This window comes from Pseudopodoces humilis, chromosome 7 (assembly GCF_049639895.1).
Source record: "Pseudopodoces humilis isolate 2021_Gansu_Grassland_sample_001 chromosome 7, ASM4963989v1, whole genome shotgun sequence".
Lineage (NCBI taxonomy): Eukaryota > Metazoa > Chordata > Aves > Passeriformes > Paridae > Pseudopodoces > Pseudopodoces humilis.
Genome location: NC_142206.1, coordinates 416,648 through 530,973, shown reverse-complemented (window position 1 = coordinate 530,973; position 114,326 = coordinate 416,648). Strand labels below are relative to the sequence as shown.

The following is a 114,326-nucleotide window of genomic DNA, read 5'->3' as shown; positions in this document are numbered from 1 at the left end:
AAGCTCTCTGTAGCTCAGTACCCTGGGGATGCCCTGGTTTCTCACCAAAGCTCTCTGTAGCTCAGTGTCCTGGGGATGCCCTGGTTTCTCACCAAAGCTCTCTGTAGCTCAGTGTCCTGGGGATGCCCTGGTTTCTCACCAAAGCTCTCTGTAGCTCAGTACCCTGGGGATGCCCTGGTTTCTCACCAAAGCTCTCTGTAGCTCAGTATCCCCGGGATGCTTTCCTGAGGTGCTTTCTCCCACCTCTCCTTGGCTCCTCGGCTCCAGCTCTCACCCCGGTGGCCAGCCGTGGTATTTCGGTAATTATGAAACTGTTCATTAACTCCGACACGCTTTGCTGGTTCTTTTCTCTTGAGCAGGAAAAATCATGTTTCTGAGGTAAGAAATACCTACCTTCCCTCTTTCTTCAGAGCCAAAGTTCTTTCAACTGCTCCAGTGTGGGACAAGGTGACCTTGACTTCTTCTGAAAAAGAACCTTTTCAGAGCCTGACATTATGCTCATATTTACTGGGAGTGGACAGAGAGGTGGCTCTGCAATGTCACCACCAGTTTAGCTGCTGACCCAGGCCAAGCACACGTGACCCTCACCCTATAGCTGCAAGAAGTTTTGATTTAAAATTTCATTTTAAAATAGATTTGGACAACTGCCTAAGCCTGTGCTGCATTCTGTAACAGAGAGGAAAGAGGCAGAGAAGAGGGAAAGAGAGAAAGAGGGAAAGAGGGAAAGAGGGAAAGAGGGAAAGAGGGAAAGAGGGAAAGAGGGAGGAAATTGGATTAAAAGAAAACTCCCCAAGTAAACATAGGTGAAATAATTAGAGAGAGACCTTGGAAAACTCCATCTGCTTTAAAGTTCTTGGGAAATAAGGATTTGGAAATACGAACAAGTCAGCCAAAGTATAATTCAACAGTTCAACAGTGTACCTTTCATTCAACAAAAAGTCATTATACAGCTGCATTTTTTAGATTAGATGGAGCAAAATAAGTTGTGTGCAGAACAAAAAGCAACATTGGGCACCAGTGTTACTTTCCAAGGCCTCTGTTTCTCTTGTGTTCTCTAAAGTCCTTCAGCCTGTTCTGTGCAGGGTGACTTGTCCAGTTTCTCCTTTGTGCTGTCCCCACGGGGTGAGTTTGGATGTGGGTGCAAAGAGCAGACCTGCTGAGTCCAGCTTGGCCCCATCCCCTCCACAGGAAATTCTGTGCTTCTCTCCTGGGAGATCACAGAGGCAAACCTGATCAGGGCAGGATAAATCCAGATACACAGCAATCTGCTCTTGATAGAAATATTTCCTGTCAGAACAATGACACCCCTCGCCAAGGAGCAATATATCAGCTGGCCTTTGGCTAAGGAATGCTTAAGCAGCAAGAATGTGTCAATTATTCCAGAAATGGTTCCAAAAGAAGCACAAACAGCACGGGAGAAGAGGCCTCTACTGAGGTAGTGACAAGTCACATTAAACTTCGTGCCTGACTTGCCCTGAAAGATCCTCACTGCCCCAGAGGGAACTCTGTCCCCTGAGCTGCAGGGATGCAGCCTGAGCACATTTCTGCACCCAGGACAAGTTCACAGGACTAATCAACACCCACTGAGCCTCATCCCACTGCCCTGGACTTCTTTATTCACTTCCTCACCAGCCCAATGAAGCTGTGTGTGAATTGTTTCCTATGTGTGTGTGAAATAGCAAATAACAGGAATGGAGCTGAGCCTTCTGCCAGTTCAGTGCAGGCTGAGCATACCCCTGACAGCAGAGCTTAGTGAAAATCAGAAGGAAAATAGGACTCAAAGGAAGATACAAAAAAATTGAATACCTCAGGAACTTTATCCTATTTTAATTTGAGTTCCTATCTAACACTGGTTGTTAGTTTTTAAATACATACTTTCTGTATATAACATCATAGTAACCCTTTTAGAAGTATTTTAGCCTTAATTAAAAAGGCTGAAATATTAAAGAAACTTCTGAATACCAAAGAAAATGGCACCAAGAGCTAGCTTGCCTCAGAATAAAAACCTCCTGCTGCTGCAGGTTATTTGTAGCTTGAACATATCTAGTTTCTACTTCCAAATTTAGGGTGTTTCTTCTGCTTGATTTCAGAGCTGACAGACACCTTTCCTTTACTATCATTTTAGCAGGTATTTAACACTGCATTTCTCTCTCAGTTTTTGGTTTTTTGTTTTTAATCAGAATGTCCAATGTTCTTAGGACAATTTAATCATAAATTCAATCAGCTCAGGTGTGTTCATGAGCCACACAAATCCACATCCCATGTGCACTGTCCAGCTCTATCACCCATCCAGCTTTGGCAGCTGGTTCTGTTTATATTCCATCCATTATTTATCTCCCTTTTGCAAACTATCTTGAATTTGCTCTGATATTGCCTCTGGCAGTCTTAAATTAACTATTCTGATGTTCCTGATCCATACCTTTCCCCAGTTTAAATACCTGGTATATCTTCTGGTTTTGGTCCATTTTATCCTACAATTTGGTAAAAAATACTGCTTGGTCAAAAATTTCCTTAATCTTCCCAGATATAGCCCTGAATTACTGGACTACAATCAAAGCTGAAAATATGCTTTTGTGTATAAAATGAATTACAAGAGGGACATATGTCATCAAACAATGCAAAGAATCAATAATAAAGCTACTTGAAACTGAAAAAATGAAAATAAAAGAAAGAAATTAATTAAATGAATTCAATTTCTGCTCTCACTGTGTTGACTGCAGTAAAACCTTCCAGCAGCAGTGTCTGAGCAGGAAGTCTGGCAGGGCTCACAGTAATCCAGCCCCAAGTAAATAAAGGTGTGGGCGAGTTTCAAAACATCTCGGGTGGTGCCAGGGTCAAAGCCTGCACCTCTCCTACCAGTGGTGAGAAGAACATGTTCAAATGCTGGAAATTCTGCCCTTCAGTGGGAAGGTTAAAAAACAGCACAACAGCCTGAGTCCAAAAGGGCACAGTAGCTGAAAAGTAATTCCATATAAAGGAAAACAGTAAAATCAGTCCGTTCAGTAAGGGGTTATATTTAGAAGGCCTCAGTGCCAGATGGTTTTCTGGCAATGAATTGTTGCCAACCCTGTTCCTCCTAAAGATAAATAATATCAAAGAGGCAGCTTTTGGTCACTAGGAACCAGCACAAGGGCGGTCAAGGCTTTGCAGAAGCAGGCACTGAAAGGCTGCACTTTATCATCCACGGGAGCAGGGATCAAAACCTGACATGATGGATTTCTGAGTTACATCTGTCAGAAGAAATAGTCTCATTCACAGAATTGACACTCCTGGCTCTCAGGCAGTAAATCCACATTTACTCTGGCCTTAAGCCAGCTCACCCTTGAACAAAAACAAGTATGACTCTAATAATCAGGGCAAAATCAGCACACAGGATATGACAAATAACATCTGCCTTTGAAAAGTCACAGCAGAGAATTCAGAGAATTTAAATCTTCCAGTGAATATTCTGAAGCCTGTCCTGAGTTAAGTTCTGTTCTTGTCCCATTGATAGATTTCATTTGTTTATCCAGATTGAGTGGATGAGGAGCCACTGGTTATCCACATGGGAGAAGATTCTTCACCTGGTTAAGGCTCACTCTTGTTCCAAGCTGTGCTGGAGCGATGTGCCAGGCTGGGCACACACACTGAGCAGCCCCAGCTCAGGAGAACACTGCCTGTGGAGCCAGCAGAGCCAGCTGTGCACAGAGCCATGTCCACATGAGCAGAGCCAGCTCAGAACACTGCCTGTGGAGCCAGCAGAGCCAGCTGTGCACAGAGCCATGTCCACATGAGCAGAGCCAGCTCAGAACACTGCCTGTGGAGCCAGCAGAGCCAGCTGTGCACAGAGCCATGTCCACATGAGCAGAGCCGTGTCCACATGAGCAGAACCATGTCCACATGGGCAGAGCCATGTCCACATGAGCAGCCCCAGCTCAGGAGAACACTGTGCAGCAAGCAGAGCCAGCTGTGCACAGAGCCATGTCCACATGAGCAGAGCCGTGTCCACATGAGCAGAGCCATGTCCACATGAGCAGAGCCATGTCCACATGGGCAGAACCATGTCCACATGAGCAGAGCCATGTCCACATGAGCAGAGCCATGTCCACATGGGCAGAACCATGTCCACATGAGCAGAGCCGTGTCCACATGAGCAGAGCCATGTCCACATGAGCAGAGCCATGTCCACATGAGCAGCCCCAGCTCAGGAGAACACTGTGCAGCAAGCAGAGCCAGCTGTGCTGGCACACACCACAGCACAGAGCCACGGCTCTGCACAGCAACTCAGCTCTGTCAGCTGCACAGCTAAATTTAAACCCAGCAGCATCAGGTTGCAGATATGCACCAAAAACACCTACATGGCAGTATTTATTTGGTCTTTTGGATCTGCAGATACATTTGAAAGGAAGAAAAATGCTCAAGGACAGCAGATGCACTGAGTTTCAATCCCAGTTCCTGTCTGGGTAATCTTGGCTTCTCCTCTCATGTTCAGCAGGATGTAAAAGCATTTAGAAATGTTTCTTCTCTGTGACAAAGACTTTACTCATGTGACTACCAGGTTAAGAGGTAAAGAGTAATGATTGTAAAGTGCTTTGAAATCCAAGATGAAAGATAGAGGTGTTGTGCAAGAATGATTATTGCACAGTGGTTCATCTCATTTGTCCCTGATGGTGTAACATAACGAGGAAGGAGAAATTCTTAAACTACACACCGAGGCCTGGAAAGGGAACTTGGATCCTGCTTGCCACAAAGTTCTCATGCCCATATGCTGCACAGCTACAGCACAGCCCTGACCACAAAAGAGAAGTGATAGAAGGGGTTTTTTTCCCTTAGTGTTCTTAGTAGAACTAAAATGTGTTTGTGATGGGTGTGAAAGTGCTTGGACACACATGCACTCCTTACAACACATGATCTCAGGGCTGTCATCGTATCAGGCACAACAACATCATTTCTGTAGCTCTGAAGGGGCAGAAAGGCAGGGAAAGGATGCAGGGAGGCACAGAAAGGATGCAGGGGCACAGAAAGGATGCAGGGAGGCACAGAAAGGATGCAGGGAGGCACAGAAAGGATGCAGGGAGGCAGAGGAAGGATGCAGGGAGGCACAAGAAGGATGAAGGGAGGCAGAGGAAGGATGCAGGGAGGCACAGAAAGGATGCAGGGGCACAGAAAGGATGCAGGGAGGCACAGAAAGGATGCAGGGAGGCAGAGGAAGGATGCAGGGAGGCACAGAAAGGATGCAGGGAGGCAGAGGAAGGATGCAGGGAGGCACAGAAAGGATGCAGGGGCACAGAAAGGATGCAGGGAGGCAGAGGAAGGATGCAGGGAGGCACAGAAAGGATGCAGGGAGGCACAGAAAGGATGCAGGGAGGCAGAGGAAGGATGCAGGGAGGCACAGAAAGGATGCAGGGAGGCACAGAAAGGATGCAGGGGCACAGAAAGGATGCAGGGGCACAGAAAGGATGCAGGGAGGCAGAGGAAGGATGCAGGTGGCTGGAGCTGCTGCTCTCCTGCTCCTGCAGCAGGTGCCCCACTCGTGGCAGCCAGGCCCTGGCAGAGCCCTGGTGCTTCTCCAGGACACAGCCTCACGCTGCACAGGTAAATGCAGAGGAAATATCTGCACTGCCAGGTGTCTGGATGGTGCCAGCATGAGCAGAGGGAAGGCTCCTGGAGCCTCTGGAAGCCTCAGAGCAGGCAGGCTGCCTGTGCAACGTGCCCTGCCTGTGGCAGAGCCTGGCCTGGGCTCCAGGCAAACCTTCAGGCAGTATCTTAATCCCCTTAGCATGGCTCTGATACACTGATCAGCAGCATCTAGGGCAGGCCTCTGAAGTAGCTGGGTCAGGCTCTAATACTCCTTTAGATCATAATCCCACAAAGATTTAACATTTGCAAATAACTTTATCATGTGAGTGGCTAAATGGGATGTTGGAGGAGCTGGGTCAGAACTGGGACATTCAACAGATTCCAGCTCTGGTTACATCTGTCAAGGACACAGGGAAATGTCAGGGGGCTGCTGAGAGACCTCTCTTAGGAATATTCAGCATTTCAGGGCTTAGATATCAGCTTAGATTCACCCACAACCATTCACTATCAGCATCAAACGATTTTAATCAGCATGCAAAGCTGAGTAAACCTGCAAAAGATAGGGACTGGATTATAGCAGTCTTTCCCCTAACACAAATATTCTGCACTCTGCCCTGACCCAGTGCCTATTTTAGTGTTTTACCACTTTTGGTTTGAAGCTTCCCTTTTTTTAACCTTCATCCTCCAAACTGGACACCTCAGCATGCAAATGCTGTGACCCTTTCACCTGTGCCAACCACCAGGATACCACCAGGACAGCAAAGAGAGAAGCTGCTGTTGAATGTAAAAGCTGAGCAATGAGTGTTTGCAGCTCTCAGCTGAGCTGGGCCACCCCGCCCTTGGCACCTAAAAAATCCTGCCTGTGGATTTGGCCTCCTGCCTTCTGTGTTTTAATTTGATTCTGCCTCTCTGCCACTGGCAGATTAATTTAAGGGAAAACAGTTGCATTTCTTGAACAAGTTTTGTGTGGTTATGCAGGAGGTGGGGCAAAGTGAGCAGAAAAAGGTGTCCAAAGAAAATGTATTCTAAAGAATTGGGCAGATTTTAGATGTGTCAGGTGAGAAGTATTTATTATTTTTTTTGTCACTGCTAGGTTTGCTATTGGCTAATTGAAAAAGTTATCTAATTTTCCATGAGTATTTCTGCCTGGGGATCTGCTACAGCCCTGCTGTGTTCAGGCTGGTGCTGTCATTAGAAAGCCTCTGCCCTGTTGCTCACACATCTTCTCTCACAGGGAGAATAAACATTCACAGGAAAATTAAAAGTGTCCTGGCAATAGAAGAAGAAGAAAACAACTGCTTGGACCTGGAATCTGCTTTATTCAATTTATGCAGGAAGGATGAATGCCAATTATTACAAATATTTTTTTTTTTACTTTTTCACTGTAATAAAAATGAGACCAGGAAAAAAACCCAACAGCAATTAATGCTGGTTTTGTAAATCAGTGTGCAATTAAGATTCAGATACTAGAGGAAGAAAAACTGGGCAAGACCAGAGTATGAATAGTAAATTCATTAATTCCTGGCTGAAAACTGTGTGTAATTGCTCAAATACTGAGGAGTGTAAAGGAGCAAGCTTCAGCATGCAGTTAGCAATTTAACTTTGCTCAGTCTGTCCTTTATTTATAAAATCAATCCATCCACTTTCCAAAGCACATCCTTGTCCTGGTGGGGGTTTCTTTAGAGGCCATCCCTTCCTCTTGTCCCTCTTAGCTCATTTCCAAGCCTTGAGTAATGAGCCACCTCCTTTTTTCCAGGCTGCAGAGACTCAGGGCTGGGAAAAGTGAGCTGATGCTGTTTTACAGCAGCGTGTCCCTGCTCCCCCAGCACATCCACAGCTAAATGTGTCATCTGTGCTTGCTTCTCATTTCAGTCCTGATAAACAAATAGCCATTCCCCCTCTATCTATTTTTAAATAAAATTAAAGACATAAATAAAATTAAAGAAATAAACAGATAAATAAATAAACCCCATATACAATAACAAATATATAATAACAAATGCATAATAAACAAAAGGATGTTTGGTGCAAAATTCAAGGTTTTGAGCAAGTCTTCACATGAAAGTAGTTCATTAAAAGCTTTGATCCTAAGGTCTTGGAGGGCTGCACAAGTCAGAAATACAGGAGCAAAAATGCCATAATTTAATAAAAGAACTGACCTAGCTAAATTATCAATATCCCATATGTACCCAATTCCTTACAGACTCAAGGTCTGCAGTAATACTTCCCCAGCATGTCAAAAAAGCTTCTAAAATTTAGTTTAGACAAATGAAAAACCAAGGCACTAATTGAAGTATCTTTCTATGCTTTCTGTCTGAAGAGAAAAAGATGTTACCATTATTTACCAGACAGAATTCTGTGATCATTAAGCTAGAACTTGAGTGCATAGTTATTTGTTTAAAATAAAGGTGATGGGGTATAAAAATAGTTTGCTGTTTTCAAGCCACACAAGAGCTTGGAAAAAAAATAAAAAACTTCATCCAAGCAAAACCTTGAATGTTGAGGGATTTTTTTTTTTTTTTTTTACAATTATATATCTAATAAAAATTTTATTTTCAAAAAGCTGTATAAACCCTATTTTTCCCAGTCATTCTTTAAAATACAGTGCTCATTGTAGGTGTTTCCCAGTAACTGCAGGCCACACTCATTAAGTAGCTCTGATATTCCTGGTTTGGAAAAACTCATAAGCAGGAGATCATCTGACCAGCCCATAAATACATTTAATTTTTATGGTAATTGGCTAAATTATTAGTCACATTTCTAGATATGTTGAAAGGTACCACGTGCCTGAGACAGCACAGTCAGTATGACTAAATAGTCATTAAATTCCTGATGCAAAATATTTCAGTAATCTTGTTGCTTGCCTGCTAACAAACAACAAACAACTGTGCATGAAATATCATTGATCCCAAGTATTTTATACTCATGGCCCGAGTCTGAAGCTTTCTCACAATAAATATGCCTGTAATTTGCTTTTCACATAAAACTGAGCAGGTTATTCAGTGCTTTTCAGCACTTAATAGCTAAGGGATTTTCATATCTATTTTGGGGTAAAAAAATCTAGAAGCTGGAGCTCAACAAAAACTCCAGCTGTGCTCCAGCCCCATCCTCACAGCTTCAGCACAGCTGGATTTCACAGCAGCCACTGGGGCAGGGTGCAGCCCCTGGGTGTCAACACTTGCAGATTGTTTGGGCCTGATTCTTTGAGGAGGATTTAATTTTCTTAATGAGCCTGAGTAAAATCATTACCTTCCAGAGTGGCACAGGGAATACTTTGGGAGATTTTCTGAGCCATGCTTCAGCACAGCACAACAACACAAAGTCACACCTGTGGGACACGGGGACAAGCTGTTCTCCCAAGATCTCTGCTGCACGGGGTGTTTCTAAAATACTCAGCAAGCCAATCACACTGCTGGATTTTACCAGAAATTATACACACTTTTTTTCTTTACAATACAATTTATAATCCTCTCCATGTCATGATTTTACCATGAACACCCACACTGAAGTGCCTTCATCGCTGGGATCAGGCCAGGAGTTACTTTGGGAAGTGAAAAAGTGGGAATCCCTTTGGAGCAGGTTCTTCACAGAGTTGCCAGCATGTTTCCTTGCCCCATGTCAGTGGGCAAAGGTGTGGAATGAAAATGTGGAAATGTGAAATGATGGTCAGAGTGTCTGCAGGAGCTGCACCAGCCCTGCACATCTGGGCTCCAGGTGAAGGCAGTGTGGCTGTGTGTGTGTGTCTGTGTGTCAGTGTGTCTGTGTGTGTGTGTGTGTGTGAGTGTGTGTGTGTCTGTGTGTGTGTGTGTGTGTGTGTGTGTGTGTGTGTCTGTGTGTGTGTGTGTGTGTGTGTGTGTGTGTGTCTGTGTCTGTGTCTGTGTGTGTGTGTGTGTGTGTGTCTGTGTGTGTGTCTGTGTGTGTGTCTGTGTGTGTGTCTGTGTGTGTGTCTGTGTGTGTGTCTGTGTGTGTGTGTGTGTGTGTGTGTGTGTCTGTGTGTGTGTCTGTGTGTCTGTGTGTGTCTGTGTGTGTGTGTCTGTGTGTGTGTGTGTGAGTGTGAGTGTGTGTGTGTGTGTGTGTCTGTGTGTGTGTGTGTGTGTGTGTGTGTGTGTGTGTGTCTGTGTGTGTGTGTGTGTGTGTGTGTGTGTGTGTGTGTGTGTGTGTGTGTGTGTGTGTGTGTGTGTGTGTGTGTGTGTGTGTGTGTGTGTGTGTGTGTGTGTGTGTGTGTGTGTGTGAGTGTGTGTGTGTCTGTGTGTGTGTGTGTGTGAGTGTCTGTGTGTGTGTGAGTGTGTGTGTGTCTGTGTGTGTGTGAGTGTGTGTGTGTGTGTGTCTGTGTGTGTGTGTGTGTGTGTGTGTGTGTGAGTGTCTGTGTGTCTGTGTGTGTGTGTGTCTGTGTGTGTGTGTGTGTGTGTGTGTGTCTGTGTGTGTGTGTGTGTGTGTGTGGGTGTGTCTGTGTGTCTGTGTGTGTCTGTGTGTGTGTGTGTGTGTGTGTGTCTGTGTGTGTGTGTGTGTCTGTGTGTGTGTGTGTGTGTCAGTGTGTCAGTGTGTCTGTGTCAGTGTGTCTGTGTGTGTGTGTCTGTGTCTGTGTGTGTGTCAGTGTGTCAGTGTGTCTGTGTGTGTGTGTCTGTGTCTGTGTGTGTGTCAGTGTGTCAGTGTGTCTGTGTCTGTGTCAGTGTGTCTGTGTGTGTGTCAGTGTGTCTGTGTGTGTGTGTGTCTGTGAGTGTGTGTGTGTCTGTGTGTGTGTGTGTGTGTGTCAGTGTGTCAGTGTGTCTGTGTCAGTGTGTGTGTGTGTGTGTGCTCTGGGCTCCAGGTGAAGGCAGCATAGCTGACCTGTGTCTCTCCACGTCACTCTCATCCCTTTGTGGCTGTCCCCTGGCTGGTCACACTGTCTCTCTGCAGCCCATAAATCCATAAATCCAGGAGTGCCTGCCTGGCCTCAGCACGGTGTGACTGTTCAGGCTCTCAGCTCGGTGTGACTGTTCAGGCTCTCAGCACGGTGTGGCTGTTCAGGCTCAGCACGGTGTGACTGTTCAGGCTCTCAGCACGGTGTGGCTGTTCAGGCTCTCAGCACGGTGTGACTGTTCAGGCTCAGCACGGTGTGACTGTTCAGGCTCAGCACGGTGTGACTGTTCAGGCTCTCAGCAAGGTGTGACTGTTCAGGCTCAGCACGGTGTGACTGTTCAGGCTCTCAGCACGGTGTGACTGTTCAGGCTCAGCACGGTGTGACTGTTCAGGCTCAGCACGGTGTGACTGTTCAGGCTCTCAGCATGGTGTGACTGTTCAGGCTCAGCATGGTGTGACTGTTCAGGCTCAGCACGGTGTGACTGTTCAGGCTCTCAGCACGGTGTGACTGTTCAGGCTCTCAGCACGGTGTGGCTGTTCAGGCTCTCAGCTCGGTGTGGCTGTTCAGGCTCAGCTCGGTGTGACTGTTCAGGCTCTCAGCACGGTGTGACTGTTCAGGCTCTCAGCACGGTGTGACTGTTCAGGCTCTCAGCTCGGTGTGGCTGTTCAGGCTCTCAGCTCGGTGTGACTGTTCAGGCTCTCAGCTCGGTGTGGCTGTTCAGGCTCAGCACGGTGTGACTGTTCAGGCTCTCAGCACGGTGTGACTGTTCAGGCTCAGCACGGTGTGACTGTTCAGGCTCAGCACGGTGTGGCTGTTCAGGCTCTCAGCTCGGTGTGACTGTTCAGGCTCAGCACGGTGTGGCTGTTCAGGCTCAGCACAGTGTGACTGTTCAGGCTCTCAGCACGGTGTGGCTGTTCAGGCTCAGCACGGTGTGACTGTTCAGGCTCTCAGCACGGTGTGACTGTTCAGGCTCTCAGCTCGGTGTGGCTGTTCAGGCTCTCAGCACGGTGTGGCTGTTCAGGCTCAGCACAGTGTGACTGTTCAGGCTCAGCACGGTGTGACTGTTCAGGCTCAGCACGGTGTGACTGTTCAGGCTCAGCACAGTGTGACTGTTCAGGCTCTCAGCACGGTGTGACTGTTCAGGCTCTCAGCACGGTGTGACTGTTCAGGCTCTCAGCTCGGTGTGGCTGTTCAGGCTCAGCTCGGTGTGACTGTTCAGGCTCTCAGCACGGTGTGACTGTTCAGGCTCAGCTCGGTGTGGCTGTTCAGGCTCTCAGCACGGTGTGACTGTTCAGGCTCTCAGCACGGTGTGACTGTTCAGGCTCTCAGCACGGTGTGGCTGTTCAGGCTCTCAGCACGGTGTGACTGTTCAGGCTCTCAGCACGGTGTGACTGTTCAGGCTCTCAGCACGGTGTGACTGTTCAGGCTCTCAGCACGGTGTGACTGTTCAGGCTCTCAGCACGGTGTGACTGTTCAGGCTCTCAGCACGGTGTGACTGTTCAGGCTCTCAGCACGGTGTGGCTGTTCAGGCTCTCAGCACGGTGTGACTGTTCAGGCTCAGCTCGGTGTGACTGTTCAGGCTCAGCTCGGTGTGGCTGTTCAGGCTCTCAGCAGCAGCCCCAGGGAACAGCACACCCTGCAGAATGGGACAAAGCTCTCCCTGAAACCCCCCTGAGCTGGAGCAGCTGGGAGATGTGGCCCTGCTGGGGTTATTTCTCCTTGTCCTGTGCCTGGCAGCAGAGAGCAGAGCCTTTCCAGCAGGGCAGGGAGCCCCAGCAAAGGCAGCTCTTGAGGCTAGAGCTCCTTTCCCTGCTCCAGCCCTTACATCAAACATGAAAAGGAATGAACACAAAGGGTGCTGCAGCCAGCGCTGAGTTCCATTTTCTGTTCTCACCAGCACTTGTCAGAGGTCACTGTTTGGCCAGTGAAGCACAACACGGCGTTCCCTCGCCACTTCCCCCTTGCCCCCCTTTTTAAATTTGAAAACAGGTATCTTCTTCCAAGCTGAACACTTTTAACCCCTGGACTGGAGAGGAAAGGAAGGTCACAGGCTGGCTCAGCAGCAGGCTGCTCAGACATCAGGGCACCGAGGGTGGAAATGCCAGGTACAGAGACACCCAGGGAAACAGGTGGATGTGTTCTTAAGGGTTCCTGTGATTTATGAAGTAATAAACACAAAATGCCAGGCCAAAATGTCCTGGGCCTGATCTTGCCCTGCTTACGCTGGTGTACACGTATTTTACATCTACAGCCCGTGCATGGAGTGAGCTTCCAAATAAATCAGGGCAGGAGGGCTCATCTCCCTTGGTGTGAGGCATAAACACACCACACCACACACCACAGCTGACTTCCAGAAGTGACCTGCTGAGCTCACTGCGAGGGAGAGGGACAGTGGCTGAGAAGAGTCTAAGCCTTTATCCAAACAATTTGTGTTCCAGGCATTCAAAATACAGAGAAAAATGAAGTCCATTGCAGTTACTATTTGGCACCACCAGCTGGATGCTCTAAGGAACTAAAATTGGGATTTTTTTTTTTTTTTTACTGCTTTAAACTGGAAAGACCAGCAGCGTGGTTTCCTGTGGTCTATAGTTCTGTGCTTTATTTTGCCTTGTAATGTATAAATACCTGGTGCCTTCTGCACGAGACGGGGAGGAAAACTGTTGATTTCCAACATATCAGCTGACAGGATGTTTTACAAAGGCCAGATTTGTGCTGTGTTACTGTTACAAGTGCTTGGCCTATTTCATTTCTTGGGTGTGACACACAGGTCAGGAGAGCAGAGCAGGAGCAAAGCTCAGGCTGAGCTGTTCTCTCTGTATGGGACAGCAGAGGTGTGTGAGCAGGGCACAGCAGGCTCCAGCAGGGTTCTGTGCCCTTCTCCCCCTGCCAGGGCTCTGAGTGCCAGCACAGGAGACAGGAGTGAGTGTGCCTGTTCAGAACAGCTGTGCTGCTGGAGACAGCAGTGAGTGTGCCTGTTCAGAGCAGCTGTGCTGCTGGAGACAGCAGTGAGTGTGCCTGTTCAGAGCAGCTGTAATGCTGGAGACAGCAGTGAGTGTGCCTGTTCAGAACAGCTGTGCTGCTGCAGACAGCAGTGAGTGTGCCTGTTCAGAGCAGCTGTGCTGCTGGAGACAGCAGTGAGTGTGCCTGTTCAGAACAGCTGTGCTGCTGGAGACAGGAGTGACTCTGCCTGTTCAGAACAGCTGTAATGCTGGAGACAGCAGTGAGTGTGCCTGTTCAGAACAGCTGTGCTGCTGGAGACAGCAGTGAGTGTGCCTGTTCAGAACAGCTGTGATGCTGGAGACAGGAGTGAGTGTGCCTGTTCAGAACAGCTGTGATGCTGGAGACAGCAGTGAGTGTGCCTGTTCAGAGCAGCTGTAATGCTGGAGACAGCAGTGAGTGTGCCTGTTCAGAACAGCTGTGCTGCTGCAGACAGCAGTGAGTGTGCCTGTTCAGAACAGCTGTGCTGCTGGAGACAGCAGTGAGTGTGCCTGTTCAGAACAGCTGTGCTGCTGGAGACAGGAGTGACTCTGCCTGTTCAGAACAGCTGTAATGCTGGAGACAGCAGTGAGTGTGCCTGTTCAGAACAGCTGTGCTGCTGGAGACAGGAGTGACTCTGCCTGTTCAGAACAGCTGTGATGCTGGAGACAGCAGTGAGTGTGCCTGTTCAGAGCAGCTGTAATGCTGGAGACAGCAGTGAGTGTGCCTGTTCAGAACAGCTGTAATGCTGGAGACAGCAGTGAGTGTGCCTGTTCAGAACAGCTGTGATGCTGGAGACAGGAGTGAGTGTGCCTGTTCAGAACAGCTGTGCTGCTGGAGACAGGAGTGACTCTGCCTGTTCAGAACAGCTGTGATGCTGGAGACAGGAGTGAGTGTGCCTGTTCAGAACAGCTGTGCTGCTGGAGACAGGAGTGACTCTGCCTGTTCAGAACAGCTGTGATGCTGGAGACAGGAGTGAGTGTGCCTGTTCAGAGCAGCTGTGCTGCTGGAGACAGCAGTGAGTGTGCCTGTTCAGAACAGCTGTGCTGCTGGAGACAGCAGTGAGTGTGCCTGTTCAGAGCAGCTGTAATGCTGGAGACAGCAGTGAGTGTGCCTGTTCAGAGCAGCTGTAATGCTGGAGACAGGAGTGAGTGTGCCTGTTCAGAGCAGCTGTAATGCTGGAGACAGGAGTGAGTGTGCCTGTTCAGAGCAGCTGTAATGCTGGAGACAGCAGTGAGTGTGCCTGTTCAGAGCAGCTGTGCTGCTGGAGACAGAGCACATCTCTGCTGCTGGGGCTGCAGGCAGAGCTCCTGCACACAAATGCCTGCTTTCCCCGGAGCTGGCTCCTCCTCTCTGCTCGGAAGGTGAAGTGTTCGTGCTGCAGCAGGGCAGGAGAGGGGTGAGCAGCTGCAGGAGGAGCTGGAGGCCTCCATCCCTCTGCCAGCGGATTTTGGGGCAGAGCTGAGGCTTTCAGGATGAGCTGAGCCGCTGTGCAGTGCCCACAGCACAGGTGGCACAGTGCCAGGGGATGGAGAAGGGTTCCAGAGGCTGAGTCAGTCATCAGGAGCAATGATTACCTTGGGGGTTCTGTGCTTTTGCCATTCAGAGCGTGTAGAGTGACAGGATTAGTGCAGTGCCAGCCAGCCTGGCCCTGGCCCTTCCCTTCGGAGCAGGCACCGCGGAGGAGACAGAGCCAGCCAGCAGAGGAGGAGCTGAAAATGCACAAGAGGTGCTCACAACACCTTCTGCCTTCCTGCAAACACTGCTGGAGCTGTAAACAAATCAACTCTACAGTTTGGCACCAGATTCCAGTCCTTATTCCCAGGACTGGAACAGCAGGAATGCTGCAGCTGAAGATGAGTGTGCAGAGCTGGAGAAACACACACTGTGCCCTGAAGGCACAGTCCGTGAGGGGATCACGGACAGTGATCCCCTGCTTTCCCAGCTTCAAACCTGCAGCTTCAAACAACACCCTGGGGGCTGGAGACAGCTTTGAGAGAGCTTTTGCTGGAAAGGGACAAGCCAGCTGAGTAAGAAAGCAACGTGCATTCCTAAATGTGTGTGTAGGGGAAGGATCTTACCTGTTCTTAGGGATGTACATGTGTATAAAAGCAGGTGTGTTCTGTGTGTTGATAATAGGATAAGCATTAAAAGATGTGACAAGAGAGATAAGGACTTTTTACAGTGGCAGCCACCTGAGGTGCTGCATGGTTCATCCCAGAAAAGCTTCTCAGTTTCTGCCTGGAGTGTGCTGCTGGGCTCATGGCAGAAATCCCTAGCCTGGATGGGGTGATGGAGGACCTGGAGCATTGCTGACAAATATCAGCAATAGGCATCTGGTTAGTCAGATGCCATTATGTTATTCAACCATCCCTAAATAACTATTACACCACTGCAGCCACAAATCCTTTCTGAGAAACACAAGTAAGAAAGCATTAATCGGGTGACCATTGCATGAGGACTGTGTTTTCTTTGGACTGAATGTACTGCAGGTTCTGCTCTGCTCTATTCCTTCCTGAAATATTCCTCACTAAGCCCCAACTCAATGTCAAAACCCCTACTAGTTTTAGTAGGTCTAGGGAAAAGCTTTTTTTTTTCCCCCATCAGCTAAGAACAACTCCCTCAAAAAACAGGGGAGAGAATAGATAACAGGATATTATAGCCATGTTTCACATTAGGATCATACTGTATTTTCACCTTTTCACATTAATTTGTCCTGAAGACAGTAACAAGTACAAACATAGCAGCTCTCAACCCCTAACCTCCTCTCTAACCCGAACCCAGACTCCTTCTCCTGACATGAAATCTATTCTGAGAAAAGCACTAATGGCCGGAATGGGGAAGGTGTGTCAATGAAAACTCTTCACTCGTGCCTGGCCCTGGGACCCCACTAGATGGGGACATTTCCATGGCACAGCTCCTGTGTGCCAGCCCTGCTCCAGCACCGGCTCACTCACCTTTCTGAGCCCCCTCTCTCGGCAGGACCAGCCTTGCTTTGGTCAGGACCAGCCTTGCTTTGGTCAGGACCAGCCTTGCTTTGGTATAAATACCAATCCAGGGCACTTTGGGGCTGGCTCTCTTTCTTTAAAGAGCAGTCAATTCAAATAAGTTTTTTTTCCATGAGACCAGAGGGGCTTTTGCCTGTGCACACACACACACACAGGCTCACACGTGTGGATGGATTCAAGAGCCTAAATGGAGTGAAGATCCCACTGCTCCTTAGCTGGAGTAAGTGCTACACCCTTTGTAAGCTGGGCAGCTCAGACATGCCAGACTTTGGGCACAGACTGGTTTTTCAAAGGCCTTCTGGTCTTCGTTAAAACAAGATGATGCATCTCAGGTATTCATTTCAGGGGTATTAGCAGAATACTTCTAAAAGGTTTGCTTGAAAATCAGGAGCTTTCATTTCTTTGTGTGTGTAAAAGCCTTTTCTGCAGCCCAGTATTTTCCAGTCTGTAGGAATCTGGTGTCTGTGCAATGGGAGCAAGGCCCACGTGGCATAGTCACTTATTCTGATAAGGAGAAACTACAGCAATGTTGAATTTTATGAGGTCCCTTTTTCTTTACAGGTGCTAGCATCAGAACATGGAAATATGCCTTATTTTCACCCTATGCTGCACAGGTCTGGGGCTCTGCTGGAGCTGCTGCTCCCTCTCTGTTTGCAAGATGCACAGAAACATTTTGGCTGGCAAAGCCTCTGAAATCATCCACCCCTTAACCCAGCACTGGCAAATCCCACTAAAACATGTCCCTGAGTGCCACATCTGCACATCCCCTGAACCCCCAGGGATTTCTGTCTGCTTTTACCAGTGTTTCATCTCTCTGTGTGCCCCTGATGTGTCATACCCCAAATCACTGGAGAATGAACTGCTTGGTGTTTCTTGCAATCACAATTAAAATGGTTTTTCTTTCCGTGAGCCTCAGGGGAGCCAGGTCCTGCCTGAGCTCCACAGGTCCTGCATCAACTTCACACCCTCCACTGCACAAAACAGATCCCAGAGACCTAGGAAGGCATCACAAATACCACTGAGCTGAATCACTGCAGAAATGTTATCTTTGTTAACTGTTTCTGCCCTAAATGTCATCTTTGCTAACTCTTTATTATTCCCTCATGCCTACAAACCTGCTGAGAGCACAGGACACCTCACTATCAACAGGGACACACTGCTCTTTTTTTTGGTCTCTCCTCTCTTCCATCGTGCTGATAGCTGTGGATTTTTGCCAGCTGCAAGGAGTTCTTGGCTGGCATTTGAGAAATAGCTCAGCTGGTGACTGGGGAAAGTATGTAGGGATGATCCATTGGAACAAATTAACTCCTTGGTCTCTGCTGTATTTCTGTGATTAACTAGATTTTCTTTCAGTATCAGAGTCTCTGAAACACTTTCTTTTGTCCCCCTCTTAATTTGCTTATTCAGAAGCATTTCAAATGGCAAATTGGAGGCTTCAGTTTAGAGTTTCTATGAAGCCCCAAGCTCCAGCCCCATCCCTTTGCTTGTGCACAGCACAGGGGAGCTGCCAAGGTACCTGCAGCCTGCAGCTTTTCTGAAAGGAGCCTTTGGTCAGTAATCACTGCAAGTTCACTTCTGACACTGAACTTTCACACCTTCCAGCATCAGGGATATAACCCAGTGGAGCTGCCAGAAATCATTGTCCAAGACAAGCCAAATAAAATGTTTATTATAAAGCAAGGTGCTCTCTGTAACATCATGTTTTCAGAGAAGTGTTTGCCCGGTCTCTTTTTGTTTTAACCCTTTTCCTTCCATGACTGACTCTGTGCATGCAGCAAATACATACAAGTCCACACACTTGTGTGAATTCTGCTGGAAAGAAACATGTGTACCTTAAAAACCCCCAGGAAAACCTGTCCTTTGAATAGCATATTATTACTTTGCCAATAAAACCTTGAGGTAGATGGCTTATTAAACTATCTTTTGGCCCAAATTGACAATATTTCCTTCTGGGAAATGAGCCACAAGTGTGCCTGTCCCCTGATGTTTCTGTGCCACACACACATCCCAGAAGGATGAAGGGTACAGCAGGGTCAGGACTCTGCTCTTTAGGGCTTGGCAGGTCAGTGGTGGTGAAGGTGTCTGCCTGGAGGCTTGGGAGCACTCAGCCACAGCTATCTGCAGCCCTGTGAAGTGGAGAAGATGAAATATTGAATGCTTTATTCCAGCTCAGTGACTTGTGCTGCCCACAGGGCTGCCTGCCTGGGGCTGTGTCAGCCGAGGACAAAAGTGAGGCTCCACTCGCAAATCACGAGCTTTGAAATATGGAGGGGTGGAAAAACCAAAGATTCCTTGCATGCCCAGAGTACTTTTTGTTCTGATAAGGAGAAAATAGAGACTTCTGGCTGCAGCATTTGCTTTATTACTCATTTATTTCTGCAGCTAGATGTGTTTTCACGGCACAGATACAACAGAATTGTCAGGTGACATAGCCCAGCCTAAAGACTACCAAAACCCAAATGAAGAAGAAACCCAAAAGAAAACCAAAACCCAAAAGAAGTCCCACTGTCACTGTCCCACTCTCAGTGTCCCACTGTCACTGTCCCACTGTCACTGTCCCACTCTCAGTGTCCCACTGTCACTGTCCCACTCTCAGTGTCACACTGTCACTGTCCCACTGTCACTGTCCCACTGTCACTGTCCCACTCTCAGTGTCCCACTGTCACTGTCCCACTGTCACTGTCTCACTGTCACTGTCCCACTGTCACTGTCCCACTGTCACTGTCCCACTCTCAGTGTCTCACTGTCACTGTCCCACTGTCACTGTCCCACTGTCACTGTCTCACTGTCACTGTCCCACTCTCAGTGTCTCACTGTCACTGTCCCACTGTCACTGTCCCACTGTCACTGTCCCACTCTCAGTGTCCCACTCTCAGTGTCCCACTGTCACTGTCCCACTGTCACTGTCCCACTGTCACTGTCCCACTGTCACTGTCCCACTCTCAGTGTCCCACTCTCAGTGTCACACTGTCACTGTCCCACTGTCAGTGTCTCACTGTCACTGTCCCACTCTCAGTGTCCCACTGTCACTGTCCCACGCTGCAGCTGTGACCTGAGAACACCCACTGCAGGGAGCACAGAACCTTGTGGGGAATGCAAAGGTTTCACACGAGTGTGTGAATCTCCTCCATCAGCACATGAAGGCAATACACTCCACGAGGGACAGGGTGCCACCCGGAACCTGCTGAGGCTCAGAAGCCCACAAAAACACTCCAAGGTGCTGAAATAAAAAGTATTTTAAAAGGCCCTTGGAACACTAACACACCTCCAAAGGCCAGGGAAGTCACAGCACTCAAAAATGGAAAGGCTTCATAGGTGGAAAGAACGTGCTTGGTGTCCAGAAAACGACTCAGTCTGCCTGGGCAAGCCCTCAGTGCCACCAGTCCTTCCTTGCAGTGTCCCTGAGTGTCCCTGCAGTGTCACAGCCCTGATCTCACCCCCAAAGGTGCTGGGGCTGATTTTGCTGCAGCCTGACAGCCGTGTTGGGTCACTGGTTAATTTGAAGTGTGACTGAACCAGTCACCGATTGCCTGGCTGTGCATCACATTCCCATTTTCCCCAGATTCTCTCTCTTTTGAAGAAAATGCTGGTTTCTTTTACCCCTGTATTCATTTTGGGCAGATCCGGGGTGTTTCTTCCTCTCTTGAATAAGCCCATAATAAAGTGGCTGTTTTCTTCTTCTTCTGAGACATTCTTGATGAATTTTCCTCTCTGATTAATTGCCTTCTCCCCACAACTTTTACTTTTCCTCCCAGTTATTCCCTCCAGCTAATGAGCATTCTGCTTTTCAGCAGGCACTGTGATTCTGTTGCTTTGTTCCAAGGCACATCACATCCTTTTCCTCCTGACAGCCGGTTTCTAGGGGCATGCCTGGATCTCCAGTTCCAGCTGTCCTTCCATTTCCAGTGTGTGCACAACCTGAGCCCAGCTCCTGGAGGCTGCAGCTCTGCCTGGGGCTGGATGCTCCTCCAGGGCACCTGGAGCTGCTCAGCTGTTGCTGAGCATCCTCACGTTCCCGTAACGTTTGGGGCTGATCTGTGCCCGTGCTGTGCCCTGTGACACCTCTGTTCCCAGGGCTGCTCCATCTGCTGCTGCCCAGCCTCTCCTGCCACTGCCTGCACTTTCTGCTCATCATTTTTAGCAGCATTTTCAGTGGATGACAACCTCTGTGCTCCAGCAGCTTTGGCCACATTGTTTTCATGGGATCACTGGTTTATTTTCACAGCTCTCCCTTCCCTCGTGCCTCTCCTCTGGCACGTTTTATCCAGCACATTTGATCTCTCCTCTGTGCTGACGCTGGTGCTGCCTGGGTTTTGTTTTCCATGGGGTTGGCAGCCCCTGTTCCTTCACTGTGACCACAAAAATTCACTCCACAGGAGCGCTTTGGCCCACTTGTATCCGAGCATTTCAAATTAACTTCTTCTAATTCTCATTAGAAATAATAATATTTAAGCATATTTTTCATACATTTAAAATATTTAAATTTTATTCATTCATTCATTTATTAATTTATTTGTTTACTTGTTTATTTACTTATTTACTTATTTACATATTTATTTATTTATTCTTTATTATCTATTTATTTATTTATTTATTTATTTATTCTTTATTATCTATTTATTTATTTATTTAAATTATGTTTAAATAATATTTAAACATAATTTTCATAGTTTGGTCCTCGCTTCTGCCCCAGATCCTTTCTGATTCTTTACCACAGGACCCAGGCCTCCATCAAAAGTGGAATCCTCCCTTGTACTGAACTGCACAGAAGTATTTGATTTTTTAAAAATTCAGGATGCTTATGAAAACCTTTCCCTGTAGATGACTCAGTCTAAATTCTGTTATTTTAGTAGAGTTATGGGTTTTTTATGTAAACAATAAAAATTTCTTGTCAAAAACTATAAAGGATACCACAGTTCATCACTTTAATTTTTTTAAAAAAACCTGAATTTAAAAGAAAATTGCTTAGAAATGCTTTTTGTGCATAATAAACTTGTGTTAAAGGAGAATAACAGTTCCAATAGGTTGCAGATAATGTGAACTTACAGAGGGATGTGCTTCAGGGGGTTATTTTTGCAGATGATATTTCATATGGATTATGAACTTTGCCCTCCATATTTCAATAGGAATTTATGTGAACATCTTGCCAAGAAAATACTGGGAAAAAAAAGAGCTGGGAAAAGGCAGCCAAATACACAGCAAAGTGCTGAAGTACAAAACAAAAGTACTAATAAAAGGAAAAAAAAGATAATTGTATAATGATTCACAAACTCAAGCAAGTCGAGATGGAGGGGGCACCTAAATTTCCTTAATGAAATGAATTTCTCTGTTCTGAACCACTCAGTGGCTTCTTCTCGTGTACTTGGACAAGTCCAAGTGCTTTGTGAAGTTCAGCATCAGTGGCAGGGACCTTGTGCTGGCTCCTGCAGCTCAGAGGATGCAGCAGGGAACACTGACTGGTCAAAGGGATTAGAGCATCTTGCATTTATGGATTTTAAAAGTCAGATCTTTCCAAATGAGGGATTTGTGTGTTTTTGTAGGCTCAGGGAAGCAGCCAGCTGTGAAAGGTTAACCTTTGCTGTGGGATTTCTGTTCTCTTTCGTGTGAGACACAAACTTATTCACCATAACAACCACTGAAAACTGTGTGGCATGAAACAGTAAAAATGGAAAAAGGCAGCAATGCCCATCCTTGAAGGAATATTAATTCAAAGCAGCTTCAATTCCATAATGGAAAGATGTACAAAATCCCATCATTCAGAATGGCAATTTTGAACTGGAAGTGTTGGAGCTGTTCCTCTAATGTGGGTATAAATACTGGCAAATCTGCTAAAATCTGTGCAAATAATGCCTGATTTTGGCTTGGATTCACTTCTGACTTCTGTGACATTACCAGTGTGATGTTAGATACACACAGGTGAAATATGTTCAAAATATTTAGAATTGCATGTGGGAAATCAGAGTATATAAATGAATTACTTCTTTACCAGGTTTTATCACTTTGTTTGCATTTTTTTTTATTGTGAAATTATAATGATATTAAACTAAGTTTTAACTATGTTACGAACCAAAAAATTTGAATAAAAACACAATGTATTAATCAGTAATATCTATGTTTTTGGTGTTAATGAATTGCAACTTAGGTTTTTGATGATTTAATATATAATTTTGTATTCCTCCCAACTTCATAAATGTTTATGATATTGCTAAACATCAGGAGGTGCAGCTTCTGTAGCTCACTCCCAGTTTCCTTAACCACAAAGACCCAGAAGCAGGAAATACCAGCACAGCCCTCAGGAGGGTGTTTGTAGCTGTGGATGCCAGCTGACCCTCTCCATCCTCTCCAGGGAAAACGTGCACACTTGTGTAGAAAGAATTGGCATTTCCATCCATCAGAGCAGGCTGTACTTCCTGGGAAGCTGGGAGAAAGATGGCACGCAGGAGTTTTAAAGTGTAAACTGATGGCAGAGGATCATTGCAAAGGGAAAAGATCTTTGAGGACACTTAGAGACCTTAAGAAGTGTCAGCCTGCCAGACCCACCACTAAATCCCATCCCTGTGCCGCTTCCACGCATCTGAACGCACCTGGACAGCAGATTTGAGAAGCAAAAGGGTTCCCACCCATTGCCATGGACTTGGGCATTACAAGTAAAAACAAATAAATACTTTCCTGCACCTCTCAGAGCCTTTTTTTGCCACACAACATTATTTCTGGGAGCTGACACAGTGCAAGGAACACTAAGGAAAAGCACTTTGGTGGGCATTAGTTAGGTCTGCACCACTTAAAACCTGGAGTGCCTTCAAAAGAAGATACAGTCCACAAAGCAATAAAAATGTTCATATTTCAGATGTACAGCTGCTACCTGAATAATGAGCCCTCAAAATGAGTGATATTTGTGTAATTCTGTTTTTGCTGAGTGAAGTACAGCTGCCACACCAGGGCTGTGTTTGAGGAAGCTGCCAGACACACTGTGTTTAACAACTCCTGACATACAACAATCTCACTGCTGGAATATTGTACAATAATCCAGTCACTTAAAGTCCTTGTCCCAACATTTCCAAGTTTCCATGCTGCAAACCCTCGTGTGAGCAGAAAAACATTCTTACAACAATCTTGCTATTCTTTTTTCCTGAACTTGATCAACTGATGGATTGTCCACAGTGCAATTGTTGGAGAGGGACAAGAACTGTTAATTAAATTGGTAAATGGACATGCAGCAAAGCAGATGTTTGAAACACAGAAAGCATAATATAATATAATAGAATAGAATAGAATAGAATAGAATAGAATAGAATATATGTAATATATGTAATATAATATAATATAATGTAATGTAATGTAATGTAATATAATGTAATATAATATAATATAATATAACATAACATAACAACATAGCATAACATAACATAATATAATATAACATAACATAATATAATATAATATAATATAATATAATATAATATAATATAATATAATATAACATAACATAATATAATATAACATAATATAATATAATATAATATAATATAATATAATATAATATAATATAATATAATATAATATAATATAATATAATATAATATAATTAATATAATTAATATAATATAATATACCGTGTCTAAATGAATGAACAATGTGTGGGAAAATGTAAATGTGAGATGCACACTCCCCACCCTGCTGCTCTCCTTTGTCTCCAGGCTCACCCAAGCAGGAGGTGGTTTCCATTCTCCAGGGTCACTGATTCAGATGATGCCTTTGACAAGAGCGTGTTCCCCGTGCCAGGGGCTTGGCTTTGCCTCAAATCCACCTCAAGGGGCTTGTACTGACACTGATCTAATCTTACAAATTCCTTGTATGTGATAGCCCTGAAATGTGCTTTTTCTAACTATATGTGTACATGTTCTAAGATTATTCTGCCTCATTATGTTCTCTCTAAATTAATGAATTAAGGCCTAAGAATAAGTGATATCTCAGCAGAAAGATCACATGGGTTTTGGTGTGATGTTTGTTTTTTGTGCTATGAATGAGATGCTTTTTAACTGTGGTACTTTCCTCAGAAAAAGTTCAGCTCTCTGGGCTGCACTTTACCTATGAAAATTTGTTAGAATTCCCTGACATCCTTTACCTAACATCGTTTTGGACAAGACTTTGCTCCAGTCCAATGTAAGAACTGACTAATCAGTGTTTGCTTTTATACAGAAGCAGTATTTTCAATGGACAGGACTTTTTTCCCCCACTGTGAAGAAACAGTAGAGAGACCCTGATTACAAGGGTTCCTTTATATTAAATGCAGATGAGTTTGTTGATTTTTGCTTTCTGGTGTGGGTTTTTTGTTTTGTTTAGTTTGGTTTTTTTACTGGAGGGGTTGTCTCTGTTGCTTTAATCATGCAAGATAAAAACAGTTAAACAAATGACCAGAAGAGGTGATCAATGCTAGAAACTCCTTCTGATCCTCATTTATTCTGTTTAGAGTGCAAGCCCCTCTGGAATTGATGGGAATTTGGTTTGAGGCCCAAATTCACAAAGATATTATGGAGTATCTAGCTTCTAGTCCGTTTCCTGGAGTCTGGCAGCCTTTGGGAATTTGGGCCTCCAGCATTTCTTTTAAAGTCTTCTTTGAACCTGCAGTGAAATTCTTGGGGTACAGCACAAGGAGGAAAAACCATGTGGAAACTGGGGAAGACACACACAGATAACAAAATGATGATGTTGCTCGAATATTTTTTAGAGAAATTCGAAGGGAATCATCGGTCAGTGGGGTGCTGGCCAGGCAGCTGCAGGTCGGGTCCCCCTCTGAGCCCAGAGCATCTTTTGAGAGCCTTCTCTGGCAAGCAAAGCACACGATGGAGGTTCCACACAGCTCCCACCGCCCTCTTCCATCCAACCTGTCCGGAACACCGAGAGAACGAAGGGCTCGGCTCTGAACGGGAAACTCGCACTGCTCCTTTCTCTCAGCATCTCCCCCTGTCGCTCAGAATCTCCTCCTGTTCTCTCAGCATCTCCTCCTGTTCTCTCAGCATCTCCCCTCATCTCTCAGCATCTCCCCTCATCTCTCAACATCTCCCCCTTCTCTTTCTCTCAGCATCTCCCCTGTCTCTCAGCATCTTCCCCTGTCTCTCAGCATCTCTCTGGTCTCTCAGCATCTCCCCCTTCTCTCAGCATCTCTCCGGTCTCTCAGCATCTCTCTGGTCTCTCAGCATCTCCCCCTTCTCTCAGCATCTCTCTGGTCTCTCAGCATCTCTCTGGTCTCTCAGCATCTCCCCCTTCTCTCAGCATCTCCCCGGTCTCTCAGCATCTCCCCGGTCTCTCAGCATCTCTCCGGTCTCTCAGCATCTCCCCGGTCTCTCAGCATCTCCTCCTTCTCTCAGCATCTCTCTGGTCTCTCAGCATCTCTCCGGTCTCTCAGCATCTCCTCCCCGCTCTCGGGGCGGGGGCTCCGGCGGGGCTGCGGCTCCTCCCGCTCCGCTCCGCCCCGACCGCCGGCGCTGAGCGTGGGGCCGGCAGCGGGGCCAGCGGGGCCAGAGGAGCCAGAGGAGCCGGGAGGAGCCGGGAGGAGCCGGGAGGAGAGGAGGAAAGGCCAGAGGAGCGGCAGCAGGCCCGGCAGGAGCAGAGGAAAGCCCGGCAGGAGCAGAGGAAAGCCCGGCAGGAGCAGAGGAAAGCCCGGCAGGAGCAGAGGAAAGCCCGGCAGGAGCAGCAGCAGGGCCAGAGGAGCAGCAGAAGGGCCAGAGGAGCAGAAGAAGGGCCAGAGGAGCAGCAGAAGGGCCAGAGGAGCAGAGGAAGGGCCAGAGGAGCAGCAGAAGGGCCAGAGGAGCAGAAGAAGGGCCAGAGGAGCAGCAGCAGCCCCTGCAGGAGCAGCAGCAGGCCCAGAGGGATGCATTTCCCGGCGGTACAGGCAGCCCTGCTGCTGCTCCCTGCCTCGCTGCTGGCCGCGCCGGGAGCGCCGGCCCCGGGCGCAGGGAGAGCCGCCAGCCTCGGGGAGATGCTGCGGGAGGTGGAGGCGCTGATGGAGGACACCCAGCACAAGCTCCGCAATGCCGTGCAGGAGGTGAGGGGTGAGGGGCTCTCTCCCCAGGGTCTCCCCGCTCGTTCCCCGAGCAGCGGCCCGAGCGCTCCGGGACAGACGGACAGGGATCGGGGCTGTCCCCAGCCGGGGCTCAGGGCTCCCAGTGCCCCCGAAACCCCCCGAAAAGCGGCTTGCTCGTGATGGAATTGCGTGTGCTGATCTCAAATTGCTGGCCCGGAATCGCACGGGACCCGTTTCACAGCCGGGAACTGAGACCGAACCCAAAGCCATGGTCTCGTATGGCTGTCAAAACACCCTGTCCCTGCACTCCCCTTCTTGTGTGCTTTTTATTCCCGTTTCTGGTGAGAATCTTCCTTTCAACTTCTCTTTTCCTCTCGTTCAAAAATCCTTAGTCTACAAAACCCTTTAACTGGCAGCCTGCTGCAGAAACAGACCTTGGTGTGCTATAATGAGATAATTTCTGAACTTTTGCTGTCATCCGGAACCTACCTCTGTTATCCTCTTCATTTGGACTGCAGACACATTGGAATAAACCATTCCTCACAATGCTGCTTAGGGATGGAATCACAATTCCTGCCTGTTTTACTCTACAGTCAGTGCTGGACTGAGGAAAGCTCTGTGTGCAGCACAAGGCGTGAATTGTTTGAGCAGTCTTAGGAGATAAATGGTTTGTGCTTAGAAAGGTTTGCAGCTGCTGCTTAAAACAAACAGACACGCCAAAAGGAGAGGTTTTGCCTAGGGAAAACTCCTGTTGTTCATCCTGGTTGAGCTGGCAGCCTCCCAGCTCTGCCCCAAATAAAGGACACGGTTTGTTCCTGTGTGTTTCCAGGATTCACGCCCTTCCTCACCCCACAGGGACAGCAGAGGATGAAATTCTGGATATGTGCACCCCCCTCATCTATAGGGCTGCCCCTGTTGGCTTCAGGGGATTTTGTTTCTCTCCCTTGCCGGGATATTCTCCCTCCTGTGTCAGAATGGAAGGTCTGCCTGAGGCTGTCAGTGGTTTTCTGTGAGGAACAGAGCGCTGGGCTCTCCTCTGACACTGATACCAAAGCTGCCAGTCCTGCACCCTTCCTTCCCTGCCAGGGACTGACTTTGGCTTCAGCAGCTCAAGGGTTGAGCTCAGCCCTGTTTGTGTGGCCCATTAAAAGCTGCTCTGGGCAGGGTTTGGCACTTGGGGGCTGCACAAGAAGCGTGGCTTGGTCTCTTTTGTGATATTTCTGCTAATTTTCAGTTGTTTGGTTGTTTTTTTATCTTAATTTGGCAGATGGAAGCTGAGGAGGAAGGGGCAAAAAAGCTGTCAGAAGTCAGATTTGAAGATTTACCTCCCAATTACCATAACGAGTCCAGCACAGAAACCAGAGTGGGCAACAGAACTGTTCAGACTCATCAGGAAATTGATAAGGTATGAGAAAACTTGTACATGGTGAGCTCTCCATCCTCACACACCTTGTCTTCAAAGAAACAACCCAGTTTTACATGTTTATTCACAAGGTAATTTGGAGTGTAAATTTTCCTGGTGATAGTTACTCTGGGGTTTGATTGTATCTTCTGAGCTTGACTAGTGTCAAGGAGAGCCGTCATGAAAGGTTAGAGTGAAATAACAATTCATTTTGGAAAAAGGGGAAAATGGGACTGAGCTGCAGCAGTTACATGGGAATGAAAACCCAACCTTCTCCTGCTCAGCTGGCTCCTTTGCAGTGCCATTTTAAACAGACAAGGAGGCAGCTCTGTCATCCACTTTCCCCCTCAGATTAGGGTTAATAAGGGTGGCAGCAAAATGGGAGAAAAGAGGGGGTGGGAGTGGGTTAATTATTGCAGGATTTGGGACTGAGAGTAACAAAGGACTAATAAAAACTGAAGTTTGATGTTTTGTTCTTTCCCTGTATCAGGTCACAGATAACAAAACTGGATCAACAGTTTTTTCTGAGACAGTTATTACATCCATAAGAGATGGAGAAAACAAAAGGAACCATGTAAGTAAGCACATTTATTTCCTTTGGAAGACCAAACAAATACTTTGGGTTCCCTGTTCAGAAAAATGTGTCAGAGTTCACCAATAAAATTTTGGAATGTTCTGAAACACACACAACCATTGGGGTAAGCAAATGTTTGTGTTTTTAAATTAGTTTAACTTAGGAACACTGTGACTTGGAAACAGAGTTAATGCACATGTTTGAATATTCAATTTGTCTGTCAAATGTAAATGTTAAATAGCAAAGATAGTTACACAGCCCTTCCCAGGGACTGTGGGTAAATCCTTACTATAACACTGAGCTTGTCTTCCATTAGAAAAAAACACTTTATGGATTTTAACAGTTGAAATAACCCCAAATCATTTATTTATGAGGAATCTTTGGAACAACATCTGGCTCTATTTGCTTTCCAGCCTAACTCAGTGATGGACAGCTGGCCATGAAATGTCACTTTGAGGAGAAGGGAGAGAGATGGGACAATGAATCCCCCTCCCCTCAAAATATGGTTGTTTAAGGACTCCCAAAGGAGTTTAAAAGCTCAAGAATGTTCTTTACCCGAGTCTTGCAAGCACAGGAACATTTGCTAAACGTCAGTAGTCACATGAGAAATTCAGCACTACTTTAAAAAATTGGCTTTTCATTGGTTGTAGTCTTACCAAAATGGTTCTTTTTTGTGCTCTTGCTAAGACTGGGCTGGCCAGGTTTCCTCTGATAGCTGGCTTCATCTGACTAATAGTTTGTGGTTTGATTTACTTCAACACACCCTGGCTTTCTTCAGAGAAACTTACCTCCAGTTCTTTCACTGAAGCAGCTCTGTAGCTATTTTATAAATATAACTATGGAAATTATTTTATAAATATAATGATGGAAAAATGATGTCAGTAGTTCCCATTTATAGAGGGCACAGAACCTGAAATTAGTGCCTCTTTTCTAAAGCTTTCCCTCTCACAGCTCATGTTTCTATACTGCTATTTCAATTTGAAAATGGCAAGTAGCAAAATACAGCACACACAAGCAACTTTACTTCTTTTTTTCCTACTATTTGGCAAAGCTTGTAGCTTAAGTGAACACCCGAGGTATAAAAATAAATTGTAACTATTCTAAACTACAGCTGATCCTATAGAAAGTGTTGACATCCCCCACAGTGCTTTTTGATAATGAGATTATGTGTAATGAAGACAATCCAAATGGGGTTTTTCCCAGGCAAAGGTGATCATCATCTTCAAATGCAGCACAAAACTTTTTAACCTTCTCAGCACTGCAGCACAGCACTGGTGGCGTTTCATAACGTGTTTGGCTTGCCTGTGGTGTCATTCTTCACACCCACTCCTCAATTAACAATTAACAATTAACAATTAACAATTAACAGCACTGAGGTGCCTGACAGGAGTCAGGCTGAAAATGCTTGCAAACTTCCAGTGTCAAGGGGAATATAACATATTCCAGTAATAGAAATAATACAGCTTTTGCTGTTACAAGGGCAAAGAGATGTCGTGGGAGCGATGCAATTAAGAACTGGGGGATTTGGGTTGCAGTGAGGAGAAAAAAGCAGTGCTGGGGGGAGATGTGTGAAGCAGGAGAAAAGTTTTGGCCAAATTCAAAGGCATTGTTGCTTAGATCTCTAAATTTAAGGCAAAAGTATTGGGAAATGAGTTGCAGGAAACTTTGCACTGGGCCTTTAGGTGTTTTTTCTGCAGACAGATTTTCGTACCTGAGGTTCTGTGTGACGTTGTGACGTGTCCTGGTCACTCTCTGGGCTTTGCAGACCAACAGGAGGTGGAAGAGTGATTCCATTGCCTTCACTGGCTCACTTTATAGGCTTTATTCACTTTACCTTATGAAACTTATGTGTTCCCACAGCTCCTGCTCTTTAGGTACAAAATTTGGGTGGTAAAAAGAAGAATTTTCCAAGCACCTTCACAAACCCCTTCCTGTGAAATATAAACTCAGTGTAATTTATTTCTGATAACTGGGACCCTGCACCTCCTGACTCTACATTTCTTTTCTGTGCTGACTTGTAAGCCTCTGAAATCCCTGGAAGTTTTTCATGTGACATTTTTGGCTTTGAGAGATGACACAAGAGCCTCACAAGGAGGCAAAGGAGTGTCTGCACTGCAATACCTGCAGTAATGGCAATAATCCACTTATTGGCTGGAATGAGAATTCCAGGGCTGGGGAAGCAGCTTTGTGGAAAAGAAATGCAGGTGGTGCCTGCATTTTTTAATTGAAACCCCAGTGCCTGTCCCCCTGCAGCAGATACCCATACACACACAAGCAGTGCATTGAAATAAAGGTGTGGAAGCAGGTGCATGTACCTGGAGTGCAGGTGTTACAGAAACACCAGGGGAGGTCCTGCACACACAGACTTTTCCTGGCAGACTGTTTCTCCCTGGCAGTGCAGCAGGGCTGGGCTGCTCCCCATGCCTGTGTGTGCTGCTGGCAGCTGGGCTCCTGGCCACTCCAGCAATGCAGCTCCATGCCCTGCATGGCTGGGAGGCTCCTGTGCATCCCCAGGCTCCCATTCCCTTTCTCAGGTGTCTCTGGGGGCTGGCAGCCACCCCTGCAGGCATCACTCTCCCTTCCAGTCAGCCATGCATTGGAATTGTACTGAAGGTGCAGGGTGGGGTGGGAGTTCTGGCTCTGTTTACTCCTTTCTCTGTCTGGAAATGACTCAGAGCCTGCTGCTGAATTTGGATCACATGAGGAATCCCTCAAACCTCATCCTTGGAAAGCCCAGGGGGAGAAGCAGTATCTCAGGGCATGTGGAGAGTTGGACATCAGTTTGCCATCGTGCTGTCAGGCAAAGCTTTAGAGGATTTCCTGGGTCTAAGATATCTCACAGCTGTCAGCAAGGGAAGGGTTTGGTCCCCTGGTGGTGTTTGCCTTGGACTCCATCCCTGGTGGAATCTGCAGTACATTCATGTTCTGACATCCCTTCTGGAAGGACACAGGGTGGGCTGCACACCCTTTTCCATTTCTTCCTCGTTTGTGTTCGTTTAGGAAATGGGATGAATATTCATGAATAGTCATCCTCTCGTGCTGTTGATATCCTCTAGGCACATGATTTCAGATGGAAAATTAAATTAAAGGAAAAATGAAATGAAAGAGGCTCTTTTTTAATCCAAACAAATGCCCCAAAGAGGAGGTCTTGACAAAGCTACAAAAAGTCAACACCTGTGACCCAGATGCCTGCTCCATCCTTAGGCAGACATGGAGCTCATGTTCCCAAAATCCTCAAGGGCTGGAGATGATTTATCCCACTGCTGTTGCTGTAATTCAAACCCCTTCTTCTTCCATCTACAGCTCATGAAAAATAAACTATTCCATTTCTTCTATGGGAAAAGCAATCTTATACTGCCAACTCTGCCGTGGGCAAAATCCACTGAATGTGGGTCCTTACCAGGGCACTTCTGTTCCAGTGTTGTCATCTTTGGCTTAAACAGAGTTAAGCTGAAACCCTAGACTACCAAATGAAGTGTGTATAATGATACAGGAACAAAGCCCATTTCCAGAGCAGGGTAATTACCTGTCAGATATGTCATTTATTTAATTAGAACAGTTCATCTCATGTGCCCACTTTGATATCACTGATATAACTGATTGAGATGAGTGCTTGGCACTGTGTTTCCTACACAGGAGAGTTTTAGAGGCTGTAGTCCTGCCAGGATCAGGTTATAATTACTGAGTGAAAAAGAAGAGTGAGGGAAGAAAATGAAGGGGCTGCTTCTGCAGAGTGACCTGCTGTTAAATTATTGCAAGGCATACAGAGAGATTTTGACCAAGAGTGAGCAGAGCATGATCTGAGAGAGCTCCTAGGCACCATTTTTCTCATTATCCTGAGGCATTTGCCAGGAATTTCTTTGGTTTTGTTTCTTTGGGTTTTTTTGGGTGTAGTTCCTTCTTTCATTGGAGTCAGCTCCTTGAAGCTGTGGGTGATATTTTATTTATTCCCTCTTTTGACATGGAGACCAACTGCATGGGGTCTGAGAGGACCTGATCAGTGACAAGATGTGATCAGTGACAGGATGTGATCAGTGACAGGATCTGATCAATGACAGGATCTGATCAGTGACAGGATGTGATCAGTGACAGGATCTGATCAATGACAGGATCTGATCAGTGACAAGATGTGATCAGTGACAGGATGTGATCAATGACAGGATGTGATCAATGACAGGATCTGATCAATGACAGGATCTGATCAGTGACAGGATGTGATCAATGACAGGATCTGATCAGTGACAGGATGTGATCAATGACAGGATCTGATCAATGACAGGATCTGATCAGTGACAGGATCTGATCAATGACAGGATCTGATCAGTGACAGGATCTGATCAATGACAGGATGTGATCAGTGACAGGATCTGATCAATGACAGGATGTGATCAGTGACAGGATCTGATCAATGACAGGATGTGATCAGTGACAGGATGTGATCAGTGACAGGATCTGATCAATGACAGGATCTGATCAGTGACAGGATCTGATCAATGACAGGATGTGATCAGTGACAGGATCTGATCAATGACAGGATGTGATCAGTGACAGGATGTGATCAATGACAGGATCTGATCAATGACAGGATCTGATCAATGACAGGATGTGATCAATGACAGGATCTGATCAGTGACAGGATCTGATCAGTGACAGGATGTGATCAGTGACAGGACCTGATCAATGACAGGATCTGATCAATGACAGGATCTGATCAATGACAGGATCTGATCAATGACAGGATCTGATCAGTGACAGGATCTGATCAATGACAGGATCTGATCAATGACAGGATGTGATCAGTGACAGGATCTGATCAATGACAGGATCTGATCAATGACAGGATCTGATCAATGACAGGATGTGATCAGTGACAGGATGTGATCAGTGACAGGATGTGATCAATGACAGGATCTGATCAATGACAGGATGTGATCAGTGACAGGATCTGATCAATGACAGGATCTGATCAATGACAGGATCTCTGTTTGTGAGCTGGGAATAAGCAGCTGGTGTGGAAGGGGCTGCAGCTCTTTCCCTGCTGGTGAGAGTCTCTGGGGTCACAGCCTGTCCCAGTAATTCCCTTTTGGGCAGCACATTTAGGCCAACGTGCTGTGCTGCTTTGGCACCTAAGGCCAGGCTCAGGTGGCTCCAGGCCACCTCCAGCTGTGCCCCATGGACATGTTCTGCCTCCATTTAGATTGTGTCACAGGGAGAACCAGAAATGAAGTGTTCCCAAATGAAATGCTTCTGGGAAGTGGGGGAAAAGGAATTGGAGGAGATTGGCTCCGTGGAGAAGCTCAAGACAAAGCCAAGGGATTTGTGTTTTGTTGTTTATTAGTTTTGAGCAGTCCTGTTCCTGCTGAGCAGCCACCCAAAGAGCTGGCTCTCCCCCAGCCCTGGGATGTGACCCCAGCACAGCCTGCAGCTCATGGCTGCTCTTTTTCAGACGTCTGTTTTTAACAGAAGTTCCTCATTTTACGAATGCTGTGTGCCTGGCAGGGCAGCAGTGAGAGGTTTGTGCTGCTGGAAAGTATTACAGAGGTTTTGAGGTATTTCAGGGCAAATTAATTCATATCTCCTTAAAGACAAATGCATTATGTGCCCTGTCTAGACAACAGAGAGATTAGGAACTGGAATGCTACTGCATTTCAAATTGAGGTAGTAGTTTCCATGGAGCAATATTCCATTCTGTGTAATTCTGCCCTTTTTTTAAATACATGTAGGATATAAAACAGCTTTTATGCTTCTTTTTTTTCCTTACTACTCAGCAGTTTTTGCCATCTGCTGCAGCAATGGAGAGCAGTCCTGCATGAAACAGCTTGCAGAACTGAGCCCAAGCCTGGGAGGGTTTGTGAGGGTTTGTGAATCCTTCCTCCTGGGAGGGTTTGTGAGGGTTTGTGAATCCTTCCTCCTGGGAGGGTTTGTGAGGGTTTGTGAATCCTTCCTCCTGGAAGGGTTTGTGAGGGTTTGTGAATCCTTCCTCCTGGGAGAGTTTGTGAGGGTTTGTGAATCCTTCCTCCTGGAAGGGTTTGTGAGGGTTTGTGAATCCTTCCTCCTGGGAGAGTTTGTGAGGGTTTGTGAATCCTTCCTCCTGGGAGGGTTTGCTGTGGGAGATGTCGGTCCCAGGCTGAGCTGGGATGGAGCTGATGCTGTCTCAGGGGGCTGAGCTGCTGGGGAAGGATCTGCAGCTCCACAGAGCTGAACTCTGGGTTTCACCTCAGCTACAGGTCCCTTGGGAAGAGTGACCTGCTTGGTGTGAGGAGGTTTCAGTGAACACAAAAAGGGGCTTTTGCTCAGAGCAGCTGTTGGAGCTCAGCTGTCCCCAAACACAGAGAGAGGAGCTCCTGTGCATTCCCAGGCTTTCCACTGAACTCCTTTTCTAATTGTCACACCAATTGCTCCAGTGGCACTGCCTCCTGTGCTGTTTGTGCTGGCAGAGCTTCCCCACCCCTCCCAAATCACTGCTTTTGCCTCTCCGTGGCTCGGGAGCCTGGAGTGCACCGAGGGTTAGGAATGAACACCTTGGAGGGGCTGTTCTGGCTCTTCAGCCGTGCAGAAAACAATCCTGCCTCTCCCCTCAGCCCCCTCAGAAGGCACAAAGCTCACCTGGATCACAGCAAGCCACAGCAAACAGGACACAGGGATTACACAAGGGGGGAAAGGGCTGCTCCTGCTCCAGGCTCACTGCTCCCTGCCAGAGAAGCACAGGAACGTCTGCAAGGTGATGGCAGCGCCTTCCTCTGCTTTCTTGGGGTCTAAACTGAAGAGTAAAGACCCCAGGAGAGAAAGTCTCGCCCAAGACAGTCCCTGACAAATATTGGCTGAAGATGTGAGTGGTGAAGAGAGAGTCTTGTTTGAAGTCCCCTTTGAAGAACTTTCTGACAATGTGGAGCCAGGGTGAGTGTGAGTGGGGGACAGGGAATGGATAAATCAAATGCCAGTTGTGAATTTAAAATCAGTGAGTCCATTCTGAAGGTCAGACATCATCAGAATAATTTTTAGTCTGCAGTTCAGGCTTTAATTAAGGATTAAGGGGAAAAAGTTAAAAGCAGAATGAGTGTTATTTCAGCACCTACTGTACCACCAGCAAAGCAGTAAATGTACTGCCACAGTGAGGTACCAAGGACAAGAAACCTCAGGTTTCTTTCAGCAGCAGTTGTTTCAGCAGACCTGGGAACCCTTTCCACGATTTTCATTTCTTGTTGCTTTTTTGTTTTCCCTGCTGGTTTTGGAACAGATCCTAATGCCCAAATATCTTCCAGGTGCTGCAGGATATTCACTGCAGAGCACAGTATTATCCTGAGAGCCCTCAGGATGCTGGGTGTGTCCTTCCATGGCATTTGCACCCTGGCCACTGATGGTCCCAGTACAGCCAGTCCCAGTGGTCCCAGAACCAGCAGTGTTCTCTCTTTGGTGCCCTTTAGCCCTGCCTAACACCATATTCCTTTGCATTTCATTTTATCCAGATTGGCTCCTTGCCCAGCAACTCTTCTGTCTAAAGGGAGCTGAATTAGAAAGGTCTGTTGCCTGATTCAATAAGGAAAAATAAATACTAATAATATCTATATGGTTCCCCTCTGCAGGTGGGCACTGGTGAGCTCTGCATTTACTGGGGGTGTCTGGGTGAGGCAGAGCAGGAGTGGGGCACAGATTCACAGAGCACATGTGAGAGGAAGCCTTTGCCAGGAAAGAAAACCACAAAGGGATTTTTTTTTCCCTGTCTGGAAACTCTCATAAAACTGAATGTCTGAACTGGTGGGACATAGTTCAGTAAGAGGAAAAAGTTTTTTGGCGCAGGACTCGTTAATTAATTGAGGAGAAAGCAGCAGCTTTGGTGTTAGATGGTTTTAGAGCTAGAGGGAGAGTTATTCCATGAGCTTAAAGCAGTTTGTGGCAAGACTTCTCCTTTGTGGAGAAGATCAGCTGGAAAAGCTGACAGCAGTGAGCCCTGGCTGTGTGCCTGAGAGGGGATGGAGAGGAGGGGATGGAGAGGAGGGGATGGAGAGGAGGGGATGGAGAGGAGGGGATGGAGAGGAGAGGATGGAGAGGAGGGGATGGAGAGGAGAGGATGGAGAGGAGGGGATGGAGAGGAGGGGATGGAGAGGAGAGGATGGAGAGGAGGGGATGGAGAGGAGAGGATGGAGAGGAGGGGATGGAGAGGAGGGGATGGAGAGGAGGGGATGGAGAGGAGAGGATGGAGAGGAGGGGATGGAGAGGAGGGGATGGAGAGGAGAGGATGGAGAGGAGGGGATGGAGAGGAGGGGAGCAGCAGGCTCTGCTCTGGCCATGGTTTGTGCAGGGGATTCAGAAAAGCAGCTGACATAGCTACCAGCAGAAAGCTGCCTAGAGGAGCTGGAACAGCTGCTGAAGAGAAGTGGCTGGCTGCTCACTTGGAGCCACAAACCCTCCAACATGCTGCAGAACATTTGGATATTTGGATTCTGACCCACCTGATCATGGAGCAACAGAAAAGCAGAAAAAAAAACAACCAAAAAAACCCCAAAACCCCCCACACAATACTGGGATAGTGAAGTTGAAAACCATTGTGGTAATTTATAGCAGCCTAGAACTGGTGATGCTAATTCCTTGAAAGGGCTAAAATGACTTCTGAACTGTGAACACGTAGCCAGGGTGTGCAGCTGTGGGGGGAGAAGAGTCAGAACCCAGAGCGGGTTCAGCTCCTGCTCTGGGCAATCAAAGGGCTGGGAAACCTCAGATCTGCTCAGGACAGGTCACATTTAAGGGCTGATCACCCCAAACCTCAGAGCTGCTCAGGACAGGTCACATTTAAGGGCTGATCACCCCAAACCTCAGAGCTGCTCAGGACAGGTCACATTTAAGGGCTGATCACCCCAAACCTCAGAGCTGCTCAGGACAGGTCACATTTAAGGGCTGATCACCCCAAACCTCAGAGCTGCCCAGCACAGGTCACATTTAAGGGCTGATCACCCCAAACCTCAGAGCTGCCCAGCACAGGTCACTTTTTAGGGCTGATCACCCCAAACCTCAGAGCTGCTCAGGACAGGTCACTGGGAAGGGCTGATCACCCCAAACCTCAGAGCTGCTCAGGACAGGTCACTGGGAAGGGCTGATCACCCCAAACCCCAGAGCTGCCCAGCACAGGTCACTTTGTAGGGCTGATCTCTGCAGAGCCCCATCGGGCAGGAACCCCCAGGGTGAGTCTGGGCAGAGCTGGAGGACACCAGAAGCTCGGTGGGGACCTCCAGTGGAGGAAGCTCTGCTCCAGCAGCTGGGACTGGTGTCTGGCTATTGCCTTTACATTGCTTGGCACCTAACGAGGAAGGAAGAAATCACCCACAGAAAGAATTTTTCTGGAAAAAAAATACTAAACTACTTTTTTTTTTTTTATGCTTAAAAAAACCCAATAATTGACTAGTTCTGAAAATTAACAAGCTATTAAACTATGTAAAAACTGGGTCTGCTTCTGTGAAATCTACATTTTAAAAACAGGCAAATCCAAGAAATAATATATATAGTATATACACACATATATAATATATATATTATAAAAGATATACATTTCATTATATAAAATTTTATAAATATAATAGATAACAATATATTATTATATAATATATACTAATATACAATTCTATTACATAATATATAATATATAATATATAATATATAATATGTAATATGTAATATGTAATATGTAATATATATATAATATAGATATGTATAATATATAATATATATACAGGTGTGACCCAGGTGTGCTCAGGTGTGCCCAGGTGTATCCCAGATGTACTCAGATGTGCTCAGGTGTGTCCCAGATGTGCACACGTGTGACTCAGGTGTGTCCCAGCTGTGCCCAGCTGTGCTCAGGTGTGTCCCAGCTGTGCCCAGGTGTGTCCCAGCTGTGCTCAGGTGTGTCCCAGCTGTGCCCAGCTGTGCTCAGGTGTGTCCCAGCTGTGCCCAGCTGTGCCCAGGTGTGTCCCAGCTGTGCTCAGGTGTGTCCCAGGTGTGTCCCAGCTGTGCCCAGCTGTGCCCAGGTGTGTCCCAGCTGTGCCCAGCTGTGCCCAGCTGTGCCCAGCCGTGTCCCAGCTGTGCCCAGCTGTGCCCAGCTGTGCCCAGGTGTGTCCCAGATGTGCCCAGCTGTGCCCAGGTGTGTCCCAGCTGTGCCCAGCTGTGCTCAGGTGTGTCCCAGCTGTGCCCAGCTGTGCCCAGGTGTGTCCCAGCTGTGCTCAGGTGTGTCCCAGCTGTGCCCAGCTGTGCCCAGGTGTGTCCCAGCTATGCTCAGGTGTGTCCCAGCTGTGCCCAGGTGTGTCCCAGCTGTGCCCAGCTGTGCCCAGGTGTGTCCCAGCTGTACCCAGCTGTGCCCAGCTGTGCCCAGCTGTGCCCAGCTGTGCTCAGGTGTGTCCCTGCCTGTGCCAGAGGTTTGGGAAGGGCCGGGGGGGGATCAGCGCTCTGCTGCAGACCCGTGCAGCCCCTGGAGCTGGCTGTGTTGGTTCCCAAGTAAGAAATGGGAGCAGTGAAGAGCCCCTGGGGTTCCGAGGGGCGGCAGGAGTTTGGCCAAGCTCGCTCTGCTCCTTTCCCCAGGAGTGCATCATTGACGAGGACTGCGAGCCAGGGAAGTTCTGCCTCTTCTCCCCCTCGGAGTACCGATGTCAGCTCTGCAAGCCCCAGCACACGGTGAGTCCTGAGCGAGGGGGGATTCCAGGGGGTCTTCACAAGCTCTGCAAGGTACTGCTGCTAATGGCAACAAGACAAAATTGACAGAAAAGAAGCTGCAAAGCTTTCTGCACCAGGGTAAAAATACTTTCTTCTTAGTGTGGGGTAATTAAAACCCGGGACTGGGGTGGCCTGACACCCACCCCCCTCCCCACCTTTCCCTGCAGCTCCCAGCAGAACACCTGTAGGAGCAGGAAAGTGAAAACTGGGTCCCAACTGCTCTTGTGTGGAGTCAATTCCCCGAGCTAGAACCTGCCCAGTTACACAGCATTTCCCCCTGAATTAGCAGCTCTCAGCAGTGCCAGTGTAGTCCTGCCCCTCTCCCCGTGTTAAACACTGCCTGTGGGATGGGCTGGGAAAGAAATCCAGATTTTGTGTGGCTGCCCAGACAGGGAAAAGCTGCTGAGAGGCTGCTCTGCTACATTGTTAATTAAAAAACTGAAAAAATAACCGAAAAAAGGGAACCAAGTGACACACGTGGCTTTTGTTGGGTTGATTTCTGAGGCGTGTGTAGTTGGAACACCGGGACAATTGTTGTACAAAGCGACCTTTAGCATTTCTGATTTGCAAAGAGATTTGTTTTTCAGAGAGATTTTTTCAAAGGTTCTTGGTTACCAATGGGGTCTGGTTCTAATTACAACTAAAAAATGGATTTTAGTCAGACTTTATTTTTTTTTGCTTTGCTCTTTGAAAACAATTCTCCTGAACAAATTGTAAATTCCTGCCTGCATTTGTCAATGGAAAAGATCAGCAATGTCCTCCGTTGATGACGTTTCACTTATTAATTTCTATTTCCCTTGATTGCAGAAGAGAGGGCCCCAGGGAGAGCCTGGAGCAGCATTTCAGTGCTGAGGGGGCTACAGGAGAGCTGGAGAGGGACATTCTGCAAGCATGGAGTGACAGGATAAGGGGAATGGCTTAAATGGGGGGAGAGTAGGGTTAGAGGGGATATTGGGCAGGAATTGCTCCCTGGGAGGGTGGGGAGAGGCCAGGCTGGAATTCCCAGTGAAGCTGCAGCAGGGCTGGATGGAGCAGTGCCCAGGACAGGGCTGGTTTGAGGGGTACACAGGGCAGGGATAGATGGGCTCTGCTGCTCTGTCCCCGTGCCCGTAGCTCCGGGTGTGCTCAGCCCAGGGAACGGGCAGTTGTGCCGGATCTCTGCTCCGGGGTCATTTCTGTCCCTGGGGCTGTGGGAGCCGCACGGAGCCCTCCGGAGCCCCTTTCTGAGCAGGTTTTTCCCGCAGCGCTGCTCTCGGGACGCCGAGTGCTGCGGGGAGCAGCTGTGCCAGTGGGGCCGCTGCAGCAGCACCGCGAGCAGGGGAGAGAACGGCACCATCTGCGAGAGGCAGCAGGACTGCAGCCCCGGCACCTGCTGTGCCTTCCACACAGGTACGGGCCCCCATCACAGGTACGGGCTCCCATCACAGGTACGGGCTCACACACAGGTACGGGCTCACACAGGTACGGGCTCCCATCACAGGTACGGGCTCACACACAGGTACGGGCTCACATCACAGGTACGGGCTCACACACAGGTACGGGCTCACACAGGTACGGGCTCACACACAGGTACGGGCTCACACAGGTACGGGCTCCCATCACAGGTACGGGCTCACACACAGGTACGGGCTCACACACAGGTATGGGCTCACACACAGGTACGGGCTCCCATCACAGGTACGGGCTCACACACAGGTACGGGCTCACACACAGGTACGGGCTCACACACAGGTATGGGCTCACACACAGGTACGGGCTCACACACACGTACGGGCTCACACACAGGTACGGGCTCACACACAGGTACGGGCTCACACACAGGTACGGGCTCACACACACGTACGGGCTCACACACAGGTACGGGCTCACACAGGTACGGGCTCCCATCACAGGTACGGGCTCACATCACAGGTACGGGCTCACACAGGTACGGGCTCCCATCACAGGTACGGGCTCACACACAGGTACGGGCTCACACACAGGTACGGGCTCACACACAGGTACGAGCTCACACACAGGTACGGGCTCACACAGGTACGGGCTCCCATCACAGGTACGGGCTCACACACAGGTACGGGCTCACACACAGGTACGGGCTCACACACAGGTACGGGCTCACACACAGGTACGGGCTCACACACAGGTACGGGCTCACACACAGGTACGGGCTCACATCACAGGTACGGGCTCACATCACAGGTACGGGCTCACATCACAGGTACGGGCTCACATCACAGGTACGGGCTCACACACAGGTACGGGCTCACACACAGGTACGGGCTCACACACAGGTACGGGCTCACATCACAGGTACGGGCTCACACACAGGTATGGGCTCACATCACAGGTACGGGCTCACACACAGGTACGGGCTCACACACAGGTACGGGCTCACACACAGGTACGGGCTCACATCACAGGTACGGGCTCACACACAGGTACGGGCTCACACACAGGTATGGGCTCACACACAGGTACGGGCTCACACACAGGTACGGGCTCACACACAGGTACGGGCTCACATCACAGGTACGGGCTCCCATCACAGGTACGGGCTCACATCACAGGTACGGGCTCACACACAGGTACGGGCTCCCCCCGGCCGGGAGCGGCTCCGAGCCCTTTCTCGGGATCAGCGGGGTTTGGGATCCCCGAGGGGTGGGTGGTGCTGCTCTCCTGTCTCGGCAGCAGAGTCCGAGTCGGCTGCTCTGGCTCATTAAGGATGAACTTCCAGTGTCTCACTCCCACCCAGTGCAGAAAGCAGGGCTGTGGCTCCCTGCCATGTGAGGGATGGAGAGAGAGAGACGGAGCCTGTGTTCGTGTGCCCGCACACAGAATTAACCCTGGGCTCACCCCAGTTCAGCAGGAGCTCAGGACTCCTCCCAAAACGCCTTTTCCTGCAGAGCTGCTGTTCCCCGTGTGCACGCCCCTGCCTGAGGAGGGGGAGCCCTGCCACGACCCTTCAGACCGACTCCTGAACCTCATCAGCTGGGAGCTGGAGCCCGACGGGGTCCGGGAGCGCTGTCCGTGCGCAGGGGGCCTGAGCTGCCAGCCCCGGAGGTGAGCACTGAGCTGGAACTGAGCTGGGACTGAGCTGGTACCAACCTGGTACCGAGCTGCCAGCCCTGGAGGTGAGCACTGAGCTGGTACCGAGCTGGTACCGAGCTGGTACCGAGCTGCCAGCCCTGGAGGTGAGCACTGAGCTGGTACCGAGCTGGTACCGAGCTGCCAGCCCTGGAGGTGAGCACTGAGCTGGTACCGAGCTGGTACCGAGCTGCCAGCCCCGGAGGTGAGCACTGAGCTGGAACTGAGCTGGTACCGACCTGGTACCAACCTGGTACCGAGCTGCCAGCCCCAGAGGTGAGCACTGAGCTGGAACTGAGCTGGGGCTGAGCTGGTACCGACCTGGTACCGACCTGGTACCGAGCTGCCAGCCCTGGAGGTGAGCACTGAGCTGGAACTGAGCTGGGACTGAGCTGGTACCGACCTGGTACCGACCTGGTACCGAGCTGCCAGCCCCGGAGGTGAGCACTGAACTGGTACTGAGCTGGTACAGAGCTGGGACTAAGCTGGTACTGAGCTGGTACTGAGCTGGTACAGAGCTGGTACAGAGCTGGTACTGAGCTGGTACAGAGCTGGTACTGAGCTGGTACAGAGCTGGTACTGAGCTGGTACAGAGCTGGGACTAAGCTGGTACTGAGCTGGTACAGAGCTGGTACCGAGCTGGCACAGAGCTGGCACAGAGCTGGTACAGAGCTGGTACTGAGCTGGTACAGAGCTGGTACTGAGCTGGTACTGAGCTGGCACAGAGCTGGTACAGAGCTGGTACCGAGTTCTTTGCATCATCAGCAGTTCCACTGGCAGAAAGTGAGATCATTTCAGTTTTGCTAAAAGCACTTTTAGAAAACCCACGTTTTCTATGAAATAAATCCTCCAAGTTTGCTCTACACTACCAGCACCTCGTTAACTTCCAACAAGGTGTCATAGCTGGGATGGAGATGCAGATTAGTATTTCTCTCTTCTGTGTCCAACTCTTTCTACATTGTGTCATGCTTGAAAAGGATCTGGGTAACATTTTGCTTCATAAACGTCACCTAAGGAAGCAAGCAGAGCTGGTCCCATCCTTTCAACACCACCTTTTTTGTTAATGCACCATTAACCTCAGGGAAGGTCTGTCAGCAAATGTCAGATCGAGTAAGAACATTTCAGATGAGGATACAGGAACACAGAAATTCATTAGGGTGTGAAAATAGCTGAACTGCCCAGAATTTTCTCTCTGAACTTGAAGATTCAAGTAGCATTTTTTTGTTATCTGTTCATTTGAGGGCCACTGCTCTCTCGTTTGCCAGGATCAGAGTTTTTGTGCTGTTAGGATCTGTGTATGTGGAAAGCACATTTATAACTCTCCAGCTGCCAGGCCTGTAGGAACCAGGTGCTTGTGAAGCCAGCTAGGGAGGAAGCATTGTGCATTTGACATGTTTTCACGTGGGGAGGGAATGGGGAATTTCAGAGTGGCAGCAGGACACAAAAGCCTGCCCTGGATGACCAATGTGCCTTTTCCCACCAGCCACAGCACTGCCTCTGTGTGTCAGCCGCCCGCCAACGGAACCCAGCACGCTGAGAGAGAAGATCCCTCGCTCATGGAGGAGATGCCCTTTCTCAGCTTGATGCCCCAAGATCTCCTCTCTGATTACGAGGAGAGCAGTGTCATTCAGGAAGTGCGTAGAGAATTAGAAAGCCTGGAGGACCAAGCAGGTTTGAAGCCTGAGCTTGACTCAGCTCAGGAGCTGGTTTTGGGAGATGAAATCTAAAGCCCAAGCACCAGTCTAGTTAGTTGTTTCTAGATTTTTTTCTGTTTAGTGTCTTGCTTGTTTGAACCCTGATCACACAATGCTGGATAGAAGTGCAATAAACAAGGTCTGCAAGGAGCATCCTTCTCTCTGTGCACCAAAGCTGCGTGTCCCAGCTGCTGTGGAGTCCATGCAGTGCCTGGACCAAAGCTCCTGCCACAGGGGAACCCCACGAGTGCCCTGCTGGATTTGTACTTTCCCCCTGTATGTCGGAAATAAACTTCTCAGTACTTGTACTCATTAAAAAATGCACACAGGCATAAATCATTTTCAATTACCAGAAACTGCAGAAGTGACCTTTGAGTACGGATGTTCAGAGTTGCTTTATTTCTCTAGAGTAAGAACCATCCACTCTGACACTGCTGCAGTCATAAGTTTTAAGGAATTTTTAAAGGAATTTTAATTTTTTTCTTTAGAATTGGTTTGTGCTTTTAATACACTTCATGTTACAAGATGGGATTATTTTTACCACCTTGAAAGGTCATCAATGTAAAAAATCAATAGCAAGCTAAGAGCAAAGTCTGACCCCCCAACCTCCCCAGTTTGCTAGCACGACTCCTCCACTGTCAGGTTTTCTGGCATTCCGATTTTACCATCTGTTGTTGCACATGGTAAAACAAGATGTGAGGTTCCAGCCAAGTAACTTTGCACAGTGCTTCTCCCCAAATAATCCCTACTGCTCAGGCCTACCTTGGAACAGCAGAGCACCAGGAACAGGAGCAGGTGTAAGACACTGCTGCCAGTCTGCACATCTTTCACCACTTCTGGTGTATGAAGGCTCTTCAATAAATCCCTGGGCAACAGAATTAATAATTAGTAGCCATTATCATTATAAATAGGGAGGGTATTTCATTGTAACTGTGTGAGTTTTGGTTTAAGGATTCTACAACCCATTCTCACACCAACACACACACACAGACACTGTCTCTGAGTCTACACCCTCCCTTTCGACCCCCAATAAAATCATTGTGCTGTAGAGACAGCCCCATCTATGCAAAGAGAAGGAATTAAGTGCCACCACAATTTTTCCTGTTCTAAAACATATCCGTGAGAGCAGTAACTGTCTGTAAATACTGCCCTCTTAAGGACAGTATTTCAAGGTCTTAGTGCTGCCATCCCCAGATTGAATCTCTACATTTCTGCCTTTCCAAATGTCTGAGTTGGAAGAAAATTCACAATCCATTTGAGAGGTAATTTTTCTCTCTTCCAAAAGCTCTATGGCTGCTTGAGCAGTCTCTGTCTGTGGCAAATGGCAGCTTAATGAAGTACCCTTCCCATGGGATGGTATTTCCCTCTCTGCTCCCTTTTCCCCACTTCCAACCTCAGGAATGTTGGCCAGAGGCAGCACAGGGCAGCCAGAGGAGGAATGATGAGGGGATGCCTCTGTGCAATTCCTGCTCCTCAGGCTGCCAGATTCCTCAGCATTTTTAGCTTGCTGTGGGCCAGCATGCAGGGAAGAACTGAAGGTTCTGTTATTCAACACCCCTTTCCCTCTGGAGCAGAATTTATCTGCCAGTCGTACTTGGAACTTTCACTGGTGAGAAATTCGGTTCTGGAAAAGGAAACTCAGAGTTGAAGAAAGATTTGGTGTGAATGTGAAGAGGAGCAGCAGCCAGGCTATAAAGCAGTTCCTGTAACACTCTGCACATACACACAAACACACAGCCTTGCAATTCCAGCACTGCCTTGGGGAACTCTGTATTTCCATGAAACGATTCCATAATTCTTGAAATAAAAACACAGCATTTAATGATTAAAATAACACAACAGAATGAACAAATGTTTTATTGGCATGTTCATCGTTGTAAACAGCATCTGGCATGAAAAAGTTTACCAAAATCTTTTGATTGTTATAAATTAGATGGTTTTTCCAAAAACTATGGAGAATTGTTCTCTATTGATCTTTATGGACCAAAGCAAAAAATTGCTGTTCCTAGGCTTTGCAATGAAATCATGTTGACTGCATCAGTCTCTGCACCACAGCCTGAACTACCGAGTTCGTACGTTGAGGTGTTAAGAGGTTGCCCCAATATTTGACTACATAAAGCTATGAAATCAACTCTGGGAAAAACAAACTGACTTTCAGCAGGTGGAGAAGATGCAAACTTGTAATAGTCTTAAAAACAAAATGTACAAAAAGTAGCAGAACAGAAGGAAAACTTCATTAACAAGGGGAAGTACAAGCCTAAAGTACCCAGCATCGTCAAACATAAAATGAATACAGATTTAAATAGGCAACTACACTTCCAAATGTACACAACGAAATGTCGATATGCGTAAAGAAACAGCATGGGAAAATAGCTGAACTGCAGTTCTGGGAAATGGGTAGGGCAGATTTTATTTACAATCCAACGCAATACACTAGAGCTGCTCATGGGTAACCTATGAAAAACCACTTTACCTTCCACCAGCACTTCTGCAAACCATCACTGCCCGGCAGCAGCTTCCTGCAGACACCCCAGTGAGCCCCTGCTTTATGGAAGAAGATTGTTAAACCTGACACTTGCAGCACTCCCCCGCTGCCTCCCTGGAACCCACGTGTTAAGGTTTACTCCAGACTCTCTGATGAGGTAATGCGTGTATCAGTGAAACAAACAGAGAAAAGGATTCTTTCATGGCCTTTGCACAGCTTTTATTATTAAGCTATGAGTATCCTGTTGGAGGCTAGTTTCACTAGCTACTATGTGCACACTGTCCTCAACAACTGCCACTCGTTTCCCTCCCCGCCCACTTTTGAGTTCTAATCTTTTATTTGCACATCCCTTTTAGCTTTACAGTACATTTGACTATAGTGCACAACATGATTCCAAGTCCCACGGTGCGCGGCGGGCGCTGCCTGCGGCCGGCACGCCCGGCCGTGCTGGTGGCAGCGCTTTACACCTAATGAATGTCCTGCCATAATGGCACTACACAGTAGTAGTGAACCTTTTGATTGGAAACAAAAAAAATTCCCCAGGGAGAATGCTATAGCGAGTATCAGTCTTGAGTCAAATCTTTATTTGGTGCTCCATCCAGATAAATTTTTAGTGCTTTTTCTTTACGGGGAGAGTAGGTTACCCGGTGTCCAGTTTTCTGCAGTCTGCTGCTTTCTTTTTTCATCAGTTCATTTCTTTGCTCATCTGTTAATTCCATTAATTCTTCAGTTTTATCCCTAAAGTGTAAACACACGTTCAAATTCAGATCAACACTGTAACCACAAGTAGACTCCTGCTTTCTTTTTTGCTTGGAGCAACTCGGTGAAATCCACAGCTAAGTGTAATATTTCTCAGGGACTGCTTTATTCTGCAGGAACAGGCAATGTGTCCAGCAGAAATGCTTTTCCAGCAGAAGCATTGGGTGTCCTGCCAGACTAGAGACCAGGGCAAGAACCAAGCCCACACTCCTCCACCTCTCCTGCTCCTCTTTGTTACAGCCACAGCCCTGCTCTGCTTTTGGTCCCAGTGCCAGCAGCTGGCAGCAGTGTGTCAGCCAGCCCCTACCAGGCGTTCCCCCAAGCCATTTCCATCAGGACCAGCACGTTTTTAACCAGCTGCTTTTGCCCAGCTCAATTATTCAAAATGCCACAGCAATGTGTCCATGAGGCTGCCCCACCCGCCAGCTTTAGGAGAAATTACAATATTCAAGCTCTCAGTCCTCAACTCCTGCCCTGGGCTACTGCCACCAGCTGATCAGCATTTTTCACATTAACAGAATTTTTAGCATAACAGGCTTTTTAGAAAGAATCTGTACTGATTTCTCAAAAAAATAAACTCAGATAATAAAATCCTTGCTCTCCAAAACCTACAGCAAGGCTCTCACTAACTTCATGTGGGATATGGTTCTATTTTAAAAAATTAAATCCAGATACACACTCAAGCATAGCAACTAACTTTAATTTCAGTGGTTTGGGAGGGAGGATTGAGTACAAAGGTGCAGCGCCCGTTTTCTTAATTAATATTTAGGCTTTTAGGAGGCAGAGGAGCACAAATATTTCAGCTGAACACTAAACCTTTTCTTGAAGGTAACAAAGAGTATTTCATGTTCCTGTCCATTACATCACCCCACAAATGTTAACCACAGGTTTTTTTGGCATGGTTGATTATACTGTAATGAAATACATACCTATAAAATATTACTGCACCATCATCACAAATGTACAGGGGCCAGACATTCAATGTAGATACTTTTGGATTCCAGTCCAAGTCTTGATGAATCTCTAGTATGGAAATGTCACATGGAAAGGTTCCTCTACCCTGAAAAAAAGCCATTACTTACTGAATGCAGTAAAACTCATCATCACACACCTGTGCCATTCAAAGGTAGAAATACACAAAATCTTACTTACCTTTGCAAATTCAATGTTTTCTAAGGGTATTCCACTTATTTCACTTAGCTGTGGAGAGAAATGGTGGATTTAATACTATTCCAAAGCAACATTACACAGTGTCTACTAAAGTCACCAGTTGACAAATGGAGAATTATCTGCAAGTCCTCCAGTGTACAAAAGCACAGTGACAAGGACAAATTCTTAACATTTCTGAAGTTACCAGTGCGTGTCACAAGTGACGCTTGCTGTGACAGCATTTCACCACACTTCTCTTAATACTGAAGGGGAGACAAAAAAAAGTTTATAGAAACAATTAATTAATTGATACAAAGATACAAGACACAAAGAGACCAAGTGCCTCACGTTAAAGCCTGTGTGACATGGAAGGTGCTATCCAGTCAACCTGAGAGCAGGCACAGCTGAAAGTATTCGTGGCTGAGACCCACCTCCACACATCTGCACCTCCTACCAGAACTTACAAAAATAAAATTGCTCCCTGCACATCAATTCTTAAGGCAAGAAAACAAAGGCAGCCAACTCTTTCTTCAGATACAAGTGAGGAGGAATTCTTGACTGCATGCAAGAACCTGTAGTCATAAGTTCATTTCTACCTGAGGAATGCGGAAAGCAGCCACAGCTTAACCTGTGTAAAACACAAGGCCAGCCTGTGGACTAACACCCCTACTTTATCAATTCTCAGGGTCACTGACACCAGCATTTTCACTGGCCTCAACACCCAAGGTGGCCTCCTAACAATTGGGCATTGCCACGTATAAATAACCTTTCTCCAAGTGTGGAGCCCTGTGTTACACTGGATTAACGAAACAGTCTCAACAGAAGACACTCCTCCAGATTTCTGCTGGCATGACACAGTTCTGCTCGCCTGCTAGAGTAAAACCAATCTGTACCACAGCCATACCTCTATCCAAACAAAACACAGTTCAACCTACTTGATACAGCAACACCACTCCTCAGCAACAGCTCTCAAATTCAAATATGAGTAGGCTGAAAGGTTTGGGACTTTGGAATAACAAAACATTAGCTTGAAAAAACACCAAGAGGCAACAACTTAGCTTTTCTCTCAAGTGTGTTTTTTGAGGTTAAGGGACACAGGTACAATTAAGCTGCTTGAACTTCAAGAGATGACTTTTTTTGCATGTATTCACTTGAGTACTTTCAGACCAGACCATGATGTGAAACTAAGAGAAGCAAAGTTGATAATTTGTGTGGTTTGGTAATGGGATGGGACAGGTTACCAGCTCCTGGGGAAAAATAAATACCATGCAACAAGATTTTTGGAACTATGACATCCTTGTGCTTCCCAGCAGAGAACATCAATAAGGCTCTTGGTCATCACAAGAAGCTTGCATCACATTACACATTTTACCTTTTCTTTTAATTCTTCCACACTGCTGCTTTCTAGTACAACTTCCTGGAAAGAATCTAATTTCATCTCTGACGGCCTCCATCGTCTCAATAAAACAGCAAGTTGTGACATGGATTTCATCTTTTCTACTCCTAGCAAAGAAAGAGAAATTTCTTGTATTAACATCACAATATATCCTGTTTTAAATTAGGGTTTGTCCATAACTTAAAGATACTCTAATATGGAAGACTGCCCTAGAGATACATGCACAAATTTAGTAGCCCAGTGGGCTGCAAGCAGTTCACTTGTAAAAAAGTGGAAGAGGAATGGACTATGAGTCAGCTGAAGTTTTCTGTTATCAGCTCTTTTTAAGGAAATTTTCATGGGCAGATTCTCCTTGAACCAGAGGGCACAGTTTTCACAAGGCCCAGCTCAGATCTATCTATCCATCCATCCACCCACCCAAGACCTATCCACCTAACCAGAGGCTGACTCCAGACCCAGCATCTGCACGAGACCTTCCTCTGGTATTTATTCATCTCCTTCACTTCCTTTACCAAAATAAACTCATTTCTTTTAATTTCTAGATCTTCTAGAAATCTTGCAATCTTCTTTCCACCCCTCACCTTCACGAGTTTTAGTATGTGCTGCCTCCAGCCTTTTCATACCTTGTTCCAGGTTCCAGAGCTGTCTCTGGCTGATGGAGCAATACTGTTTACATTACAATTAGATAAGCAGAAGTGATACCAAAGGGCTGATTTTATTTTTATTTTTACTTAGTCTATAATTTTATCATATAGCATGCAGAACATGCGGCTTAGACATTTATGTCTTAACACTACATGCTTGTTTTGCAGGAAACTGTTGCAGAACACATGGAAGCCCTGCAGTCTACAATGTGTCTGGGAGCTAGGTGGGCTGCAGTGTCTAATGCTGTCTCTCCAAGACCTACTCACGACAGAAACAGCACAGCAATTACCTAAATCTAATAAAAAATAATCTAATAAAAATGTAAAGTTTGAACTGCAGTGGGAGCTGATACATATGTCCATAGGAATCTGCAGGCCTCCTGAATCATTTCAGGTTCATTTCAAATTTTGATACTTCCATTGGCATAATTCTGTTAAAACTGAAAATACCAGAATTGAAGAGAGCTGCTGAAGTACTTGAGTAACAGCTAAGCGAGACTTCTTAAACCAGGTATGCATGGCAAGAAAATTCCTGAGTGAATGGAATTCACATTCTTCATCTATACATTAACAGCAGTATCTGTTAATCTAGAGGCCAAAGAGCATGGCCTACATTTCTTACCCTTAAATTATACTTTTGCATTCAGAATCAAAGTTTTAAGTGTATATGCAAAGCTTAAGAAATGGCATAATTTAAATGATATTTAAGCAGAATTTCAGAAACATTCTGCTCTCTAATATTTGATTCCAAAATTGCTTTGAGGAACAAAAGTTTCTGATCCAAATTCCTTCGTGACAGAAGTGTTTTTTCAAACCTGTCTGAAAACTACTAAATGACTGAACCGCTGTGCTGACTTACAATTCTACAAATGCATTATGTACCTGCACACACAATATTTCAGCTACCTAGTCATCACCAATATTAATCCAAAAATAAATCATTACCATCAAGTATTTCTAAGAAGACTTCCCAGTTGCTGGAAATATTGATATCTTCTTCATAGATATGATAATCCAGAAACACAGTGCCTGGATTCTTCCAGGTTTTCTTTCGTAGGCGAAACCTATAAATACATCACAAAAACCCCAGTGAGTTTCTATTTGCTCATGAACACTTAGCACTGCCAGAGACCAAAACTGAGTTTTTCCTGACAAAACTGAAATCCTACAACTCATTGATTCAAGGCATGGTGAAGTTTAACAGGAACAAGTTGAATGTTCTGAAACAGTCCTGACAACAAGGTGTCACTGCTGGCTTAGTGCTGAATCATTCATAAACACAAGGGAAACGAGTCTGTATTCCACTTGTTCAGTGCAGGAAATATGTAGGGATTTACAGGAAGAAAACTGTTTCCTAATTAGGGATTACCCACTTATGGTAAAGGGCAGACAGCCCAGATCAGTGCTGTACACGCACGATGATGCTGCACAAGCAGTTTGCTGCAGTCATCTCTGCTGGGCTTGCATATAGAGAGCAGGGGGCTGTTTAAAGCCTGATTTACTTCATGTTCCCCTTTCTGAAGGAAATCATCATTAGAGAGATCTAAAGCTGCAGACATGCTGCACACAGGCAATTCTATGTAAATATTATCCCCTATAGAATTCATTCTGTGTGAGATGAAAACCAAGAATTGCTGAGTTAGTGTTTATATTCACAAACAGATTCAGAGACCACAGCAACTTATTTCTTCTTCTTTCATTACTTTCTTTCTCCACAAGAGGAAAGAAATCCCCAAATCCATTTTAAAATGTATTTAATCAGGTTTACCTGTCAATTGTCAAATCTAGGCCACATTGCTCTCGAAGCTGAGGAAGCAGCTCCTCTTTGGACTGTCGGACAGTCATTCCTTTAGCAAAAACTGCATCTAGGAGAAACTTGCATGGCTGTGAACATAAATAGAAAGAGACTGAAGACAGAATTCTTTTGAACACCAAACTGTACCTCTGTTTATGCTTTGTGACCAGCCCCATCCACCTGGCAAAAGGATCAGTAGAAGGTTTCTCGTTAACAAGGAAGGCAATGAATTCATTAAAATGGGCGTAATTAATTTAGTGTAGCAGCAGCCCCGTGGCAGGGCACTCCAACCCTCTGCCTGCCTGTGCAGAAATACAAACACTGCCTGTGCTGTGCTGCTAACTGCTACCATTACATTCACATTCCACACAATAGCAAAGGAGCTTTTTAATTAAATAAGCCACATCATCATAAAAATGCCATTTTCTTGGCTTTCACGGATCAGATGCAACTCCATGACTCCATGGAAGTTGCTTTTAAATTTATCTTATTCCCTGCTTAGCAGTTCAGCTTAGTCTCTTATCCATTATTAATACATATTCTGCAGTTTTCTCCAAGAAATAAAATTAAAGTGCATACAAAGTCAACTTCTAAAGACTGCAATGTGTCCAGTCTATAGAACCACTTCTGTATTTTTCATGTCCCAGAAGATGTAACAAGCTTATGAGCTACTTTACTTTTGTTTCAGGCTTGCCTTACCCAGATAACCCCCCTGACAAGCACTGACTGCAGCACAAGTCATGGGATGAATTAGATCAGCTCAGCATCACTGACAACCAGTTTCTTCTTTGGACAGAATGCTACGTGACTGTCATGCATTCAGGGAAAACAAAGAAACAATTCACTTCTCCTCCATTTACACTACAGAAATAAAGACACTTGAGAGATAGTGTAAATCACATTCCAATTGCTTACTTGGAACAGAAATCATCTCAACTCTCTTTCTAAATCCAGAAAAACATGCAGGGAAATGTGAAGAAAAGAAGGAGTTTCATTTTTTTCCAAAAGATTTCAAAGCAAAACCTTGGCCAAGGCAATGTTAATATTTTCATGAATCAGTCTTGAAACATTCAATGCCTTACCTCAGGTTCATTTACCAAGAGTTGATAGACTTTAACTCTGTATTCACCCTTCTTAAGGGCTCTTCCAAGTCTAATAGTTATCTAGAATGCAAAAAGAATATCTGTTAGAACTGGTATCAAGTCAAAATTGTATTTTGTAAAAAGCTACCAAGACAAAAAATGATTATTTCAACTGTTGTAAATTAACTTTATCTATATTGTACCAATATACTTTCAATGACTCAAAATAACTTCTACACAACCTTATTGTCATCAGAAAATGATGAAAGGGTCTCATTCAGCCGAACGCTCTCGAACTCTTGGTTGCTGGCATAGACTCGAAAGACTTTGAAGAGGGAAGATGGAACTCCAACAAAAGGCTCCAAGTGCTGTTTGAAGGCAGACAGTGTAATTCTTTTGTCAACATGCACCATCAGCCCTAAGCAGAAATAAAGACAAGAATGGTATGAAACACCTTGCCACCAAAAAACCCCTCTCACGTACAGCTTCCATCAATTCCAAGCTAGCACTTGCAGGGAAACAGTCCTGAAAAGCCTGCATTATGGCTAATGGCTACATTTACATTTCAGCTAATGATGCTATCATGACCTTTGGAAGCTTGGCTGGATTTGAGGGGTTTATGGGCAGCTGTTTCTGGGGGACACAGCAGGTCCAAGCTGCCCTGGCTTGCACTCAGTGCCACAGAGCAGCAAACCTTGTCTGTTCAGAGAACAGAATTCCATGGAGCAACTGCAGATAATCCTCCTATAGCTTTCCCTGCCTCAAGGGAGAGGGAAGTGCTTTGGTGTTGGGACAGGCACAGGCCACCCAAGCCCTTCTGCTTTCCTTCCTGTCTTTCAGCATTAAAAAGGTTAATTCTGTGCTCTGGGAGGCCACAGGGTATACAAGACGAGCTCAAATCCACAATAAGGGACTTTTTCAGGAAGTAATGTTGTAACTAAGGAAAAACTGTAGTAACATGAAATTCTGGAAAGTTAAAGGCAGAGTTTATCTTTAGAATTTGTCTTTCTTAATACATGTAATTTGTACTACACTACAAACCATGTTGTGATTCTATAACATCATGACACTCTAGAATAAACTACTCAGAATATTGCAGTGAACAAATAAATTATTGGAATGATACTAAAAACAAATAAAAGCTTTCACCCTCAGGATAATCATTTACACAGTGTACTATGATAGCATCAAAATTACTGCAAACAAATAATTCCTGAATCCAACCAGACCTACCAAAACAAAACAGGGAAAAATGAAAGCACTTCAGAATTAGCCCCAAAGAAAGACCATTCTAAGCTAAAGGAGTAATTTTATCAAAGCTTTAGTAAATGCAAATCAGTTTCTCTGCGAGAAATTCTTCTTTATCTATTACAATCATTCTGCATTGATGTGAAAGCCTTTGCCTATGAAAATATTTATCTTACATCCTGCTATTCTTTAATTATTATTCTGTTATAAATAAATATAGTTATAAAGCACATGCAGGTGCATAGCATTGTTGAAATTATTTATTTTTATAACAATTATATGCCACTTAGGCTCTTATACTGAACTTATCTTATGAACTTCGCTTTCATGTCAGCCATATGCCTCACTGTACCCACTGTATTTCACTTAGTGAATGAAATTGTCAATATGGAGTATATTTGAATTTTCTTTATAGTCAAATGACTAGGGCTTCTCAGGTTTGTTAGTGGAAATGGTAACAGAAATAGGCTGTTTTAACCACATTAACTAAGTGCATTCTGAAACAGGTGAATCAGCAGCAGCAGATGCAGCTATGATCCCTTCACTGGCAGACAACCCGGCTTGCTCTCCAGAGAACACTGTCAATACACCTAAGTAGATGTTTTCTTAGAAACAAAAGAGCAAGACACTTTTCACATATGCAATCACTTATTAAAAGATCAAAATTAGGGCAGATTTTTGCTGAACACCACATCCTGTCTGCACTTTCATTAGCTTTAATTTGACATTATAATTGAGTTTTTCAATACTGCCATTTTTAACACAGCATATGAATTAAGTAGTAAAACCCACAGAATTATTTTAAGGCACTTAAAAAAGAATACATACATTTCTGCCCTTCTCCTGAACCCTCCTCTGCAGTGTAGGGCTCTGACTTAAAGTACATATACTGTGCCTCTCCTCTGCTCTTGCCACTCTCGTCATATTCACTGTCTGTTCCAGAATCCTCCTCTGCCGTGTCCCAGGTTTCCTTCTTGCCCTGGTTGGCTTTTGATCGCCTGCTACTCGTGATGCTGTGGGAATCCAGGCCGTTGGCCAGGGGGAGGGGGGCATTGTCCACGTTGCACAGAGTGTCACTGCTGTGGCTGGAGCTGAGGATGTCACTGTCCACCGAACTCGTGCTCCTGTCGTTATTGACATCCGAGTCCGAGCGCTCCTCCGACTGCAGATTCTCTGCATCAGAAATCTGAATTTGGTTGTCGAGTTCTCTGTTTTCTGCTGATGCTGAAGAGTCTATTTCATTTAAAGGTGATTCAATGTTTTCAAAATCACTAGCTTCTGTGCTTTTGCTGCTGTCTCCGTTATCTCCCTCCTGCTGCTGCTGTTGCTGCAGGGACAAGCTTTTAAGTTTTTCAGTGCTTTCTTCCAAAATTGCCTCTACAGATTTCATATTACCTATGGGTCCTTTCACTCTTTCACAAGGTTCATCCAAGTTGGCTGCAGCCGCAGCAGATTTCTGGTGGAGCGCCCGCCTGAGCTGAGAGGCAGGGGCCTGCTCTGGCAGCGCAACGTACAGTCTGATGGTGTTCGCGTGGCGGTCCAGGAGCTTCCAGAGCTGCGAGTCGGTGTACGGCACGTGACGGTCCAGGGACTCCGAGCTCTCAATGAACACCTGAACACAACACAAGGCTTGTACCATGGTCTGCTTTTTAAAGAAATGCAACTACAGCAAACTCAGGACTGAGCACACATTACAAACACTGCCATCAAGAGACAGCACCTTTCATCAAATTGTTAAAATACATGCTTAGAAAAAGACAGACTGAGGAGTATAACAATGATTTCACTTTTCCTTGTTTTCATAACCATGTTAAGACTGGAGTGGACTGCAAGCAGACTGACCAGCTGCAGTAAACACATTCAGAAGTGGATTCATACATGTGTGCACCTTTCACCTATTCACAGCACTGCTATGGGAGCAGTGAGCCCCACCACTGCAGCAGACTGTGTTTATCTTCTAGCACAGTGTCACAAGAAAGTTTTAAATGTATACATGTGTCAAATTAAACATCTCTCTTCCCTTTGTCAAAGGGCTCTGTGAAACACTGGTTGAGAAAGGCCCCATAGCAACTGAGTAACAACACAGTGCCATTGTTTTGTTCAGCTGTGAGCCATCAAAGCCTTCCTTCATCTTTCCTCATCAAGAAGATTTAACATGGAGCTTCAACTTCAGAGACTGAGGATGTGCAAAATGTGCTAAAAGATGTGCTATTTCTACTGCAGTAAAAAAGGGCAATGTATGCATTTAAAATGTTTAAGTTATTTGAGTACTAAGTTACTCTTTTTCTGAATGCATTACACAATTATTATTGGAAATACTTATTAGAAGTCCTTTTTGAAAAAATAATGTAAATTGTCCAGGGGACTCTTCATAGTGAAAACTACTGAATTTAAGATAGAAACCCAACAAAAACTTGTTTTTTATTTTTGTTATTTGTTTTTTAATTACTTTAATAGTGAGAGCAGGTAGAGTTGCTCAGGTGGTTTAGCACACACATCCAGCAGGCTTCACAGCAATATATCAATCTATGTTCCCTAAGAATGCTTGACTTTTAACAGTCTTCATCATAATGCTGTTAAGCTCAGCATCACCTGAAGCAGACAACAGCCAGGTGTCTGATTCTCAATCCACTCTCTGCTATGTACCACCCTTGGTTTCACACCCAGCCTAGAACATTGATCAGCACCACTGCACCGGGCACAGAAACCCCACACTACAGAGCAAAATACAGGACAACTATCCATTAGCAATTCTGGGCATACTTCCACGCCTTTTACAGCACAACAGTGACCACAAACACGAAAAGTGACCAATTCAAAAAGCAGAGCATGTACCTTGTTGCTTCTAAAAAAGCCTTCAGCTTTCAGAGTCTTGCTGGCCACGTTCAGCAGGCGCAGGTCATTGTAGCAGCGCTCCAACACCACCCGCATGGTCTCAGCGGGCAGGTGCGTGGCCTAAAGCAGGACATGGACAGGAGTAACATGTGCATCACACATACCCTCAAAACTGAGAGAAGAGCTTCATTTCTGGCATCATTCACAGGGAAAGGAGCAGGCTTGTTTATCACCTTCGAAATTGCAAGAGAACATGGGGCAAACCTCCCAAACATGTCCAGCCCCAGTGCCTTCCCTCCACCCTTTAATATGTAGCAAGTGTCAGTTTTTCCAAAAGGTCAGATGATAAAATGGCCTGGCTTTGCAGAGAACTGGAAAGTCATTTATGACAACTGCCTTACCTTTAATGTATGAACCAACTGAAAATTAAAAATATTCTCTAACAACAGATTTTGCACAGTGTTCACTTAATTCTTAGTTAGATTGAACTCAAGTTGCTGGAACCTTATTTTATAACAAATATTATGAAGTTACACTGACCACTGAATTCTTTTACACAGAAATGAGCAAATGCCATCTCTGTCTTCCAATGCAATGGAAGCAGTAACGTCCCTTGGTTTAAAGCCATGTAAAAATCAATTTGCATCTTAGTAACGAGTGGCTGCTGGGATGAAAAAGAGAGATTGCACAAAGAAGGTGGACAGCTTTGGATGTTAGGTTTCAAGTACTAAAGCTGGGGGGAAGTTACACTTCAGTTCAGTAGTATGGTAACCGTTCACTAGCTCTGACACCAGCTGGACTCTGCTCAGTGAGGTGGTTACAGATACTAACTCTGGGTGGAAGCTGCTTTCAGCAGGAGGGATCAGGTGGACAAACCCAACTGTAGCATTTAACTGACCCCTGCTGGACAGGACTCACTGTATCATCTGCAAAAGGTGCAGGCTCTCACTTTAGGTATGTAAATTATGACACATTTCACAGTCACAACGAATGAAAACTCTTTAATACAAGTCCTAGAGGGCTGTAAATTACCTTTGAAATTAGCTGTTTAAACTCTGAAACTGTCTGATTCAAATAAGCTCGTACACTTATTGGAGGAGCAACAGATTCAGCCTTCAGGTCAACTACGTGAACCTTTACCATGACCTCTGCAGGGAGGAGAAAAAAGAAAACCAAGTCACATGTATACACAGAGAAAATTCAACAGGCAAAGAAAAAGTACATATGATTGTCTGATGTAATAATTAAGGAGTTGCATTAAATACAAACAGTAAGAACGTGAATAGCAGTCCAATTTCAGAATAACATCTTCCGATCAAATTTAATGCCAAAAAAACCCCTTCCAGTTTGACAAATTTTAATATACCTTAAACCTGCTTCAACTAGAAGCAAGCCAGCAGCACAGCACATTATGTAGTTCTGAATATTGACTGTAAAATCTAGGTTTTCTTTCAACACCTCATACTGAAGCTGTTTTACAGTGCTTGTGCCATCACACAATGCAGACAAGGATAAACTAAAAGCATTTAGTAATGACATGTCTTACCACCAGGTTTATAGCACTGGAAAACTTGGTCAGGCCTTCTTGTTTCCAGCAGTAAGTCAAACATGTATGTTGACTTGACCCCTCCCAGTAACAAGCCCATGGGGGTATCCTCCTCTCCCTCGTACGAGCGCTCCAGGTAGTCGTGGAACTCATCGTATTTGACGAGGCGGCAGCAGTCCAGGGGAACAGCCTCCTCCAAATCCATCAACTGCAACACACACAGCCCCCACACATTACCAACTGCCTAGCTGGCAGCTCTGAACTCACAAGCTAGAAATACCTCGCTCTCTGTACATCCAGGAATCCCTCCAATTCATAACAGTCAATTTGGTTTCAGAAAACACATCATAGGTATTTTATACACATGCAATGTATATACATGTTTCCAAATTCAAACAGAAGCCTGCATGAAAATGCAGAAAAGAAAGAATTTTGTAAAGTATGTACACAGGCACATGAAGACAGGTCCCAGAAGTACTCTCAGAGGAATACACTGCCTTTCACTTATACCTGATAGCATCTTAGAGGCCCGAGGGTGTCACATCCATTAATTACTCTCTGAGCATGTCAAGGGGATGTTAGCATATCCCAAATCTGTGAGTGCCTTGCTGGTGCTCTCCCAGCCAAAAACATGTATGGCAAGGACCAAAGAGTACAAACAGGGGAGCAAGAACTGATGTCTTCAGCTCCCACCTGTCTGTGGAAGGCAGAGATCAACAGATGCCTCGGTGTTCACTCCTGTCACTGAATTAGCTCCCCAGGAAGATTCTCAACAACTCTCTTATTACATATCTAATACAAGGTGTTTACTGCAACACAAATAAGTATTCAGAATTCTTTCCATTTGCTGAGGCCATGGTGAGTCTAACAGCAGCTCTCACCATCTGATTTAAAAATAAGGGTATGCCAGATTATGCTGCCTTTTACAAGGGCAGGCTGCATCGCTCCTACCAGCAATCAGCTGATGGCTACTGGCAGAAAACTTAGCCAATAATGGCAAACTAGAACACCTTAAATAAACAAACAAACAAACAAAAAATAGAACTAAAAAAACCCATCATCCAAGACTTCCCAAGAACCAGCCCCCAAAACAACCCCACAGCCAAGCCCTCTCAAACACTCCCACTGTGTTACAAATTCAAAATCTGAAGACACCCAACAGAAAACACTACATCAGACAATTTAACTATCCTGTTATGCATGGCATACCTTGTAAGCTATTTCCACAGCTTCCCTCAGTGTTCTGTCCTTATGAACTTCCAGTTTGTTCTCCATCGTTATTAGCTTTGTAGGATGCATGCAGAATAATTTAATCTATGAAACACAAAAGGAAGAAAAATGATCATGGAGGCATTTTCAAACGTCTTTCCATTTAAGCTGAAAATCCCATATTCAAGCAATCCAGTATGAAATACACCTTCAGCCCTGCTTCAGCTGTGGGATGGTTTCCTTTCAGCTGGTTACATGACTGCAGACTGAAAATGTCAAAGGCACACAAGGTGTGCATCTGAATCTTTCTCCCAGCTAGGGTTCAGCTTCTATAACCAGAACATCTTGTAGCCATAGGCAGTGAGCAAGTGCCCCAAAGCAAAAACACATATGAACAATGAATGTGAAATTCCTCTTTCACATAGAGAGTTACACATTTTGCAATGAGAAGACTTCCTCATAAAATAATCACTTGATTCATAGATAGAGCAGCTGACTGCCATGCTTATAAAGGCACTGAGGTCCTATTTTGTTTGCTACTATTGAATCTAGGGTTGGAAAAAATTCTGCTCTTTCTGCCAAGTAACTTTAGAATTAGTTTAAGAAACAACATTGCACAAAGTCAAGTTCACAATATGAAAAGATTTAACAGTACAAAACACTTAACATGCAGCATTACATACTCTTTGGAAGTAATTTTGCTGAACATAAGTGATGCCAGATTAACTAGTTTTGTTTTGGTTTTAATACCAATTCAAATCCACATGCAAGACATGAATTCAACAAAAATGTCTGGTGAATACCTCTAACAGACGCCTGCAGTATGTACAGGTTTCCAACAGGTGTGCAATTCATTTAAAAGAATTGTTAGTGCAAACACTTATCACAAAGGAGTCCTTGTATTGCAGTAAAAAGGCACTGTTTACTGTAGAAACATTTCCCACTAGCAATGCATTGTTACTCAGTCCAGCAGAAATTCTAACCTTGCACGTGTTGCGTTCAATTTCACGTTGCCTCTTTTCTTGTTCTTCTAATTCTCTCTCTTTCTGTACCAATTGTTTAATGTGCTCTGGATATTCATGTGCCTCAAGAAACTCTGCCAGTAAAAACAAAGCAATAGTTTAAAAAAATAGTTTTTCCACAGCGGGCAACCCTTTAGGCATTACAGGTATATTTGAGTTATCTTTCCTGCCTTTTCACCCCTTTCTTTTTTCCACACAAACTTCCCACTATACTATGCCCTGTTCTCTTTTTCATTATTTAAATTAAACTGAAGTCAGCCTCTTATTCCCCTTACTTATGTTATCAGCAACACAAGAAAGTGAGAGTAGCAAAAGGTTCCAATACCACTATGCAAAGCTTTACTGTAGTAAAGAAATACACTAAAGCTGATGACTGCACTTGATCCTGTTTTTATAAATGCAAATACTCTTCTAGGAAGTGAATTAGTTGATAATGAAAGTCTCAGGATGTCATTCATATTGTGATAAAATAAATATTGCACTTCATGCAGATGACACTTCCATAACAAGAAACAAAACCACAACAGGCACCACTTAAGTTTAAAAAAAACCAACAACTTTTGCAAATACAGCAGTTGAACTTACTTGCATTTCTTGTTGGGTCTTTCAGTCTGTATATCAGCATGTAAGCATTTGTGGAGCTGGGGGAAGAGAAGAGACAGCTGAATTTATCACTCAGGGGTCAATATTGGCTTCAGAAGCTGCTCTGGTTTATCTTTCAGTAAGAAGCTATCTCATAGCTCAGTAACGCACTAACCAAGATGGATTTTCAAAAACAAGTATCATTATTTTAATATCATTATACATTAATTTAATGATCTGAAACAGCAGGCAGGGTAGTTCTTACAACTATCTGAAGCATCTGCTATTAACTTTAAGGTAACACGTTAGGCACACGCACCTTGGCCAGTCATTTGAGTACCCTAAAACACCACCAGAAAGAAAAGTAACATTACAGTACTACTAACCTAGCAAAAGCACTGGAATAATAGCCTCTGCTTCCAGAAGATCCTCCATATGTTTTCTTAATATCTTCCTGAGTTATCTAACAAAAAATCAATGTAATGATTATTTGAGAATCTTGCAAACTGAGATGCATTTATTCTCACTAGGAAACATGGCATTATACAACAAGCTATTTTAACAATTCCAACTTTAAAAATATTTATTTGCTGACTTCCAAAAACAATTTCCAAGTGATTTGCTTCTCCATTTTACAAAGAATGCAAACATACTTATTTAGTTTTTAAAGCAGGTGCTTCTTAGAGGAAAAGATACAGGTTCCTGATTGCAATAGCAGCTATGGATGACAGCTGCAACACCTCTGTCAGCAGCACAGGTTTAGCTGCACAGTCTGGGCTGTAACAGATCTGCAAACACTTCTCGAAGCAAGAAATGCCCTTCCATGTACAGAAGGCAAAATTCTAAATCCAGCCTGGTTTGTACATTTATAAAGGCTTCGTTAGGAACCATCCCACCATCACTGCCAAGGAGAAACACTCCTTTCCCCACCACACAAAAATACATAGATAAATAAAAAGAACCTCCAAACCCCAAGAAAACAGTTAAGCTAATGAGTGAAACATATGTACATGGCAGGACACCATGACAAGAGGATGAAATCAAGGCAATACTTGAAATGCATATAATGAAGCTGGTTTTATGGGTAGCTAAATGGAAAACTACAAAACAGAAACCTATTGGTCCATTTATGAGTGAAAACATAACCAAAAATCCTATTTTTACCTTGCTAACATGCTGATCATTAAAGCTGTACCACTGATCATCACTAAAAGATTTTATACAGGCATAATAATGGCCACCAGCAGCACTTCCAGAATGAACCATGACAGAAAAGAGCTCATACAGTAAAGAACTCTGTGGAGAGAAGAAAAAGGTGTGATATGGATCCACTGAAGAAAAGTTAAGCAAATGGTAATTTTAAAAAGTTGTAAAACAAGGACACAAACCTAGGTATGTAAATAGTTGGATGCACAGAGTGGATTTGTTTAATAGAAATTAATTAATGCAACAGGCACTGTACAAAACCAGAGCTCTGCTGAACTTTACCCAGGAGTTTGTGGCTACAAAGCTTAGGTCTATTTGCCATCATCCTTCTCCACACTTGCTGTCATACCCTTTTTTTTAATAAATAAATGGATGGAAATGCAGGGCACTAGGCACGTGCCTTCAGTGCTGCATATAAATTAAAAACTAAAACTGAACCATTCTGACTCACAAGTGTTATAAGGATATTTTTAGACTATGCAGAAAAAAGACTGTATGTTCTCAGCATATCCCACATCCATTATTATGATACCCAAACCAAAAGGCTTGGCTTGACAGCTTGTTTGCCTTGAAAACAAGTAGTATGAAATAACTGGCCAAAGCTACTGTCAACACTTGGACGTCTCACTTGCATTACAGACACATTAAAATATTCTGCTCTTGTTCCAGCCAAGTGACTGGAATTAACTTTTTCATCATTTCCAACTAAGACTGACAGTATTCAGAACATATACCAAAAAGTGGGATGGTGGAGAAAATCTGAAGAGTAAAAGTGAGAACACTTGTGGTTGGAGACAGTTTAATAAATAAAGGAAACAAAAACCAATTAATAGTGCAGTGATGCACAGGCATTACTGAGCACCTCCCCCAGCAGACCAATGGCCAGCCAGCCTCTGAGCAACAGCAACTTTGGAAAGGCCCCAGCTTTTCCTGCTGAGCATGATGGTGCACAGCAGGGAACCTGGCATGGAATATCCTGGGGGTGAATCCAGGGCAGCCTTGCCAGCTGTGCCCCTCCCTCCAGCCTGCTCCCCACCCTTCCAACACCCAGTGCTGTCATACCTTTTCACTGCCAGCTTTAGAGATCCTCTCTGCTGCACTATTGCTTTCAAGGCAGATTCCTTCATCAACTCCATCATCGTTAGAAAAATCATTGCTCATCTGATCACTGTGACAACTGCCTTCATTTTCAGCTCCACTATCAGTGCAACTCTCCGTCTGAGGAGATTTCTTAAAAATAAGACATACACACTAACTTATGCAACATTCAAAGTTAAATGGAACAAGAAATAACAGTGTTTGTGAAATTAAAAAATCCACTCTATGAAACAACTAAATTCATCAAAAAAACTAGAGAACTCTACAATTCAGCACCAAGAACAGAAATGCTGGTGTCTTCAGCCCAGTTCTTCAGTATTCCTGGGCTCTGTGTGCAACTGAAGGGTAATTAGCAGCTTTCAGACTTGGCAAGGTTATATTTGTTATTAAATTAATCTATTCCATGCACTAGCTATCCAAATTCAGTACCTGGAAGTCTGATACCAAACAATGAATCTGTTGTAGCAAGGCCCTGTTAATCAGAACTGATTGAAAATATTTTCAATCACAATCAAAGGCTTTTTCTTCCATTTCCACTTGCTGTCACTGGACTGAGCCAAGGTATTACAGTATGACTGATGAGTGTTCTGTTAGCTTAACAGCACGGTGTCACCAACACTGTGAATTGCAGCTCACTCAGTATATTCATCTCTTACCTGATCCTCTTGATTCTGGATAATTGTTTTGATTTTCTGACAGTTGCTAATTTTATCAGAGTTCTATTCTCCCAGATCAAGCTTTGCTGTAATTGATGCCCCCTGCCCAGTGACACTTTGAGAGTATCAGATTGTCTACATGGCATCCTTCCTATGGGTTTGCAGAGAGCCAGAGAAGCCTCCCCATATGCACACCCAGGCAGTATTTCTCTTATACCAGTGCAAGCCAACAAATGTTTCCAGGAATGAAATTAGAGGAATTACTTTGGTCTTCAATGCAGAATGCATAGAAAATACTTCCTGGTGAATCTAACTGCACAATGTGAATTTTGGTCAAAACCCAAAAAGTAAAAAGCCAGAAGATGCATGGGAAAAAAAAAAAAATTAAAATCTTATGTCTACAGTATATACTACATGGTGATTCAGAGGGAAGGAATTTGTTACTAATGATTTCTGGACTAACTTCACTATTCAGTTTTGAAACTTTACAACACCTCTTACGACCAACATGATTCAGACATAAGTTTCAGATAAATCTTCCACTCTGGAATTGCAGTATATATATGCAGAAGCCCTGAGACTCATGTCTTTAAATCTGTCAAGTGAAGATGTAGATCTGAAACAGCTTCTTTGTGGAAGCAGGAACCCCAACTACAGAGAACATGTTTTGTTTGCAATATTCAAATAATTAAATAAATACATAAATCAATCCACATGGACAGATTTAAAATCTTCACGTTTAGCACTAGCATGGCTAAAGAACATCTTATGTAGATGAATAATGGTGTTAAAATGGGACTGGGATTTTGATTTTCTTAATGACAAACTTGAAGGAACTTAAATGCTCTTCTCCGAAACCAAATGCTTTACCTCATCTTCCACATCAATAAAGACACCCATGTCCAGCTCCTCTGGGAAAGTCATGCGATCATTGAGTTTAATTCTGTGCATTGTGGTGTAATCAAAGTCAAATCTCTTCAGCTGTAACGTCAGCAGGTACGGAAAGTGCAAGAACCGCAGACCCTAAATGAAACAAGGACAAGATTGCACCCCTGTTATCAGGATTGATATTTATTGAAAGTAATTTTTGCAAATTATTTGACCAGGCTTTACCTTCCTTGCATCACATTTCTTCTTACATCGCTCACAAAAGTACTGATTTGGGCCATCAAGGATCTCAGGCTGAATGAAAGCATGCAGTGCTTCTTCCTAAGAATAAAAACATGTTAACCCATTTTTAAAGAGTGTTTACTATGCAGGTATAAATTTACAATGAGATTGCAAACATATACAAATACTTCATTTAAATCCACCACCAAAATTTGATTGACAAACTTTGGTATAGACACAATATTCAGGTAAACATGACCAGAAATCAACCTTCCTACCCAGCCCGAGGTAAACAGTAAAACCACAATTACTGTTAACTGCATCTTGTTCAGTGTTTGATGAATCCCAATTGTCTTTGGTTTAACAGTTACATTTACTCCTGTTACCTTGCACATCACATTTTGTCATGTCTGTAGAGTCATCTGCTGTGAAAATGAGCTTATTTTCAAACCCTGCCTTGTGTCCTTGTTCTCCCAGAATTTTGAGATGGTTCTTCTGCATTTCTAAAGAAGTTTTTCTCAAGAGATCCAATCTGCTATTTACAGGGGGGAACAGGAAGTGGCAGGGAAAAAAATGTTACTCAGTTTCTCAGTGCCCTGCATGAAGATAGTCTTAGTCCTGTTCGACCAAGGGTCTTAGGGTCAAGGTCAAGGGTCTTAAACTACATTTGAAGATCCTATTTTTAAGTGAAAGCTGGGGAAAGGACAGAGGGAACTGTATTTAAGTTTTGCTCCCAAAGGAGTGAGAATCAGATATGGCCATCTCCTATAATGACAGAAGTAGCTGCCTAGTTAAACCTTATGAGGCAACTAAGCAATACCTGGAATTTTGTCTTCTGACAGTTGCCTAGTTTGGGGTAGTTCAAAAAACCCCAAAAGTTCTGTCACTAATGCTTACACCCAGGACTTCAATGATTTCTATTTTGCTCCTCACTACAGCAAACAATATTTAAAATACAACCAAAATGATCATTATTCCTCTCCCTAATGCAATTTGCAGCAATGACACTGCACATCAAGGTGTAAATACTTGAGAACAAAATTGTTCAAAAAGAATTCACTAAGAATATCGAGATGGGTTCATTGAAGACTTTTACCCAGAGATTTCCAAAGTTAAAACCTATAACCCAGCTGGCTTGGGAGCCAATAGGCTCTGGGTTTCTGAACTCCAAGTGGAAGCCAGAAGCTCTCTGTTCACCCACAGAGGTGAAAACAAATACAACTTGCAATAACATGTTTAAAATCATCATCTGTTAGTGAAGGGCTGTGGCTGTTCCCCTGAAGTCTGAGTAAGTCAGAAGGGGCTTGACTGGGCAGAGTGAACTCAGCAGTCATAGCATGGCTGGCAAAGAACTTAAGATTGGTATCTAAAGTGTGTTGCTTGGCAAATCCCACTTTGGGAACAAATCAAGGATATGCCAAGTTCTTTACAAAAGCCCCCAATTCTTCCATTCTCCTTTCTTTCCAAGAAGAGAGGCAAGCAGCAAGAACAATAAAGCAAATACTTTACATAAGCTCTGTTGCTGCTCTAGGAGAAAGGACTTTTTTACAGGACTCTATTCCAGGTGACAATTATTCACAAACTAAAGACCTGCCAAAGTCCACAGAACAACTGTACAGTGAAGGCAGTCATCTCAATTCCCCATTTTTTGAGCCAGCCAGAAAGGCCTTGGAACATCCCCAAAATCACAGCTCTTGGGCAGAGAATCTCCAGATATGTGAAAACCTTTCAGAGTCTGAACTGAACTGCTCTCTATGTCTTTTCTTCCGAAATACTATGAGGCCAAGTTGCTTTTTACTCCAGGGCCACACAGACATCTGATGTTAGATTATGTACTGAAATGTGAGGAATCTCATTCTAAAATGTATGCAAAAGGACTGAAGTTAAAACCTGCTTAAAAAGAAAGCAGAAGAAATGCGTTGCTGTATTTTGACTAGTATTCAGAACTATTTCAGTGAAAGCAAAAAAGTTAATGGCCAACACAGAAAACATGAATCAGAAAACATCACATAATGACATCATAATCACAGTGACAGAACTCTCTTGTGAGCCAAATGCCAATTAAGGCAAGAAAAATATATTTCAAGGGTAAGAAAAATGTTGCAGCTCATGTATCAACATGAATATAAATGGGAATATATGAAGGATGGGACATAAATGATTGTGTAATGCTTATGCAGACTCCTGTGATGTGCAATTTAACAAGGAAACACCCTACACATTTTTACATAAGGCAAGAAGTTATGATGCTTTAGAGCCCTGGGAAGGCACTGAAGCATTATTACATCACTCCTGAGGTTTCACTGCTTACCACACAGAGTGAGCTGTGCTTTGAAAGGCCTCATTGAAGCCTGGGACCTCCATCACTTTTGAGCTATACAAATAGCCATGTATTTTTCCATGCTTGAGTAATGACCACTGCTGTTCCCCAAGCTGACTCTTTTGCCTCCTACACAATCTTTACACCAAGACTGGTTCTGCTGATGAGGAGGTTTCTCGGTACAATTCCTATTCTAGTGCAGTTCAGTGCTCTCTGCTCTGACAGTTTGCTCAGCAAAAGCAGGGACAAAGCTTCCAAAAGCTTGTCACAACTCACACCCCCTGCCCTGCAGTGCCACCAGAAGCCAGTGCTCCCTTAGGAGTTACCCTCAGAGCAGCACTGTATCTACCCTTGGAGTTACTGAGCATTTCCTAAATCCCCTACACACACACTCCAAAATAAAACATAAGTGATCAAGCTAGAGATTAGGATGACAAAAGCTATCTAAACTTCTTTCTAGTTCCAAGAATCAAAAGAATAATACAGGCTGAAAAAAAATTCTGGAGATCATCTGATCCTAATCTGTTGCTCAAATCAGGTCCAACTTCAAGCATATTGCTCAGAGCCTTGTCCAGCCAAGTTCTGAGTGTACCCAGTTTTTAATATTCTGAGATCTCCATCACTTAGCACACTAAAATGCCGTAACAATTCAACCTAATTATTGTCTGGCTCAGGAGAGGCACTGCAGAGAACCTTCCCTCCATAAAAATGCATTATGGTCTCATCACTAGTTTGACAGGTGCCATACTGCAAGCATGTGTAAATCTGTAAAACCTCTGAATAGGAGCAGCAGGACCTTTATGAAAACTTCCACAACAAATGGCATTTAGACAAACTGCTCTTGGAAAAAGCTAGAAACTAACTGCCACTTCAGGTTTTCAGAGCTCATCACTTTTCCTGTGTTCGAAGAGTATGTTCAATGAAAAATACAAGACCTTGTTACTGAGCTAGCTTTAAAAACAAAAAGGAATTATCACCCCATCTATATTCTACTTTCAACAGTCTGGCAAGGACACCACAAAGTTCATTCACATAAAGTTCAAATTAATTTCTGCCCTAAGAAGGACTACTTGTACAGAGTTACACTCTCAAAAGAAAAGCTATGGTACAAAAGATCTTGAAAGCCAACAACACTTAACAAAACACAACTGTATTTACTTGGATCATTATTAGTTTTCTGGTGTTACAAGTCAACTCTCACTGTATTCTAGTAACATAATTTCAGCATCACTGCTAGTTCCTAGTTGCATCTACCTTTCTCTCTGCTGTTCATCCTGCAGAACATTTTTTTTTACTGCAAAACATTTCAGCTTACGCCTAGTGCTGTTAAATTCAGGCACCTATACAAAAGACACTAGTACCTACAAAACTCAGAATGTAAATTGTTGCGCCTGTTTACCTCCCTGAAATAAGCCAAATGTTTTTATGCCTAGATTTCTGCTGACCTCAAGAAAAGCCTGATTCAGGGGGTTTTTGTCACCATACCCTTGAACAGTGCAGATTACACAAGTACTTTTTCAGAAACCATCTTGAGTTACATGCTGACAACATCTCAATGCCCCAGGGCTGCCCTAGTGAGTCTGAAGCTATGCTACATGGAGTTGGGGATCACAAAAATTCCAAATGCAAACCTTAAGACCACACTGAACAATTTCAGAATTAGTTCACAGTAGGAAATAAAGAAAGCATGACATTATCCTCCCCAGTTCTTCAATGTCCCCATGTATTGAGAGGTAATACACACATCAATTAACGCAACATTTCAACTCTGCATTTCTTTGGTGGTACACAATGTCAAACAGTGGGATAATGCTCTTTAAATGGCATTCTCCAAATTAACCTTACAGAAGGCTCCATCCACTCTCTCTTATGCAAAAGTAATGGAAAATCACTTACCTCTAACTAGAGTTCTTTGAAGGTAGTATCCTCCTTAGATCCCCTATCTTGGGTTGTGTCGCCTGCTGCAAGTTCCCTCAGGAGCTGACTAGCAAGGTGTAAAAATTTTACATTCCCTTCCATAAGCCCTATTAGCGCATGTGTGAAGTTTGTGATCTCTCAGACCCTTTTGCCTACACCTACTAAATCTCATCATCTATGGATCAATGGAGGATACTACCTTCAGAGAATTCCATTTAGAAACAGGCGATTTTTCCCTTCTCCAAAAGCAAGTATCCTCCATATCTCCCCACTGCTGAAGACTACAGAACTAAAAATTACATCTGCTATCGATCATACATATGCAGGGAGGAGAATCAATTGAATGGAATCAGAGTAGGAATTGAAAAAGCTCAAAAATTGAAGCATCAATACAAGTTGCAACCATGTAAGTTTGCGTAACAAAAATCTTTAAACTGTTTTCCTCAATGCAGTAAACCCAGTAAATGCAGACTGAAAGGAAAAATATCAAATACTATTAAAAGTAATCTGATATTTAAATCCTTATTCATTCAAGTTTTCTGTTTTTACAAACAGACAAAGTCTTTTTTTAGCATTGCACCACAGACTTGTCCACTGAAGAAAAAAATTTTCCATTTGAGACACAAATGGAAATTGACTTGTTGAGATGAATAATGCATTGTTAAATGCAGAATCAAACTACATGAACTGAACACTTTTCATTACTTTGAATAGATCATAAAAATCTAATTATTGAATAAAAATTACAACAAATAAAATTTGGTTCAGGGAATACTGCTAGAAATTAGGGTTAAAAGGTGAAAAGGGGAAGCCATCTGTATAAAATATCAGCCTGTATTAAGACAGCTTCAATTAGCTGGATAGTTCCAGAAAATTTTAATGCAATCTTAAAAAGAATTCAAAGGACATTACTAACTTGAATCCTTTTTCCAAGATCAATGTCCCTCACCTTTACTACTACTCAAGACTGGTACTTAAAGTTTCAAAGAATGAAGTACTTTGAAGCTATACTGCAGTTTAAATTGATTCTAACAATTCTTAACAGAATTACTGTTAAGAGTTGTGGACTAGTAGTGCTTTGAAAATATTTAGCACACTAAATATTTGAAAATACAGTACACTAAATACAGAAGGAAAAATACTCAATATATTATAAACTCAATTTTATAATATTATAAAATATGTATAAATATATAATAAAGCCAATTACACAAGTGTTTGTTTAAAACAGCCATTACTGAAAGATTTGTTTGATTTATTCTTATTCTTTCTCACAACTCCATCCACAGTATACTGTGGAATTTCATAGTTTGTAATCTCTTTTTTTCAGGGGGTGGAAAAACTCAAACTAAAGAACTTCCACAGATTTTCTAAGCCATAGTTCTGCTCGCCAGCATCAGTAAAGCTGGAGCAAAAGAGACCACAAACACTACTGTAGAACAGGATTTTGAATCATCATCAAATTGCTTATTAAAAGGATATGGTATTTAAGAAGTGATCTTTAAAAAGCACAGCAACAACATGGAAATTAAAGTAAAAATTTTATGTCGATGTTCTGCTCTTCCACTAAGACTTTCAATAATGCTACGAAAATTTAGCAGACGTGCCAATGAAAAGAACAACCCAAATAAAACTTTGTGATCTCATAAAAAAATCTCTCAAATAAATGCTGAAGAATTTATCAGGAAGAAAATAATTGATTACTGCAGCCTTAAGGCAATAAAGTTGCATTTCCCCTCCCCTTATACATGCACCAGTAGGACTCATTGAAGGGCAAAAGGAAAAAAAAAAAACCAAACCAAAAAATAAACCAAAAAGCCAAAAAAAAAGAAAAATCTTCTAGAACTTGCTAGCTGGTTGACTGCACAAAGACGAACACCCCAAGATGGAGTATCTAGGATGATACTTACCAGGGAACCAATTCTACCACTGGGGCATTATGTATTCTATGTGTGTATGGATGCACTATTAGGACCATAATAGTACACACCACGCTAGCAAACGCCTGGCTGCAGCCATAGGGTCGGATGACCAGAGGGATATCCAGGTATGTGTCGATTCTCCAGCCTTCATAGCCACACTCCAGGCACCTCACATAGTCCTTCAGTTTGCCTTGGTACAGTTGATTTATAAGATCAGCCTGAAACAAACAGATTCAGCAACAGGGATTTGAAAAAAAAAGACCAATACCACATTTCTTCAGTTTTACAAGAAACTACCTTTTTGTCAATTAAGTCTTAATTGCATGGCTACACATTTAAAACACCATTCCCCAGTAGGACATGCATCTCCTGATTTCTTATTTTCCCCTGCCCAAAGCACATATCAAATGAGCTTCTCAAACCACATTCCCTAAGCTTCAGTGTCCCTTGCAGTCATGTCTTAAGTGACTACAAAAGCCCCAAACTGAAGTTCTGAAACGAGCCTGATCTTGCAGACATTGCTGACAGACTGACCCTGCAGTCCTTTCCTGAAACAATTTACCAATTACTCCTATTTACCAAAACTGGCCTGCAAGAAGGTGGCCATTTATTAGAATGTGTCCTGTGCCATGAATACTTTCCTAACTTTCTCCTGAAATAAGAAGGGAGAGCTTGAGCTTCAGGAGGCCACAACAAAACCTAATAAACACTGACAGTGAGGAAGTTATTGTGGGAGTTACACAATCACTTTCTGTGCTTCAGATAAAGACTGAGTATCCAGAGTGCAGAATATTTCACTTTTAACTGGGGGAGGAACAGACACAACGCACTCTTGAAAGTCACACATCACCGTAGCTTAACTATTGCCTCAAACAAGAAAAGTGGAAACTCCCACAGATTTTCAAAGAGCTGGTATTTAAAATTTAGTAAATTATTTTTACAATCATTAGAAAACACAACAAACCCCCAGAATACTACACCACTGAACGAAGCCAGTTTTTCCAAGCTTACCTGCTCCGTTTGCTTCCATTTCTGTTCCAAAGCATCAAACATGACTCTACAAAGCTCCTGCACATCATGCTGCTGCCACGCTGTTAGGAATTGAAACTATTATTAGTTAAAACAGGAGATGTTATTAGTCCTAATACTGACTGCAGCCTGAGAATGCTTCCTAAAAAACTACTCATTAATTTCATCATGTACCTACATTATTGGCCACTGGGCCACTGTTCAATTGCACAGGCAGCTGCCTCTCAGTGGAAGTCAGAAAAATAAGCAGCCAGCTTGCCCACAAGGTTTATGCATAAACAAGAAATGTGTACACAAACAAGAATATGTGAAAAATACAGAACTGCTAATGTACACTGGTACAAAAACTGCTTCTGATTTCTGCCCCACTTCGTGCTGATTCTCCAAAACCCAATTTCCCACTCCTTATCATCATGTGATAATTAAAAATCTACAGGCTATGGGGCAATATTACACCACACATAACATGTGTAATGACAGTTTAATTACAAAACTTTCACGCTTTTTACTTTAACAGCCTAAAACTCAGAGATGCCATTTCTTTAACAAAGTATCCATGTAGGCTATTTTGATTCCATTGAAAAGGCCGATTCTATTAATTACTCTGAATTATTCTGGTATTTTCCCCCATGGACAGCAGTTGAGTCCCTAGCAGGCAGCAGCTGAAGCAAACCCCAGCAGTTTAACAGCTCACATTACCTTCACTACTGTCCCATCCAAAACTCCGTGTAACATCTGTTGTTTCAATTGCCCTTTTTTTGCTGGTCTGAAGTAAAACAAACAGTCTTTGAAGCTGGTAGGGGATACTCCTCTCAGGATCCTCTTCAGATTCCTCAAATTCCCACCTATTTACAACACAAGATAATTGACAAATAAAACTGCTTTGAAAGCATTACTCAAAAAGGCATTAAATCAACATTTGCTACATTTCAGGTCTGCCATGTCACAGGTTAACTGCAGCTGTTTCTTGGGAGAAGTTAAATGCAGTTGCTTTCCATTTCTGCAGTGAATAGCAATGATACTCTTCAAATGTAGAAACAAAAACAAATGAAAACTTGGAAGCCATTCACTGTACAGACATGAACTGCACTTAGCATCAAATTTAAGTTTGATGTTTTCAGGATTCTTTAGAAAGCTCATCCACACCACAACCAGTAACATACTTTACTGAAAAGCTGAAGCTTTTAAGCAGATATAATTTAGAAGTCTATCCAGCTTGACTTCCATTATGATTTCCAGTATCCAAACAAGGAAATTCTGACAGGTGAAATTCCTACCAGGAGACCAGAAAGGGTCTCCTACCAGTATGAACCAGCACAAATGTAAGAAGGTTTTGATTCTATATACTCACTTATACAATGCATTTCTAAATTCAGGAGTCATGAAAAGTGTTTGAAGAAGGCTGTTCAAGTAGCAAGTCATTGCTTGATTTACCAGCCCCACATAACCTAAAAATATGAGAATAATGAGATGGAAATAATATAAAAAGATGGCAAATCAGTTCAAGAGTTAAAACACTTGACAAGGAAACAATTCTGTGATAGTGTTTAAGAACTGCATTTGTCTGCTGTTATTTATTGTTATTTCCACTCTAAATGGAGGGAATGTTACAATTTCTGAGAGCAATAGAGAATAATAGTTTATATAACAGAAGTAATTCTCCTGAATGACATGAAGCTGTTTTTTTGATCAAAATAAAAAGTAATATTTAATGCTGAATACTACAGCAATGGGGATGTAGGCAGCTATAAATATTTTAATAGCAGATTTAAATATTTCACAGAATAAATGAGAATTTTCTAAGAAACATTTGTGTATCAGCTCACTTACTGCTTGATGTCTACTAAAAGTATCCCAGTAATAATGTTAACATAATTTGTATTTACACTAGTTTTATTATTGCTTCGAACCAGAAATAGAAAAAATAAATCTCAAGTTCCCACACAACACTACTATTCTAAACCCTTCCCCCTTAAACAACTAATTAAAAAAACCTAATTGAACTCCTACAACGCTGTCATTTTTACTAGCTGAAAATGAAATAATTTACCAATATTAATCTAAGCTCCAATTTTAAGATTTTTCTCCAAAATACGTAATATTAGCAACAACTGATAAGCAAGGAGCATATACTGAAGCACAGTACAATAAGGAAATTAAAAATGCTTATTCATACTCCAAAAATCATTGAAAAAAAATATCTCAGTACCATACTAGTAATGAAAATGCAGCTACTCCACACACAGGCATTTTCTGTGAAGAGACTGAGTCAGAACATTTGTATTTTATTTATTACTTTACACTACAGAAATCATCTTTTCGGTTTTATTAAATAGAAAGCAAGGCAGATAAACCTTCCCCTCCAGAACAGGGCAGGCAGCTCTCTTCCAGCTGGGCACCCTGCTGCCCTGACCCTGACTATGAACCAGGGATGAGCAGCACACAAACACCACAAAGGGGGACCCTGCCAGGGTCTGAATTACCCTATCCCAGCTAAGGAAAGGGTGGAATACAGTTCTTCCATTTCTAAAGTGACGGGAGAATATCATAAAAAACATGGATAAAAAAATGTAGCACTGATGTGGGTATTTTTAAAATAAATCGCAATTTATTAAAAAAACAGCCTAAGGTGCTGCTTTTTGGAAATGTCCTAAATTAATTACAAACTAGCATTGCCTTTACAAGAGAGAACAGCATACCTGTCTCTGACTTGCTCAGGACTGAAGAATAAGAATAGGTTTGACTGACATAGTCATTGCTACATCCCATGGAGCCTTCTCTCGGAAGGGGGCCTATGAATCTCTCCTGTGCTCCATCCTCCGCAGTACCCGACTCCTCCTGGAAACACAAACACACCCAGTGCACGCACATGTCAGACTGCACCTTTTATTGACAAGAGATTTGCTTTGCTCTCATAGCTGAGAAACCAATTTTGCTAGGCACATCACACAATTTTTTCAAAATTGCAGATACACAGCTGAACTTTAGTTCTGCCCTCCAAATTCTCAAGCCCTTGACACGTTGTTCTTAGCACTGGCAGAAGGAAAGGTCCTTTGGAACCCTGCACAACCAACCACAGTATTACAATGCACACAACAAGCAAGTTGGCAATTTAGTATCTCCTGTGCCTCAAGTTTTCTGCACTGAAATACAGAATAAGATTTTTTCCAGTCATACAAATTTTACTCCATTACTCTTTCAGAATCATTCTTAAATTCTGATCTCGAGTACAAATATTTACATGTGGATTTTTTCCCTTTGTCAGGTAATCAAACTCCACAACAAAGGCTAATTAAGACAGCATTGTGCTGATACAAGAAGTTATAATCTTAATATATCACTAGTCTATCCAATCCTTGATTTGAATATATTGCAGCTGTGTGTAGCGTGTATTTGAGAAATGGAAAATTTCAAAGTATTTGTTATGGCAAACAGTGGCTTCTAGCAACACTGCCAACTCTCTTTTATATATATATATATTTATTTTTCCATAAAGGTAAATGTGAAAGCAGCTAACTGCTGTCGATGCAGGGCTGCCATTTCTGAGAATTCTGCCAGAAAGGCCTAATATTGCTTTCAAACAACTAGAGGAAAGGGATTGGATGTATGATTAAATGTGTATTGCTAAGACTTCTCTCTGAATGTGTCAAAGATTAACTAATTACACAACCTTAGAAAATTCCTTGCAGCAAACATCACGTATGTATCTGATGAGCATGAACAGAATGACAGCAAATCATTACTAATGGAATTGGTCCCACTCAGGAGAAATGTGAATATAGATGCAAATACAGCCAAAGTCTGTTGAGAAGGTCCCCAAAGAAGCTTAGGACAAAATACTCAGCCCAGTTTTATTTCAAGTTCTGCTCTTACACAAGCACTCCAAAGAACACACATCTGTCCCCCAACACTGGCTTATGTAGCTGAGTGAAGATTTTACTCACCTGCATTACGTGAGGCTGCTCACCATCCTTGTCTGTCAAATGCAGAAAGTTCTTCTTCCCTGGCTCAAAACCAGCATCAAGAATGGTTTTGTCACTGTTCTGATCTATTGGAGTCTGATAAAAAAAGAGTAAAACAACAGAAACAACATTTTTTAGAAACAGATCTATATGCAATTAACAGATTCCATCCAAGTACATTGCTTGATGTGGCTGCTGACACAGTAAGACCTCATGAAAAGAAATAATTATCCAGCAAACAAAACACACATCATCAGTACTGAAATCACCTGAGAACAGTTTAAGAAACATTACAGTCTAATGCAGATAGTTAATCTTAACAGCCAGTTAATCTATTCAGGAGTCAAGACACTGGTCTGTAAGTTTCTCGTGAACATATTATCCAGGGTCCTCTACACAATGCAGACACTTTTTTTCTTTAAAAGAAAAAAAAAATACTTTCAGCAGGAATAAACATGACCTGAAATAAACTCATGTCTGTATCTTAACAAATCTTAGAAAGTTTTCTAGGTGTATCTACAGAAATAATATTAACTAAAATCAACACTGATTTAACAATAAAGCATGGGAGTGACATAAATAATTTTAATATAATATATTCTACAATATATTCAAATAGGTCCAAGAAACAGGACTCACTACACAACATGCTGCTGCTGAGAAGAAAACATTTCTCAAATGAGAAATGAGAGATCCCAGGACTCTGAAACTATTTATCACGGGTATGGTTATTAAAAACACATGCTGATAACCAGAACTAATATTGCCTCTGAAGGATGAGATTAGTTCCTGTTTAACGATTAAACAGACAGCATCCTGCCATGGTGCAGCCGGAGCACACGCTGCACGAGCCCCAGGAGGGCTCCCTGCCGCAGGGAGCTCCGTACCGTGGCCGTGACGCCGTCCCCGTTGCCCCACACCAGATGGAAAGAGCCGTTCACGTAGCCCACTTTGGCAGCCACGTCCTCGAAGAGCCGCCTGAGCGGCGTGGAGGCCGGCAGGTTGAGCGTGACACGCTCGTTCACAGTCTTGGAGTTGGTGGTGTCCTGGATTATACACAGCACCCGCGGCTCCTCCGCAGCACACTCCGCCTGCAACGACAGCACACGGGCCAAACCCAGCTTTACTGAACAATCCAAACAAGCCTCCACCGATAAAACCCACTCTACTTCTAAAACCTAAGGCTCCTAAAACTGGACTTTGTTTTCCAAAGTAAGCGTGAGAAAATTAAGAACCTTCCATTTTTAAAAGATCCATAAAAACAAGCTCCATTTTTATAGAACAAGAAGGAATCTGTATGGCTGTGGGGACACAGAAACCGCTCAGGTTCCACACAGAATTTCAGCCAGCAAGCAGATAGAAGACTGCTTCAAAATTGGGAACAGACTTCCAAGTCATCACTTCCAGCTCATATTTTGCTTTGACACAATCATAAATTCTGCCCAGGCAGAATATACCATTTGTGACTTTCAGGAATGCAACCCAGAAAATTTGCAAGCTTCCAAGGTGGCTTGACCTGACCACTCAACAAAAAGTTTTGTAATCAAGCCACCAACTTCCTACTAACTCCACTGCTGGCTGAGTTGCAGGAGATATTCTTCTGCCTGAACAAATTAAGAAAATTAGCACTGACAAATGGCTACTGGATAAAGGGAGTTTAAACAGAAACATCAGTGTAGCTGAAATCAGAACAATAACCATGTTGAATGAAAGTGGCAATGGAGTAATAAAAAAGTTTACGGACCCACGCAAGTCAAGAAAAATGGCATTTTTCCAACACTGAAAACCCAGGAACATCTAAGCACAATCAATTAATTCTCTTAATCATCCAAAACTGTAGATCAAGAAGGACTAACTGATATTTAAATACACATCTGATAGGGAAGGATCAGGTAAGTAAAAGGAATCGGTCCTTCAGGGAATCAGCCTTTTCAAGCTGTAACACACAGAAGCATTAGTAATGCATTGTCACAGTGCCCAAATCTCAGCCCATGGCTAAAGGCCATGGCATCCAGAAAGGCAAAAAACCACATGCAGTGTGTGGCTATCGTGATTCTCAGTGGATAAGAACAACAAATGGCAATAATTATGTTCATGCTCAAACTCTCAGTAAACATCACAAGCAGCTTCTAGAGAATACAGAAGTACAAAGAAGGTCTGGACACCTTCAGAATCCACTGTATTTCTACACAACGAGCCTCACAAAGCAGATAAGCGCCACCAAAGTGCTACAGCTCCTTTTGAGAGCTCTTACATCACCAAACCCTTGGAAAAGGAGCATGGCCATTCCAGCTGATGCTGCATGCCTCCACTACAGTGAAGATCTGCTGGCAGTGTTCACACAAGGATAGAATAAAATGTTAGCTGACTGCAGCATCTATTCCTATCAGCCTCACAAAAAAGTGGTTACAGAAAGGCAAATAAAACCACCCTCGACCCAATCTGACGCTAGCTTGCTTTTGACTAGGATTTTTTCTAAGATGTCAGAGTCCAATTTCTTTAGGTTTCTCAAATGAAATATCCTGTGTGGAAGCCTTCATTAACTGCATGCTCAAAAAGATTCAAAGCACCATTTGCAGCAAATCTGTAACACTTCATCCATTTCATCTTTATGGGAGAATTTTACATTTATGAACTGCTCTCTAAAAAGACACGCAAAACTATTCCTGAAACATTAACCACACATTAAGAAGAAAACACAATTTGGAAGTCAAAGTAATTTTGATATATTATATCCTCACTTTCATCTACAGCACTCACAGAGAAACACAGGGCTGTGCTTAAGTAGACTAAAATTAAATTTCACCAGTGATTACTTCTCCTGGGCTTTTTCCATGAAATTTCCTAGCACTGCATCTTTTTTTTAGGGGGGGAGGGAGTGTTTCTTTTTTTGCTGAAGAAGCAAGCTCTTTCTTTCACTGTGTGGTTAGGAAAGAGAAGGTAAAACTTGTTCAGTGGACTTCTTTCCTGATTTTTTTTTTTTTTTTGAGAAGGTGAGCAGCAGCTAAGACCCAACAAACTTGTAAGATCAACCTATATTTACACGCTGCTATTCATATAGTTCTACCTCAGAAAACAGAAGTTCATTTGGATTTCATTATCCCCACACTGATTTTGTATTGCTGCTGTGTTTGATCATGTCAGGAGCAGTTCCCCACTGGAGGCTCAATTCCCTGTGGCAGTGCCTCGACACAGCCGGCAGGGAGTCCCTGCCAAGTCCTCCTGCCACCCACACCTGCCCTGCCACCCTGCCTGGTGACGTGACTTGCACTACAGCTGCCAGGGAAATAATCAGGCACACAGCATCTGAGGGATGGCAATAACATCGAGGGAACAAATGATGGACCATTAGAGATTTGCTGTTGGGTTGCTGGATGTTGCACGTCACACAAACCCTCTCTTCCTTGTTCACAGATGTAATTCTGACAGACTGAACTGGTTTAACTCAGGCTCAGTAAAGCAAACACTATTAAGCTGTCATTCATTCACACAGCCACCGCTTCAAGCTGTTAGTAGTAAATAGATAAAGCAAAAATAACCTCAGCCCAACTCTACTCACGGAGAGCATCTACTCACCAGCTGAACCAGGAGACAACAAAGCAATACCTTGTCTGGGCTACTTTACTACAGCAACAGTGTGAAAAGCAAGACTGGCCAGTGATTGATCCCTCAGCTATTCTGTTATCAAACCAAGCCCACAAGAGAAACACAGAAATTAATTTTAACCATTTCATAACCTGATATATTGTGAGAGCAAAACAATTCCTTTTTTTAATGCACAGCCTCACACACCAGTGTCAAAGCACAGAAACACATACTCAATTTGAAGCTACCATTAAGACTGAATTTAATACGTGCATCATATTTGGATTCAAGAACATGCACAGAGAGTTTCATGTCAATAGCTCATGCTCACGTTAAAATAAACAGAAACTAAAGCATCATGCTGTTATTATGTTTCTTCGTTATCATTTTACAAAGTTGATTTCATCTGTCTACCTGTGAAAATTTCTTCTTCATTTCAGCAAAGATACTCTGTCTGCAACTCCAAAACATATCCTATAGTATATGAAAACAAAATTAACAAGCCATAATAATTGAAAGTTGTAAATTGACTTTTATTTTATATAAAGACAGTTTTATAGTATAAAAAGTATCATTACAGAGTTTGGAAACTTTGTTCACAGAATAACTCAAGAAGGAATAGCCAATTTTAATATTTAAATTATCACAGGAGCACTGTTACAGACAATGTCAGTTAAGTTGTAATACACAGACTACATTTCATAAAGTAAGAAGCGAATGGATAAGAAAATGTAAATAACAATTCAAGATATAAATTCATACTAACATTTTCCTTGATTATCTTTAAAACATGGCACAGACATAGGTAAATATTTTACCTCAAACGGTTCAAGGGTAGGATTAGCATATAACCCTGCCATTCAGTTTATTATTTTATTTACAAATCATGAAGCTGTCCAGTTTCATATGAAACTGTTCTTTCATGCCTGAATTATTTCCTGTAGGGAAGTTTTATTAACATGAGCCCATTCTGAAATATTCAGCTGAAGGTAGTAAAGAGGTGAAGTTACTGACTTTATTCCTACCACTCTTAAAGAAAGCCTGCCTTGCTATCTCTGATGTATCATCAAGAATTCAACAACAAACATTAACTGCACAAAACTGTTTTCTGACTAAACATCAAATTAACCAGTTTCTGAATCTCAAGTGGTGCACTCTGTATTTTTCCAGAAAAGAAAAACAGGAAGTGAGAAGGAAGATGCTCATAACATCACTGCTCTTCTCCAAATTCCTTCAACTGCACCCTCAGTAAAGACTACCAAAACAAAAACCACTGACATGATCTTTACTGACATGCCCTATTTGCCCCCACAAATGACCTACAAAAATAGCCCAAATTAGACTACTGTATTTAATTTCTCTGCAGCATTACAAATAAGGCAAGATTTTTTTCTTCATGTGCCGAGAACTGAAGATCCAGATTGGAAGTTTTAATATGGCCAGACCGTGTCCAGCAGTTTCCTTTACACACTAGTCTGTAATTTCAGATTTGAGAGATTTCAGATTTAAATCACACGATTTAAATGTTTTGCTGCTTATTGGTTTTACCTGCTCTTAATCAAAAGTCATGTACATCTTGTTAAAATCACCCAAAGGTGAACAGAGTCCTAGAATTGCAAATCTGGAACTGCTGATTTGTAATATTATCAAATACATTGCCCTGTGCCAAAGACTTAATTAAGACTTCCAATTTTCCTCCTAATCAGGGATTCCAAAGAACCCTGACTTTAGCCTGAATTCCTTCTCTCCGGAGACAGGCAAGCCAAGTCTTGTACACACAGGGGCACAAGTAATTTTGTAATGTGCTATTTGAATTGGTGCACACAGTGGAGGGTGCAAGGGGAGGACAGGCTCCAGGTATCACAGGCACAGAACTATCTATCTACTTGTTGCTTCTTTTATAAGAATATTCCTGTGCTGGCTTCTCAGCTCCAGCTGTTTTTTCAGTTAGGGTCTGCTGGAGGATTTTCAAGAGCTACTTCACTAAACAAATTCCAAGTACACAGATCAAACAAATGAGATTTACAAATTATACTGTTTATATTTTGTTCAGAAATTTTAGAAATAACTGAGAGCTTCTGTGACAAGTCAAATCACAAGTCACAGAATCACAAAACTATTTAGGACAGAAAAGACTTCCAAGATCATTGACTTTTAACTTTTTTGACTTCCAACTTTTAATTGACCATTACCAAGCCAACTAGACCATGGCACCAAGCACCACATACACTTGTTTTGTGAACACCTGCAGGGACAGGGGTTCCAGCCCTCCCTGGGCAGCCCCTTCCAACCCTTGACAATCCTCTCAGTGAGGAAAGTGCTGCTGATGTGCCAGCTGACCTCCCCTGCTGCAGCCCCAGGCCGTGTCCTCTCATCCTGAGCCACTGTCTGGGAGGAGAGGCCGATCCCCACCTGGCTCCCCGCTCCTGTCAGCCCATTCTAGAGGGTGACAAGGTCCCCCCTGAGCCTCCTTTTCTCCAGCCTCAACACCCCCAACTCCCTCAGCTGCTCCTCACGGGGCTTTCACCCTCCAGCCCCTCCCAGCTCCGCTGCCCTTCCCTGGACTCGCTCCAGCCCCCGATGGCCTCCTGAGCCGAGGGCCCAGAGCCGGACGCGGCACTCGAGGCGCGGCCTCGGCAGTGCCCAGGACAGGGGACAGTCCCTGCCCTGTCCCTGCTGGCCCCGCTGCTGCTGCCACAGGCCAGGCTGCCATGGGCCTCCTTGGCCACTTTCAGCTGCTGGCAGCCCCCAGCCCCAGCTCCTTTTCCACTCCAGCCCCTCTCCCCCAGCCTCCAGCACAGCACGGGGCTCCTGTGGCCCGAGTGCAGGACACAGCACCCGGCCTTGCTGAAATCCAAGGATGTGTCCATCTCTCACATGCAGCATTCTCTACTTTGCAATAAAAGTGTTCACTCAAACACTCCCAATAAACCTTATAATAACCACTAGCGTCATTCTACATTTTACAAAAAAGCTCCTCTCAGCATAGAGACACATTTAAGGTACAATTAAGAGACCAAAGGTCTTCTATAAAGTTGCTTAATTTTATCCTGATAAAAGTTACTCTGGAATGCACCAAGCCAATTACTTATTACACCTCACAAAATCAATAGGCACATTAACTACACAGTTCAAAGCTTTCAAATTAACATGCACACTATTCATTCACAGGCAAATGCACAAACACCTTACTGCCTTTTCCTCACAAGAAATAAGAGCAACTACTCTGGTAGCAAGCACATCTATCCAGTACTTGGGAGAAGTCCTCAAAGCTCCATGCTGCTACTTTGCCAAAGTGTGACATAATATACCAATGGGTCAGGAAAACAAGCTGCAGACCCTCAACTGCATAAGCACCTAAAAGGCAAATACAGACTGCTAATTAAGGCTACAATCCACATAATCATACCATGGTAATTTTAACACAGAAGTCTTCTCAGGCTAATATATTGGTCAGCAGATATTTGAAATTGTAATTTCAACTGTTAACTGTAATTTTAAAAAAATATTGAAACACTGATGCCTTCATCCTAAGCCACTCCATCTTGCTGAGGGTGGGAATCCTGCGGGATGGAGAGCACCCTCAGCAAGCCTGCTGATGACCATAAGCTGGGCAGTGCTGTCAGCCTGTTGGACAGAAGAGATGCCATCCTGAGGGACACTGAGAGCTTGAGAGCTGGGCTGTGTGACCCTCATCAATCGCAACAAGCGAAGTGCAAGGTCCTACACCTGAGCTGGGACAAACACACCTACAGGCTGTGCAGAGAAGTGACTGAGGGCAGCCCTGAGGAGAAGGACTTGGGGGTGACGGCTGATGAAAAACTTGCCATGAGCCGGCAGTGTGAGCTGGCAGCCCAGAGAGCCAAATGTATCCTGGGCTGCAGCAAATGGAGCGTGTGCAGCAGGTCAGGGGAGGGGGCTCTGCTCCTCCACTCTGCCCTGTGAGCCCCACCACAAGTGCTGGCACATTTCTGGTGCCCACAGCACAGGATGTGTGGTGTGTGTGACCACAACACACACGGAAGTGTTGGAGCAAGTCCCGAGCAGGGACATGAAGTCGATAAGGGGACAGGGGTACCTGCCCAGCAAAGACAGGCTGACAGAGCTGGGGTCTTCAGCCTGGAGAAGAGAAGCTGCACAGACACCTCACAGCAGCAGGACCTGAAGGGCCTACAAGGAAGCCAGAGAGCAGCTGTTCATCAAGAACTGTAGTGGCAAGACAAGGAGTATTGGGTTAACATTGAAAGAGGAACCTTACACTAGATATACGAAAGAAATTCTTTACGTGAGGGTGGCGAGTTGTGGAATGCCCCATCCCTGGAAGTGTTCACAGCCAGGCTGGATGGGGCTCTGTGTGACCAGGTCTAGTGGAAGCTGTCCCTGCCCATGGCAGGGGGTGGAACTAGACAATATTAAAGGTCCCTCCCAACCCAAACCATTCTAATGGCCCTTTACACTGCTCCATTTCTAGAAAGGTGATGATGGCAAACCTGCATGTAGAAGATTTTTGACTATTTGACCAGACTTACAAAAGACTCTTTACAATACAAACATGCAATCAACACACAGGTCTGACCTGGGTGGACATTCTGGAGGGCCATGCAACACAAGAATTTACACCCCATGTACCTTTCTAAAACATACTTCATCTTTCTTCCATGGAAGATCTGCACCTGCAAGTCGCAGAGCACAAAGCATGTTGTTGCACTGAAGCAACTCAAGCTGTATTTCTGTATACACAAAGGCAGCATTGTTATTAGTCATTAGTTAGTCATCTGCAAGACAGACATTTGCTTTGACCATATAGGTTCTGTATTTGTTGAAAATAAAGGAACAATAAAAATAGAGTGTTACTAGATCTGTCACAACAATATTCATATGTAGAACTGCAGTGGTTTTAACACTGCATTTAGATGTGGCTTGCTGTTTTTCAGCCTTGAATCACTGAGTTAATTAAAATTCTATAGCAGCATTTCATTATTTTAACTCCTGCTTCGTTTTTATAAAATTATTTTCAGAGATTGAAAGCAAAACCTAAAGCTAAGGTCAAACTTCATACAGATTCTACCCAATATTTCCAAATTCCAGGTCAAGAGTTGAACCAACAGATGTGTCAAGTTTTACTGCCAAGTACAGTTAATGGCCGACTGAGACTTAAAAGGATCACCACTGGAGAAGACTCTACATGTCCACACATCTACATAATTCTCAGGAATCACTGCAGTACAGAGGAAAGACAAAGACATCAGTAGCAGGCAGCAGACATCAAGCTTATATTCCCAGAATTACTTGGATGATTAAGCCTACGACAGCAATTCTCAAACCTAATGTAGCTTCAGCAACTTCAGCCTGTGATGGGAAGCCCACACCAGTGACTGCTGCATGTCACGTCGCTGCTGGGCAAACTCCGGGGTGCACATTCCAGGTCTGTGAAGGGACTGGATGCACACTTCCAGCAATTACAAGAGTAAGTGGAATCTGGGAGCTTCAGTGACACACAAGTAGTCTGGATCTGTACCTTTTACTTCCGAAATATCATCACATAGTTGAAACAAGCTTCTGTTCAGAAGCTCAACAGTCTAGTGTCTAGTGAAACTAGTGAAGCTAGTGTCTGAATGTTTCTTTCTCTCTCAGCAATGACAAACTACTATCAGATCAGCCCCCTGAGAACCCACAAGCATAATTTAGGAAAATTTTTCACCTATTTCAAGAGGTCTAATCCATTAAATGCCACACTGGATATGTGCTGACAGCACTGCTTTCCGCAGAAATGCAAAGATCAGAGATCTTTCCAACAGACAGTGAGTAAGGGGAGCACAGTCAGTGAGCACTGGGGGTGCCATTTCCCCCCGTTCCCATCATTTCCCTTCTTTCGACCCTGTGCTTTTGAACCATGGACTCCAGAGAGTCCTTACAACCCACAGCTGACCCCCTTCTACTCATGGAGCTACTCATGCTCCATGGTTTTTTCCCAAGCCCAAGGAATCTCTTTTTAGAGGCCAACTTCCCTGGTACAGCTGAGCAGGGCCCCTGGTTGACAAAGGTCCTTGCAATGAGGAAAACATCGAGCAGGTGTTCTCAGACTCACATCTGGCTTTATTTTAGAGGAAAGAAGCACCTTCTTTTTGGAATACAGGTTACTAAACTAATCCGGTCAGAGCACCGAGGTGTTACTCAACACAGGCGCTTTGCTGCAGCCCAGCCTGAGTTAGAGAACAGCACACTTAGAATCCTGTTACAAATGCCTGAACTGAAACACTTACAGAAACAGTTTTATAGCACACTTGTGGCAAACCGAATACACTTCTTAAAACACAGATCCCAGGAGGTCTTAAACAGAGTGGTTTTGAGCTTTTAATTTGATACATCTTGTATTGGAACGTTTCATGAAGTAAAAAAAACTCTGAACAACCTTGAGACACAATCTTAAATGATTTTGAATCTGACTGACTTTAAAGTATCAGGTTTGTGAGTACCTCAATAACACACTTTATCCTGACCTTTCAATTCTTCATTATACCTGGGGAGACTTCAGGCAAAATCCAAAAACAATGTTTTGACGCTAGTGAAACTAAAAAGAGGTCTTCTGTCCCTTTACAAGTAAGGAAAAAAGCTGCTTCACAACAAGCCTAAAATACCATCAAAATTCAAGAATATATATCCTGACTCTGACCTCTTTCCTAGTTACTGAACTTTGCCCACTCCCTGGTTTGCTGTGGGGTTTTCAGGGGAGTTAAGAGTACCAACAGAGGAGTAGTGGCAGTATTTCAAATGCACGTGTTACATGCAGTAGTGCTGACATCACTAAATACCAGCACCACCTGGACTTAACCGCAACTTTCTGTGGTATCTGAGAGACTGAAATGAGAGCCACCAGCCTTAGGTAGGGTATGAGTCTGCCAATGGTGCTGCTGCTCACAGGCCAAGAGCAGGAACTCCTCCTTCCTTCTCTTTGGAAAGGCCTAGGAGAGCAAAAAGTGCCACCGCTGTGGCAATGCCATGCTCCCACTCTCATACCACACTCCGCATGTCTGCCAGCTGCTGTGGCTACAGGGTGACAGCTGCACATCCCAGAGGGCACCTGGGACACACTGACACCATGGCCCTGCCCAGGTGGGACACACTGACACCATGGCCCTGCCCAGGTGGGACACACTGACACTATGGCTCTGGTCACACTGACACCCAGGGCCCTGGTCACACTGACAGCCATGCCAAGTGAACCCTATAAATGCTGTCCTTATGGGGGATGACCCAATTCAGGGAGGAGGTACAAAATCAGTTCTGTAGCAGAGCCTCTTGTTCCCTTTGGAAAACGGGGCATATGTTTTACTCTCTTCTCTGCCTTGTGTAGATTATTATTGTTTCCAAAGGCACCTTCTCAGAAATGCTTCCCTAGTAACAAAATGCTAGTTTAAAAGAATTGGAAGTGCCACCTCACTGAACCAGTTGAATGCCAGCTGTCAACTGTCACTCCTAGAAAATGCACAGGGACAAATTATTTTTATAATACATATACACTCTGAAGTCTACTACTTCCAACTTTCCAAACATGTCCAAAAATAACCCTATGCCTCAGAAATAGAGGGTGCTATGAGGCTAGTGTTTCCCTTTGAGAGTTTGTTCGTACTGCTACATATTACCGGGTCATTTGTAAGAAACACTAACAAAAGAACTGGAATGACAAAAAAAGTTGGGATGGGGCCAGAAATAAGAACAAGCCTGGAGGTTGCTCCAAAGACTACAGGAAAAAATATCATGTGAAGGGACACATGCCTGGGGAGAGCTGAACTAGAGACCAAAACATCCACTTTTCAGTCTTACAGAAGGTATTTTTCTTATTTTAGAAGACTTTAAAAATGTCTTACTAAGGACATCCTGAAGAACCAGTCTTCTTACACTTATCTCCTTACAGACTTTTAAATACAGCAAATTAAGGTGATTCAAGATTAATTACTTCTCTTAAGAAAAGTCAAACAAAGCAGCTGCCAGTAACAAAAGAGTGCAAATATGTCCTGGTTATACCTGCAGATCACACAAGAACTAGCACAGTTTCCTTCGGGGTAACAAAGAATAGTTTAAATATCTATAGTTATCTCTTAACCATTGGACATTGTGAGTATTTCACTCCCTTATTGTTAAAGGCTTTCATTTCAGCTGATCCTATTTTCTTTCCTCCTCTGACCCAAAGCTGTTGAACTTGCAAAGGGTTTTGCAACCACACTGAAATAATTGAAACAATTAAATGTCAATGAAGCTCTTCACATTCACAAATTATCTCTACATTCATTACAGTATAACCTTTACATTCAGATCTGAAACAGCCTCATCTTTATACAGCTTCCTTTGCCTGTAACTTCTGCCCACCTTCCTAATCAGCATGCTCCTTGGTTTTCCTTCAAAAAAAAACAACCATAAAAGCTAAAAAAGGGGATATGAGAACACAAGACACTTACTACACTTTTATACATTACCCAACAGTTGCAGTATTTGTCTCCTATGGAAACTCACAGAACTAGTGGATGGACTTACCCTTCATTTCTTCAAGTATGAATTTTATGGAAACATTTTCCTTTGTTCCTCCTATTCTGAAGAACTTTCTGCTGGATTGAATTACAAATGGAGCATTAGCATAAAAATAAATTAAGAGTCTGAGCAAAACCAGTACTCAGAAGAGTTTTCTCTTCATGGACAATTTTGAAACGAAGGTTTATTTCCCTACAAAATCCCCAACAGACACATACACTATAAAACTGAAGTCGTGTGCAGTTCAGCCATTAGGATGTACGTGACTACAGGCGCAGTTTTCAATTCTTTCACAACTCTCTAACTTTAAGCTGTCCAGCTGCTGCTGGCAAAGGAGAAGGAAAGGCTGAAGAGCGAGGTGTGTTAGCAGGGACTCTTTGTGCAGCTCCCAGGGAATTCTGCACAGAACCAAGGGCCCAGCTCACAATGGAAGCACCTGGGCATAAACTCAGCCTGCTGCCACTGCCACCAAGGGCTCCAGGGAGAACACAGAACCCTGGAGCTGTGTCCCCACACAAGGAACAGGGGTGACAGACACTGCATAATGAGAAATGACCTAGACAATTTTTCCACATGTAAACCAATGAAAGCATTTGATTTACAAAAACCAGGTACTACGCAAGAGCTTCTGTATCTGCTCTTTTTTCTTTTCCTTCACTCTTACTGGTCTCAACTCAACACCTACACAAATCAGTGAGCACGGCTGCCTTCCATTCCTTTAGCTCCTCTAGCATGCTGACAAACTTCTTCAGGAAATGCTATCTCCATGTTCAGACATTGTTTACTGGGAAAACTTTCACACTATATCAAATATATTTTCCATTAAGCTCTAGAAGCAGAGCATCCCCCAATCCTCAGCAATTCAGGCACACTTGCTCATGTTCCTGAGGCAGCTTTCGTGACGTGTTTATTGAGAGGCTACACCTGAACTGCAGCATAACTAGCTCTAAGCTATTCACAGAAATGCCAATCTAAAAATAATCTGCTGCCATTTTTCAGAAGCACCTAAAGCATCCTTGTGATCACAATCTCAACAATTATATTGAATCAAGTGATCTGTACCAATTTCACCCCTTAGTATTTTTAGAACACGCACAACATCCTTTTTAGAAATTATTTCATCTGCCAATGCTGTGCAAGAGCATTTGCTCAGTGTAAGCTGACTACATGCCAGGCATTGCAAAACCCAAAGAAAATAAAAAACTTGGGATTTCACAGTGCCTGAGACTGTGGTCAAGTTCATTGTTATTTTATCAGAACTCCACAAAAAAATTCTGTGACTTACTAGTACTCACAATTATCAGTTCTTTAGTAACTAGTGGCATTGTTTTGAGAATATTTCATTCAAGATAAGAAAAATAACAAAATGCTAAATGGCAGCTCACCCAAAGGTACACCACATTAAATCTTAAAGGGCAAAGTGTAAAACAGCAGCTTGAAATGTTCACAAAGGAATTAAAAACTTTTTCAAACTGAATAAAAAGGCTGAATATGTACATGTAGCTCAATCACTCTATTTTTACGGATGTAACTTTCACCTTTATTTTCTTAGATAAAACCCAACATATTACACAACAAAAAGCAAGAAGCTATGACTGGATACACGAACATCTGAACATAATGTAGTGCATTATAGTACCAACTGTAATGCACTGGGGGGGAAAGGTTTAGGATAAAATCCCACCCCACTCCCATTTAAATCTGACTTAAACATGTAACTCAAAGGTAGCACAAATTCAAGGTATTTGTTTATTTCAGTAAATCACCACAAGTTCTAATGTTATATTGAAGTCAATACATTCCATCAGAAGAAGAAGCAGCACAATAATAATTTCCATCAGTATGTGTGTGTTTGTACAACTAACATTTTAAAACTATGATGCAAGCCCGCATTGATTATATCCACAGGTTTTCAAAAGAACAGAAAATGGCATCTGGGGACTTTATTTCATAATGACAACAAACAAAGCACTGGAAAGTTTTGTTGCATACCGATACTCAGAGCTCAAAAGAACATAGAATGTAATACTGACAAATCTCTGAGGTATTCTCTGTTTAGGAAAAAGTTCATTACAAATCTGAGAAACAGTGTGTAGCTGCACAAAAAGAAAAAAAAAAAAAAAAAAGGTTTATACTTTTACTACTGATGCTTTTGATTCCAAAATTTTAATCACCATTGACACACAAATGGTAGAAAAAATGGCATTTCTTGTTTGTGGTTATGTTCAAAATGTATCACTGCAGGAAAAAAAAAAAAGTATTTAGTTATTTTGATATTTAATAGTTAGATTGTTCTCCTGAGTAGTAACTTCCTCCAGCAGCATTTACAGTCTGAGGTTCCAGTACCAAGTGCTGCCCATCAGGCAGCTGGTACCTCTTAGGCAAAAACATTTCATCAGATGGTGTGGAAGTGCTGATACTTCATTATCCTCATCATCTTTCTATGCTGCAGATTAAATGCCCAGATGACAGCAAGGGGAAGTAAACTACCGTTTACTGGAAACCCAGTGGCTGGAAAAAACAGGGAAAGCTCTTGAATTCTGCTCCCAAGCTTTATTCACCAAACTCAGTAACTACATGAACATCATTCAGAAAGTGCCTGTTTGCAAGGAACAAATTATTTGTGGAGTTCCATGTGGATTTTCTGTTTGTTTCCTACGTTTGATTTCCAAAATACCTTCTCAATGAATTAGTCAGTTTCTCTAGTTGTCACAATCATACCTTTATGTTTTCTAATGGAGCACACGAGAAGGAAAACAGGAAAAACTGATAAATTATGCAAGCTGTAACCACTTGTAGAATCTTTTAATACATGGGAATGAAAAAAACAAGGGTGTCATCAGCACTGAGAAGAACAGCATCCCTTTACTTAAGAGAATTGCAAAATATCTTAATCAGATTCCCGTTCTTCTAATGAGGAAGTCAGGATGATATCCATCAAGAGACACATTTGATTTGTTCAGTGAGGAAGATTAAAATGGATTCATTAGTGTAGGGATGAAAAGACTCACGTTAGTGAGAGACATCTCACACCACCTTGCTTGATTTAATGGCAGCAAGTATATATTCATATATATATATATATATTTATTCTGACAGGTATACTTTGGATATATAGTTCATGCTGAAACATGTTGAAAAAGCATCTGCACAGCATTTATTTAATCAGTTGTACAAACACTTCAAAAACCTCATAGCAGAACACACTTCTCATATTCTGACCAATACTCACTAAAGTACTCACACATCTTGATTTTCACGATAAGTCTTTGTAAAGTTCACTTATATTATCAATAAACACAAATAGGCATCTTTCTCACCAACTGTATTGATAAGATTATTCTATTATTTCCTATTTGAGGTAGATTTTCCCAAAATAAGTTTCAAATCAACTTTTCCTGTTATAAACACTGAAAGCCATAGAAATGTTTTCCCTTCTGATAGCATAATTTTCTTCTTATTTCTAGAATTATCTTACTCATGCTATTCACCCTCTCTTCCCAGGGTTACTGGGTAAAAATCCACAGCTATTAATACAGTAATTTTTATAGAAAATGCTCAAATTTTGCTACCAGGGTGCAGCAATGAACTGTGTTTTACTCAGTGCCTTCTGTTTACTGGATATAAAAGAAAACTGAACTGAATCTTTTCATCTTTTAGATGAAGAAAGCAAAGTAACTGAAGATTGGAAGGAAAAGGAAAAGGGGCCAGTTTACACTGAACCCCAAATCTAGTGAGCAGGGATTCTCACTGCCCCCACCAGAAGGAATTACAGGTCACACTACTACAGGAACAGCTGGGAAAGCATTAGGCAGCAGTGGGGATGCAAGAATGAACTCACTACGTGCCTGCATAGCCCAGGCAAAAACCTTGGTGCAAAAATAAATCCTGACACAGGTTTATTAGGAACTGCTTTAGTACATCTCTTCCAAAGGAAAGAGAACTGTGTCCCAAAGTTATGAGCAAGAGAAAATAACAAGGCCCTGAGTACCTGGACTTCAGAGATGCAGCTGAAGCCACCCAATGTCCAAAACAAAACTTTTCATGAGTGACCAATTAGAGATATTTGAAGTGCAGTGGTGAAACTTTGTATCCACTTTGTATCCATGAAAACAACGTATTACTGCTTACAAAAACTAACGAAAAAACCCCAAGCAAGTTTCCTTGGCAAACAGTAATCTGAGCTCCTGTTAACATATACAAAAATAAGGCTACAAACACAAACTGAAGACTCATAATCAATACCCATCCTTCCACTCCACCACACACAGGCTGGTAGTGTTAGAGACACCTCCTACCACTTATCTACCAAGGCATCATGTAACTTGTAGACAAGAACCAAAATCCTTTTCCACTCCTTTGGATGATTAGTCATTCCCTAAACCAGCCTAAAGCAAACATAATTACATTTCTTCTTGTTCTTTCCCACTGGAATGCCAAGTAATATCTGGTTGTGTGCTCATCTTTAGCAGAGTCGTTCAGAGCCCAGCTGAAATCTTTGAAGCAGCACTACAGTGAGTGTTAGAAGTGACAGCACCCAGCCCACCGGGAAGGGACTAAGCCATGAGCTGTGATCCTTTATCCATCCCTGGAGGGCACAGCTGACACTCCAAACGATCTGCTTTGCCTCCAACTGCTCTTAGGGGCATCATAGGTATATTTAGGAGCAGGCTGTTGAGAACCCAGAGACCTGGAGAATTCTGTTTACCCATAACTCAGTGCTCTCTGCAGTGGGACTATTACTGAATCTCAGAAGGACTTAATGGCAATGCTGCAGTGTAACGTTCATTAAAACTCCCTGTTGCTAAAAAAACAGAACGATATACTGAAAAACACTGGAAAAGTTGAAGACAAACTTCTGTTACAATATATATATAGATATAACCAGATGGGCTTAACACAAATAGTTCATCTGTCTTCTTTCTCAATTTCATTTCAATAATATTCTGTACAGTTTCATTTACTTTAAAAATGCATTGAGACACAATAAAGAAGTTGAAAAAACTTGCTGAGAAAAAACAACTCCTGCTAGCATTATCAATGTACAAAGTTTGTAAGATTTCACACTGTTTGTTTAAGATACCCATATCTATAACCACATATATTCATCTCCTCCCTTTCCCCATACTCCCCCCCCCCAGATAAAAGTGCATTCAAAAGCTTCGTCCAATGAGTCAGTTAAAAATACACATCTGAATCATAAGTATATTCTGAATACAACTCTAAAGCCAAGGGGGAGACTATTAATACCTAAACTAAAGACACAGCCTTGGCTAGCTGCTTTTATTCATACCTCGTCTATTCCACCAAACTACAGCCACTGCCACAATGTTTATCCTGCCACTATTCCTTCTCTGTATGTTTCTTTGGTTTTAAAATTAAATCTTTAAGTTTATCAGCTACTCTGTCTTCTGTCCCTGGCTTTATATTTTTGAAGATTTTTGTTAAAAGCTGATATTTAAGCATATTAGCTACTACACTCCATCTCTTTTTTAAAGCTTCTGGAGATTTCACTTTCCTGTAAAGATAAAAAATTTAATTATTTCAACCTTAGTATTTTAAGAAAGGAAATGAGGTAAAGTTACCTTTTTCCTACATATATCCTATGTTTACATGCACAACTGCCTACACAAAACATTGCTTCTAATATTCAGCGCTGTTATTTGCTTCCCAGATCTACTCAAGAATACCATTTAAGGATCAGCATCTCATTTTGCTAAGCTCCACGAAAACGAAGTCCTTGCCTGACAAAGCTTCCTGGAAGAACACGGGACGGAACAGGTAAAACGCAACAAACACCGAGAAACAACGGGAAGGGTTTGAGAAATTTATCAGAACTGCAAAACTGTCAGAAAAGTTGGCAAACCGCGTAAGTGTACCTGCTCAGGAAACAAAGTTTCTGCTGATACTATCCTACCAGCAGCTGTTTCCCAACATTTCATGCCACCACTCCAGCTCCTTCCCCTGCACAGTATCGCTCCAACTTGACACGTGTCAGTCGCCTATCGCTGCAGGACAGAGGCTTCGCCTTCCTCTTTCACTCGGGCTCTTATCTCCAGCCTATGGCCAAAAAGCCTTTCCCCTTCTCGCCACAGCAGGGGAGAGATGAGGGGCCCAGAATAAAGGAAACAAGCCGCCGCTCGACCCATTCCCTCCGGGACGCACCGCGGGCACTGCCGCCCGTTCTGCGGCGCTCCAGGACGCGCGGAGCCGGCCCGCACCCGGCCCCTGTCCCTCGGCCGAGACCCGCCGGGCCGGCCCCTGCTCTGCCCCTCGGCCGAGACCCTCTGGCCGGCAGGAGCGGCCCCGCTGCCTCCAGCCCCGTGCCACCGGCCCGGCCCGGCCCCGCCGCCGCGCAGGCCGGGTTCCCCGCATGCCGAGGGGCGGACAGGTGCAGCCCTCGGCCCGCCCGGGGCTCTGCGCAGCCCGGGCTCAGCCCCGGCCTCCTACTCCTCTCCTAGCCAGCCCCTTCACCCGCACACCACCACCGCCGCCGCCGGCCCCGCACAAAGACGGGCCCGCGCCCGCCGGGCCGCGCAGAGAGGGAGCGGAGCGGAGCCGAGCCAGGCCGGGCCGGGCCGAGCCGGGCCTCCTCCGCTCCTTCTCGGTCGGCGCCGACGCCCCGAGCCTAGCGCCCGCCGCCTCCGCCTCCCGCCTCACCTCTTTGGGGACGAGCTGGTTCTCCTCGCTGGGCACCATGGCCGGTGGCGCGGCGCGGAGCCCGCAGCAGGCTGAACCGAGCGCCGTCGTCAGCAGCAGCGGGAGGCGGGGGGACGCCCGCGGCTCATCCTTCTCCTCCTTTTCCTCCTTCTCCTTCTTCTTCTTCTTCTCCTCCTCCTCCTTCTTCTCCTCCTCTTCTTCTTCTTCCTCTTCTTCCTCCTCTTCCTCTTCCTCTTCCTCCTCTTCCACCTCCTCCGCTCCCGCGGGCAGCGCCGCGGCTCCGCCCCGCCGCCAATCCATGGCAAAATGGCCGCCGGCGCGGTTCTCGCGAGAGCCGCCCCGCCCCGGGCCCGCCGCGCTCCGAGCCCTGGGCCGGGCCCCGAGCCCGCTGCTGCCGCTGCCCGGCCCGGCCGAGCCCCGTTCCCCCAGCACGAGGGGCGGTGGCGGAGCCGCAGCGCCGAAACTGCGCGGGCCGGCGGGCCGGAGCCAAGCCGCGCACGGGGCGTCCATGGCGCCGGGCCGCCGTCACGTTATCCTGCCCTGGGGAACGGCGTGGGGCGGCCGGGCCTGCGGGGGACAAGGGAGTCAATAAACGAACGGGCACCGGCTGCGGGTGTGTTTAGGGAACGACCTGACGTGCCACGGTGCTGTTCGGTCATGGGGTGGACTGGATGGTCCCACAGCTAATTGAGTCCGGGCAAATGGAGCAGCAGGAGCCGAGCGGGGAGGGGGCGCGCCCGGGCCACTGCCCCGGGTACGGCTCGGAGCCCGTTAGCGCCGGGCCCCGGGCGGGCTCGGAGCGGGGCTCGGAGCTCCAGGCCCCGCCACACGGGCTCCGTCCCCTCGCAGCGCTCCGTCCCGGAGCCCCGGGCCGCAGGGACAGCCGAGGCTGCTGCAGCGGGATTCGCTCGCTCCTGTGCAGTGCCGGAGCCGGGCTGGAGGGGACGGGGAAGCGCAGCCTGGTCCCGCTGCCATGCGAACCCTTCCTGGCGCCCAGGAGTTGTTCCTTGAGGCGCGGGGAAGTTCAGCGTGTGCTCGCTGTAATTCCGAGGTCAATAGCTCCTTTGCAAACGGAGTGCAAGGCTCTTTCCCTGGTATTGCTAAATCGCTGAGTTTTGTCCACAACGAGCTGAACTATATTTGGTTTTTGTGCCACTGGAACACACTGAACGCCAAGTCACTGGAATAAAACGTGCTTTAGAGGAAAAGTACTTAATGTCTACTTCACTGCAAAATAGTTTGTAAGAGAAAAGCATTCTATTTGCCAAATGAACGATGCTATATGGTAGCTGTACATTTCTGTACAACTGTTTTTCTTATTATTTTAGTGTCCTCTTGTGGAAAAATGCAGTACTGAGGACAGTCTTTGGTTTTGTGTCCATGAAGTTTTGGGGTTCGGGGTAATTTTTGAAATCCACTGTACTACTGGAGGCTACTGAAGATTTAATAAAATTGAATGATCTTGTCTTCTTTTTCATGTTCAAAGTATGTAACTTCTCAGGTTCCTCTCTGCTCTCTCAGAGATAAGTGGCAGCCTTTGGAATCAGGATATGTTATTAGTCTATTAGTATAGTATGCTTTTTCAAAAAGGCTTCAAAATGGTCATTTCTCTAAATAGCATCAGCAGTTTTATTTTCATCTTTCAGATATGCCATGGAAATGCTGTTTCTGGCTTTGTTGTGTTTTGTCTGCTTGGGTTTTTTAAATTTTTTGCTCCTTGAATTAAGCACAGAAATCCTCTCACTGAAAAACTTAAAGCAGTTTTAAAGTATATTTCTAACCTGTTTTGTTCATGCGTTCAAATTATTTATCTTGTAAAGGTCAGAGGGTTCTTTGGCACAGGAGCTCTTGCCCTGTGGGTTTGGAATATGTTGCACCTGAAAGCCCCTCATGTTAGATCTTTGAGCTCTAATATGATAAAATCAGGTACTGAGACAGGAACCTGCGAGTCCCTTGCTGTTAATGTTATTTTATGTTAGCACGGGGTTTTGTAGAGCTACTCCTCTACAAGAGGAAGGAAAATATCTAAAATAGTGGGGTTTTTAATATGAAAGGCAGTATGAAATGAATGAACTCGTGTTTCTGAAAGGAGGTGTTTTACTCATGCTTATCAGCCATGCTGTGCATTAAAAGGTTTGGGATTTAGTTGGGGTGTCTTTTGAGGGGGACTTTTGTAATCCTAGGTGTGGGGAAAGGTAAAACTGCAGAAGAAGTGATGTCAACATCTGTAGGTGATTGAAGGGGCTGCCCAGCCGTCTGCAGGTGCCCAGAGGTGTCCAAAGAGCCCCGAGATCAGCGAGCACTGCTTGGGGCCAAGAGCCAGAACAGAGCCGAGCTCCCCGCACAGGGATCCAGCCAAACCAGGTGTGACTGACCGGTCTGCTGTAACCTGCCCTGTCCCCCCGCTTTGGGGACACTCCCCACTGAACCCTCAGGCCTGGAGGATTCTCCCTCTGCCTTGTGAGGAACCCAGAATTCAGGGACAAGAAGCTTTCAGAGATGTTACTTTGGACAGTTCTTTTGACTCCCTAAAATGTTATGTTCTTACAGGTTATTTTTTGCTGCCGTTTGTGCGTAACAAGGGGAAAAGCTACAGAATTCAATGACTTTATTTGAAGTATATTGATCTATTAGAATAAAGAGGTAGCTACCACAAATATGTGCCTACTAGATAAGAATCAGGAGTTTGTTTTTTAAAGAAATACTTTGTTAGATCCTCCTGCCAACCTTTAAAACTGTGCAAACATCCAGTGTAGCATGTGTGCATAAAACATCCTTAATGGAGTAATAATATCTAGTTAATAATTAAATCTCCAGGAGCTTTTGTAATTTGTGGATGCTACAGTATTTAATCTCTTTATGTGAGACTTAAAGAGGAATATTCAGATGCTGCAGGGGCTGCAGGGGCTGCGGGGGCTGCAGGGGCTGCAGGTGCTGAAGGCTGCTGCAGGTGCTGCAGGGGCTGCAGGTGTTGCAGGGGCTTCAGATGCTGCAGGTGCTGAAGGCTGCTGCAGGGGCTGAAGGCTGCTGCAGGGGCTGCAGGGGCTGCAGGTGTTGCAGGGGCTGCAGGTGCTGAAGGCTGCTGCAGATGCTGCAGGTGCTGAAGGCTGCTGCAGATGCTGCAGGTGCTGCAGGGGCTGCAGGTGCTGAAGGCTGCTGCAGATGCTGCAGATGCTGCAGGTGCTGCAGGTGCTGCAGAGCTGCCGGGCGCTGTGCGTGTGCCGGCAGTGGCAGCTCGCTCTGCGCTCACAGCACACAGCACAGCTCAAGGCCGCTTCCCTTTTCCATCTCTGGCAATTCCACATTGCTGATCCACAGGGATGTGTGAAAATTCAGCATGTCACAGTCCAGCAGCTCACTGCACTGCTGCCTGCTTCGCTGTCTGAGCCTCGAGTGACTCTGCCCCAGTTGCACAGCAAATTTTGGAGTATTCCTCTGAAAATCTGCCTGCACCAGCCAGTCCTTTCAATAAGGAAAGTTTAAAAAAAAAAATAAATCACTGAATTCAGCTCTTATATGGATGGAGGGGAGAACTAGCAGGAAGAACAAACAGAATTAGTAGAAGTAAAAAAGTGCATATTTTTATTAGATAATAATCTCTTTGATCTTAGCTCCTCAAGTATGAAACAGATCAATAAAAAGCTAAAGAACAAATTAAGGTCTTTGAAAAAAGAACACTGATTATTTTTAATTCTTCTGTATCTGTTAAGAGGCTTTTATAATTTAGTATTTTAGACTGTTTCTTGAATGTGTTATGTGGAATCAAGATACTAATTTAACGATTAAAAATCTTAAAATTATTTTATATGATATGTATTTTAAAATCCCCCATATGGATGTATCTGAAAATGTATATTTTGAAGCAGAATTTTAGAAAGTAAAGAATTCATTTCAAAGAAAAGAGAATGGTGGAAAATTAAAACATTAAATGGGAGATATACCATGGAAAAAGTATTATTTTGCTTTAGAGGGATCAGTGTTGCAGGTCTTGTGGTTGTCATGAGTAAGCAGCTCTCTGAAGTTAAACATCATGAGATTAAGGAAAAAATTGTTTATGTTCAGTGCTAAACACTGTGTTCTGCAGTTCTTAAGCAGTGTTTTCTGCTATAATCTTTATGAACAGGCAAGTGCTTTGCTCTCCTCTGACATGGTATTTCATGCCAAGATCTTTTTGATCAAAACCAGTAGGGGATTATTTTAATTAATTATAAATCAACAGCCAAGGTTCATTAACGTTTTTGTTAGAGATTATCTTATTACTCTGGTTTCAAGACACTGAGTGTCCAGGTACTAGCTTAGGAAGTTAGTTTTCTTTTCCATGATAGCATTAATCTTGTGTATGAATTCCCAAAAGAGTTTGGAGCTCAAATTACAGCTGTAAAGAGAAGTAGAGGGTTTTGCAGGACCGTGTTATTCCTTTATTTACACTGAATATTTTTACCAGCCTGGCTTAAAATTTTCAGCATTGTGTGCTTGTGAGTACAGAGCAGTTTCTGGCACTGGTAGCGGAAACAAAACACAGTGCCAGGGTGTTTGACCTCTTGATGCACTTGTCAGAACCTTCCTGGTGTCACTGGGAGTGAAGAGTGTGTGGTAGCAAGCCAACCTCCAGCTGGTGTGGTGGGAGTTTGGAAGGAGATGGGGCTGGTGTCAGGTGGACTTTGGGAGCTCCAAGCAGGTCTCACACGGAGTTTGCTGGCCTGGTCACAGTGCCAGGATGTGGAGCACGGGCAGCAGCTTGGAACCCTGCTGTGTTTCCAGATGTGCAGCCTGGTGGAGCACATGCATCCCCTCTGCAAGGTGGGCTCCCGTGTCATCCATCCCCCCGAGGCTGGGGGTGAGCACAGCAACACGGGAAAGGCTTCCCTACGGGAGAGCAAGGGGGAAGGAGAGCTGCCCTGAATCCTCACCATGACAGTACCTGAGTCTCCAGCACAGTTCAGTTACTTTGGAGGCTCACAAGGAGCTGGCAGTGATGCAGGCAGTGCATTTGAACAGCCTGGATGGACGCTCCCTGCACGTGCGGAGCTGCTGCCGCAGGGTCAGCCTGGGAGCACGAAGGCAGCAGTAAACAGGAGGCTGTCATGTGCAAAAGCACCAGAGCAGCCCAGGTTCAGCATGCCCTCGGTGCCCAGGACTCTCAGGATGGACAGTCCAGGTGTTTATAGCTGCTGGAGTTTAGGAGTTGGGGTTTGCACCGGGGTTCCCAGTGACCTTCAGATTATTCCTGGTGACGTTTCATATCCAACTGAGTTTAGGAGTTGGGGTTTGCACCGGGGTTCCCAGTGACCTTCAGATTATTCCTGGTGACGTTTCATATCCAACTGAGTTTAGGAGTTGGGGTTTGCACCGGGGTTCCCAGTGACCTTCAGATTATTCCTGGTGACGTTTCATACCTGACTGAGTGCTCATTATGCTGCTTGCAGCTCTTTGGGCGGGCAGGAAGTGGTTTCCCATCCTCAGCATGCCCTAGCACATAGAGAACATTCCATCCTCCCAGATTCAGGTTCCTAGGTGGCCTTCCCCTGGATGGAACAGGTTTTCTTCACCTTTTCTTTGTAAGGTGTCATGAGAGTCAGTGGAAAGAGGTAGCTCTGCCTGGGCTGCACCCCATCCCCTCACTGAGAGGAGGGAAGAAAAGGCATCTTTTGGAAGTCCCAAGTGTGTGGAGTACCAGGGCAGTGACTGCAGCAGGTCTTGGTGAGACCTGCCCTTGGCAGTGCCCAGCAGTGCTGACCTGCCAGCCTGTTTCCTGGGCAGGGCTGGAAACAGGAGGGCACTGTCACCATCTCCCCATTTCTGCTCTGGGGGTCCCTCTCGGGGCTTGGCACCGCTCTCTGCTTTGCTCTGGGCTGCTGACAGGAGGAACTTTGTGTTTTGAGGAGTGCTGGGCTGGACCTCCTTATTCTACAGCTGCTTTAGGGCTGCTGAGGGGAGGGGAGGTCCCTCAGATGAAGTGCTCTTCATCTGCCATCACTCCTCATGCCAGGGCCTGGAGCAGGCTGTGCTGGGACCTTCCTAAAGCAGATTTGAGGCAGTTTGTGCAGAGCTGGTGGAGGTTTGGTATTAGACCAGCTGCTGGCTCCATGGGTCTCCAGGCTCAACCTTGTCCCTGTTTTGCAATGTGCTGTGTCCTGAGCATCTGCAGCCCTCTGGGGCCTTAGGGCTGCTCTGCTGGGGGGGCTGCTGAGCTCTTTCTTGCATTAACGAACACAGCTTTACCTTTGGCAGCAGCAAAGGGAGCTGCCAGAGATCTTACACAGCATTTCAAATGTCAGCAGCTGCCAGCCCCCTGCTCTGGCAGGGGAATGTTGTCCCAGGCCAAGTGCAGGGAATGGTGCTGTGGACACAGCGTGAGTCAGGCAGGGCAGGGACCTGTGTACAGAGGATCCTGACACAGGTGAAATGTCCCTGGAAACCTCCCAGGCAGCGGCACCTGTGCTGCTTGTGTGGTGTGTAAGGAAATGCTGCTGGCTCCTGCCTGCTGTGGTTTATATCCAGCCCTGACTGTGAGCAGCTGTCAGAGTCTGGGGTGTGTGCTCTGTACAAAAGTCTAGTCCTTTACAGTAAAGTAAGGATTTTACAATTATTTTACAATTACTTTACAATAAAGTAATCCTGTGGTGCTGGGGGTCTCTCTTTGGGCTGAAAGAGTAGGGCAAAGCACAGGTGGTAAGATTGTTGAGAGAATGTACTTTCTAAAAGCAATAATTTTGGTCACATGTATCTCAATTTTAATTCTTTTTAATGGACTTTTTCTTTCAAATGTTTGTAATTTATCTGTTGATTGAGCTGAATTAATGTGGGATAAATAATAGAAACAATTTGTAACTCCTTTCCTTGCTTATGGCATTGCCTTTGTGAATAGATGTTTCTGAGAGCATTTGTTTCTTTAGCATTTGGGTTAGAAGGCTTGGCTGCAGAATTTGAATCCTGTATTTGCTGTTAGCATGGGAAGTAGATTTCTTTCAATATTGTTCCTTCTTTGCAATGGATTGTGCTGCTGTTGAAGTTAGGTGCAGAGCCATTTCCCTCTCCCCTGTGATTCAAGGCAGGGCCTGTTGGATGTAAGCTCGCCTTCCAGGGGTGTCCACATAGGTGGGGACAAGTTCCAGATCAACTGGGCTGAATCCAAATCCTTTCCTGAGGCTGAAGTCTCCTTTCTTTAAGGCAGCTGTTCAGGGAGGAGAGCTGCTGGGGCTGGGGGAGCCTGCTCCTGCGGGGTGCATCGTGGAATGCGGGGTCTGCGTGCCAGGCTCAGGGATAAAATCACAGCCTGTGATGATAAAATCACAACCTGGGCACTGTGATGAGCTGGGGCACTCAGCACAGTGCTCTGCATGTGGAATTCATTGTGCCCTTCCCTGTGCTGGGAACGTGGGCCTTTGCATGGGTGCTGCCTTTGTCTTCCTGCTGGGAACCAAGGGTTTATGTTAAGCACCCAGGCAGATTCTAAATTCTTCCAGGCAGGTAGAGCTGTGCTTTTGGTACCACCAGCAATGCAAACACTTACAGAGAACCTAACTCCAGACTTGCTGATGGGAATGCTCTTGACTAGGATAAGAGTCATCCCTAAACCTTTGGATGTTCTAGGTTTGTCACCTGCAAGGCAATTTGCATCCACAGCAAAGCTCCCGTCCTGCTCTCAGCCCAGAGCTGGATGGCAGCTTTCTCCTCTCTGAGACAAGGAGGGTTTCTCAAACAGGGAAAATGCAAGCCTCAGACCTTCAGAGACTGATTGTCCCTTCTGCCTAAGAACTTACAAACAAAGATAATCAAAGCAGTTGTATTTGTCTTTTAGGGGGTTTGTCTCTTCTGACCTCGGAATTCGAAGAAAAATGAAAGCATGATGATAAGATACTTTTCTAACTGCACATTTTCTGTTAATACCCTGACCATTCTTCAGTCTGCTCTTCCTTATTTATGGCTACTCCCTCTTCTTCAGCCTTCCCTCTTCTGCAGCCACAGACAAAGACTTTTATCCTCTTTGCTTGCCACATTTCTACACAGCCTGGTAGATCTAACAGGGTCTTTAGGGGAGTCCTTTTGCACATTCCTTGCCTTTTTATGGTGCCTCTTGGAAACTGAAAGGGCACTTTTTGTGAGCAGGTAATGAAACCAAGAATTCCTGCATTGAAAGGAATAAAAATAATGTTAATGCAAAGGTGTTTTGAGGATGCCTCTGTGATTTAATTTTTGGAAACAGATTTGTGGCATAAGAAACGATTCTCAAAGCCTTGCTGCTAGTCTGATCCCGGTCCTTTGGCTGCCTAAACCATGGCACTGCCTCAGGAGGAGGTATTTAGCTGGTGTTTTTAAGTGAGGAAGGGGGGAAACTGAAAGCACTAAGAATTAAAGTGGACATGCAATTTTTAAACTCTCCAATCAAAGTGATTATTTATGGAGATTTCAGAGTAGTTACTAGTGCTGCACTGGCTATTTAAAATCCATCATATGACTGAGGATGGTGCCACTCAGTGCACTTGGATTGCCTAATGCCTTTTTCTGGGCACTGTAAACTCCAGTAGCTGGGTGAGGTGTTGTTTCAGCCAGGGTTAGTTTGGTGTTGATGTGCAGTGTGAAGAACTCTGGGTAAAGCTGTAATACCTGGGGGACATTCCCAGGCAGAACTAAAGAGAGATGTGAAATCCAAACCCAAGGTGCTTTCTTCTGCAGCAGTCACCTCATCTGTGTGAAGCCTTGAGGAGTGAGCAGTTTGATTTTGAATACTTTGATTTTGATTGTGTTTGGTGCTGCTGCTCCCCTGGCTGTGTGCCTCAGTGTCTCACAGCAGTCTGTGCTGTGTTGTTTGGGTACATGAGATGCTCAGTGTGTCTGGGGGCTGCTGCAGCTCAGAATCCTGGAAACAGCTGAGGTTTATGATTTGGAACTATCCACTTACATGACATTAGCAATTTTGCATCTTCTCACTTTTCTAAAATGTGAGAATTTCTTTACTTGTTTGCATTATTTATTTCTACTTAGCAAACATCCAAGTCCAACTCTCACTGAAAACAGCCCAAACAATTGAGCTTAGAGTCACACATAGAAACCCTGAGATAATCAGAGTAGTGAGGAGTGCTGTTATTTGGAACCCAGAGAAAGAAGTTTCTGATTTTCAAAACTGAGAATGACCCAGGCAGTCTCCTCTGCTGTACACTGGCCATTTATCTGTACATTAGGAGAAGTTAGACATTAGAATCCTTTTGTGAAATGTTAACTGCAGCTCGATATTCTTTACTCTTTGAATTTATAACATGCCTTAATTTCATTTAAAAACCAGCAGCTTAAGGTTTTCTTGAGAGCACAATTCCTTTCTTTATCACTGTGCTAAGAGGGTTGATGTGAACAGATTCACATCTCTCAGGGTCTGCAGGGAGACCATTTTTATTTTAATAGTATGCTCTAACAGCGTATTAGCTTTGTTTCCTTGTGCTCAGTGATCAGATAGTCAGAAATCACGTGAAAAGAATATGGAAATTTCAAGTGTGGGGGCAGCCTGACATAGATGCACGTGAACATTTGTCTTTACCATGCATGATGTGATTTGTGACACTCCAAATTTTGCAAATTACTGTATATACTGGATTATTTTCCCAATAATTTCAAGGCTTCTCTCTTTTCCTAAGCTCTCCCAGTTAGACCTGGAAGAAGGCACTAAACTTGCTTAGGTTGTGTAAATTTGAAGGCTAGAGTGATGATAAAGAACATCCCAGAAAAGGACATGGCAAGGTGAAAGGCAAATCCAAGAGGTTTGGAAAATAATGAGAGACAAAGCGAGAAAAAGAGAAAATTAAATGTGATCTCTAAAAATAAATGGGAAATGGGAAAATGCATGGATGCTGATCATGGAAGGAATATGCATTTTCAAAAGAACAAGCAGGACACTATCCAGCTGCTTTTTTGTTTTGTTTTTGCACTCAAAAGACATTCTGGGATGAACCAAAACATTTCCCCAGGTGCTTTTATAGGACAGAAGGCAAAAGCAATAAAGCCATTTCCTGGTACTGCACTAGACAGTGATAATTGAGAAAGCTTCATTTAAAAAATCTATTATAAAAACACTAAAACATGAATATCAAGTGAAAAAAAATCAGTCTCTCTGAGCTTCCTGTCCCACCACAGTCTTGTTGCTGAGAAAGCTGAGCCTCGTGTGTGGGATCCCAGAGGGTGTGAGACACCTCGCAGCCAGGAGCTCCTGCTGGGAGCACTTTTGGGGGTGGGATTAGAGGGGGTTGGGAGGGGAAGCTGGAATTGCATAAGGAGGGCTCTGTGGGTTGTTTTCATGGAGCTGGAATAAACAGCTGTGCCAGCTGTGCAGCACAGGGCCTCTTTTGTCATCCAGCCTGACGGGACTGGGGATGGGAACCTGCAGCTCAGGCCCTGCATCCAGCCAGGGGAGTCCATGGGATGGGAGAGCACATGGGATAAAGGAGCCCATGGGATGGGAGAGCATGTGGGATGGGAGAGCACGTGGGATTGGGGAACCCATGGGATAAAGGAGCCCATGGGATGGGAGAGCACATGGGATTGGGGAGCCCATGGGATTGGGGAACCCATGGGATAAGGGAGCCCATGGGATGGGAGAGCACGTGGGATTGGGGAGCCCATGGGATAAAGGAGCCCATGGGATAAGGGAGCCCATGGGATAAAGGAGCCCATGGGATAAAGGAGCCCATGGGATAAGGGAGCCCATGGGATAAAGGAGCCCATGGGATAAGGGAGCCCATGGGATGAGGGAGCCAGACCCTTGGCAAGTGGCTGATGGGTGCTGGTTTGATCAGAGCAGAGCTTTTTCACCCCAGGAGCTGGTTTTGCCAGTATTACTCAGCGAGGAAGCTTTCATCAAAAGCTTGCTCACTGCCCTTGCCTCTCCCTTCCCCTGGGATCTGGAGGGATTTTAGGGTTTTCCCGAGGTTCTTTCACAGGGAAATGCACGCTGAAGAGAGTTCTGTTTCCCACTGCAGCCTGACAGTGCGCTGGGAAGAGGAATTCCTCAGCAAGAGAGGGAGCAATGCAAGCAGAGACCATTCACAGCCTTGGCCTCAGCCAGCTCCTCCTCAAGTGGGAAATACCTGTGGGTGACTCAGTGAGCAGACCTGGCTTGCCTTGCACAATTGGAAGAAGTGATGATCATGAGTGCTTTCCTCACTAGAAGCTGCTGGTGACATTTTCACATATTTTCTAAGCACATGTAAATATTTGGACCAATTTAACATCTTCCTGCAGGTGTAGTATTTTCACAGGAAAGGGAAAATGGTGATTTCACCAAGTAATAAATATTTAACGTTATGATCTGGTACTGCTACATTAATCTTGTTTCTCTACAGTCAAAGGTGATTCAGATGTTGGACATGAATCCAGTGCCAGAAAACAGGGTGAAAAACCCCAAACCCTCTGGGAATTTAACAAGACTAAAACACCTTTGCTGTTGCACTGCTGAGCAAACTGCAAGGAATGCATTCACGTGGATTCACGGGCAGTTCCAGGGCTGATTTATTTCAGCATAGCAGAATGCAGTGAGTGGATTGTAAAGAAGTGTGCCCTCATATTGAAATTATTACACCTCTAGCAGAGATAAAGAATGCTTGATTTACATTACTGAGGTCTGTGTTCTCCCCAGGCCTTCTGTACAATGACATCCAGAGACCTCTGTGCTCTGCTGGACAACATCACCACTTAGGGTGTCTTACAAGGATACAGTTTTTCCTAATTTCTGAGCTGGGAGTGGTTTACTTGGGTTCCAGCAGAGTAACTCAAGCTCAACAGCCGTGTTCCAGTGTTAATGTTAGGTTCTGTAATTGGAAAGAAAGGTCAGCTGCACAGGGAAGGATTCTGGCAGTGTTCCAGCAGAGCCTTCGTGCTGCTCTTTCCTGATAGTGCAGGAATTGTCTCTGGTACCTGACGTGCTCATCCTGGGCATCTCTGCAGTCCTGCCATAGCCTGCTGCAGGTTACATCACACTGCTCTACACATGCAGTGATTGCCAAGGAACACCTAGCAAATGTCTGTCTGTGCAGCTGGGAAAGGAGAAAAAGAGGGGCAGAAGGTTGAACTGAACATTGGATTTGAGTCTATCAAACTGAAAGGAGCTCAGAGTATGTCACAGGAATGCTGTGTGTTCTGGCTGTTAAAGAAAATAACACTGGTCCAAAAATAACGTGAGCACTATTAAAATGTTTTACTTGTCTTGGTAATCTTTTATGGCAAATTAGTTTCTTTTTTATCAAAAGAATTCCTACTCGGTTTTGGTTTAAATAATGCAGTTATTTAAATAAAGTTCTGTAGTGCTGCTTGTGTATTCCTAGAAAGCCCTATATTAATTTAAAATTCAGGATTACATTTGTATGCAGGGAACATGGTCCTTCTCCTTCATCTAGAGTCTGCACCACCCAAATATTCTTCCTTAAACCTTCAGAGGTAACCTGAAATACTGAAGGCATGGCTGCAGCAGAACTGGGGTGGGCTGCTCTGCTCTTAACTTTGCCCTCTCTTCTCTAGGCCTTGGTGAAACACTCACAGTGCTTTTACTTTCCCCTGCAGAATTTGTTATTCAGATGTTCTAGAGAGCACAAGAGGATCTCAGCACCTCTGCTCTGGTCTCCAGACCTTCTGCTGGGTGGGCTGCACTCCTGAAGGTTTCAATTAATCAGATTCCAGCCAATTAACTCAAACTCTGCAAGGGACATCCTGCAGTCCCCAAAATTCCAATGTTTTGGGATTCCCTTTTGCTTTACTTCTGTGGTGAAAGAATTAATTAATTAATTAATTAGATTAATTAATGAAAATTAATTTCATTAATTTTTGGCTCCTGTGTGATTATTCCACCGTGTGTATTGTCATGTGTTTATTTGCTGTGCAGGAAGAATTACTGCAGCCAGGAATGGTAACCAAAGAAGAAATTAATAAAGAGAAAGTAGTTTAATACCCAGCACAAGCTTAAGTACGATGAATAGCTCAGGTGAAGGTAATTTATTCTAGAAATTAATGGTTTTGAGCAGCCTAGTGGTTAAAAAAATTGTCTTTTTTTGGTAACTTTTCTTTGTATTTTGTTTTCTTTAATGCCTGTTGCTTTTCTTAAATCTCATTTTGGACAGTAATGTTCTTTTAAGTAGTGATATTGGTTGTGTGTAGCATTGACAATTGTGGACATTAATAAAGGAAAATCCCTCTTTTAAAACCTCGGGTTAGGTGAGTAGTCATTCCTTCACTGGTGTTTGCAGTGCATCAAACTGTACCTGCAAGGTGAAGCACTTGGCATTTTGGTTGGGTTTTTTGAGGGAGGGCCAGCTGCACCCTGAATAGGCCTGAATCCTTAGCTGTGGAGTCAGGAAATAATCTTTTTTCCAGAAAGTCTCCTGGAAATTCTTAGAGTTCTGCATCCCTTCCCATACTCGTGTGAACAGCTCGAAGCAGACTGAGCAGGTATGGTACACGAGATAACAAATGCACAGGAAGGTTTTGCCACAGTGTTCCCCAGCTGTACTCTGTGAATCAGAGAACAAGATGTCTCTGTTCTGTCAGGGGCTGGCCAGCAGGAGCTATATCATGGATATTTTCAGGTGCTGAATTGCATTACTGGAAAATGCTTAAACACATTCTCATTCTAAACTTCTTTTTTTACTTGGTGAGAACTCCTCCACTTTGAGAAAGTGATCTTTCATTTGCTGACAGAACTTTTGCATAAAGAAGTCTGGTCAGAGTACGACCCAGGCAGTTAAAATGTGAATATTCCTGGCTGCAGACACTGCTGGTGCTCATCTCCCTGCAGTGTTGGACACTTGGCTCAGCTCAGCTGGGGACACTTGTGTGCATCTTCCCCATGAACGTGTGGCCATGACTGCCACTCCTGGGGAAAAGCCTTTTGCCTGGGCTCTGTGCTGTGGGGTCTTCCAACATCACACATTTTCTATTGCTGTCAAGAAATGAAACATGGCAGAATTGTATTTTCTGCACTACATATTATAAACATGGAAACAAGACTTAAATACTCCATTCACAAATATGAAGTCAGACTATTTTGATCATATTAAAAATATTTTGATCATATTAAAGCTGCATTATTTTTTTTCCAAAATAGATTCATGCTGAGCGCATGCAGGACTTGGAGTGGCATTTTCAGCTGTAAAAGCATTGCTGGAAAATGTCACTCCAGCTTTAATAGCAGTCAGTGTTTCTTTAGCCCATGCCATTAAATTCAGTCCAGCTGTAGGTCGTCCTAGTTCTTGTCTTGAAATGTGGTGTGTGTGCATTAGGGTGAGTATGGAGAATTAGAGTCTAGAGATGTAGAGAAAAGTAAGATATTGCATTAGAATTAGGATAACAGTGGTCTGCTATGGGTGAAAACCCCGAGGAATGACTTTGCTCCCTTTAGCTGTACTCTGTCCCTTGATGCCTAATGCCAAGGGCTGATGGGTGGCTGCAATATCTGGCCATGAAAAAATGCTTTTTTCTTAAAAATTGCTTGGGTTTTCCAACCTAGCAGCACAAGGTGCCAGCTGTATCATGGAATTTAAAGGAGGTGGAGTTCACCAGCTTTAGTGTGAGCTGCCTGTGCTTCCTTTGCTTTCATGTCCCTCGGTTCTGAGTGTGCCACTGCCAGATGGGTGAGCCTGCTGTGAGGAATTCCCAATTCCCAAATTGTCCAGCTGGGACAGTGCTGCCTGTCCCCTGTCCTCTGTGCCTGTCCCTTGTCTGTCTGTGCCTGTCCCCTGTCCTCTGTGCCTGTCCCCTGTCTGTCTGTGCCTGTCCTCTGTCTGTGCCTGTCCCCTGTCCTCTGTGCCTGTCCCCTGTCTGTCTGTGCCTGTCCTCTGTCTGTGCCTGTCCCCTGTCTGTGCCTGTCCCCTGTCTGTCTGTGCCTGTCCCCTGTCTGTGCCTGTCCCCTGTCTGTCTGTGCCTGTCCTCTGTCTGTGCCTGTCCCCTGTCTGTGCCTGTCCCCTGTCTGTCTGTGCCTGTCCCCTGTCTGTCTGTGCCTGTCCCCTGTCTGTGCCTGTCCCCTGTCTGTCTGTGCCTGTCTGTCTGTCCTCTCCACTCTGTCCCCAGAGCTGGGTTTGGCCAGGGAGAGCAGCTCCCATCCCTGGCCATTCCCAATCTGTCCCAGATCTCCAGCACTGTGGAAACATCTCGGGAATGGAAATAAAAGTGGCTTGAAGCCTTTCCCTCACAAGATGGCAGCATCACTTCAGGGAATAACATCACCTGCAGCAGGGACACCTGAGTATTTCCATTTCATCCCTACAGAAACTCCAGTGCTGAGCTCATTTATGACCTGAGCCTGCAGAGCAGCAGCAGGCGTGGGACAGGACGGGTTCCACCCTTCTGCTGCCACCTGCACGATGGAAATGATGGATTGTGTTGAAATGGTGTCATTCTTGCTGGGACTCCAGTTAATACTGTGCCTGCATTCCTGAGATTCCAGCAGCAGCATTTGATTGTTTCAAGTGCACTAAGCAGAAGTATCTCACAGAAATTTGGGTTCAGATTCGTATTTCCCTCTGTGTCCACTGAGTGTTTTTATTCACTCCGATCCTGCTGTCCCTGCAGTCAGTGGCTGAGTCAGAATTTTAGGGTAAGGACATGGAAAGAGCAGAAAAGAAAGCTCATTAAAGTGGGGGTTTTAATGGGGTTTTTAGTGTTTTTCCCTGATAGATGGTCAGGAGTGATGAGAGAGCTGCAGTGTGAACCATCAGAAGCACTGACCCTGTTAACTCTGGCCACCACCTTTGTTTTGTTCCAGCACCGATCATCGACTTCTGAAGGAATTGGGTCAGGGTTGTTTCTGATTCTAAAAATAGCCCTTAAAATTTGGCCTTACCCATTGGGAATAAAGAGCTTGGGAATACAGGAATCCTCACTGTGTCTTTTGGATGAAGTTGAGATTCCCAAGAATATAAAGACTTTTTTTGTTTGGGTTTTTTCCATTTTTTATTACCATTTGGATTTTGATTTTACAGCATGAGTTGTGAGCTGAAGAACTACACTTTCTAATTCATATGGTTGTTTTATAACTTTCTTCAGATATTCCACTAACAAGACCATTTTCATTTTTAAATCTGAAAAGCATTTTTCATGACTGCCTGGAGAAATGCTTCTTTTATACTTACAGTAATGAAGATGTACTTTGCTATCCTGAGTAGCAACTGCTTTATTTCAAGGAAATATTGGCTGGTGTGCAATAATACTTTAACAGGAAAATATTGGAAGTCTTGTATTTTCAATTTCTTAAAAGTTTTTATGCTGAGCACAAAAAAAAAATAAATAAAATATTTCTTACCTTTTCTTTCAATTTCTCAAAATCCACCATGCCTAAGGCACGGTTTCACTGCCAGGTGGTCACTTTGCACTTCTAGGATTAAGGCAGGTTTAGTGTGCAGGTATAACTTTCTGACAGCTCAAGGTGTTGGATTTAATGTTCAGAGATATCAGAATTCATATGTTTAAACTTTACCAAGCTGGAATGCAAAAGTATTTAATTTGTTCTTTAATGCAGCTGGGGATTTTCAGTGGTTCTCCTCATCCTCGGCAATGCACAGCACAGCCTCCCAAACAGGAATTACCATCCCTTCTGTTTGCTTTTGTGGCTTCCAGAACATTCTCTGAAAGTGCTGGAGGAAGGGAGCCCTGGCTGTAAATGATATTGGGAGGATGAAGTTGGGGTGATGATGACTGCTGAGTTCTGCTCTCTCCTCCCTGCCCTGCACAGACTGAGAGGAAACAAAGGAAATGCACCCAATATCTTCATGGTAGAGCCCAGTGTCCCCCCCTGACCCCAGCCTGGTGCTGGGGGACTGAGCAGCTTCAGAAAGGCAGCCTCAAATTCAGCCTCAAATTCAGCCCCAAATTCAGCCCCAAATTCAGCCCCAAATTCAGCCCCAAATTCAGCCTCAAATTCAGCCCCAAATTCAGACCCAAATTCAGCCCCAAATTCAGACCCAAATTCAGCCCCAAATTCAGCCTCAAATTCAGCCCCAAATTCAGCCTCAAATTCAGACCCAAATTCAGACCCAAATTCAGCCCCAAATTCAGCCTCAAATTCAGACCCAAATTCAGACCCAAATTCAGACCCAAATTCAGACCCAAATTCAGCCCCAAATTCAGACCCAAATTCAGACCCAAATTCAGACCCAAATTCAGCCCCAAATTCAGTCCCAAATTCTGGGGGTTGTTTTGGCTGCTCAGGTCAGGCTGCCTGCAGCATCTCCTCTCTCTGGTTCAGAGAGAAAGGGCAGTGATGTGATCTCCTGCTCACACACAGCCTGTGATGCTCTCCAGCAGCTCCTCCCTCGCTCATCCTGGCAGCAGGACAAGTCTGGCTCTCGAAGAAAATTGAGAGGCATCCTGCTTTAAAGAGGAAGGTAATTCAAGGGCTGGCCTGCAGCAGAAAATGGAGAGATTGCTTAAGGAAATGAAATAATTCAGGTTACTGGTGATGAAATGTGCTATTGATCACAGTCAAATCCACCCAGACTGTTGAAGTCAGAAGCTATTTTTTTACAAGGCTATATGAAATGAATTTCCCCCTTCCCAGTGGATGAGGATCCTGCTTGTCAGTGGGTCTCCCAGGTTTGAGCAGCAGTGATGCTGTTTGTGGGTCACCACCCATTAATCTGCCAGCATTAATGCTCCTGTTTAAGTCAAGTTATTTTTCCAGAAAGCATTAAAGAGGGTTTGGCTTTTACTGTGTTTTTCAGGGCTAGCTGGAAGCACACTTGAAAGACACAGGGGAAGGAGGTGCCTCTAACCTTTACAGTGGCACCTGTAAGACAGATGCAAAACTTCCCTGATGCAGCTTTTATCAAGGGTAATTCCAGAAGCATTTGTGTCTGCCTGACCCACAGACAAATGGATTTCATTTCCCAGGACTTAGAAGTCAGCACTTCTCACACATGCTAAATACAAAGCACTGAAAGGAAGAAGAGAGGTAACATTTTCCCTCTGGTTATTCAGAGGATGTGATAGAAAAGCAGGTACCCAGGACAAGGTTTAAGGAAATGCTGAATTTTTGCTTTATACTTGTTTTTAGTATGGCCTATTTATTTTCATTGCTGGAATTATGCTAATCCAAGTTTATATTATGATCCAAGTGTGCAATTTTCACAGAATATCTTGGTAGTTGCTTGACTCTTGAAAGCCATGTTGATTGACTAGAAATTTTCAGAAGAAACAGAAATAATTTGGAGCATTTCCTTTTTTAAAAACCCCACTTGTCAGTCATGAAAGAATTTGAAATAACACTGTTGACTATGACCAGATTTCAAAATTTACTTCTCCTTCAAAAACACTGGAATGTTCTGTCTCAAATTCCCATCCCATCTGACTTCTCCATGCTCTAAGGATTTATGTCAGTTACAAGGTTTGGCAGAAGTCAACATTTAAATTTCTGTTTGTTCATAGCCTGATAAAAGTGCACCAGTGGAAAATAGATTCTTTGAAAGCACACATGATGGAGGAATTTTGGAAAATCATAAAAATGGGTTTGAGTAGCTGAGTACTGCTCAAAATCTCTGGATGGGTCTGCATTTGGCTCCTATTTTACTGCAAGGAAGAGATACTGAAATCCAAACTTTAATTCAAGTTTCTCACCATTATGTAATGTAAATGTGTCAAAAATCCCCAAACTTACTCTGAGAAGGATAACCAGACATATGGCCAAAATGTCATTAATACTTTTGCTCAGAAACATAATTAGAGGAACATATGTTGCATGGTGAATAACATTGCTTCTACT

General features: G+C 44.3%; 2 protein-coding genes across 3 annotated transcripts; one reads left to right on the top strand and one right to left on the bottom strand.

Annotated features, from left to right (window-relative positions):
* The first annotated feature begins 16,210 nt into the window (after window positions 1-16,210).
* DKK3 (dickkopf Wnt signaling pathway inhibitor 3) lies at window positions 16,211-44,180 on the top strand. Its single transcript, XM_005531560.3, has 8 exons — window positions 16,211-16,219; window positions 25,790-26,428; window positions 27,675-27,812; window positions 28,300-28,383; window positions 38,947-39,039; window positions 40,323-40,467; window positions 41,982-42,138; window positions 43,646-44,180. Exons 1-8 carry the CDS (start codon window positions 16,211-16,213, stop codon window positions 43,887-43,889), a joined length of 1,509 nt encoding a protein of 502 aa, XP_005531617.3. The 3' UTR covers window positions 43,890-44,180.
* A 1,501-nt stretch (window positions 44,181-45,681) lies between these two features.
* On the bottom strand, window positions 45,682-95,899 carry USP47 (ubiquitin specific peptidase 47). 2 transcript variants are annotated; one of them, XM_005531559.3, is made up of 29 exons: window positions 95,600-95,899; window positions 80,828-80,887; window positions 77,716-77,919; window positions 76,811-76,924; window positions 75,566-75,704; window positions 74,218-74,314; window positions 73,566-73,711; window positions 72,849-72,928; window positions 71,906-72,055; window positions 65,682-65,777; window positions 65,439-65,591; window positions 63,877-64,044; window positions 62,773-62,904; window positions 61,995-62,071; window positions 61,612-61,667; window positions 60,988-61,100; window positions 60,005-60,109; window positions 58,796-59,003; window positions 58,282-58,397; window positions 57,250-57,369; window positions 55,243-56,026; window positions 53,409-53,584; window positions 53,167-53,247; window positions 52,058-52,173; window positions 51,235-51,353; window positions 49,622-49,752; window positions 48,253-48,300; window positions 48,030-48,160; window positions 45,682-47,079 (listed from the first exon to the last, which is right to left on the bottom strand). In XM_005531559.3, the coding sequence occupies exons 1-29, from the start codon at window positions 95,897-95,899 to the stop codon at window positions 46,905-46,907; spliced, it is 4,395 nt and encodes a 1,464-aa protein (XP_005531616.3). In that variant the 3' UTR covers window positions 45,682-46,904. The 2 variants fall into 2 exon arrangements, with proteins under 2 accessions (XP_005531616.3, XP_014115700.2); XM_014260225.2 differs by lacking the exon at window positions 80,828-80,887 and having other exon boundaries at window positions 95,600-95,788.
* Between the last annotated feature and the right edge of the window lie 18,427 nt (window positions 95,900-114,326).

Excerpts from the sequence above, each read along its gene's own strand:
- DKK3 (XM_005531560.3), top strand. Across the intron at positions 27,813-28,299 it reads CTCATCAGGAAATTGATAAG|GTCACAGATAACAAAACTGG; the intron begins GTATGAGAAAAC and ends TCCCTGTATCAG. Across the intron at positions 28,384-38,946 it reads GAGAAAACAAAAGGAACCAT|GAGTGCATCATTGACGAGGA; the intron begins GTAAGTAAGCAC and ends TCCTTTCCCCAG.
- USP47 (XM_005531559.3), bottom strand. The coding sequence starts at position 95,899 with ATGGATTGGCGGCGGGGCGGAGCCGCGGCGCTGCCCGCGGGAGCGGAG. Across the intron at positions 64,045-65,438 it reads TTATTGATGTGGAAGATGAG|AAATCTCCTCAGACGGAGAG; the intron begins GTAAAGCATTTG and ends CTTATTTTTAAG. Across the intron at positions 49,753-51,234 it reads CTTCTTAGAAATACTTGATG|GAGTAGAAAAGATGAAATCC; the intron begins GTAATGATTTAT and ends TTTCTTTGCTAG.